The sequence below is a fragment of the Panthera leo genome, chromosome A2 (assembly GCF_018350215.1).
Source record: "Panthera leo isolate Ple1 chromosome A2, P.leo_Ple1_pat1.1, whole genome shotgun sequence".
Taxonomy (NCBI): Eukaryota; Metazoa; Chordata; class Mammalia; order Carnivora; family Felidae; genus Panthera; species Panthera leo.
The window spans coordinates 153,606,846-153,725,957 of NC_056680.1; the positions used below are offsets into that span (position 1 = coordinate 153,606,846).

The following is a 119,112-nucleotide window of genomic DNA, read 5'->3' on the forward strand; positions in this document are numbered from 1 at the left end:
CCTGGTGGCAGTGCTAGCAAACTCACACAGCTGCTACTTACGCCTCCAGATCCAGGTCTCCACAAATCTCCCTTTCCTCAGTTTCTAGAACTTGCTTTGCTCCCTCCCACCAGGCGGCTTTTCCAAGCCATTTCCAACCTTCTCTCCTTCGCCCATTCCTACTACAGAAGCCAAATACATACTGGCTTTCTCAGCATCGCTTGGAGCAAAGGACAGCTGTGTGGTCACCTCTGACCAATGCGCTGTGAGAGCAGGCTGCCGGAGGCTTCTGGGAAAGGTCTCCTGGATTTCGTTCCCACTCGGGCCTCCTGCTTCCTGCCTTTGAAAACCGTCTTGACCTCGGGAGCTGGGCTGATAAAAGGGCAAGCCTGAAAACAAGACCTAAATGCATGAAGAAGCAAAGCAGAGGACAGAAAGAGCCTGGCTCCTCAAAGTGTGGAGCGGGGTTCCTGGGTGGCTCAGTCAGCTGAGCGTCGACTTTGGCTCAGGTCACGATCTCACGTTTTGTGAGTTCGAGCCCGGCAGAGGGCTCACTGCTGTCATCACAGAGCCCGCTTCGGATACTCCATCCCCCTCCGTCTCTCTACCCCTTTCTCCCGCTTGTGCTCTCTCTCTCAAAAATAAGTAAAGCACACATACATACATGCATACAGATGGTGTGGAGTAACTGGACCACTGCCCACCGCCACCACCCCCATACTTCTTGTGTGAAAAAATAAACTCCATTGGTTTAAGCCACCAGCTGTCCGATTTTGTGTTTCTTCGAGCCAGAAGCCCTTCTAACCAATATATGATCCAAGGCTTTGCACGTGCCATTCCCTCTTTCTGAAACGCCGTTTCCTGTTCTCCTCAACCTTCAGATCTCAGACGAGTGCCACTTTCTTGGGGACGCGTTCTCTGGACTCCTAGCCAAGTCCAGCCCCTGTGATCTACTCTCACAGTCCAGTCCCCCATCCTCCATAACGCCTCTCATGTTTGCTTGTACGCGATTGATTGTCTTTCTTACCCCCGCCATAAGCTCTGGAGATTAGGAACCATATCTATATTTGTTTACTGTTGCAGCTCCAATGTCTATCACACTCCACACGTGTAGAATGAATGAATGAATGAATGAATGAATGAATGAATGAACTAACGTCAAGCAGGCCCAATGTCAAAGGCATGCATTCATTCCAAACTAGAGTAGTGTTTGGCACATCACTGCAGTTCCATAAATACACGTCTAATGAGTAAACGAATGGATGGATGGGGGGTGGGGGGGCAAAGATGAAAAGAAAAAGCACCTGTCTTAGAGGAGCTTGGAAGGGAAGAGGCGAGGCAGGCCCCAAAGCAGAGCACTTTGCTGGGGAATGTACAGACGTAGAGCTGTCTGTAAGGAGCTGGCAGAACTCAGAGAAGCAGCCTTTAAGTTGGGCTGATTAGGAGAGAGAGTAGTAGCAGGGAAGGTGCAACAGGAAGTGGGTTTTAAGTGAGTTGAGCCAGCGCATGTGGCCTCGCTGCAGACCGTGGAAGCCGGGGCACCGAGCTGAGGGGACAGGACGGTGCCACAGGGAAGCCGGGAGCAGCTCTGTGTTCATTGTTGGAGCCTCGAGTCCTGGGTAGGAAAGAGCAGCTTGCAACGTGCGGGCGGTGGGGGTGGGGGTGGGGGTGGCGGGAGGACTTGGACTTGGTCCTGCCTGTAAGGGGGAGCCCTGGAAGGTTTGGGGCAGGTGCCTGGCATGCTTGGTCAGATCACGTTCTAGCAGTGGAAGGAAGATAGCTCTGGGTCCTGAGTCCTGCCAGCCTTGCCATTGTTATCAACCCTCCTCACCAGGATGTGTCCAAGTGAAAGCAAGGTTTCTACACACAGGTTGTTCTGAAAAACATATCAACCTTGTTAACTGAGTCAAGTAAACAGCTTCTGACCATTCACCTGGGACTTTGGCACCTGCCCTGTAGACTCACCACCCTGAGCCAGGCCATACTACTGGGTGTCTTGATTTTGTTTCCATATATATATATATATATTAAGTTTATGTATTTATTTGTGGGAGAGAGAGAGAGAGAGAGAGAGAGAGAGAGAGAGAGAGAATCCCAAGCAGGCTCTGTGCTGAAAGTGCAGAGCCTGAGGTGAGGCTTGAACCCACGAACCTCGAGATCATGACCTGAGCCAAAACCAAGAGCCAGATGCTCAACTGACTGAGCCACCCAGGTGCCCCAATACTGGCTGTCTTTAAAATCCATGGGGACCCTGCTGACCTCTTTCCACACCCTCATCCTCAGCGGCCTTCCCCTTCCTTTCCCTCCCTCCTTCCCTTCCCTTCCCTTCCCTTCCCTTCCTTCCTTCTTTCCTTCCTTTCTTCCTTCCTTCCTTCCTTCCTTCCTTCCTTCCTTCCTTCCTGAGATCTCGAGGTTTGTGAGTTTGAGCCCATTGTTGGGCTCTGTGCCTTCAACTCAGAGCCTGGCGTCTGTTTTGGATTCCATGTCTCCCTCTCTCTCTGCCCCTCCCCTGCTCACACTTTGTGTGTGTGTGTCTCTCTCTCTCTCAAAAATAAATAAACATAAATTAAAAAAAAATTTTTTTTAAGGTAATCTCTCTACCCAACATGGAGCTCAAAATTACAAGAGATCAAGAGAGAGAAATTACAAAATTACAAGAGATCAAGAGATCAAGAGATCAAGAGTCACACGCTCCACGGACTGAGCCAGCCAGGCGCCCCTAGAAAATGTTTTAAGATGAATGGATTTAGGAGCACACGGTGTACAGATAAGGCACATGTGGTGGAGTGTGTGTTCTCTGCAAAGCCCTGCATGAACCGGAGTTGCACCAGGGGCCCGGTGTGCCCATCAGGAAGGCAGACGTCCCTGGGAGAGAGAGCGGTGCAGCTGGCTACCAGATAGGGAGGTGCGTGAGCTGTAAATAGCTGTTAGGAAGAGCTGGGGCGCATCCTGACTTCAAGATCAACTCAGCTCTTAGCTGCCCGGGCTAAAGTGCACTCGGGCTAAAGTTCACTCTTCACCCCCCAGCTGTCCTTGACACCATCAGCCAAGGCCCCGTGATCCCCGCCCGCCCTGACCAGTCTTGTAGGTCACACTTCCTGGGTGTGGCCGCAGGTGCTCCAGGAATCCGTCAAGTCTGGGGTCAGAAGGGACCTCTTCTCCTATTTTACAGATGCGGAAACAGAAGAGCGGGAGGTGAGGACACATTCCCCAAGTTCCACAGTAAGGTGGAGGCAGGGCTGGGCCTCAAGGCTGCAGGCCCCACTGTCTCCCAGACCTCACCGCCCCTTCGATGCCGGAGCCTCCGAGGGAGACAAGAATCTGGCACAGTGGCTGAAATAAATCGTCCCTCCCCTAAGTGAGGCCAGGACATTCTCAGTTTGCCAGTGAGATATGAATTTGCTGGGCGTGGCACAGTCAGTTGAGCATCTGGGGCAGGGGGGAGGAGGAAGGAAGATGTTTTCTTTTCTCTCTCTTTTTATTTTTTTTTATTTTTTACTAAATGTTTTTATTTATTTATTTATTTTAATTTTTTTAATGTGTATTTATTTTTGAGAGAGAGAAAGGCAGAGTGCAAGCAGGGAAGGAGCAGAGAGGGAGACACAGAATCTGATGCAGGCTCCAGGCTCTGAGCCATCAGCACAGACCCCGACACAGGGCTGGAAATCACAAAGTGTGAGATGGTGACCTGAGCTGAAGTTGAACACTCAACCGACAGAGCTACCCAGGCACCCTATTAAACGTTTTTATTTATTTTTGAGAGAGAGACAGAGCATGAGTAGGGAAGGGGCAGAGAGAGAGGGAGACAGAAGATCCAAAGCGGGTTCTGCACCACTGAGAGCAGAGAACGCAACGTGGGGCTCAAACTCACAAACCTCAAGATCATGACCTGAGCTGAAGTCGGACACTCAACCGACGGAGCCACCCAGGTGCCCCTCTTTTCTCGTTTTGATGTGTCAGCAAACAAAAGACTGTAACACCGATGTGCACAGTCTAACCTGAAGGGGATGAGTATATGCCACCCGAAAATACACCATTTTGGTATAAAGCTATTTTGAGCTGAAGGCAACTGAGAATCCACAGATAGAGAAAGAGTTCTCTGTCCTCCTTCTAAAAACAGGGCACAGATTTCCCTTGTGAAGGAGTCCCCTCCTCCCATGTGAGAAAGAGCAGAGGAGCTGTTACCACCGGACATGCAGAGTCGGTGGGCATAGACATGAGTCTATGGAACCAAATCTAACTACTAACTTTTCTGTCATTAGTTTCCCCGTATATTCTCCAGTCACTCTTCCAATCTATCATCCTTCAAAGCCCAACCATGGTTTCTTTTCTTTTTTTTTTTTAAGTTTTATTTATGTTTTTTAGTAATCTCTACCCCCAACGTGGGACTCAAACTCATGACCCCAAGGTCAAAAGTCTCATGTTCTTCCGACTGAGCCAGCCAGGCCCCTCTGATTTCTTTGTCGAAATGGTGTATGAGCTCCCGAGTTTAATCCCTTCTTTGATTTTCACTTATTCCCTGTGAACTTCTATGCACATAAATGTGTTTTTTTTATGTTTATTTAAGTTTGAGAGAGAGAGATAGCACACGCGTGCACACGCATCGAAGTGGGGGAGGGGCAGAGAGAGAGAGAGAATCCTAAGCAGGCTCTGCTTTGAGCCCAGTGTGAGACTCGATCCCATGACTGTGAGACCCTGATCTGAGCTGCAATCAAGAGTCATATGCCCAACTGACCAAGCCACTCAGGAGTCCCTTTGCACATACATGTTAATAAAGATTGTGCACCTTTTGTCCATCACTCTGGCTTTTGTTAATCTAATTAGTAGGCCCCAAATTCCTGAACCTAAGAAGGTAAAAGCTTTTCTCCCCACAAAACACACACCCGGGGCGCCTGGGTGGCTCAGTCAGTTAAACATCCGACTTCAGCTCAGGTCATGATCTCAAGGTTTGTGAGTTCGGCTCTGTGCTGACAGCTGGAGCCTGGGGCCTGCTTTCTATTGTGTCTCCCTCTCTCTCTGCCCCTCCCCTGCTTGCACTCTGTCTGTGTGTGTGTCTCTCTCTCCCCCCAAGAAATAAACATTTAAAACACACACACACAGGGGCGCCTGGGTGGCTCAGCCGGTTAAACATCCGACTTCGGCTCAGGTCATGGTCTCGTGGTTTGTAGGCTCGAGCCCCGTGTCGGGCTCTGTGCAACAGCTTGGAGCCTGGAGCCTGCTTCAGATTCTGTGTCTCCCTCTCTCTGCCCCTCCCCTGCTCATGCTGTCTCTGTCTCTCAAAAATAAATAAATGTTAAAAAAAAAAAAAAATTAAACACACACACACACACACACACACACCCCTGTACCTACCACCCATATCAACAAGGAGAATATGATCATTTCCTAGAAGCCCTGCCCTATGTGCCTCTTCCAGAACAGACTGGCCCCTAGGAAATTACAGTCCTAAATTTTGTATTAATTTTTCCATTTGTTACATTTTTTTCTACCTACATATGGAATCCTAAGTAAAACTTTATTAGGTTTGCCTATTTTAAAATTCTATTTAAATGGACAGGGTGCCTGGGTGGCTCAGTTGGTTAAGTGCCGACATTGGCTCAGATCATGATCTCCAAGTTCCTGAGTTTGAGCCCCGCCTTGGGCTCTGGGCCAACAGCTGAGAGCCTGTAGCCTGCTTTGGATTCTGTCTCTCTCTCTCTGCCCCTTCCCCAATTGTGCACACTCTCTCTCTTTCTCTCTCTCTCTGTCAAAAATAAAAACTTTAAATTTTTTGAATTCTATTTAAATGGAATCATACTGATCCCCTCTCTTTCTTGCTGCTTTGGCTTACATTTGAGAGATTAGCCTACACTGATTGAGTGTAGCTGTATAGTTCGTTCATTTCAGTGCTGGATAGTATTCCATTGCATGGTTGTACCACACCTTACTTATACATTTTACTGTTTTTTGTTTTGTTTTTTTAGAATGATTTTTTTTTTTTTTGAAATTTTAGAGAGAAAGAGAGGGAGAGAGGGGCAGAGGGAGAGAGAGAGTTTTAAGCAGGCTCCACGCTCACTGCAGAGCCTGACATGAGGCTTTGGATCATGACCTGAGCTGAAATCAGGAGTTGGGTGCTCAACTGACTGAGCCACCCAGGTGCCTCACTGTTCTTTTTTTGGGGGGGGATTTTATTTTATTAAAATTTTTTTTAATGTTTATTTATTTTTCAGAGAGAGAGAGAGAGAGAGAGAGAGCAGGGGAGGGGCAGAGAGAGACAGACACAGAATCTGAAGTAGGCTTCAGGCTCTGAGCTGTCAGCACAGAGCCCGACGCGGGGCTTGAACCCATAGACTGGGAGATCTGACCTGAGCTGAAGTCGGACGCTTAACCGACCGAGCCACCCAGGGTCCCTTATTTTATTTTATTTTTAAGTAATCTTCACACCCAATGAACTCAACAACCCTGAGATCAAGAGTTGTGTGCCCTACAAACTGAGCCAGCCGGGCGCCCCTGTGTGTACATTGTACCGTTGATGTATATTTCCCTATATCCCGTTTTGGACCGTTACAAATAATGCTGCTATGAATATTCTCATGCACATCTTTTGGTGCGCATATGCATGCATTTTGTTGGGTATACACGTCGGAGTGGGATTCCTGGGTCTTTGGTCAGTTTTCCAAAGTGGCTATCCTGTTGACTCCTATCCTATCCTGCTTTTCCATGCTCTTACACTTTATCCTACACGTCGGAAAGGAGCTGAGCGTCCCCAAGACCCTGCTCTTCTCACTCCCGCTCATCACCCACAGCTGAGGCCCAGAGCAGTTTCAGATACAGGAGATCTTTCCGAGGTGATGAAAATGTTGTGGAATTAGGTACCGGTGACAGTGGCACAACTTTGTGACTAGACTAGAAACTACAAACCTCTCCGCTTCACAAGAGTAAGTTTTATGATATGCAAAGTGACTTATATGTCAATTTCCAGTATCACCTGACTTTAATTTTTGATCATCAGGGAAGTTTGAAATGGAAACACTTTGTGGTTTCGATTTGCATTTACCTGATTAATATTGTATTTGAAAATCTTTTTCAAATGTTTATAGACCATTTGTATTTCCTCTTCTATCAAGTTACCACACAGTTCTTTTGCCTATGTTTGTGTTGAATTGGTTGTCTTTTTCCTATTGATTTTTAGGAGCTCATTTTTTTTTTTAAGTTTATTTATTTTGAGAGGTAGGGGGAGGGGTAGAGAGAGAGAACCCCCAAGCAGGTCTGTGCTGTCAGTGTAGGGCCAGATTCAGGGCTCGATCCCATGAAATCAAGAGTCAGAGGCTTAACTGACTGAGCCACCCTCACCTAAAGGTGTCCCTTTAGGGGCTCATTCTATATTCTAGGTATTAACCCTCTGATGGTGATGATAGTGATATGTGTTACAAATATCTTTCCCCCAATGTGTGGCTTATCTTTCCACAGTACAGACGGTATCTTTTGATGAGGAGAAGTTCCCCCCCCCACCAACACCATATTTGTTTTTTTTTTTTTAAATTGAGACATAATGTAAATACAATAATACGCACAGATCTTAATCGTTGTTCAGTGAATTCTGACACCTGTATGACTCATATGGTCACCACCCAAATAGGATAGAGGGTTCTGATTGGAGCCCCCATGCCCCTTCCTGCTCCTTTCTAGTGAATTCTCCCATCCCAACACACAGTCACCTCCTGAATTTGAAAAATTTTTATTAATTTATTATTTTTCTTTAGGTAAGCTCTACACCCAACGTGGAGCTTGAACTCATGACCTCAAAGATCAAGAGTCTCATGTTCTGTCGACTGAGCCAGCCAGGCGCTCCAACATTTTGATTTAACAAGCTGTTCAGTGGTGCTTACCAAGTTCCAAACCTTAAAAATATTAACTAATTTAGGGGCGCCTGGGTGGCTCAGTGAGTTAAGCGTTTGACTCTTGATTTCAGGTCAGGTCATGATCTCATGGTTCAAGGTCGGAGCCCCACATTGTGCTCTGTGCTGACAGCATGGAGCCTGCTTGGGATTCTCTCTCTCTCCCTTTCCCTCTGCGCCCCCCTGCCCCATGCTCTCTCGCACTCTCTGTCTCCCAAAATAAGTACATAAATAAACATTACAAAAATCAACGAATTTCAACCTCATAAAAGCTCTTGGGGCGCCTGGGTGGCGCAGTCGGTTAAGCGTCCGACTTCAGGCAGGTCACGATCTCGCGGTCCGTGAGTTCGAGCCCCGCGTCGGGCTCTGGGCTGATGGCTCGGAGCCTGGAGCCTGTTTCCGATTCTGTGTCTCCCTCTCTCTCTGCCCCTCCCCCGTTCATGCTCTGTCTCTCTCTGTCCCAAAAATAAATAAAAAACGTTGAAAAAAAATTTAAAAAAAAAAAAAAAAAAAGCGCTCTATTTATTACTTTAATCTTCTAGATGGGGAAACCAGGAGACGTTGGGGAACTCACTCCAGGTCCCCCAGCCAGTGAGGGGGAGGCCAGAATTCAAACCCACGCAGTCTCCCAGTCTCCGGAATCCGTGACCTTCTGGTGAGTCCACTGAGACCCCTGGAGTTAGTTTGTATGCGTGGTCTGAGGTAGGGGACCAATTTTCTTCTTTCTCCTTATAGAAAACCACTTTTCTGGGCCCCAGGTGACCGTGTGACTCAGGGACACTTTGAAGTGGCTTCAGCTCCTTCCTCAAGTACCTCGTCTTCCCCACCCTTGGCCCTGCAGGTCTTGGAGGGGGAAGGCAGCCTCTCTGTGGTCTGGGGCCCCGTCTCCCCTTTTCAATACAGTGCAAATACTGCAAACGTCCTTCCCCAGCCCCGGAGGAGCGAGTGTGGGGGAAAAGCGTGACAGAAACAGTCTGGCTTTCTCATGCCTCTTTCAGAAGAATGAGGCCCATTTGCTGTCCTGGTCTCCTCTGTGGGGAGCCTGCCAAGGAAGGGGGGCTGTGGCCCCCGGACAGAATGTTCGAGCTGTTCCGGGTTTCATGGGCTGGAAGAAACGCTGGGATTCGGGGAAATGTTGGATGCGGCCCGTGGCTGTGTCCCTGGGAGGAGGGCTCATCGGGGAGATGCCTGGGTGCCCAGACCATGTGTGTGTGACCTCACAGGGCCCGAGGGAAGGGGTGATGCTAACTACCGGTTGTGGCCGTGCACGTGACGACCGTGACAGAGAATGGCAGTGCTCGCTGGGGGGGTTAGTCGTCGCAGGGGTTGCTGCGACGGCAGGCCTCAGAGCCCAACACCAAGACAGGGCTTCTGTTCTCTTGCTTCTTCTCTGGGCTGCAGCTGGTTTGGTCCCACGACCCCCCCCAGGGGCCATGACAGGCACAGCTTCTACCCTATGCCAGGCTTCACTTCTCCTTGTCCCCCAGTGGCTGGCCTTGACTCTGAGCTTAACTGAAATATAGCTCACGTGCTGTAAAGTTCACCCTTTCAACATGTACATCTCTGTGGTTTTGACGGTGACCTTCAGCACTGTCTAATCCCAGAAAGATCTCAGCTCTGTTTTAACTGCTGTGGGTGGAAGCTTGGGTGACTCCCTGGGAGAAGGGGCCTGGGTTTGGGAATTATTACATTTTATTTTTTTTTTTTTTCATATTTATTTATTTGAGTGAGAGAAAGAGTGTGAGCATGTGCACACGTGAGCAGGGGAGGGGCAGAGAGAGAGGAGGACAGAGGATCCGAAGCAGGCTCCTCACTGACAGCACAGAGCCCGTGTGGGGCTCGAACTCATGAAGCGAGAGGCTGAGGTCAGATGCTTACCCCACGGAGGCACCCAGGTGTCCCTCCACATGCTGTTTAAAGCGGAGGGGTTTCAGTGTTCCCCTGAAGGTCACCAGTGTGTGTGTGTGTGTGTGTGTGTGTGTGTGTGTGTGTGTGCATGTGTGTGTGAGGGCCCAGGGCCCGCTGTGTTGTCTCAGACAGTGGAGGGTTTGGGTGGTGGGGAACCTGTGAGGAAGTAGGCAGGTACAGTCAGGGAGGCGATGGCAAATCAAGGGTACCATTCAGGACAGCCGCCTCCCCACCCCCCAAAATATCCCCCTAAGCACCAGTGTCAACTCTTAAAGCTGGAGAGTCGGAAGCAGAAGCAGAAATGCCTGGAAGGCGTGACTTCAGCTGTCATCCCCACAGCTACCTACCTCAGGGCCCTGAGGGAAGAGGGACGATTGAGTTCTGGGGGCAGAGGGGAAAGTGGGGGACCGTCCTGCCTGCAGCTGAGTTGCAGAAAGGAGAGGACAGAGGGAGGACCAGGCTTTAGCAGAAATCTGTCAGCCAGCACAACGCTCGGCGTATTGTCCTAAGGCTCCATTTCTTACCCTGAGACCACAGAGGAAGGCATTAAGGAATTCCTTCAGTTTCCTGGACCAGGGCTGGAACAGTAAGAAAACAAAGTTTTGAGAAGAATGTATATAACTTTAGTATGTAGATTTGGTGGGACAATACCTTTGGAATGGAAGGAAGCCGTTACATAGAGGGAGAAGTTGGCATTTATCTTATAGAAATATATGTGTGAATGACGTATGTCCAAAGTTAAGATAATTGCACTAGAATATACATGCAGTGCAACATTGTTGCTGTGGGTTTGTGGGTTTGTGTGTAGGTGTCTCAGAGGGGGTTTAACAGGCACACAACATAAAATGTATCATTTTAGGGTCACCTGGGTGGCTCCATTGAACATGTGACTCTTGATTTTGACTCAGGTCATGATCTCACTGTGGTGAAATCGAGCCCCGCGTCGATATCCGCACTCCGTGTGGAGCCTGCTTGAGATTCTCTCTCTCCGTCTCTGCCCCTACCCTGCTTTTTATCTCTTTCTCTCTCTCCATCTCAAAATAAATAAATATTTAAAAAAATTGTTTATTTATTTTTTGAGAGAGAGACAGTGTGTGAGTGGAGGAGGGGCAGAGGAAGAGGGAGACACAGAATCCGAAGCAGGCTCCACGCTCTGAGCTGTCAGCACAGAGCCAGACGTGGGGCTCGAACTCACAAACCATGAGATCATGACCTGAGCAGAAGTCAGATGCTTAACCGACTGAGCCACCCAGGCGCTCCAACATATTAAAACAATGTATCATTTTAGCCATTTTTAGACTATATAGCTCAGGGGCATTAAGTACATTCACGTGGTTATCCAGACCATTTGTTTTTTTTGTTTTGTTTTGAAAGCCCAATATTTTGACGTGGCTACAAAGTGCCGGATGGTGACCGTCCTGTCTGGCGGACCATGGCCTTTACCCCACTAGCTCCCGCAGGAAGCAAATGCCCCATCTCAAGATATGTGGCAGCTTTTGGCTTCACTCTGCCTCCACAGCACCACTTCCTCACTCAGCAGGGGCCTGACTGGGCTCGAAGGGCCACCTGGTTGGCCAAGGCCAAGGACGTGGGTGGAGCGGACCCCCCGCACTGCTGCCGGGAAGGGCCCTGACCCACCCCACCCTGAGTCATCCTAGCGGCCCGCCCGGCTTGGCTTGAGGCTGCTGTGCTGTGTCTGGTGCCGCTCGGAGCTTTCCCGGGGTAAGGCAAGGCAGCGAGGGCCCGAAGAGCGACCTATGCCCCGAGACCCAAGCTAAACTCCAGGCACTGGGGCTCTGGTCGGCTCAGGTAGTTGTCCGCCTCCCGGAGCCCCACTGGATAAGCCCCTTCACACCTGTCAGAGAGGGCGAGGGGTGAGTCCGCATGAATCTGGAGTTCTCTGCCAGAAAGAGAACTCGGTCCACACTCTCCCCGTAGGGGTAAGAGAATGAACTCTGCTGTAGGAAGAACAACCGTCGTGAGGTTTGGGTGCAGGACTTACCTGTGTGCTCCTAGGAAGACAGCTGGGGTGGGTTGTAGGCGGAGGAGAGGAAGACAGGCAGGGCAGCTGGCTGAGGTGCCCGGGGTTGATCGACGGTGACACTGTTTGCTTTTTGACCCATTGCCAGGGAAGCTGGCACCAGGCCTCTGTGAATTGTAACCAAAAAGGAGGCAGAGGTTGCCAGTTGCACCCCGCCCAGGATCTGGGTGAGGGTGAGGTGTGTCCACCGGCCAAGCCAAGTTAATTGGACTTAACAGGTGCCAGCAGTTCAATGGCCCTTCTCACCTGCCCTTTGCTTTTCTTACTAACCTTGGCTCAGGCCAGAATCTCCCTTCTTCCTCTGCCTGTTTCAGCCCTTCCTGCCCACCCAAGTTGGGCTCTGGACTCAGCTCACATCAACTCCTCGTGAAGTCTGAGCCCTCCTCCCCCGCCCCCCCCCCCCCCCCCCCCCTGCCCAGCCTGCCCTGCACACACCCACCTCACCCTCTTCTGAGCTCACTCCTACAGCAATCTCTCCTCGGGATTTTTGGGGGCCTAGCATGTACCACCTTGGGCTTGCTTTCAAGCCTATGCCAGGTAACTAGAATGATGGGACCTTTCTCAAAAACCTAGTTCACCAGCTTTGATATCTCATATGAGTGTGGGTGACCCCTTGCAAGCTTATACCCATTTATGTTTTTATTTTGCAGAGCATTTTAGGAGCCCTTAGGTAATGCTGAAATCAGGACATGCATGCAAAAGTCTCATTTCCAAAACTTGGCCCTAAGATTACTCTCTGTCAGCGAAACATAAAGGAGAATTTGCTTATAAGGGAGATCAGTCACCTGAGGAAGTGAGTCACCTGAGACAGAGTCCTGTAAATGTCTGAAGATGTTTGGTGAACTCTTGGCCAATCAAGGGTTGCAGGGCTTAAGCCCTAGATAGGTTAAGGTGGGTCCCAGGAATCTGCATTTCAAACTTGTACTCAAGGTGATTCTGATGCAGGGGGTGCCAACTCCCCCCCCCCCCCCCCCCCGAGAAACATGGGGTCCTCTCTGAGAGGTATGGCTGGAAGGTGATGGGGATAGCTAAGCAAGCTGGAACCTGTCTGAAGAAAGGAATGGAACATTGAAAGGTTGGGGGGGGGGGTGCCCTCACACATTGGGGGTGGGAATGAAAACCAATGTAGCCACTGTGGAAAATAGTTTGGTGGTTCCTCCAAAAATTTTTTTAATATACAATCTCTACACCCAATCTGGGGCTTGAACTCACAACCCCAAGATCAAGAGTCTCAGGTTCTGCCAAGAGAACCAGCCAGGCGCCCCCGTCTAAATCTAAATGTAGAAATTTCTATATGACCCGCAATCCCACTCCTAGGTGTATCTACTCAAAGAAATTGAAAACTGGTACTTAAATAAATACATGCACACACGTTTGTAGCCGTACTAGTCACAATAGCCAAGAGGTGGCAATAAAGCCAGTGTCCGTTGATGGAAGAATGAATAAACAGAATGTGGTCTATCCATACAATGAATATCATTCAGCCATAAAAAGGAATGAAGTTCTCACCCGTGCTAGAGCCTGGATGAACCTTGAAAACATTATACTAAGTGAAAGCAACCAGACACAGGCGACATGATGTGATCCTGTTTATAATATCCAGAATATCCAGAATAGATAAATCCATAGACAAAGGAAGAAGATTCATGGTTGCCAGGGGCAGGGGGGAGGAGGGAATGGGAGTAACTGTTTAGTGTTTAAATGTTTAATTTTTTGATGATGAAAATGGTTTTGGTTGTCGCTAATGTTATGAGTGTGCCAAATGGCAGTGAATTTTTCACTTCAAAATGATTAATTTTAGGGGCATCTGGGTGGCTCAGTGGGTTAAACAACTGACTTTGGCTCAGGTCATGATCTCATGGTTCCTGAGTGAGAGCCCCACATCAGGCTCTCTGCTCTCAGCACAGAGCCTACTTCAGATCCTCTGTCCCCCTTTCTGTCTGCCCCTCCTTGTTCATTCTCTCTCTCTCTCAAAATAAATAAACTTGAGAAAAGAAAAAAATGATTAATTTTATGTTCTGTGAATTTCATCCCAATATAATAAAAAGTGGGGTGGGGGGAGAAATGGGGCGGGTATGAAGGAGGCTGTCAAGGATCAAGGAGGCAGAAGGATTATCCCCACTGCCTGGGGGAAATGGACCATGTGAACTGAAATGCAGTAACGGAGTGCTTGTAAACACACACACATTCTTCGTTAAAATGTATGCTTTTTCTTGGCATTAGAGGACTTGGTTCTTGGACAGATGCTCCGTGTGAGGCACGACACATAGGCTGAGTGGCGGTCATCTGGTCTAGCCCACCCAGGTCTTCCAGCCACACTTGGTTTCTGAACCCGAACAGTGTTGTCCATCCACAGTCTGCCCTAAGCTGTGAGCTGGGATTACAATTCTGCTTTGTTTATCTTGCCTCTGACCCTCCCCAGCCTAATTTCCCACTTTGCAAATTGTAGACAACTTTTCAGTTGATTTAGTTTGAACATAAGCAGAGTTGGACCGGAGGAACGCTGGGAAGGCGGGTAGGAGGGTTCTCCAGGGTCTGATGATGTTCTCTTCTTGACCTGAGTGATGGTTACACGGATGTGGTCATTTGCAAAGGTCTGTTATGCCGTATACTCACGATCGGAGAACTTTTCTGTTATGTATATTTTACTTCAAGCAAAAATGAAAATGAAAATAAGGCAAAGTACTGAGATACTTATACAATGATGCTTTTCTCAATGCTCTTTAGGATATTAAAAACTGGAAATATCCTGCATGCAGAAAGGTAGAGGATTGGTAAAATAACTTTTAGTACATCTATAAAATAGAGTGTTACACAATCATAAGAAATGTTGACAAAGATGTGTATTTATTCACCTGGAGGTGTTAAGTAAACAATATAATATGAAATAAGTTAGAAAAGAAGGTATATTCCAAAATATTAAAAGAGATCATCTCTGGGTAGAATATTGGTATTAATAAAATAAACTAATCTGAGGAGCTTGTTAGGTACAAATTCCTGAGCCCCCAAGACTCAAGAGACGCCTATTCAGTCTCCCCCGCCCCCCAACCCCAACACACATACCTACCCAGGTTAACTGTGATGTATAGACTGGTTCCTACCATTTTGGGGGGTCTTGGACCCCTTTGAGAATCCGATATAAACCATGGATCCTCTCTCCTAAAAAACAAATGGACATACCAAAGCTTGGATACAACCTGCAGGTGGGAGGGGGTCATTCATGACTCCAGTTAAGAACCTTTAATGGAGAATGACAGGTCAACCTCTTCTTCATTTTCCTTCTTGTTCTTTTTTTTTTTTTTCCCTTAGAAGACTCCTTGCTCCCAACTCCCTAAAGGTGAGAACCTCTGCCAAGTGGCACAGGTCCTTGGGCCATTACAGAGTTCAGACTGCTGGTGCCGTCCGGAGGGGATCCACCAGTGGGATATGCTGTGGTGGCGGGCCTGAGGCCTGCTTGAGAACTTGCCTGTGCTGCCCACCATTCTTTTCCTGCGTCCCCCCTGAAGCCCTTGCAGGATGGCACTTGGGGTGCAGCCTCTTCCACACCTCCCTGCTTCTGGTCCAGAGGAGTAAGCCTCCTCGTTGGAGCACAGGTCTGAGGAAGCTAACCCCGAAGTCTGGATGCCCCTCTTGTTAACATCAACACCACAAGCCCCTCCATTTTTCCTGCACATGTACTATTTCACTTATGCCGATTTGGGTCCCTACAACGAGATGGGAACGTTTCCTGCGATATAAATGGGAATAGGGTCAAAGCTGTGGCTTCCATGTTTTAAGGACCCCAAGAACATTTCCTTAACAGACCTTAGCAGGAGATTTCCTTCTTGTGCATGCCTCTAAAAGTCATGGACTGCTTGGGCAGTGAGTGATGCTACGGCTTTGAAGAGAGAAGAAGGCCATCCAGAGGAGTCAGGTCCTTTTGGGACGAGACGACTGGGTTGTACAACAAATGACCTTGGCCACCAGGTGGCATCACTGGCTGGCCTCAAGTGCAGCTCATCCCAGGAGGCAACTGTTCCTACAGCCCCGATATGACCTCATTCCACACACAGGCCAATCCTTTCGGGGAGAGGAAAGGTGTCCCCCACCCCCCTCCCCACTTGTGAGCAGGAGCGTGGTAGGCATCGCCACAGCCCTCCTCCCCTGACACCTGCATCTGTCCCCGCCTCTGCCAGAGGAGCACCTTGTTTCTAAGTCCCTGGTCACTGCTCCTGCCCTCCTCCTCCTCCCTCCTCTTGGCTTCAGAGCCCAGCTGCCAGGCAGGATGAACCAGGGCAAGATGGCACAGGGCAGAAGAGACTCTTCCTAGCCCTGGCATAATAAAAAGAAAACCCAAACACTTTTCTTTCTTTTAATACCTAAGGTTAAAAATATAAAAAGTCCCAAACCCAACAACCCAAACAATACATCTGAATGTCGGTGACATGCCTGGTCTCAGGTCCCCTTCACAGCGCTGTTCTGGAGAAGCAGCACCTGCTGCACGGCTCTTGGGCCCTGGGTCCTGGGGAGGCTGTGCGGCAGCCGGAAACCATCCTGGCCTTCACCCCGCACGTGGGACAACCAGGACCCAGCGTTTCAGAAAGGCCACTGGGACTGTTTTTTTTTTAAAATGTGCTTGCACTAGGAGGAAGTTTCCCCTTGAGGACGAGCCGAAGGTTATTTCTTGTGGAGAAACTTCATCTTATTGCCTAAAAAAAAAAAAAAAAGAAAACGAGAACATTTCACCAGGCGGACAAAAGTGAAATCCTGCTCTTTTCATCCCAGACGCGGTGTGGACAAGTGTGGCCTCCGGTGTCACCCCTGAAGCCTCTCTGTGTGCCCTTCCGTGACGCAAAGGGATCTTCCCCAGAGGTGGGAGTTTGGAAAGGAAGAGCTTCAGAGCCGGAAAGGAGGCTTTGCTCCTGCACTGGTGACACAGGAAGCACTGAATGTGCCGTGTCCTTGAAGAGCCAAGGATGGAGAAGACTCCCGGCGGCGGCCCGGTGGGTCGGGGCAGGCACAGTATGGCCACGTGTAGCTCCTCCTGTGCCTTGTCAGTGCAATTCAACCAGAGTCCTTACGATTCTTTTATTTTCCTTTTAATTTTTATTTATTTTTTTAAGTAATCTCTACACCCAACATAGGGCTCAAACTCATAACCCTGAGCTCAAGAGTTGCACGCTCCACTGACTGAGTCAGCCAGGCGCCCCAAGGCCCTTATAATTCTTATGTTTCCACTTTTCAGGGCCACCTGGAGGCTAGTCCAGGCCTTTCCTGCCACACACCCTTCTCTGGTTCCCTTCGCACTTCCTAAACTCAATTCCCCAGAAGATTTGAGAGTGTGGGAGTAAAAAAGGGGGAACGAAAAGGGGGCACCTGGGTGGCTCAGTTGGTTAAGCTTCCAACTCTTGATTTCAGCACAGGTCATGATCTCTTAGTTTGTGGGTTCGAGCCCCGCATTGGGCTCTGTACTAAGGGTGTGGAGCCTGCTTGGGATTCTCTCTCCCTCCCCCTGTGCTCCTCCCTTACACACAAGCCTGCTCTCTCTCTCTCTGTCTCTAACTATATAAGTTAAAAAAAAAAAAAAAAAAAAAAAAAAAAAAAAAAAAAAAGACCATGGGAGCGAAGGAACAGCGAAGGAAGATAGCAAGACAGCCCAGGGGGCTGTAAAGCAGGAGGGGTCCTTAGCTTCCTCTGTTTATATTCTGGGGCCAGATTAGAACAGGAGGTTACAGTGCTGGTGCAGAAGCACAGCTCAGCATTATTTAGGACCCACCCCAGGGGAGGCAACTGGCTGAGACTCCAAGGACCAGAGGCTGGTGCTGGGGACTGACAGCTGGGCCTTACCAAGTCCCTTCAGGAACCTATTGACGCCACTGTGTTCTCCACTGGGGAGTGTTTCCAGGTACTCCTGGGCTCGGACCTCAAACAGACCTGTTGGCAAAAGAAATCCCAGCATTTTAGTCCCTTCTCTTTCCCTCTCTTCTAAACATACCCATTTCCTTACTGCCATAAAAAAACCTTGCTTCTGAGACGAGCGGCTCCTATAAACATGCTCTGAATCGTAAGGTTTCTAAGGGTTTTTACTGCCCTTATAATTGCCCAACCTTGTGCAGTAAGTGTCTTTGGGAGGCTAGAAAGCTAGCCCGTATGTGAAATCCTATTTTTATTCAGCAAACACCTTCCAAGTGTCTATACCGTGCCAGGCATGCGGTTTGGAGGATGAACCAGACGGCCCTGGCTTTCAGGACTCCTGCAGCCTCCCATACAAGGAACGCTGGCCAAGTGGTTGGCTTCCTGGGAATCCATCAGCCATCTATCAGCTCAGCAGGGCCAGACACAGCACCTCGTAGGTGTGAGGCCAGGGCGGGAGCCTCAGCCATTCTGTCTTCTTTTCTCATCGGTCTTCCCTGGATAGAGGCTGCCTTCCATGCTACTTTTAAGCTTTTGTGTCTCTCGACCTTTCTATCAAATAGTGATCTGTAGACAGATATGCTGGTAAAGCAGAGCTTCTCTTTAAAGGAATCCTATCATGGGCAGTGTGACTCATACTTTAATCAATTTCCTTTTGTCTCTTCAGTTACCACTCATCAGAATACCTGAAGTGTGGCCAGCCTCCATCACCACTTTGCAAAGAGCTCCAGGAATGTGGGGCTTTGGTTCCTTAGCCTAGTCTCTGCCATCACAGCACCAGAGGACAGCAAGGCCCAGGCCGAGGCTCTCCCAGGACCCCTCTGCCCTCCCTACTCACTGCACCTGGGTGGTAAGCGTCTCTCCACCGACCCCAGTCTAATCCCATCGGTGACCGTCTTTACCCACATTTCTAGCTTTTCGATTCCCGAAAGGGCTTAAGATGATATAAGAAAGAGAGGGGAGTGATCTGATCCTCCTTCACATACTTTGCCTCCTCCAGCCCTGGAAATACGATGGAACCCAGCCAAAGGGGACAGGAAGAGGGAGGAGAGAGAGTGCAGGAGGGGAATGGGTGGCCTCTGTGGCGAGATGACCCCCATGCTGGGAGAGCCACTGCTGTCCTCCCTCCTGTGTGGTCAATCTGGCTAAGCATCAGGAGGCCCTCACACAAAGTGGAGGCCTCGGCCTTCCTGTCTTCCCCCGTCCCGTCCCAGCTGGCTCCTGCCATGCCCAGTGGAGATGGAGGAAAGAAGGGCAGAAGGGAGGAGGAGAGGCCTGAGGAAAAGGAGACGAGGGGCCACAGAGAGACAGGAGAGAGTGTTCTCAAGGGTTTCGTCAAGTTGGAAAGATAGAACAGAAGGAGAACTTGCCACCAGAACCTGGACTGTGGTTCTGGGAGAGGCTGTGAGAGGGGACAGAGATGGCCCGAGAAGACAGGCAGGACACTGGGGCAGCTGGCTCAGCTCCGAGGTGGCAAGAAGGGGCGTTCTCCAGAGCAGGCAGCCGCACTGGTCCCACCAGGGCGCTGGCTCCATGACCTTCCTTTTTACTCATCTGCCCCCGGGGCCAGGGCGTCCCTAGCTGCCTGGGCCCCCACGTGGAAGGTGCCTCCTCACCTCTGGCATCCTGCCGGCGCAGTTCCCGCTCTTGGATGAAGCCCCGAAAGGTCTGGGTCTCCATGAAAACCTCCAGGAAACGGCGGAGGCTCTTGGAGGAGACGGCTTTGCGGAAGGCCTCTCGCTGCAGGGTCCTCTCCTCGCGCTCGCCCGCCGTCAGGAACAAGGAGTAGTGACCCACGATCTCCACGAAGAAGCGGACAAAGGCTTCTGACACCACCTCGTTCAAGGGGCTGGACTCCGGGCCTGAGCACAGTGCGGAGGGGCCGGTGAGGGCAGGGTTGACACAGAGCCCCCGAGACACAGGTTACCCAAGGTGATGAAGTCATTTCGTGTCCCCTTGTCATCAGGGATTTTAGGGCCCAAACGGAGGAGGCGGGAAAAATCGTCTCACGATTCAGTGTTAGCATGAGATCCAGATAAAGGGGTTACACACCCACTTTCTCTCCGGGCATGCCTCTCCGGCCGGCCACGTGGAAGGGACAGTCACTTGCCCATTTGCTCCCGGACTGTAATGACGGAAGAGCAAGGTGCAGTCTGGGAGGTGGCTGGGCACTTACCACGCTTGCAGTCCGGGGGCCCTTCGTCCTGGTCACTAGCCAGGTCATTCCTCTGCTCCAGAATGTGCTCCAGGGCTACCTGCAGCTTCCTGGGGAGAATGGAGTCCTCGTCATCCATCTGTAAAGCAGAAAAAGCAGGTGGGCCATTGCCCCAGGGCTTCTGGGGTGGATAACTGCATCCTGGCCAGCAGGTCATGCTGGATACACCGCAGGGCCATCCTGGCACGGTTTTTGGTTTAGCGGAAGGAATATGACTTAGAGACAGAGATCTGAGGTTTGAATCTCTATTCCACTTTTTACAAGCGGTATGAGCCTCGGTTTCCCCACTTGTAAAATGGGCTAGCAATCCATATCTTCCCCATTGTGAAGATTAAATGCATATAGAAGACACTGAGGAAAGAATTTGACAAAGATGTAAATAAATGAAAAGATATTCTGTGTTTATGGATTAGGAAAATCAATGTTGGGGCGCCTGGGTGGCTCAGTCAGTTAAGTGTCCGACTTCAGCTCAGGTCACGATCTCACGGTCTGTGAGTTCAAGCCCCGTGTCGGGCTCTGTGCTAACGGCTCAGAGCCTGGAGCCTGTTTCAGATTCTGTGTCTCCCTCTCTCTCCGCCCCTCCCCCATTCATGCTCTGTCTCTCTCTGTCTCAAAAATAAATAAACGTTAAAAAAATTAAAAAAAAAAGAAAAATCGATATTGTTAAAATGTCCATATTACCCAAAGCCATCTATAGACTCAGTGCAATCCCTATCAAAATTGCAATGGCATTTTTTATAGAAATAAAAACAGCCATCCTAAATTTCACATGGAACCACAAAAGATAATGAATAGCCAAAGCAATCCTAAGAAAGAAGAATAAAGCTGGAGGCATCACAATTCCTGATTTCAAATTTTCTTACAAAGCTATAGTTATCAAAACAGTATGGTACTGGCATGAAAAGAGACACATAAACCAATGGATCAGATACGAGAGCCTAGAAATAAACCCACGCATTTATGCTCAACTAATATTTGGCAAGGGAGCTAAGAATTCAATGAGGAGGGGCATCTGGGTGGCTCAGTCAGTTAAGTATCTGACTGGCTCAGGTCATGATCTCGTGGTTTGTGGGTTTGAGACCCACATTGAGCTATGGCACTGACAGTGTGGAGCCTGCTTGGGATTCTCTCTCTTTGCCTCTCTCTCTGCCCCTCCTCCACTCACGCTTCCTCTCAAAAATCAATTTAAAAAAAACTTAAAAAAACAAAAGAATTCAATTCAAAGAATGACGGTCTCTTCAACAAATGGTGCCGGGAAATTCACATGCAAAGGCAAAAAATTGGACCCCTATCTTACACCACTCACAAAAATCAACATGAGATGGATTAAAGATTTAAAGATAAGACCTGAAACTGTAAAACTATTGGAAATAAATGGAAAAAGCTCCTTGACATTGGTCTTGGCAACGATTTTTTCGGTTATGACACCTAAAAGCACAGTGACAAAAGCAAAAATAAAAAAGGGCCGCATTGCACTAAAGAGCTTCTGCACAGTGAAAGAAATGATGAACGACAGTCGTATACTTGCGCACCGTTGGTGCGAGCGTCAATTAGTGCAGCGGCTACGGGGAAACAGAACGGAGGTTCCTCAAAAAGTTAACGATAGGACTACCCTCTGATTCAGTAACCCCAGTAATTACTGAATTACTGATTCAGTAATCTGGGTATATAGCTAAAGGAAATGCAATCACTATCTTGAAGAGGTATCTACACCTCCATGCTTACTGCGGCATTATTCACAAAGGCCAAGACATGGGAACAACCTAAGTGTTCATTCATGGATGAGTGAATAAAGAAAATAATAGATAGGGGCGCGTGGGCGGCTCAGTCGGTTAAGCGTCTGACCTCGGCTCGGGCGGTGGTATCACTGTCCGTGAGTTCGAGCCCCGCGTCGGGCTCTGTGCTGGTAGCTCAGAGCCTGGAGCCTGCTTCGGATTCTGTGCCTCCCTCTCTCTCTGCCCCTAACCCACTCGCATTCTGTCTCTGTCTGTCTCAAAAAATAAACATTAAAAAAAATTAAAAAAAAAATAGATAACAAAAAATATACACACACATATACACGCATATATGTGTGTACATATGCATGCATACAACATGCATATACATACATACACACAATGGAACGTACACACACACACATACACATATAATGGAATATTAGTTATAAAAAAGCAGGAAATCTTGCCTTTGTGAAAACATGGATTGACCCTGAGGGCATTATGCTTAGTGAAAGGAGTCAGACAAAGACAAATCCTGTATGTTCTCCCTTCTATGTGAAATCTAAAAAAGCCGAACTTACAGATTTCGAGTAGAATGGTGGTTGCCAGCAGCCAGGGTATGGGGGAAATGGGTATAATCTTCAGGTTGTAAGATAAGTTCCGGGGAAATCCAATGCATGGCATGGTAACTACAGTTAACAACAGCACTCCACTGTATACTTGAGAGTTGTTACTAGGTCTTAAATGTCATCACACACACACAAAGGATAATTATGTGAGAGGATAGAAGTGTTAACTAATCTTATTGTGATAATCATTTCATAGTATGTACATGCATCAAATCATCATTGTAAACTGGTATATGTCAGTAATATCTCAATAAAGCTGGGGGGAAATTAAGTACAATACAAAGTCCTTGGCACCTAGTAGATACTCAACAAATGTTCCCCGCTGCCCCCACCCTGCAGGATGGCCAGTGCTAATAAGGGAGCTGTGGTCAGGACAGATGACCAGCGTGATCCGAAGTTGGCTTTATGATCTGACCTCAGAGCAGGAGGGCCTTGGGAAGGGCAAGCAGACAAAAGTAATGATTGAAAAAACCCAACAAACCACATTAACATGACAGAACTTGTCAGCAGTATGGCCACGTCCAAGTTTAAAAGCAATCCAACAGAATGCCTGGAAAACCTTACTACCGTGATTCTTTGCAAGATCTGATAGGAGTTAGCTCTCTTAGGCGAGTGGTAACAAGAAAATAAATGTGTATTATTTTCTCTGATAATGAGAGCAGTTTATGATCATTATAGAAAACAAATGAAAGCATTAAAACAATTTAAGATCTCTCACACTCTGCCTCCTTTTCAGTCTCCTATCCCAAACAGTTAGTATCCATGTTTTGGTGAGTTTTCCTTTCCATCTCTTTTAGAGGTGCGCGTGCACACACACACACACACACACACGTATACACACACACAGTTGACCTTTGAACAACTCAGGTTTGAACTCTGTAGGTCCACTTACAGGCAACTTCTTTTTCAATAAATCCAGTACAGTCCTGTAAAGGTATTTCTCTTCCTTATGATTTTCTTGGTAATACTTTCTCTTTTTTTCTCTAGCTTACTTTTTTTTTTACTTTTTTTTTTTTTTAACGTTTATTTATTTTTGAGACAGAGAGAGACAGAGCATGAACAGGGGAGGGGCGGAGAGAGAGGGAGACACAGAATCTGAAACAGGCTCCAGGCTCTGAGCTGTCAGCACAGAGCCCGACGTGGGGCTCAAACTCTCGGACCGTGAGATCATGACCTGAGCCGAAGTCGGACGCTTAACCGACTGAGCCACCCAGGTGCCCCTCTCTAGCTTACTTTATTCCAAGTATCTGATGTATAAGACATATAACAAAGAAAATATGTATTAATCAATTGTTTATCCTATCAGTAAGGCTTTTGGCCATCAGTAGGCTATCGGTAATGAAGTCTTTGGTTAAGTCAAAAGTTATTATACACAGATTGTCAACTATGCAGGGACACTTCTAACCCTTGTGTTGTTTAAGGGTCAACTGTGTTTTTTTCTTTCTCTTTCCTTTTGTTTTTTAAGATATTCTTTTTTTTTTTTTTTTAATTTTTTTTAACGTTTATTTATTTTTGAGACAGAGAGAGACAGAGCATGAATGGGGGAGGGTCAGAGAGAGGGAGACACAGAATCTGAAACAGGCTCCAGGCTCTGAGCTGTCAGCACAGAGCCCGACGCGGGGCTCGAACTCGCAGACCGCGATATCACGACCTGAGCCAAAGTCGGCTGCTTAACCGACTGAGCCACCCAGGCGCCCCTCTTTTTTTTTTTTTAAGTTTATTTTATTTTGAGAGAGACAGAGATAGCATGAGCAGGGGAGAGGCAGAGACAGAAGGGGTGAGAGAGAATCCCAAGCAGCCTCTCTGTTGTCAGCGCAGAGCCTGATGTGGGGCTTGAACTCACGAACTTTGAGATCGTGGCCTGAGCCAAAATCAAGTGTCCGATGTTTGACCGACTGAGTCACCCAGGCGCCCCGTCTATAGTTATAACCTATACAAAGCTTCTAACTGTTAGAAAATAATTTTCTAACACAACAAATGGGACTCAATCCATTCCCAAACCCTTCCCCTTTGACCCCTGCCTTCTGTCCTGTTCTCAGTACAGCCCGGCTAGGGATCACTCAAGCCTGCCGGCCTATTGTGCAATCCCAGGCCCACCAAGGAGCCTTTCCAGACCTGGAAAATTGTGTCCCAAACAACAGAGAGGTGAAAACAGAGCAGCACGCTGAAGCCAGCCTTTTTACTCACCTGTCTGAGGAACCGATTGTTGACCAGGTCAACCACAAGGACCTGCAAGATGAAGAAAAGGGACGATTACTGTCACCAGGGCTTCTGGGATGTAGTGACAGACTCTTAGCCTTCTTCCTTCTTGGCATCCCGACAGGCAGCTGGGGTGGGGGATAGAGTGGCCCATTTGTGGTTTCCCGACGTTGCCACTGTAGCCACAAGTGATGAAGAGGGGAGGTAGGGGGTGGGGAAAGGCTTTCCAAAATCGCATGCTTTCAACACTGAAACCACAGCTGGGACATGTGTATGCCACAGATTGGACTCCCTGTCCCGTTCCCACGCTGGCTAAGGCAGAGACTTTGGGACAGATTTTTAGTGTGCAGGTTACTGGGGTGGGCAAAAGATGCTACAGGCCCCCCAGGCCCCCCCCCCCCTTGCTTCCATTCCATTCGACGCTGCCACCCCCCACTCCCAGCTCGCTCTCTCCTCTCAGCTACCCAGGTGGCCTTTTCCTTTCTCTGAACGGGACAAGAAGAGAGAAATCCAGAGGAGTGGATCCAGCTGGAGAATAAATCAAGCTGCAGGTGCTGGGCTTTCATCAGTCAAAGCTTTTAGGGTAGGCACCTTCCCCTTGTCTCCGTAAACAGGGACTAGGGACTGGGACCCGGGCCAGGTGGGCCAGGTGTTGCGTGAGGCAAGTGAGGCGCCTAGAGCACAGGTCAGGAAAATGCTGGCCTCTGCTTACGTGACCCGGGGAGTGAGGCCCTCACTTGGGCCTCGGCATGGGCCACACTGGCTATGATGAAGAGCATGGGCCTGCATGGCCACCATGTTCTCACCAACAGCTGGAAACACAGGCTCTAATACATCCCAGAGACTGTGCCCAGGAGCTGAGGGAGCCCTTCCATTCCTCCTTCTGGGGTTGAACTGAGCCATTTCAGGGATCACACAGTACCCAGACAAGCTCCTTGCAGTTCAGAAACTTACACGCGAAGAGCTGCGTGTGCTGGTGAATACTTAATGGGGCTTCAGGCTACCTGGGCAATTAGAAGAGCCACGTCTGGGGCCCCGGGGTGAATTTCAGGGACAGGCGTTCCCCCGGGGGTTTGGAAGTGAGTAGTATCAGTTAGGCCCCTCTGGTTCCCTGAGTGCTGGGAGCTCAGGACACAGGACAGTGATTGATTATTTAGAGGAAGGAACTGGGGCTAAATACCCACAGAAATGCCAGGTAGGACGTTCCCTGCTTGGGTGCAAGCCTGAAAACCCAGAACTAGATGATTAAAAACATTTTGGTTGTTGTCTCTTTAACTGATATGAAAAAGGACCTGTTCGCACAATCTGTCAACTTTGTTATTAGTCCAAATATAAATTCCAGTTAGCTCTTGTGTGCTCCCTGCCCACCTCCCAGTTTTGGGGAGTGCAAGGGAGGGGAGGTTAGGGTAGATGGCTACTTCTGGATGAAACGTTTTAACATCTGGTTAAGTTGTAGATGTCTGCCCTTCTCAGACCAGTAGGTTCATTTAGAGGAGAGAACTGAACTTGCGGCTACTGAGGGTCCACTGAGGCGGACTGGAGTGGGGGGCGTGGATCTAACAGACAAAGCCATGGGGTCCCCCATTCCCTGCGTGCCTACAGTGCCTTAGCCAACACCTCCCCTCTACCTCGGGCACCCTCGGGAGGGAACAGCGATGCCCCCAGAGCTCACCTCTTCCAGCGGCAGCTCCCTGAGCAGTGGCAGCGAGCTGGTGAGCAGCCCGATGAGGAAGGGGGTTGGCGAGCACACGATGTCGATCATGGTGGGGGGCAGCACGGGGATGTAGGTGTGCTGCCAGGTGAACGGGTAGATGGCGGCCACCATTGCGTGGCCGCACTTGGACAGCGTGCTGCAGTGGAGGGGAGAGAAGGGGAGAAGGTGCAGATTCAGGGAAAGCTCCAGACACGGCCTGCTCAGGCTCAGAGGGTGGGCGGCCGCCATGGAGGAGGCTGGAGACAAATGTGGGCACTCCTCCCCGAAGGCGTGTTGGTCAGAAAGGGCGTCACGTGCGTAAGCAGGTACATCACGTAACACAGTCCTAACGCAGAGTATATCAGGCACATGGAGCCTGTGTGAGGCTTGGACACACAGCCAGAAGGACAGATTGAATGCCTCAGCTAACTTTTGCTAGTGTCCCTTCACATGCAAGCTACATTCTTTTATATTTTATTATTTTTTAAATGTTTATTTTTGAGAGACAGAGCATGAGCAGGGAGGGACAGAGAGAGAGAGGGAGACAAAGAATCCGAAGCAGGCTCCAGGCTCTGAGCTGTCAGCACAGAGCCCAACGCGGAGCTCGAATCCATGAGCCCTGAGATCATGACCTGAGCTGAAGTTGGACGCTGAACCTACTGAGCCACCCAGGCGCCCCATGAGCTACATTCTTGTAAGATCTTGACCACATCATTCACTTTCACCCCTCTTCCCCATATCCTTCCAAAACAACGAAAGCCTCTTTTCTCATGGATGCTCATTGATTTCTCTTACTGAAGACACTTTTATATTCTAACACTAGCTGCTTCTTCGTTCCCTTCCGCACATTCGCTCAGCCAAGCACGGATACCTAGGTGCCATCAGGGCAAACAGGGTGGCTCCTCTGGCATTTACATGGCAACCGTCAACTGTGAGGCTCTCCTTGTAAGCAAGAAACTCATATGCAGTCAGTTACCCCTTACCCAGAATTTAAAACTTAACAACAAAACACAACATTCTCTCTTAAAGAATAATGATCATGGTGTAGCCTTTATCGGCAAGCCCTGAGCTCCACTGATCACCGTCCCCAGTGCTCTGTGTGGAGCTTGAGTTCATGCCTGGTCTGCTGGATGAATGGGTGGATTACCCCGGGCTCTCATCTGGAATATCAGCCCCACTGTGCCACACATGGTGATGCCTGGCAGCCTCCCAGGGTGGGCAAGAGCTGACTTTCCCTTCTTCTGGGCAGTTTCTTGTTGCTGGTGAGCCTGCTGGGGTCAGACCCTCTCTGTTCACATCCTAGTATGCCATGGGATTCAAAACGTCAGAAGCTTGTTAGAAATATGTGTAATGTAAGAATAGAATAATAGCGAGGGCCCATGGGTTCTCCCTGGAGTATACAGCATCCTTCTCAGGCCACAAGCCCTATAACCAGCATTTGATTTGTTAGGCCACCTTTTTAATGTTTGCCCCAGTTTTCAGCTGAGTTCTGTTTAGGAAGCAGAGTCCTGGATAGATGAATGCCTCCTTACTGGGTTCCCAGGGATGTCAGGCACCTATAAAGGCATGCATACCTTGGAGATACTGTGGGTTCTGTTCCACACCCCCACAATCGAGCAAATATGTTTGGGAGTCAAATGATTTTTTTTGTTTTCCGGTGCATATAAAAATTATGTTCATAGTATACAGTATGCAAATGTGCAATAGTATTATGTCTATAAAGTGTATAGATTTCAATTAAAAAAGTTTGTTGCTAAAAAATGCTAACCATCATCTGAGCTTCCAGTGAGTCATAAATCACCAATCACAGATGACCATAACAAATATAATGATAATGAAAAATATTGTGAGATATTACCAAAGTGTCACACAGAGACACAAAGCAAGCAAACGCTGGTGGAAAAGTGGTGCTGATAAACTTGCTTGAAGCAGGTTGCCACAAACCTTCAACTTGTAAAAAAACACAGTATCTGCAAAGTGCAACAGAATGAGGTATGTAATGTCATGGTCATAAGACTTTCCCAAGCCCATTTGACTGGAATCACTTAACTTTGGCTTCCTTAAGGAGAAAAGATATTGGCTAGCAAGTGAAATACCCAGACAGAAAAAAGACAAATACCGGATGATTCCACTTACATGAGGGACTCAGAATAGGCAAATTCACAGGGACAGAATAGAACAGAGGTTACCAGGGGCTGGGGGAGGGAGAACAGGCAGTTGCTGCCTCTGGAAATGGGCAGTGTTGATGGTTGCAAACACTGTGAATATACTTACTGCCACTGACCTGTGTACTTGAAAAGTAAACCTTCTGTTATCTAAGGTTTACCACAATAAAAAAATAGCAAAAAAAAAAAAAAAAAAAAAAAAAAAAAAATCACTTTCTAAGGGAGTTCCTATGAATGTGGCACTCCCTGAACATCCTTAAAATACATACCAGCCCTCTTTTCCATCCCATCTGCACTCGGGGCCCCTTGAACCAGAGTAATGTTGAATCTTGTTCATTTATCAGCATGAGCCCTCTGACCTTCCTGTTCTCTGTCTTCGCAAACCATCACTCTCTGAACACTCACTGGGGTCATGAAATGCTTCTTAGTAGCACGGAACCCCCATGTTGCCCTGATATGTGGTCCTAGTCTCTTCTTCCAAATTATCACCCCCAAAATGAGAAAGATGCCACCCCAAGATTTCCTTCTTATCACTATAATACCTTCTTTGTAAGAGTGAGGTATATACAAAGTATGTAATACCCTCTTGAGTAACAGTGACCCAGAATAATTAAGTCAGGACTTATACCAAGGAGAATAACAGCAATCATTCAGCCAGTGGTTTGGGGTGACTTCTGTCTTCCAAAAAATCTTCTTTCAAAGCAGAGAAGCATTTTCTTAAGGCATCACTTTCTCTGAGATACCAGGAATGTTTATACTTTCAGTGAGTTGCACACCATTTGTGTTTAATTTTCTTGATCACGAATGTGTTGAATTTACTCTGTTCTAAATTTCTTTAGTTTTAGAACTACTCTGTGTGTGACCAGTCTACAAAGGTGATCTGCTCACATACTATAGTTGTGAGAACACAGCCAAGAAAACGAGAAGAACGTTAAAAAATAAAGGAGGATAGTTAAGTAGAGTGGATTTTTACAGACTATACTTTGCAGCCCATCATTGGGTCCTGAAATAATTTTAGTGGGTTGTGATCAGCATTAAAAACAACAAAAAAGGGGCACCTGGGTGGCTCAGTTGGTTGGGCGTCGGACTTCGGCTCAGGTCGTGATGTCATGGCTGGTGAGTTCGAGCCCCACATAGGGCTCTGTGCTCACAGCTGGGAGCCTGGACCCTGCTTCGGGTTCTGTGTCTCCCTCTCTCTGCCCCTCCCCTGCTCACGCTCTGTCTCTCTCTCAAAAATGATAAACATTAAAAAAACACACACACACACACACAACAGAAAGAAGAGACAAGAGACAGTGTGTTGCAATGCGTTTCAGGTGTAACTATCTGTGTGTATGTATGTGATATTGGCATTGGGTCTGGACGTGAAATGCATTTCTCATCATGGTCTGTAATAAAAAGGGTCTGAAGCCAATGACTTGGACTGAAGAACTGGAGGTTGGAGGCAGGTGGACAGAGATGGTTCAACTGGAATTCTGGTATGTTCCATTTTTTACTGGGAGGTTGGCTTTCACTCCCAAGGGACTAGAGGGACCTTAAAGGAGACTGTAGGAAAGAATTCCCTGAATGAAGCCTCATGTATGAAACCTGTCTCTTTTTACAGCACATTTGTTGTGAGCTCCTAAACAGAACTTGGAGGGAGAGTGGCGGGTCCCCACGGAGGGCGCTGTCTGGCGGGGTCCACCTCAGCCATCTCTGAGGCTCTCACTTTCCACTTGCTACCGGAAAATAAAAATGCAATGCTCACGCTGAAGAGTTCATTTACATTTTAGAGTTGTGGTTTAAGCACTTTTGACCCCAGGGAAGTTGTAAAATCACATAAGTTTAAACCTGGAGCCACCTTAGAGATAGAATTCATCTTTTGATTTTTTTTTTTTTTTTTTTAAGTAAGCTTTATGTCCAACGTGAGGCTTGAACTCACAACCCTGAGGTCAAGAGTCCCTTGCTCCACCGACAGAGCCAGCCAGGCGTCCCTCCTTTGGAATTCTATAGCTAAAGAAACCTAGGCTGAGGTTGACCTCTGAATTAAGGGTGGGGAGCAAGGCGGCGCCCGGGGACCGGAGGAAGTGAAGAGATCCCGAGAGAGGAATGGAGGCCTGAAGAGGCACAGAGAGAAGCCTTTTGTGGTTTTCTCAATCACTGCAATAGAAAAACAAATAAGTTTAACTTTTTTTTCCCAAGTCAAAGAAAAGGCCTTCTGCCCTTTTGCTTTCTTGTGGCCTCATGGTTGGAAGGAGAAAGCGCGATCGGTGGCTCGCTTCTCTCTGCTGCTAGGGCTCCCTGTGGCTCCTAGGGGAACCCTAAGTGGGCGAGGCCCCCGGAGGTCAGGCAGGCCCCCGTTCAGCTGCGGGGAGTGTGCACCGGCTGCACAAGGAAGGCAGTTGGAACCGGTTAGGAAACACGATAAGCAGTGCCAGCTCTTATGAGTGCTAGCCTCACACATACAGTGGGGGGGATACGTGTTACTGAGGAAGATCAAATTCACTCTTGCGGCTGGAATGCACTGACCTAAAGGTCACCAGAATTCAATTCTGAAGGGGACCCACGATGACAACTCAGCCGGGGACCCCGTTGGCCATGTAGGTAGGCGCTGCCACTGCCGTTTCTCCGAACAAGTGGTTTCTGTTTGTTTTCAAATCATCTGATGTGCTGTTGCAGCTGGAGCCCAATGTTTCTGCACCTGGTTATCATTAGCACCTCCGGGCAGGCGCAAAGGGGGCCCGGTGTGCTCACGACAACAGGTGGGCAGGGCTGAGGAGTGTCTCATTCCTCTTGCTCGCTAGCCCACACCAACACGCTAAAAACAAAACAAAACAGAACAAAAAAAAAAAGCCCCAAAGGACAAAAATACACCTCCCCCTCTTGAAATACTGGAAGGAAAGGTCAAATTCTGCCAAGAGTACAGTGACAACTCTTCCCCCAAAATAAGTGGTAGAGGAGGAAAGAAGGGATTATTCTGAGTGTCGCTTGTGCTTTCCTCGGTCTCTGCTGCAAGCCATAATGACATTTTATTCTCAGACTCGTGAAGGTGAGTCTCCATGGGGGTGGGGGGTGGTCTCTTAGGAATATGGAAAGAACAGGTTTTGGTTTGGGGGACACAGAGGATGACTTTTCAAGCAAGCTCGTCACATGCCCTCCCTGAGCGGCCTGCTGGTTGGAGGAGAGGCAGGGTTTTTGGAGGAAGTCCTAGGAAGAGAGCCCTCCCAGCTGGCTTGTGTTACGTGGGGGTGGAGGAAAGGAACACCAGCCTGCATCTGGGATCAATTTGTACAAAAGCAGGGGAGGGAGATGATGCCCACGTGTGAGGCTGGCTGGGCCACAGGGTTTAAAGATGGGCACAGGGGAGAAGGGCCAGGTCCCAGAATGCTTTGCTACTTGGCAGTGCTTCACGAGGGTTGAAGCATTAGCCCAGAGCCACTGGGATGCGCCTGTGCGCGCTCAAGTTCTCCTGGACGGGGGTGCGACCAAGCCCCTGTGCCACAATATGGGCTTACTATGTTCAGCAACCTTTCAGCTCATCTGGGAACCAGAAAGAACAGAGCACAGAGCCTCCTGTAAAATGGTGCCAGAAAAGTCAACAATGAGTTTCCTGAGTTAGACAGACTCCCCAGGAATTTCAGGAATGACCCATCAGCATCTGTTAGTATCCCAAGCAAGGCATCTCTCCTGGTGCATCATTCCCAGGAACTGGAGTGAAAGGCGAACTTCGGTCTGCTCTGGTGCCTGGGGAGACCTAGTGGGAGATGGATGGCACTGGCTGCTATATTTCCATTGCCGTACTTGTAAACCTGGAAGTGACGTGTAGCTGAATTAAACAACAACAACAACAACAACAACAACATAGGCTGGGCCTCAAGAAAACTGGGCCAACTGGGTCTGCTACTCCCCGTATGCTCTCAGGTAAAAGCCCTGAACTTCCTCATCTATCAAATAAGTAAATGGACTAGATAATTTCTAAACTCCTTCCAGCAAAATGTTTACAAACTACAAATCTACGAGAGAAAGCCAGGAACTGGGAAGAGCTGGAAATTGAAAAGAACTACACCTGGTCATCGGAAGACAATTCTAGGGCTCGTTAACGGAGATAGGACAGAACAGCAACAGTGAACTAACAGACAAAAGCAGTGGAGAGGTTTTGAGTCCTGGCAGTAAGTTCCAAAAAAGGCGGTAACACAAAGCAAGCACGCCTGAGAGCATGTGACCCTGAGATGGGTTTGGAGTAGAAGACAATTTGTGGTTATGCTAGTCTCTTAATCCGGCTCCGCATGTCATCTTTGGTGTTCATATGCAAACATAGGTAGTTGACCCTTCATATTTAATCAGACTGATGTCATTATGTTACTAGCACTGTATTTTTCATAGAATTTTGCTGATTTAAATGTATGTACCTCTGTCAGCCACGCTGAGGACCTCTGAAATAGTTTCTTGTTTTTGTTTTGTTCTACTTTTTTTTTTTTTAGTGTTTATTTACTTTTGAGAGGGAGAGAGTGCAAGTAGGGCAGGGGCAGAGAGAGGGAGACAGAGGATCCAAAGGGGGCTCTGTGCTGACAGCAACGAGCCCGATGTGGGGCCTGAACCCACGAACTGCGAGATCATGACTCGAGCTTCAGCCATCCAAGGTGCCCCCTGAAGCAGTAGTTTGAATTTTTTTAAGCTTATTTATTTTTGAGAGAGACAGAGAGAGAGAACAGGAGACACAGAATCCGAAGCAGGCTCCAGGCTCCGAGCTGTCAGCACAGAGCCCGACACGGGGCCCAAACCCACAAACTGTGAGATCATGACCTGAGCCGAAGTCGATGCTCAACTGGCTGAGCCACCCAGGTGCCCCATGAAGTACTATTTTGGATGCCAGGCCACCAAGGGGGCAGCTACCAAAACTGCAGGTCGGCCTCAGGCAAGCTCATTGCCTAGAGAGGGCAGGCTCACAAAGCCAACCTTGTCTCAGACAGACGGTAAGCATTGCTGAGCACAACTGGTTCTAGGCAGGACAGAGGACTTAGGCTTACAGAAACCGATGAAACAATGAACCGACAGAAGCACACAAAAGGATGAAAATGCACAGCCACCTACGAACTTATCTGTGTAGTTACCCAGGTGTGGAAGGCACGGCGCAAACTCCGGTATGTGTCAAGATTTGACCACCTGATCCTACTTATCATCAGCCAACAGTCCCTTGGCTTCTAGCCTTCATGGACTCCAGAAAGATAAAAGTGAATTTCTTAAATGTTAAAAATCTGTCCCATCTAAAACTTTTGTACAGATTTGTTTATGTGCAGCTCTGACTTCACTATTCAGCCTGGTCTGTAGATGTAGTCAAAACTTTGGGAATTGAAATTAATAAACTAAAAAACAAAATGTTTACCATCGGGGCAATGAAGAAAGGGGTATGAGCAAATATTTAGCTGGGTTGCTATGACAACAGAACAAGCCATCACAACAGCATTCTTTCCTTTCCATCTGTCAAAACTTCGGCTTGACAGGGCCTTAAGAAACACTCAGGGTCCACCCTGAAGATGAAACGGAGCAAAAATGTTATTCTAAGTTTGATAGATTTTTGGCTCGACTTAAAACTCTTCCATAACTCATTCAGCATTTGCCACAAGTCCCTGCTATTTCCGCCTGCAGTGCGCAGACTCCCCGGCAATGAAGACTGAGAACGCTGTGTGGCAGGGGAGGGAATGGCGGAATGACTACGGGCCTAATGCAGGCCCCCGTCCACCCTGGGAAGCCACGCGGCCACTCCCGGAGCTTGTGGCATGTCCTGCTCTCATGCGCTGTTCTGCGGTGTCACAAGGTTTGGGAGGAATCAGGAGAACGGGAGGCTTGCTTCAACGTCTGGCTGGACAGGGCTGGAAATGGGAGCATGTGCGGTGGTGGTGGGGGGGGGGGGAGTACTTTGCCCAGTGAGGAGGAGGAAAGCCCCCCCACCCCACCTCCTGCCACAGGAGCTTATGCGGGAGGCTCTCTTCCTGCACCTTCCCAGGTCACACAACTTGCAGCCAGCCACTGTCCCCCAAGCCCTAGTTTGTCATGGCCTGGCCAGAGAACCCTTCAGTTCCTTATGGCTCTTTGCCCGTAAATCAGGCAGCTTTAGGTGCACACAGATTGGTCCTGGAGGGACAGCTGGGAAGCAGAGCAGGATGGAGAGGACAACATGGCTTCTGGCTTTTTCACGCAGCAGCGTCACACGTGTGATGTTCTTCGGTGGAGTTTCTGTGCTTTGATCACTAGCTATGTCACTTTTTTCTTTTTTAAAAAGAATTTATTATTTATTAAAACAAAATTTTTTGAGACAGAGCAGGAGCATGAGAGGGGCGGGGAGAGAGGGAGACAGAGCAGGAGCATGAGAGGGGCGGGGAGAGAGGGAGACACAGAATCCGAAGCAGGGTCCAGGCTCTGAGCTGTCAGCAGAGCCCGATGCAGGGCTCAAACTCAGGATCCGTGAGATCATGACCTGAGCTGACGCTGGACGCTTAAATGCTGAGCCACTGGGGTATCCCTATTTTATTTCTTATTTTAGAGAGAGAGAGAGAGAGAGAGAGAGAGAGAGAGAGAGAGAGAAAGAGACAGAGCTCAGCACAGAGCCTACCTGATGTGGGGCATGATCCCACAACCCTGGAATCAAGACCCGAGACAAATCAAGTCGGGACACTCAATGGACTGAGCCACTGAAACGCCCCACGATTTTATTTTTAAGTAATTTCTACACCCAGTGTGGGGGTCGAATTTACAACCCTAATGATCAAGAGTCACATGCTCCACTGACTGAGTCAGCCAGGCATCCCAGCGATGTCCCAGGCTTAGCTGGCCTGTTAGGGAAGGGGTCACAACCGAGAAACCCAAAACTGAGGCCTCCAGAAGTAGACCGTTTAAGCTGTAAAAGGAGGTGCAGAGGGCCCCAGCTTTGGGCACAGTCTAGGTCAGAGGCCTGGGAATCCTGGAGAGGACCCACAACATGGTGTGTATTTGTCTTTAACCCAAGTGATGTTAAGAGGGGCATTCAATGAGCACACAGTTATTTCGGCATCACACCAGCTCTGAGGTGTCTAGGATTAGAATCGCAGACGCCAAGTAGCTGGGACAGGCTTCCCAGGTGATTTCTACTGAACAGATCAACCTGGGAGAGGAGAGAGCCTACCGAGGGCAGGGAGATGTGGGCTGGCAGTGCTGACCTTCCCTCATCAGCGTGTTCACAGAGTCAGGCAGCACTTGAGCTGGAGAGGTCCTGCAGAAATTAGATGATCCCTCCCCCACGGCACAGCTGGACACACGAGGTGGTCATCCCCGGGGACGCTTTGGAAAGCACAGGATGCCTGAGGAGGGGAGTCCTGGGTCAGGAATGGGGCCCTTAGCAGGTTCTGGGCCAGGGTCACTGGGAGGGCAAGGCACAAAGAAGCACAGTCCCAGGAGGCCCAGAGCACTCTGACCGTGCAGCCGGGAGTTTCAGAGCTAGGAGAGAGTGTGGGGGTCATCTGGACCCACCTGCCTTTCCAGGCCCCAGATGGAAGGCCATAAGAGAGGGAGAGCCTGGGGAGAAAACCACAGAAGTCTCAGCTTCTTCCGTAGACAATTCTAGCCTAACTGCCAAGCACAAAGGGGGTCTTAATGGCATGTTTTTAAAAAGACTTTCCTTATGGGGGCGTCTGGGTGCCTCAGTCGGTTAAGTGTCTGACTTAGGCTCAGGTCATGATCTCACGGTTTGTGAGTTCGAGCCCCGCATCGGGCTCTGTGCTGACAGCTCGGAGCCTGGAGCCTGCTCCGGATTCTGTGTCTCCTTCTCTCTCTGCCCCTCCCCCACTTGTGCTCTCTCTCAAAAATAAATAAATGTAAAAAAATTAAAAAAAAAAAAAAGACTTTCCTTATAGATTTCTGTAGGTGGGGTCACAGGCATGGCCGCCCTGCACCCTACCCCCCCACCCCCCCGACCAAATGAGGCCAGCTCCTCCTCCTTCCTTCTCATTTTCTCTGGAGCCAGGCTGCCTGTGTCCCAGCTCTTCCACTAACCTCTGGCTTGCTTGAGCAAAGTGTCTTAACCTCTGTGTGCTTCTTAGTTTCCTAATAATAGAAGCTATGTGATTGAGTTGTCAGGAGTCTGAAAGAATACAGGTCAAACCCTTCCAAGAGCCTGGCCCAGAGGCAACATTCCAGGGCTCCTAACGGTTGCCTGTTGTTACTGTCCTCTGGCTCCCGCCTGCTGTGTTTCCTTCTTTTCCAGCCTCAGCTCTGTGGGCCTTTATTTATTTATTTTTCCACCTCTTCAGGTCTGCATGGAACTCGTGTTGGATAGAAACATAAGTTATTGGGTAAGAGAGATAACACTGTGAGCCATTTGTAACAGGAAAAGTACGGGCTGCCTTTGGGGCCAACATGACATGGGAGCCCAAGCAGGTCAGAATGACAAGGGACCTGGGTGCAGACAAGCCCTTGTTTCATAAATGAGGAGACCCAAGGCCAACAGTGGAGGATGTTCAGGCTTCCTCCCTCCTGGGGGCGGGGGGTGGGGGGGTCACCCCTAGGCCCCACGTCCTGTGTGATGAGAGATGGGCTGCAAGTCTGAAGGCCATGAAGGGTTTAAAAATGTAATTAAGATACTTTCCATACACACACACAGCAGTTAGCTGCACTGTGGCCCAGCCCTGGACCCAAGGACAGCACCAACGTTCTCCATGTCCCTGCAGCATCCACAGTTGCCATCTTACCCCTCTCCCCTCTCACGGGTGTTTGCTTGTCCAAGGGACTAAGTCTCTACCGGCAGAATACCAGGCATCATGGAAGCTGGGGACACTCCAAATGCCTCCAGTCTGACCACATTGGTGACCTGTCTTCCCCACAAAGCTGCCCAGAGCAGGAGGGGAGGGGATGGTAGAACTAACAAGATGCAGCCACTGGGCAGGGTCCATTTACAGCCATGGGGCTCCTTCTCTTTCCTTTGTCTCCTTACAGCAGTTCTGTGGGAGGGGCTTTAACCCATCAACCCAGAAATGTGTCCAGGGAGGGGGTGGGAGGGCGAGGTGGTGGTCTCCTCCCAGAGATCTCTGTCCTGAGCCCTTCCAGCTGTCTTGGTCCCCTAAGCCTGACACATCCACTCTGTTGCCCTTCAGGGATGCATTTGTCTTTGACCCTCTCTGTTCTCACCTCTCTTGCATCGTACTTTGACAAGAAACACAGATGATATTTTGTGTTCTCCTCTGCCCGGGAGGAAGCCTGGGGAGGGCACACTCCTCTCCAGCCATGCCCATCAGCCTGGACATTTTCTCAGGCTGGACCTTCCTGAGCCTAACATCTTCAGCCCAGAAGCAAGCTCCTCAGGGGACTGTCTGGCTCCATCGCCAATCCTGGTGGGCAGCACGTTTACTTGGCTGGCAATCGCTTCTAGCCTAGGCCTTTCTGAGATTCCCCACTCTCCCCTCCCCCACGGCCGAGCCTGAGAATTCTACTTCTGGGGGACAGAGCGGGGCTTCCAGAGAATACAGACAGCTACTAGAATGTCCATGAAATCCGACCCTGGCCACTGAAGGGTTATTACTCCTCCTCAGCTCCCAGAGCCCCAACCTTGAGAACTCTCCCATCTGAACTCCCCAGTGCCCAGCGAGCTTGGAGAGCTGCCTGCGCCCAGCGGAGTGCCGGCCCGCTTCCTGAGCGGACCCCAGTGCACAGGGAGTGCAATAACCACGACAGTAAAAGTGAATAGCTCGCTAAAGGCCAGGGTGGGATCGGGCTGGGAATAGCCAAGTGGCTGCTATCCAGAGAGGAGCATCACCAAGATGACCAGATGGGCTGGCGCGGGAGGAGAGGACTGGATTCCATTTCCTACCACATTCCTGATGAACTCCACGTTCATACCTTCTGTCCTTGCCATTCCTCTTTCCCTGTTCCTCTTCCTCCCTTTTGTTTTCCAGACTTGGGAGTCAGATTTCCTCTGCAAACCACGGTTCTTTAATTTTTGTGTTTTTGGCATTTCTTCTCTCCAGATGGACTCCTCGGTTGGCCTCATCTGCTTTCACTGGTTGGCTGGCCATCTCTGACTGGGTCCCACATCTCAGCCCCTCGTGGAGTTTCACTCACTGCCCGTGCCGCTGTGCCCTCAGCTCCAAAGCAAAGAAGGCTCTGATTCGGTATTTTGAAAGGAGGAAAATGCCAGGAATTCTTTTTTTTTCTTCCTAGTTTAGAATTAACTCGAATCCCTACCTGTATCTCCTTCTGGCTCTTCCTTGCTTTGTGACGTGGGCTTTGCAAATCACTGAGTGTGACCCACAGGACGTGGGGGGCATCCTACCAAGCAGCGAGCAGGTGTGTGTGACTCTGTGTAATTTATTTTAGCACTGAGAGGAGGGGGCGTCTTTGGGATACATCTGTGCTCTAGCACAACCCTGCAGCCGTCTGTGAACCTTGGCTCCCTGCCTCCTCCTGGGCCTTCCTCTCTGGGCTCAGCTGCAGCCAACGGCTTTGCAGTTCCTGAAGGTGTCACGCTCGGCCTCCGGCCTCCTTGCCTTGCTCCTTTCGCCTGGAATGTGCTTTCTACTTGCTGTTAGTCTTAGGACTCAGCCAGAACTGGCTTCCTCTGAGGAGGAGGGCCCTCCTCCTGTCTAGAACACACTGCTCTGGGAAGCCTTTACAACACAGTACTGGGTGGTCTGCTCAGTTCTAGAACCGTCGGTCCCCCAGCACACGGCAGAGCGCCCAGCACACAGTGGAACGGGTGGAAGGCAGGCTGCAAACCAGGTAAGTGTGTAGGGAGGCGTGGGCTTACCCGGTGTTTCAGAACCGCTGTGCCTTACAGATCTCCACTCCTCGCTGCCCACTGACCCGCACTCTTCCCTCAGGGTGCTTCCTTGGCAGTCCCCGACAATCACCTGCCCTACACGTGCCAGCCAGCCCGAGACCGACCATCATTCAGACACTTTAGTAGGAGAGGCCACGGTTGGTACCTGAGCTTGTCTGCGATGAAGATGACCCTCCTTTCCAGAAGCAGGGAGGCAAAAACACAGAGCAGGTGGCGGACGCTGAGAGAGGAGAAGAGAGACTCAAAGTCTACGTGTTCGAGCCGGGAGTCCAGCGGGCGGCACAGTTCAATCACCTGCCGGGGAACAGGAGCAGCCGTGAGGAGGGGCCGCACCACAGGCCGGGGGCTCTGAGGTCCTCAGCAGGGGGCACCCACTGGCAGGGGAAAAGGCAAAGGAAACAAGGAAGACAAGGCGACTGGGGAAAAGAAAGATCCTAGGAGACTGGGGAGCAGGTACACTTGGAAGTGACTCTGTCACAGTTGAGTGTGAGGACAGTTCGGATGGAGGTGGGGACATAGGGTGGCAGAATCAATGGCCCTTGACCCAAAATGGCTGGTGGCTCTGGCTGGCGATGACATATTGGACCACGCCCCTCCCTGGAAGTGCCATGACTGTTGCTATCCCATCACTTAGAGTCCCACAGGGAAGTGTCTGCCTCACAAGGGAATTTTACCTGCTGGAATGGAGTCATGGGCTCACGGAGAAGGACCAAAAGATCCAAGCAACACTTTCAAGACTCACTTCCTGTAGAAGGCATTTCTCAGTGAGCCCAACCCCATACCAGTCCCTTCCCTATGATGTGTCTTACAGCTTGTATGTTCAGTGGGCATAGTTTCTCATTCTGTACTTGTTGAAATGTTCCCAAATTCATCTCAAGTCACTACTCCTGTGTGTGCTTTTCTTCTTCTTTTTATTTCTTTTTTTAAAATGTTTATTTATTTTTGAGAGAGGGAGAGAGACAGAAAGAGCGCACACGAGTGGGGTTCGGCAGAGAGAGAGGGAGATACAGATTCTGAAGCAGGCTCCAGGCTCTGAGCGGTCAGTGCAGAGCCCGACGCGAGGCTCAAACTCACAAACCATGAGATCGTGACCTGAGCCAAAGTCGGACGTGTAACTGACTGAGCCACCCAGGCGTTCCTGTTTTTCTCTTTTAATAGCTGACTCCTTCACAGTGAGCAGAGACCAGTGTTTTACTCTGAGCACCATGCCTGCCCGGTGTTGCCCACACAGTGGGGCACGTTAATGTTAATATCCCTATGGCCAAGTCGCCTATATCTGGTATAGGACAGTGCAAGACTCTCCAGCAACAGGGAGAATGCTTCTCTCTGCTCTGGGAAAATGAGTTGTGGCAGAATATCCCCTTCCCATCCTCCCCTCCCCATCCTCCCCTCCCCTGTCTCCAGAGGTGACTTCGCTTTTTCAAGGGCTTTTGGAAATAAATAGATACTCAGGCTGGATGGGATGTACCTTCTGATGTCCACAGAGCCATATAAAAGGAATGGGAAGGAGAAAAACAAAATCCTGCATTCAATCCCAACCCAGCCAAGGAGGGGAACATGCCTCAAAGTCCTAGACAGGTGAAAAAAAAGTAGTACCTGAACTTGTCTTCCCTGAAAATAATCTATCTTACAATATGAAGTTATAGAGGTGACGGAGACCAAAAACATAAATGGGTTCAAATGCTATCTATGAGTGTAATGGGCTATTAAGAGTAGCTAAGGATGTTCAATGCAGGTCCCTAATCTGTGGGGCCAAGGTCATGCAAAGAAACATCATATACTGCCATGACATAGTTCTGGGGATGCTGTCTGGGAATGAATCCTCGAATGGATAGACAGGACTTGGGGTGGATTTTACATGCACCTGAATGTGACATCAGGCGATGAGACAGACCACTGAAAGCCAGCCCCTTGCTTGGTTTACTGGGACTTGGCTGTCTGGGCCATTGTCTCCTCTAGGAGACAATAGGAATCTGATGGCTTACCTCAGTTCCTGATCCTGGCAAGAAGTTCTTGACGACGATGGTCTTGCCCAGTGCTGGGAAAGGGGCCTCCATGACACTCCTCATGAGGGGCTGTACCAGGGCAGGAGAGATGCCTCGTCGCTTTTCCACCTCATCCAAGATCTGCAAGGGTCACCAAAGCAGCTTAGCTATCCTGATGTCAGGGTGCCAAGGTATTGCTCTGTTCTCGATGAAGTGGGCCCACCACAGCGACTGAAGAATTATGGGGAAGCCCTGCTGTCCTCATCAGGCCAAACTTTAAGCGTCTTTCACCCCATACGGTTTTGTCCCAAATCTCCTTTCTGTGTACCCCTCCTCTGCCTTGTGCCTTTGCAGTTCTTTCCACCAAGGGGTGAAGTTCCTTGACCCGCTTGACTTTGGGTTTGGACATGTAACTTACTGGGCTAACATATGCATTTTTAATGGGAGCGATATTGTCCCTAAGGGGATAAAAATTGGTTCTTGGGGATGGTGATGAAAAAAACTTAGATACTATAATGGTTTGTAAGCCTTTTAAGGGGCGACAGTACATAAAAAGATATACAGTATATCTGTGGATTTAAAGTTTCTCTGGGGGTAGCCATTAGGGAAATGCAAACACAAGCCACAATAAGATTCCACTTAACACCCATTAGGAGGGCTATAACCAAAAGATGGACAATAGTAAGTGTTGGCAAGGAAGTGGAGACATTGGAACCCTCATGCACTGATGGTGGGAATGTAAAATAGCTAAACAGTCTGGCAATACCTTAAAAGGTTAAACACAGTGTTACCATATGACTTAGCAATTACATTTCTAGACATTTACCCAACAGACATGAAAACATACGTCCACACAAAAACTGGCACATTAATGTTCACAGCAGGGGCACCTGGGTGGCTCAGTCAGTTGAGCCTCCGACTTCGGCTCAGGTCATGATCTCATGGTTCGTGAGTTTGAGCCCCACGTCGGGCTCTGTGCTGACAGCTCAGAGCCCGGAGACTGCTTCGGATTCTGTGTCTCCCTCTCTCTGCCCCTTCCCCACTCATGCTCTGTCTCTCTCTGTCTCTCAAAGATGAATAAACATTAAAAAAAACCCAAAAAAACCTATTATTCATTGTAGCCAAAAAGCGGAAATAACCTAAATGTCCATCAGCTGAAGAGTGGATAAACACAATGTGATGTTCCATTATATGCCATAATCAGCCACTACAGGGAATGAGATACTGATTCATACTCTAGCAGGGATGAACCTTGAAAATACTAGGCTAAGTCAAAGACCCGAGTCACAAAAGGCTACTTCTTGTATGATTCCATTTGGATAAAAACTCCAGAAGAGACAAATCCATAGAGACGGAAAGCAGACTGCTTTCTGGAAGTAGAAAGTGACTGCTAATGGGTATAGGGGTTTCTATAAAAATGTTGATAAAAATGTCCTATAATTGTGGTGATAATTACACAACTGTGTGGATGTGCTAAAGGGTGAATTTTATGGTTTACAAACTTCATCTCAATAAAACTGTCATTCTAAAAAGGTCTAAATGTAAGACCCTCCATAATCTAGTTGTGGATCAAAGAGTTTTAATAAAAGTGCCATTTATAGGGGTACCTGGGTGGCTCAGTCAGTTGAGCATTTTTTTTGTTTATTTAGAGAGAGAGAGAGAGAGAGAGAACACAAATGGGGGAGGGGCAGAGAGAGGGAGACACAGAATCCAAAGCAGGCTTCAGGCTCTGAGCTATCAGCACAGAGCCCGACACAAGTATTGAAGACAGGAGCTGTGAGATCATGACCTGATGCTTAACCGGCTGAGATACCCAGGTGCCCCATCTCTCTCTCTTTTTTTTCATGTTTATTTATTTTTGAGGAGGGGGACAGAGAGAGAGGGAGACAGAAAATCCGACGTGGGCTCTGTGCTGACAGCAGAGAGAGCAGAGAACTTGATGCAGGGCTCGAACTTACTAACCGTGAGATCATGACCCGAGCCTGATGCTTAACCGAATGAGCCACCCAGGTGCCCCAAGCATGGAACTCGTGATTTTGGCTCAGATCTTGACCTCACAGTTTGTGAGACTGAGCCCTGCATCGGGCTCTGTGCTGACAACACGGAGCCTGCTTGGGATTCTCTCTCCCCCTCTCTGTTCCTCCCCTACTCACGCTCTCCTTTTCTTTCTCTCAAAATAAACAAATTAACTTAAAAAACCCATTTATAATAATATCACGTGTAGGTATTGAACTCTTGAAATATGGCTAGTCTGAACTGAGATGTGTGTTATAAATGTAAAAACACTCAGTAGATTTCAAAATACAGAATTAAGAATGTAAAATATCAATGACTATATTGATGAAGTGCTGAAATACTAGTATTTTAGATATATGGGTTAAATAAAATTTCTTATTAAAATTAAAAAGATTGTACGTGTGGCAGTTCCTCAAAAAATTAAATATAGAATTACCCTACCATCCAGGAATTTCACACTTAAAAGGGTATGTATTCCCAAAATTTGAAAGCAGGGACTCAGACATCTGAATAGCCATTTTCAGGTTAGCATAATTCACAATATCTAAAAGGTGGGAACAACACAAATGTCCATCTATGGATAAACAGATAAAGAAAATGTGATATATACAAGCAATAGACTGTTATTCAGCCTTAAAAAGGAAGGAAATTCTGACATATGCTCCAATATGGATAAAGCTTGAGGACATATGCTAACGTGATAGAAGTCAGTCACAACAGGATAAATATATGACTTCATTTACATGAGATCCTGGAGTAGTCAGACTCACACAGACAGAAAGTGGAATGGTGGGTGCCAGGGGCTGGGGAGAGAAGGGAACGGGGAGGTTAGTGTTGAATGGGTGCAGAATTTTAATTCAGGATTGTAAAAAAATTCTGGAGATGAATGATGGTGATAGTTGCACACAATGTGAATGAACATAATGCTAATCAACTGCACACTTAAAATGGCTAAAATAGGGGCGCCTGGCTGGCTCAGTCGGTAGAGCAAGAGAGTTTTGATCTTGGGATTGTAAATTCAAACCCCACATTGGGTATAGAGATTACTTAAACATAAAATCTTAAGGGGCGTCTGGGTGGCTCAGTCAGTTAAGCATCCGACTTTGGCTCAGGTCATGATCTCCAGGTTTGTGAGTTCGAGCCTCACGTTGAGCTCTGTGCTGACAGCTCAGAGCCTGGAGCCTGCTTTGGATTCTGTGTGTGTGTGTGTGTCTCTCTCTGCCCTTCCCCTGCTCATGCTTGGTCTCTCTCTCTCTCAAAAATAAACATTAAAAAAAATAATAAAAAAAAAAAAAATCTTAAAAAATGGCTAAAATAGTAACTTCTATGTTATGTATATTTTAGCACAATAAAAAAATAATATGACAAAAAAATTAAAAAGAATTTTATGAGGGGAGGCAATGAAGGAGGAAAAAATCTTTTTTAATTTTTTTAATTTTTTAATGTTTATTTATTTTTGAGACAGAGAGAGTGCAAGAGAGGGAGGGGCAGAGAGAGGGAGACACAGGATGTGAAGCAGGCTCCAGGCTCTGAGCTGTCAGCACAGAGCCTGACACGGGGCTCAGACTCATAAACCACAAGATCACGACCTGAGCCCAAGTCGGACATTCAATCGAGTGAGTTGCCCGGGTGCCCCAAAGGAAAAAAAAAATCTTAGAACTCTGGCTAGGTGGTAATAACAAAAGGATGAAGAATTCTGAGGCAGAAGTGACAGTGTGCCAGGTCTAAGCCTAGGCCTCAGGAAGGCTGCCTTACGTGTCTCCGCGGCCTTCTGGGGCTTCTGCCACAGCCACGGGAACTGCTGGAGAACTGCACAAGCCAGCTCGCTGTCCAAGGAGGATGACAGACATGTGAGCCAGCCCCAACCCCAGCCTTGCAGCCTACAGCAGAGACCAGGCAGCCCAGGTCAGCCAACCCCCGGCCTACCCACAACACAAGAGCAAGCCGAGGGGTGGGGGGAAGAGGGAGATGAGCTGAGCTGAGCCCCGGCCGACCTGCAGGTCTGGAAGAATAAATGATTGCTGCTTTAAGCTACTGTGGTTTGTTACAAAGTGTGACTGTAGTCATATTTAATGATATACCTTTCTTCAGAGATTCTGAGAGGTGTTCCTTTTTTTTTAATGCTTATTTTTGAGATGGTGGGGGGGAGAGCGTGTGCAGGACAGCTGCAGAGAGAGAGGGAGACAGAAGATCTGAAGCTGACTCCAAGCTGACAGCAGACAGCCCAATGTGGGGCTCGAACCCATGAACCATGAGACCATGACCTGAGTGGAAGTTATACACTTAACCAAATGAACCACCCAGGCGCCCCTGAGAGCTGTTCTTCTTTTTCTTTTTATATTTTATTTATTTTTTGAGAGAGAGAGAGAGAGAGAGAGAGAGAGAGAGACAGAGCACAAGTGGGGGAAGGGCAGAGAGAGAGGGAGACACAGAATCCAAAGCAGGCTCCAGGCTCTGAGCCGTCAGCACAGAGCCGGATGCGGGGCTCGAACCCACAAACCGTGAGATCATGACCTGAGCCGAAGTCAGTTGCTTAACCGACTGAGCCACCCAGGCACCCCTGAGAGCTGTTCTTCTTAAAGACGATTCCTCTTTCTTTGTTTTTTTTGTTTTTGTTTCTTAAGTAGTCTCCAGGCCCAATGTAGGGCTTGACCTCACAACCCTGAGATCAAGAGCTGCATGCTCTACCAACTGGGCCAGCCAGGCGCCCCTGATTCCTTTTTCTGTACAAAAGGACAATTTGTCATTTTAGTCATCCTTGTCCCTCACCTGGAAATAGGCCGAGTTTATAGAGATCAGTTCGCTAAAGCTCTGTTTCTGGTTCTATCCAGCATATTTGCTGTGTGGTCTTTGGCAAGTTATCATACACACCCTTCAATATCCCCAGTAACAAAACTACCATGAAAACACAGAACTGCACACATACAGTATGTTAATACGTTTACTTGCTTGTCAGCCCCTGTCTACGACAAAACAATGGGGCTCATGTGAATTCCAAAGCTGCCACTGGATGCTAGACTAACTCATGGGAGCGGTTCCACTTCTCCCTTTCATAAGCATTCTCTGAACAGCAAAGGCTGTGACCTACAGCCTTATTTCCATGTTTAAACCCCCCCTGGGTGGGGGGGGGGGCGCCTGGGTGGTTCAGTCTGACTTTGGCTCAGGTCATGATCTTGTGGTTTACAGGTTTGAGCCTCATGTCAGGCTCTGTGCTGACAGCTCAGAGCCTGGAGCCTGCTTTGTGGATTCTATGTCTCCCTCTCTCTCTGCCCCTCTCCTGCTCATACTCTCTCTCTCTCTCTCTCTCAAAAATAAATAAAACATTAAAAAACAATTTAAACAACCCCTTCAGAAAGACCCGCATGAGCAGCAATGCATAGCTTTCCTAGAGTCTGCAAATGACCAACTTCAATGTGAAAGGCTTACCACCTCACTGAAGTGGAGGGAGGAACACAGACAAGTTGATATCATCCTTTATTTCTAACAGACTTGAATAGAAGTATAAGTTCTACCAAGGCAAGAGGTTACACCAGATCAGTAGAAGTCAGGCTTCCTCTGAGTATAAGTGTATGGTGGGCAGGAAGTAGACTTATTTCGGAATGATTTTAGGAAATGCTGCTTTCCATCCATGCACAGTACACATAGGACTTAAGTTCTCAAAAGAAAGCTCAGACTAAAATATATGCTCAAGAGGAACTTAAAATCAATTTATGGATTAGATGGTCATGTCTGGTTAATGTAGGAAATGAATGTTGGATTATACCTAATATTTAAGATGATCATATATGATAGTAATTAGCTTCTCTCTACCCACCGAATAGTAGAATGGATGAGCCAATTCAATACAGCAGTTCCTAGGTCTTGATACATTGGCTTATCTTCCCAAAAAGAGGACCAAATTACACTAAGGATTTTGATAGATTTAGAGCACAATTACAATAATAAATCTCTCACACACACAACACGCATATTATATACACAGATACTTAGACATCCATCCATTATAGTGGCCTTTCTGTCATGCAAAAGCTAATATGACAAAAGACAGGGCTGAGAAGTACGAAGGTAAACCATAAGGAATATTCTGGGAAGATCCTCCACCCCCTTCCATCCTCCACCTGCAATTATTTTGACTCTCCCCCCACCCCCTTTTCCTGGGCGCCAATCTTCATCAGCTCTCATTTCCAATATCAGTGACAAGAGAAGTGGGAAGGAAAATGTCAGGATACGCTTATAAAAGTACCAGGGGGGTGTTTCCTGTGTCCTCCCTCCGCTAAGGCCCCAGTCCTCACCTTTGAAAAGAGGCTGAAGCACCCCAGGCGGCTCACGATGCAGTAAACTTCAGGGAGACGCTTCCCTTTGCCACCAGGCTTTTTGGGGTGAAACACAAGGAAATCATGAGTGTTAGCACTTCAGAGAAGAGAACCCAAACATTTTTAAGTGCATATCATGTGCCAGATGTTTCCACACACGGAACCTTTTGAAAACGCACTGAGGTAAGTAGTTACCCATACCCCATTTTATAAGTGGGAAGCACTTCTGGCCATGTAGTATATATATCTTTCTTCTCTTGAAGGGACCAAATTGAGGGTGTTGTGCATACAGGAGGCACTCAAAATGGCCCATGGAGCCATAAAGGAAGGAGGCTAAACTTGTTCACCCAGATCCCTGTGGTTCCTCTTAAGGAGTTACCTTGAAACCACATGTTGCTTATTAGAATGATAATTCCAAGTCAGAAATCATTCCCGAAAAATCTTTTTGGAAACTGCCTTTTAAGCTAATTTTCAAACCAAAAGGAAAATCAATCTCACTATGTCATAGTAATTTTATCAAGAAAACTTATTATCCCACTGAGCTTTTTATTTTTTTCCCCACTTAACTTTTTAAATTGCTACCCATACTTTTTATTCACTATTAATTCAACAAATATTTACTGACTATACCTTCTGTATGCTGTGCATTATTCTTGACTCTAAATTATATCAGCTTATTTCAAAGACTCAAATATACTCAGGGGGAAACGATTTGCTTCTACTGAAGATTTTCAAAAGAATGAGTCTCAAAAAGACAAGCTCTGAAATGGGTTAGCATGGTCATTTCATTGGAATCCAATCCTGACTTAAAAATTTTTGTTAATGTTTTTATTTTAGAGAGAGAGACAGAGCGTGAGTGGGGGAGGTGCAGAGAGAGAGAGGGAGACACAGAATCCAAAGCAGGCTCCAGGCTCTGAGCTATCAGCACAGAGCCTGACATGGGGCTTGAACTCATGGATGGTGAGATCACGGCCTGAGCCGAAGTTGGATGCTTAACCGACTGAGCCACCCAGGAGCCCCTGAAGAACACACTCTTGAATGATCTGCATCATGAACAAGAGAACTACCTTTCTTTGGCCCTTAGCAGCCATTATGAATGTGCACTATAAGCTCTCTGGGTCTGTGTAGCATGTTTTATTAGAAAGGACATTTGGCTTAAAGAGAGAAAGGCCTTTCATTTGGTAAGGAAAATAACGGAGCAAGTATTTTCTTCTTAAAGGAGACAGAACTGTTGTTCCCTTCTACCCGTGAGACTTAGGTGATTCCCCCAAATCTTCCATGTTTTTAACTCCCCTGATTAACCTGTCACACTTCCTGCCTCTTCTCCTGCAGACCGAGAGCTGAATGTACTAACCAGCAGTCTTCGGCAGTAACCGAACCTTCTGCTCCCATCTTCTCCAGTTAAGACAAATGAGAAGGTTTCACTGTGGTTGGGGAAACAAAAGTGCATTACAAAGCAGAACACAACAAAAGACACCAGGCAGTGAGCAATCACAGGGACCTGCCTGTGTCTGTCCTGCCCGTCCATCTCTGTGCAGGGACTCTGTGCGCCTATAGTTTTGGGGTCTGTGTTAGGGAGAGGGAGACCCAAAATGCCAGTGCACCCTGAGAGGAATGAGGGATTTTTCTTCACCCTGAGCTCTCAGAGCATTCTATCACCTGAACCGTCCCATTGCCCGAAACACAGCAGTCACCGATGGAGAATCTACTGTGACTCCTGCCCCCAGTGAGGTCCAGGAGGAGATGGCCTTTGCTGTCCTAGGGATGTGACTCAGTAAAGGAGCAGCTGAAGACTGCGGCAGTTCTGTGCCCCCCTTGGAAGTGCCCCTCGGGTGACCCTCCCTGAGAACTGTCTCTTCAGAGCCAACCGGAAGCTCAGACTGCCCTTAGAGACTGCTGGGCCAACTTTCAGGAACATGGCGTCCCTCAAACACAGGGTATGCAGCCTACTGAGTTTGGTCAATTGCTGACACATCCGATAACAAAAATTTTGGTATGTGACAATGTGGGTTAAAGCAGAAATGTAAACCCAGTCCAAGTAACAGCTGGATGGGCTATTAAAGAAATGTTTCCAGGGACAAGGGACAAGGAAAGGGTGATGGGTAATGTTTCTCTAGCATCTCCTAGACCAAGAATTATGTTTGCCCTTCACAAAGGCTTATAAACCAAATGTATGCCCACGTTCAGTGGGCATGCTTAGCAAGGTGATTCGTATCTTCTAAAAGATACCCATTTTAAAACACGGTGGGGAAAACCTCTAGCCTGGGGCCCATCGGGATCGCTTAATGGTAGGATTGAATTATGACATCTGCCATCTCTGATGCCCTCCCTGGTTCTTGCCTTAGTTTTTCGGGGTAGGGAAGGGATACACCAGCACATACCTGGTAAATTGCTGGACAGGAGTCCAATCCTTGGCATCAGGGAAACAGAATTGGGGGATGGCCTTCAGCTGGTCCTCAGCCTCTCTCATGAACTTGAAAGACCTTTCCAACTGCAGGGAAAAGGGTGAGACAAGGTTGGGGAATAAACCCCAGCATGGTGGAGAGAGAGGCAGATGTTTGGCAAGACCACATCTTCCACCTTCCCACGGTGGAGACCACCACCTTAACCTTGGGAAGGGTTTGCAGCTCAGTCTGCTGGGGCCTTTTTTCCCCAGGGCACGGTCAACTCTAGTCTCATGGGGCAAGTCAGGAGAAAAAAACTGGTCTTTTTTAGAGAAATATCTTTGATGTTTAACATTCTGGAATATAACTATTTTAATCAACTAGGAAAAAGTGTCATAGCAATCCCCTTCAACTAGGAGACTCATGAATCTGCAGGACAGAGCCTCAAATCTGGTCTTCCAACTTCTGGGCCCAAGAAAGCCTCGATCCATGCAAAGACATTTTATGACACTTCTTAGTGAATACATCCAGTCAAATTATATTATACTGTAAACTTCAATGAATTTCAGTGACCTTGAATGTCAGAATCAAAAGGAAACTAGACATCATCAAGTGTGATATCCTTTTTTTTTTTTAGTTTTTTTTTTTTTTTACTGTTTATGTATTTTTGAGAGAGAGAGAGAGAGAGAGAGAGCGCGCGCGAGCATGAGGGGGGAGGGGCAGAGAGAGAGAGGGAGACACAGAATCCAAAGCAGGCTCCAGCTCTGAGCTAACAGCATGAAGCTAACAGCTATATGGGGCTCGAACCCACGAACCATGGGATCATGATCTGAGCTGAAGTTGGACGCTTAACTGACTGAGCCACCCAGCACTCCATGACATTCTTATCTAAGAGATACGGAAATAAACCCTAACCTGTTAAGTGACTTGCCCATGATCACACAACTTGTGTGGAATCTAGCTAGGAATCTTTTTTTTTTTTTTTTAATTTTTTTTAAATGCTTATTTATTTCTGAAAGAGAGAGAGAGACAGAGTGTGAGGGGGCGGGGTGGGCAAAGAGAGAGAGGGAGAGACAGAATCTGAAGCAGGATCCAGGCTATGAGCTGTCAGCATAAAGCCTGACAGGAGGCTTGAACCCACGAACTGTGAGATCCATGACCTGAGCTGAAGTTGGACGCTTAACCGACTGAGCCACCCAGGTGCTCCAGGAATCTTAATCTCTAGTCTCTCAATCTCTGTCTCTCTCTGCTTTATCTGACATCATAGACTGGATGAATATCCTCTTGTTAAAAAACAGAACAAATTAGGGGCGCCTGGGTGGCTCAGTCAGTTAAGCGTACGACTTTGGCTTTGTCGTTTGTGAGTTTGGGCCCCGTGTCAGGTTCTGTGCTGACAGCTCAGAGCCTGGGGCCTGCTTAAGATTCTGTATCTCCCTCTCTCTCTGCCCCTCCCCTGCTTGTGTTTTGTCTCTCAAAAATGAAAAAACGTTAAAAAAATTAAAAAAAAAACAAACTAGAAAAATAAAACCTACTTCTAGTATGATTCCCCTTGGGCTAGAGCAAATATAATTAAAGTTGCTACTAATATTAATGGTTGAGACAACTATCAATGAATGAAACACAGCCACCATTTATAGACCTAAAGCCAGTCATTAATTGTCCTTTGGTTTTTGTTCTTCAGAATCAATAGTCACTACTGAGAGAATAATGGTTCCCTCTTCCATCCATGATGAAACATAACAAATGAGATTCCAGCTTGTCCAGGAGCAGTTTTTGAGTTGATAATTCACTAGCTCAGACCGTTGCCAAAGCATTCATTTTGGCTATCCTTGGATAATCTCACAGAGAGGCAAATACCTGCTGGGTGTAGTTGCTGGAAGGGGTCATTAATCATCGCAGAGTGAAGGCCCATAAACTCCAAAGAACACAAAAGGAAAGAACAATGACATTTTTCCACAGTGGAAACCCTTAGAGAACTAAAGAGTAGGCCTTGTAGGGAGGTGAGTTCCAGCACTTTTTGACTTGGCCCATCCTTGTGGATGCGCCCACCCTCAGATCACATGCACGACACACATACGTGTGTACACACTTGTACCTTGTCATCAACATAGGCGTTATCAACCCATATGTGTCCATGGGTGCTCTTACATGCACACAAGCTCATTTATGGGAAGTGAGACATAAAGAGGTATCTCACAAATACGAGCGATCATAAATGGCTGGAAAATTTCCCAGTCTGCATGAACTGTCATAAAGATAATTACATGACATCAAGCATTTTAATGGAACATGGCAGGCATGATCTCTAGTGTGCAAGTATGGAGGGGAAATCTTGGTCAAGGTGACCCTAGAAGTGGGGGATAAAAACCATAAGAAAAAGTTAGAAGGGAGGAGATAGGAGGAAGCAAAGGCAAGAAGATATAAAATAGCCTGATCTGTAAAAATGCATGCACAGAGTAATCACACAGCATTCAAAATAGAAATGTAAAGAAACACTGGCAACAAGATACATTTCCAACAGAAAGAGACTGGTTAATTAGGGCATACCCACATAACAGAGCTTTATATAATTAAAAAAATGTTTTACAATTTATAGGAAATATGTTTATAAATAATGATACATTTAGAAAACACGATGCAAAGATTAGAAAACACGATGCAAAGATTATACAACGTACAATATCAATTTTGTTAGAAAATTACACTATGAGAGGGGTTCTGGGTGGCTCAGTAGGTTAAGTGTCTGACATCAGCTCAGGTTATGATCTCATGGTTTGTGAGTTCGAGCCCCGCGTGGGGCTCTGTGCTGACAGCTCAGAGCCTGGAGCCTACTTCACATTCTGTGTCTACCTCTCTCTCTCTGCCCTTCCCCCGCTCATGCTCTGTCTCTCTGTCTCAAAAATAAACTTTAACAAAATTTAAAAAATGAAAAAAAAAAGAAAGAAAATTACACTATGAGAAAAGTCTGGGAGGAAACATAACAAAATGCTAACAGCAATGATCTCTGTGGAGTAGGATTATAGAGGACTTTTTCTTGATACATTTCCAGATTGGTCCACTTTCCAACAATGACTATACATGTTTCCGCTCAAAAGTTTTATATGGATGTCTAGGAGCCTGGGGATTCCAGGTTGGAAACTATAAGCATTCAATAGTTATAGTGATTCAATCATTAATTCATGAATTAAGGCCTTTATTCCTGAAACACTGATTAAATATTGCCACGAGTACAACACCGTGCTAGGCCCCGAGGGAAGTAAACAGGATAAAAGAACAGTCCTCTGTGCCTGGGTGCTTGCTCCGTGTGGGCCTCAACCAAATGTGGGCATACTCATAGCTTTGGGGTTTTCTGGACACCATCCCTGGAGGTCAGCTGGACGCAGGTGAACAGAGCCAGTCTGGAGGGCTGGTGCCCATGATTTCCTTCAGTGATACCTAGTTTCCGTCCTAAACTCCAAGGACCTGATTACTGCACTGGACCACAGTGGACAGGACAGAAGGAAGCTGGCCCAGCATAGATGCTGGGATTATGCTTGGGCAGTGGCAGCAGAAGGAGGCCCTCAGGGGACCAGGACACATCCTCCCTCCCCTCTTCCTGTCTCTGAACACCTTCGTTGTCTGAAGGCCACGTACAGTGTCACATTCTGCCTCAAGAGTCTTTGTATGCTTATCTTATGACCTCCTGTCAGAGTGTAAGCTTCTTAAGGACGGAAAACATATTCTGCTCATCTTTGTAACAGTAGGGCCAAGCAGAAAACAGCTTGAATGTAATAGGGTCTCAGTAAATTCTGGGTGGACTGAATTGAAATGTGGTGGAACCCATTTAATAGTGATGTCAAAGACTAAGAACAATATATATAGATATATATATATCGGTATATATAACAATATATATATATAGATATATATAGATAGATATAACATATCTATATATATAGATATATATATAACATATCTATATATCTCTCTATACAGATATATAGATATATATAACAATATATATATAGATATAACAATAATATATATATAGTAGATATAAGATATATCTATAAGTAGATATATATATATTATTGGCCATGCTATTTTAGGCTTTATTGAGTGCCAGTGCATTTTGGGTACCTGATTTAATGTATGGTAAAGCCACATCCACACAGCCGCGAACCATGTTAGACTTAGAACGGGATCCTAGCACACCTGGTGCACACCCAGAGGTGCACAGCACACGCACAGATGTTCAGCAAACACACACTCCCAGGGGACAGTCGTGTGGCTGATGGGAAAGAGGCTTCTAGGATAGCCTGGGGAGAGACGTGGCTGCATAGGGAGATGGGGAGGACGAAGAAGCTGGTAGGGACAGCACAGTGACCACAGGAAGTGAGTCAGTGTTTTTGTCCATACTTGTGAGTCTCTGAATCTCCCACCTCTTGGGACCTCCCAAGTTCTCCAGCAGCAGCTTTCTGCATTTGATATACCCTAGTTACAACCCGCGTTCAAGATCCCAGACACCAAGCGCCCCTCAGACTCCCACACCTCCCGGAAGCCACGAATACCAGCACGAAGTTGGCAAGAACGCCGCAGTCCCCTGGCAGGCCACAGAGGCCGGGCCCATACCTTGAGAGGGAACTGCTGGGTGAGTTCTGGCACATACGCAGCCCCGGCCTGCTTCTTATGCAGTGACACGACCACAAAGTACTCGAACAGCTGCCTCTGCTGGTACTCCATGAGCTCCCGGTCAAGGGATGGGTATCTCGGAGCCTGCTTCAGGCGTGACTTCACATTGACCAGGCGCTGACTGTGAGCTAGGGGGACAGGGACAGTGAGTGCCAGTGCGCCACTGTCTTCCCAACGAGGCACTGCACGGGGCGGTGACAGCCTGTGTGTTCCTTCCAATCCTAAAAAAGTGTTCCCGCATTTAACAAATTAGCTCAGAGCCCTTTGTTTGGGGTCCCTGCCAACTTCGGGGCGAGCCACACTGGATAGGCCGCCCGGCTCGTGGGGGGCGCGGAAGCCCGGGACGCGGGGGCTCTGCTCAGCCATGGGTCTGTTGTGTGGACTCGGTGCAGTGGTTTGAGTAATCTTTGCGTCCCTCTGTCAGATGGGGTGGGGGACGCTGACTCCTCCCCTCACTTATTCCCTTCATCTTCCAGTTTGTGGGATGTGACACAATCCAGACCACAAGGCTTTTGGAGCAGGGAACTTTGTGAACATCTGTGTGACAGAACGGGCAGAGACATGACTAACTCAGAGCTCCCACCCACCTTCCCTCCCGCCATCATTCTATGTGATGGAAACGGACTTGCTTCATTGTAGAGGTGGGCCAGGGAGCAGGTGGGCGTGAGAGGTGAATGAGGCAGGGATGCCAAGCAGACCCGTCCCCATCACCTCCCTCAGCAGCCCTGGGCTATGGCTTTTTTTGGCTTCCCCCCACCCCGGGTCTGAGAAATTGTGGAAAACTCACTAAAGCCTATACCGAAGTCAATGAATTTAGATCTACAGAGACCAATTACTTCAGTGACTTCATTTGACAGACGAGGAATAGAGGCCCTGAGATCTTAAGTGATTTCCTCCTGATCTTACAGCAATTTTCATGGGAGTGGGACAAGAGCCCAGGTGCCTGGAGTCCCAGGCCAGCAGTGAAAAACAGTGATAACGGAAAGGCATAGGAATGGGGGCCACTGCAGTGGTATCCACCCTGGATCTCTGGAGCCACAGGCTCAGTGACCGAACAGGTCCCACCTGGTCATGCTCAGGACTGACCGGCCCCTGAGCAACCCTGTGGGTTCCCTGTCCCCTCACATTCACGCCTTTCCCAACCGGCTCGTGCGAGGACACTCTGTCCTGTCTCTCACGTTAAGCAGGAAGCGCCACGGCCATCTGCATGCGCCCTGCACACCACCTGCTCTTCTCACCTTTCAGTTTCTCCTCGGTGTCGCTGTCAGACTCACTGTTCTCATCTGTCACTGGACAGAAAAACAACAAACAAACAAAAAATGGCAATAGAAGAAAATAGCGTGTGTGAGTTTTTCTAACACAGGAAACTTTTTGCATGCAGTCACGTAAATCCAAGATTTCTACTTCAGAGGGGCTATTTTCTTTTTGTCAATTTAAATGTCATGGACAAACTATGTCTTTGTCCAACTAAATGTACTTCCACGTGAATGCGGCTCTAGTTTGGATGGTACCTATATGAAAACAATACAGCCAAAGAGACTGGCTCCTTGTATGTGTGCTAAGCAAAGAGAACTGCTCCCATGGTGAGCTCAGAGCATGCGGCACTGGGCTGACTTGATGGGTGGACAGTCAAAGGACCACGGGACGGGCCACCAGGCTGAGGTCTTTCCCGGGTCCTCGTTGTCCCGTGGACAGCAGGAGATTCTTACAAAGGGCTGACTTGTTCTCATCTTTGGTGAGCCAGCTCTGAACCACAGGAAGCCTCTTTTAGGAAGAATCTGTTTTCAGATTGATGGGGGGCGAGTGATGGTGGCGGGGGGTCATACCTTTTCCTGAGTTGCTCTCTGTTGACTGGGACAGCCTCTTCACACGTTTCTTTCCTCTCCGGGCCTCGTAAATGGCATTGATTCGCAATACCAACTGCCAGACACCGGGAGAAGAAAAGCCAGTGTTAGTGGCTTCCTCTCCATGTGCAGCTGGGATTCCTTTGCTGCTCGTTCTCTTCCAGGACGGCGGAAGGCCAGGAAAGGAGGAGGGAGGGGCCGCTTTCCACGGGCCCACTGGCATCTCTCAATTACTCCTTTCTACCAGACAGGAACAGGACTGTCGAGGACAGTAAAGGAGGCCGCCAGCCTCCCTGATGTATGAACAGGGGAGGTCTGAATATACTAACATATCCAGCTGAGACACAGGGAGGCAATTTCATTGGCTAATTGTGCGACAGTCGCTCCCCCTTCGATGCTGCGATGTCACTGTGATTTGGGAGCAGTCTTTGTGCCCCCCGGGGTGGGGGGCGGTGGTGGGGGAAGAAACGGGAAGAGACAGCAAAAATAAAAAGCTTCCCGGGCAGGGCCCGTTTTGTAGGAAACACGCCAAAGACTGTGTGAGCAGCTGTGGGCAGCAAGCGGGCAGGGATTACAGCAGCTTTCGAGTTCTAGCTCAGGGCTGCATAGCCATGCCCTGCACCCCACATACCACCCTTCCTGCGGAGGAATGCTCATCCACACTTGTAAGGCCTTCCATGATCTCTCTTACCGCTCGGCAGGCACCACTACTGAGCAGCACATTTTCCAGGCTGACTCTAGCAGACCCATCGGGCGACTGAAGCCCTGGGTCGCTTCCCACCAGGCTTTACGGCACCTGCAAATTTCACCAGTGGAAGCCTCCTGGGCTCCACCTGGCTGTGAGGAAGGGAAGTCTACCTGTGTATAGTCAAGGCAAACCAACTGGTGAATTTATTATTTTTTTTAAGTTTATTTTCCCTAGTAATCTCTACACCCAACCTGGGGCTTGAACCCATGACCCTGAGATCAAGAGCCACATGTTCTTCTGACTGAGTCAGCTGGGTACTCCCCAACTGGTGATTTTATTTTATTTAAAAAAATTTTTTTTAATGTTTATTTATTTTTGTGAGAGAGAGAGAGAGAGAGAGAGCTTAAGAGGGGAAGGGCCAGAGAGAGAGGGAGACACAGAATCTGAAACAGATTCCAGGCTCTAAGCTGTCAGCACAGAGCCCCATGCGGGGCTCAAACTCACGAACCGTGAGATCATGACCTGAGCCGAAGTCGGACAGTGAACCGACTGAGCCACCCAGGCGCCCCCCCCAACTGGTGATTTTAAAGGGGAGCTGTGTTTATAAGCTGCCTTGAAAACTTTTATATTCTTTTTTGCACTGGAAGAACTGGAGAGTGGATGTTCTATGATGAACTGGGTGATGGGCATGCAGGTGGGCACAGTGGGTTAGCTGTTGCCAATCCCCATCTCTGCCCTCCGTCCCTCTGTCCCAGTCCCTAAAGCAGCTCAGCAGCTCCTCTCCACAAGCCGGAGTGCTGGACCGCCAATGGAGGAAGGTGGCTCATTCTCCAGGTCTCCTCGTGGCGGGCCTGGGCCCTGGCCCCTCGGCTCTGCAGACTGTTAGGACACTGCCCTGCCACATCTTTGCACACCTGCACACTCTGGGTCCTGCGAGGTGGCCCAACACTGGCCTTGACAGCTCTCTTGGTGAATTCCTCATTCCTAACCCTGTCCTGGCTTTGCCTTGAACCTGAATGAGGTCTCTGCCTTCACCGCCTAATCCTTGCAGTGTGGCTTATTTATATTTGTTCTTATGAAGCAGCCATTTGCTTCAGACCCATGAAATGGCACTTGCTGGTTTTCACACATGTTCTAACCACTGGAATATTAATGCTAGCCCCATTTCCTATGGAATAAGACAACACATAAATGAGATGCTAGTATTATTCACAATAGCCAGGAAGTGAAAACACCCAAATGTCGATCAAGGGATGAATGGATAAGCCAAATGTGGTACATACAAGGGAATATTATTCAGCCTTCAAAAGGAAGGGAGTTTGGGCACATGCTCGAACATAAATGAAACTTGAGGATGTTATGCTAAGCGAAATCAGTCAGTCACAAAAGGATAAAGATTGTAAGATTCTACTTACGTAAGGTACCTAGAATAGGCTAATTTGTACAGACAGGAAGCAGAAGAACAGTGGTTGCCAGAGGCTGGGGGGGAGGGTGGAATGGGGAGTCAGTGTTTCACGGGTACAGAGTTTCTATTTGGGGAGATGGAAAGTTCTGTAGATGGATGGTGGTGATGGTTGTATAACAGTGTGAATGTAGTATTTTATTTTTTTAACGTTTATTTTTGAGGGAGAGGGAGACAGAGCATGGGCGGGGGAGGGGCAGGCCAAGTGCCTGTGCACTGTGTAAGTGCCGGTGACACTTCCATTACAGGCAGTAACTTAACATGGAACGAAATGCTGCATTTGCAAATTAAACACATACACAGCGGCAGCACTAGCCCTGCTTTCCCTCCACCTCTACTTTCATAAGATGCGCACACGCATTCTCTTTCCCTCAGTCTCAAAAAACCCTTAAAAAATATTAGAAGTGCCTGGGTGGCTCAGTCGGTTGAGTGTCTGACTCTTGATTTCAGCTCAGGTCTTGGTCCCAGGGTTGTGGTACTGAGCCCCACAAAGGGCTCTGCACTGAGCATGGGGCCTGCTTAGGATTCTCTCCCTCCCTCTACTCCTCTCCCCGACTTGTGTTCTCTTTCTCAAATTAAAAAAAATGGGGCACCTGGGTGGCTCAGTCGGTTAAGCGTCCGACTTTGGCTCGGGTCATGATCTCGCAGTTAGTGGGTTGGGGCCTCACGTTGGGCTCTGTGCTAACAGCTCGGGGCCTGGGGCCTGGAGCCTGCTTTGGATTCTGAGTCTCCCTCTCTCTCTACCTCTTGCCTGCTCACGCTCTCTCTCAAAAATAAACATTAAAAACAAAAAAAAATTAAAACCATTTTTTTCTAATAATTAAATAAAAGACATTAAAATAGTACATGGGGGAGTGATGGGTAAAAGGACAGGGGTAGAAGACAGAGGTTAAACGCTTGGTAAGAAAATCATGTACTCAAACTTAAGAGTTGTGTTAAAGCTCTTTTAACCCAACACGTAATTCATTTGATTATCTCTGTTTCATTTGTTAAAATAATGGTAAGGCTGTCAGTACAGATGTGAACGGTCACTTTTAATTATTCCGCAAATGTAGGATTTTGATATTTCAGAGACCTATGAACAGTCCCAGAAAAAGCGGAAGGGGAGTTAAGGGAGTGCCTAGAGATACCACACTTTGGGGGCCCCGGAGCAGCTATCACGAAAGCACAGGACAGTGACTGTGGAATGCAGTCGACGGGACGCCCGGGAGTGAGTCTGTGCTGAAAGAGACTGGGTCCATGTGTTAGTGGAGCTCATTCAGCAAACATCAAATAATCAGTATGCAACCTGCACCACACTCTGGGCAGGACAAGGCCCAACAAGGAGAGTAGAAGAAGGAGGAGGCCTGGCTCCACCCTTGTCCCTCCAGTTGCCCTCTGTCAGCAAGATGTCTTCTCCCCTGTTCCACCTACAACCCCCTCCTACCAGGCTGTGGGTTTTAGTCTTTTCTCAATCACCTGACCCTGGCTGCCCTTACTCTTCAGAACGCACTGATTGTCAAGGTGACTTCACTTCACTTGAATGAGAATGTTGGGAACGGGTGTGGTAGGGGTAAAATTATGGCTCAAAATACTGATTAACCAAACTGTCAGGAGGAACCAGCTTGTAAATGTCCCATGACTTTCAGGTCAATGCATCACTTTGAGAAATCTGATGAAACCTATAGACCATCTTCTCCCTCTTCCATCTATCCCCCCAAAACTCTCCACACAAAATTTTACATGATATTGTTGGTTTCATGACTTCTAAATCCCATCCATCCATCCATGTATTCTGAAATGAAGAGTTCCTGCTCTAAAAGTTCTCATAGGAAGTTGGTACCCAAGTGGCCAGTGAAGAGGGACCAGTACAGCAGGGCTGGAGCTGAGGAAAAGGAAATATCCTTTGATGTTTTACCTTTCCGGTTGAAAAGAGGCAGCAAAGGGGCACCTGGGTGGCTCAGTCAGTGAAGCATGACTCTTGATTTTGGCTCAGGTCATGATCTCACGGTTGTGAGACTGAACCCAGCATTGGGCTTGTGCTGGGCGTGGAGCCTATTGGGGATTATCTCCCTCTGCTTCTCCCCTGCTCGGGTTCAGTCTCTCTCTCTCTCTCTCTCTCTCTCTCTCAAAGAAAAGAGCCAGGAAAGATATATTTTTGACAAGTGCTGGCCCAGAGCACAGGCTTCACACGATGCTACCTCTGTAGCTGGTGTTCACCAAAGTCTGAGTCACAGCACAAGGAACGGAGCTCTGCTTTTTGAGGCCCTTTGAGGAGGGGCATTGGAAATGTGGTGTGGGATCACAAGCAGAGCTAAGGCTGGGAGAGGAAGGGCTAAGAGGAAGGCTACAGGACCACAGTAACTATCATGACAAAGGCTCAGACACTCCAGCCTGCTGTCTGGCCTGTGATGAGGCAGGCAGAAGATGGCCCAGTGTTCAGTTCTCTGCCCAGATTCCTCTGCAGCCTTCCTTTGCAGGAAAGGGGACCTATCTGCACACGAAGTTTGCTGCAAGCCTTACCTTGGGTATCTTTCTCTTCTTCCTGCCATTCTGCGGATCTCCAAGGTTAAAGAAAGTGTCATCAGGGCTGCTGGGGGTGGAGGGGGGGCTGATTTTGGAAGGGGACCCATATCCATCCCGACTCAGCTTCCTAGTGTCCAGCAGTTTGAAGTTCCTTCTCTCTGAATTTTGCCGGAAAAAAGCAGGTTTGGACAAGGACTGCTGGGAGGGGAAAGGAGAAAAGAAGAGCAAATAAATACAAAGGGACTAACTGGGAGATGGCTGGGGGTGCCAGTGATACAGACCATGAGATGGAGAGGGAAAGCTGGTCTCTGTTCCCAGGGTAGGCTGAGTCTGTCTGCATGAAGATGACAAAGGACACACACCCAATCCAGTCTCCTTTTAGACAAGTGGGAGTACCCTGGCTCTCTTACCTGTACAAATCAGGAGCTCAGCCAACTAACACCCACTGGACTGGGAGTCAGAAGACCTAAGCCTGGTTTTGACCCCTGCCCGCTGGTAAGCTGAGGACCTCCTATACAAGGAGCTTCACTTCCTAAGCCTCGGGGTCTTATCTCTAAAAATGAGCTGCTTTAAGGTCAAAGGTAAAAAAGCAAAAAACCCCAAAACCAAAAACCCTGCAACTTACAGATCTTCTTTTTCTTTTTTACATACCACAAATTTTTAAATATGTATTAGGAAGGTTGCGGAAGAGATGTGGTTAACCCTGGTGTTGGGTTGCTGGTCTGTGGGCTCCACAGGCCCTGGTCCATGCTGTCTGGTCCCCCTCTGCCATCTTGTATTGATTTAAAATTAACTCCCCTAGCGGTGCCTGGGTGACCCAGTCGGTTAAAATGAACTCCCTCTAGAACTCATTTTTGTAACACATAAATTAATGAAAAGGCAAACAGGCAAAAAGATAGGGATGGAAAATTTATAAAATAAAGAAAGACAATGATGCTTAGATATGGAAAACGATTCTTAGCTTTACTCATAAGAGAAAAGAAAATGAAAACCCCATCAAAGAGACATTTTCCCCTCTAAGATTAGTGAAGATAAATTTGGTAACTCACCGGAGTTATTGGTGAGTCCCTTTCACACTTTCGTCCACTGCTGGTGGGATTAGAAATTGGTACAATTCTATGGAGGGCGATGGAGCCCTGTCAACAGAATTCCAAATGCACATGCCGCTTCACCCAGTAATTCCATCTCCAGGACTGGGCCCTACCCATATGCCCAGACTTGGGCAAAGTTATACTGTACGAGGCAAGCTATACTGTGCAAACCGTATTATACACTGTGAGATGGCTTGTAAAATACAAGTACACAAAATACTGGAAATGATGTCCATCAGCAGAAGCTGGTCAAATAAAATCTGGTACGTCTACAGAATGGAATACAATGCATGTGTAAGAAAAATCTTAATGTACTCATATGGAAAGTTCTCTCAGATGTATATTGTTTTTTTTTTTAATGTTTTACTTATTTTGGGGAGACAGAGAGAGAGAGAGAGAGACAGAGTACGAGCGGGGGAGGGGCAGAGAGAGAGGGAGACACAGAGTCCACGAAGCACGTTCCAGGCTTTGAGCTGTCAGCATAGAGCCTGACGTGGGGCTTGAGACCATGACCTGAGCCGAAGTCGGACGCTCAACTGACTGAGCCACCCAGACGCCCCGGATGTCTGTTGTTAAGCATGAAAAGCAAAGTGTAGAACAGTTGGCATAACATGCTGATGTGTGTGTTTTAAGGAGCTACCCTGCTGGTGTATGTAGAGGACAGTTCTGAAGGACACATAAGAAACTAACAGTGGTTCTTCCGGGGGACAGAGATGGAGGGCCAGGGGCCAGAGGAAGACTCTTCACTGTACACCTTTAATACTCCTTAAAGTTTAAGCCATACGAATATATTAACACTGAAATAAGAGATACTAATAAAATTTAAAAACTACTTGGAGTATCTTCTTTCTAAAGGTACTTCCAGGATGCACACTGTATTATAATTATAGCTGCAAAGTCTCTTTTTTAAAATGAATTAATGAGTTAATTAATAGCATTTGATGGGCTAAAGGTATATAAAGTACCTAGCAAAATACCTGATACACTACAGTTTTTCTCATTTTTTCATACTTTAATATGCTAACTACTTTTTTCTTTAGCATATTGTTTATGTTCTTTGCCTATTTATCTTTTGAGTTCCTAGTGTTTTTCTTATTAATTTGGAAGAACTCTTTATATAGAGCAGATATGAACTATTTTTCAGTTTTGTTGTGTGTTTTTTCCATGTTTTTTTTTAAGATCATGTGAAATCTTTGTATATGAAAACCTGTTCATCTTTTCCTTTGTGAATGATTTAATCTTGCCTCTCTTTGCCTAGAAAGTCTATATATTTTTAGAGGTTTAATACATATTTAATTCCATTTTCTTGTGGATTTTCTTAGCTTATTTCGAACATATTTTTTTAGTGTTTTATTTTTGAGAGAGAAAACGCGAGCGAGGGAGGGACAGAGAGAGGGGGACAGATGATCTGAAGTAGGCTATGCATTAAGACCAGCAAGCCTGATGTGGGGCTCGAACTCATAAACTGCAAGATTGTGACCTGGGCTGAAGTCAGACACTCAACCGACTGAGCCACCCAGGTGCCCCTTAACATATTTCACTTATTAATCCATCAGTCATTTATTTTATTGCATGTTAGTCTAAAGTGATTTTTTTCCCCCAAAGCTACCTTATCCCTATTCCATTTAATAAATAAGTCTTTCTTTTCCTATCAGATTACAAGGCCACATTTATTATATCTTAAACTCTTACAGAATCATCTTATTTTGTTCCATCGATTTCTCTATTCTTGTTTAGTTCCACATAGTGTGTAACAATAACTCCAGAACCTTTTCTTTTTGAAGATTTCTAGGAATAAAGACTCCTAGTCTTCCCAAGTGGCCTGCTGCAATATTTGTATCACGAGTCTATAGGCAGCAATCAATCGCTTAGCACCACAAGACCTGAGCAGAAAAAGCCGGTGTGGTTTGCTCACTATGCGCATCTTCATAATTAAACCAGCACATAAAGAAGGAATAGCTAGAAGCTTTCTTAGAGACCAAATTCCATCTGCAATGAAATCCAAGGAAATGGCCCCGATTCTTTCACTGTATTAGAATCACGTATCACATTGTTGGCAAAAAGCAGGCATCTGTTTTTATTAGACTTTTAGGTGTGAGAGTGTTTGTTCAAAGATTTGACCGATAAAGAAGTCTGAGAAGAAAGAAAACAGAACGGAATCAGAACATGGTACACAACTCTCTAAAGGGTGTCAAGAGACCTGGGGGGAGGCTGCGTGGGCTGCATCTCCCCGTGGTGACAGCATCTCCCCGTGGTGACACTGCCAGGGAAAGGGGCCCCAGTGTGCCCTCCAGAGCACCCAGAATCAGCCCCCAAATGTCCAGGGAGCATTCATGAGGGGGTGGAGTTTCAGCTGCTATTTAACTGAGAAGAGGACCTAATGGGCTCTGGGGTAGAGCGTTTTCAAGCAGATAGCACAATCTGAGAAGAGGCATAGCGGTGAGGAAGAGCAAATTAGACCAGAGAGAGTCTTCATGGCTTAGAGCGAGTACAGCCAAAGAGATGGGAGAGATCACACACCAATGAGGACATCAAATCATCTGTGGAAGGCCTTTGAAGGTAAGGGTATGACTCTTGGACTTAGCAGGGGGTGGCAAGCCTTTTCTTAAAGGCCAGACGGTAAATATTTTAGGCTTTGTCACGACGACTAGACTCTGCCACCGCAGTGCAAAAGCAGCAATACCAAATATGTGCGTGAATGAGCGTGGCTGTTACAGAAAAACTTTATTTACAAAATCAGTCAACCAGCAGAATTTGGCCAAACCTGAACGACAGTATAAAAGAATAGATACTATAGGACCCCAGGGGTGATTATATCAGGCTGTGGCCCAGATAAGATTCCCGCTTTTGATCAGAAAGCCTCGCTCGGGGCGTGTGGATGGTTCAGTCAGTTGGGCGTTTCACTCTCGATTTCGGCTTGGCGTGGGTCATGGTCTTGTGGTTTGTGAGTTTGAGACCCTGCCCTGTGTTTGGCTCTGGGCTGACAGTGTGGAGCCTGCTTGGGATTCTCGCTCTCTCTTCTCTCTGTCTCCCCCTGCTTGCTCTCTCTCTCAAAATAAAATAAACTTAGAAAGAAAGAAAGAAAGCCTCACACCAATGTGCTCTGATGGTAATATGCCTAATTCCATTGTGTCTATGGAATAACCTCTAGGGAGGGGCCCAGCTGTTGCAGAGGCACATAGAATGGACCTAGCAAAAGATCTGTGGTGTCCAAAAAAGAAAAGCAGGCAAGAACTCTCTGTGGAAACCTCATGAGTTATTTTGGGGGACCAAGTGTGATGGGCCCTGGCCAGGGGACTTCTTGGTGGGGAAGAGGGGCGGCAAGGAAACTGCATGCCTCCCTAAAGGGAGCTGACCTGGACTCAAGCCAGGGTTCATTCACCCTTCTTGTCTGCGAATGGTGGCTGGTGGCTTAACTCCTTCCTGTCCTCTCTTGTCCCTGTCTTACTGCCTCAGAAGACAGTGATGTAAGAAGACTGAAAGGGCCCTTGATACCAAATATCCCATCTCTTCCTAACCTAACTTAACCTCATTCCTGGTCTCTTTTATAGAGGCCTCCTCTAAGGACTTAGATCTCACAAACATGTCCGTTAGCTCATATATACCCACAGGTACATATCTTTCCATGAATGCATAAACACTTCCTTAAATATACACACACAGAAGTACATAGGAAAGCAAACACGCATATTTTAACAATTGGGACATTATACAAAGTGATGACATTACATTTAAACAATGGAATGCCAGGCAGACAACAAACAATGTTTTTAAAAGGAAATTAATGACGTGGGGAAATACTCAGGATAAAGGCCAGCAACAGTATATAGACATCATCCCAAATCTTTTTTATGTACACACACACACACACACACACACACACACACACACACGCTAACAATCTACTAAAGAAAAATAAAAATCCCCGATTATGGATGAGTTTTATATTCTTCATTACACTTTTCAGTATTTAAGAAAATTTTGGATGGCTCAGTCATTAATCTGACTTCAGCTCAGGTCATGATCTCAGGTTCATGAGCTCAAGCTCAGCTTAGGGTAAAACGTGAGCCCAGCTTCAGGTGAGCCCTGCTTCTCACTCTCTCCCTCACCCACACCCACGCCCATCTCCTCCTCTGCCCCTCCTGGGATATTCTCTCTCTCTCCCTCTCTCTCTCTCTCTCCCCCTTGCTCACTTGCACCCTCTCTCTCTTTCTCTCAAAAAAAATTAAAAAAAAATTTTTAATGCTTATTTATTTTTGAGAAAGAGAGAGAGACAGAGCATGATGGGCGGAGGGCAGAGAGAGAGGGAGACACAAAATCCAAAGCAGGCTCCAGGCTGAGCTGTCAGCACAGAGCCCAGCGTGAGGCCTGAACTCATGAACTATGAGATCATGACCTGAGCCGAAGTCGGGTGCGCAACTGATTGAGCCACCCAGGCGGCCCCCCCGCCCAAAATTTTTTTTGTGATGAGAATGTTCTGTTTTTAGGAAATAAAGTTTTGTTTTTTTTTAAAAAAAGAACACATATTGAAAATTACAATTCTATATATTTACCAAACGCACATAAATAGTAGCTACTTAGCCTAAGTATTTACCAGGATTAATTTGATTACTCTTCATAAAATCCCTACGAGGAGAGTACTATTATCATTCCTATTTTATCAGTGACAAACTGATCCATGTAGATGAGATCATTTGCCCAAAGTCACTCAGCTAGCAAGTTCTGGATGGAGACAGACTCTAGAACTTGCGCACTCGACCAGATACTGCCTCTCTGTAGCTACAGCTAAGTGATACAGGATTTTCTGCTGTGGGGGATGGTGTGGGCGGGCTCTCCAGGCAACCAGAGAATGCTACTTAGGTCTTACGAGTCAGTACATAATAAAGAATGTCTCACGTTAGCCTAGATTTCCTTTGTTATCAAAATTAGATCCTACTCCATTTACTGTGCTATTCCAGGCGTGGGGATGGAGGTAACACGTAGCAAGAAAAGAAAATAGCCCCGGCTCAAGAGCTTGCATTGTGTGTCTACAAGCATTAGCATCTGCACATCTGCTCCTTTCTGTCTGTCCAGCTGACCCTTACCCCTGTGCTGGGTCCAGGCACGGTCTCACTAAATGAGAATCCCGGAAGCTGTCACAGGATCTTTCTGAGGCTGACAGAGGAGGTCGCCACAAAGGGACTGCTTCCGCCAGTTCTAAGGTCCCAGGTGCAGCCCAGATGCGGCAGATGCTCCATGAATATTTGATGAGTTAAAACGGAGGAAGTGGTGAAGTCTGCAGCTGTCCCCAGAATGGGCACAAACCGGATACCCAGATGTGGGAGAGCGGAGGAATGAGCGTGGACACAGAGTCCTGCGGACGACGTGCAAAGGCTGAAAGCAGCTGGCGGGAATCAGCGGCAATCAGACACATACCCTGGGCAACTGGAGACAGGGATAGGCTTGTGGAGGTGGTTACCTACTGTGTTTAGCTGCTCTGGTGACACAGGGCCTAGGTTTTCTCTGGCTGGCAGGAAGGGGAAGAAGAGGGCCGTTAAGTCCTTATTTCCTGGCATCAGGGAGGAGCCCCCAGCTCTAACTGCAGAGTTGCTTGGGGCAGATGTTGTTCATTGCTCCTAAGGGGCAGGCGGTGCATTCCCCGCGTGAAGAGGAGAGCAGGGGAGAGCCGGGTGGGACACGAAAGGGCACCCTGGGTTGTGAGAGAGCCTTCCTTCTTTTAAGCCAGACTTATCCACTATGGGAAATGAAGGATTTCCTAAATGTCGAAGGCATCTATATCCACTGAAAACACATTTCAAAGGCAAGTAGGAAAACTCTGCTAATTATCTCTTGTGCTGGATTATTCATGACAACACTCTTCCATAGGAGGAGAAAAAGAGCAGTTAACTGGCTTCGGCAAGAATTACAGTAATCGGCTTGGTTAGATAAGATCCACCCCTCATGGTGGAGTCTACCTTCAACTCTCTTCAGGAAGACTGGTGGCAGAAAGATTCCCTGTGTGACCATTGAGCACAAAAGGCATGCCTCGTGTGCGGACCCCCCACCTGCCAGCAAATGCATGGAGCCCAGAGAGGAAGATGGCTTCTTTTCTTAGAAGATCCTGCAATGGGACTGAAACTGACACACGGGGCCTGGATTTGACCTTCCTTTACTTAATTTCTTCATCAATTACACACTGTAGAACCACTAATGGTGGACACAAAGAAAGAGAATATTGAGGAACTTCAGGAATTCATAATTTAGCCGGGGAGGTTTTTAAGATACATTACATGACTTACATCAGATTTGAAATCATCAACGTCAGAGATATAATGCAGTATACACAATTTGGTGTAAAATGAACACTTTAGCCCAATGAGTAAGAGGGGAAGAAGTTCCAGTGGCTGAAATGGCCTAGAAACTTCTTGAAGGAGGCAGGATTGATCTGGGTTGTAAAGGATGGGGAGAGAAAGACAAGAGCCAAGAGCAGATGTAAAAATGACCTAACACAGGGGTGGGCAAATGTGGCCTCTGGGCCACATCTGGCCCACCACCTGTTTCTATACAGCCCACGAGCTAAGAACGGTTTTTACATTTTTTAAATGGTTGGAAAATAAGTAATATTTCATGACATGTGAAAAGTATGTAAAATTAAAATTTCGTGTCTGTAATAAAGTTTTATTGACATACAGCACATCCATCTGTTTGCATACTGTCTACAGCTGCTTTTCACTATAATGCAGCACTGAATAGTCACAACAGAGTTCATATATTTACCCTCTGGTCCTTTAGAGAAAAGGTCTGTCAATCTGGGCCTAGAGTATCAGAGGGGCAATTTGTATGCTTTTGCTAGACGGGAGCTTTTGTATGTAGGAAGTGTAGGAAATTAGGTAATAATGGATGCCCAGGGATCAATTATGAAGCATTATTTAATGCCAAGCTAAGGAATATAAATTCAATCCTCTTGGCAATGAGTTGAAGTTATCATCCACATGAGTATAGTTATATTATCTATATGTACCTAGTACAAAATTTCAAAAGGTTCAAAAGGATATTCGGTAAAAAAAAAAAAAAAAAAAAAAAAAAAAAAAAAAAAAAGTCAGTTTTCCACCTTGCCCTCCAGGTACTCACATTCAGACAACTCCACAGATATACCCACTTACTCTTAGGTTCCCTACAGGGATATTCCTCCACATACACAAACATATTTGGGTTTCCATGTATGTATATTTTTCTATTTAAAACCTCACAGATGGTGGCATGCTATAAAGGTACTGTTTCTGTACCAGAACTTTCAGTCTTATATTTTAGACTTTGTTTTAGGTCAGGCTACTCTTCCTTACAGTTCTATAATACGGATGTGCTATCTTACTTACCCAGTTTGGGGAGGTTTCTGACCCAGAAACTAAAATGTTATTTTAGGATGTTTGGTTGAGCAGAGGGTTTCCAGGAGAACTAGAGCAGGCAGGCAGCTGATAGGCAAATCCAGGAACCCAGAGGTGAGGGAGGCCTGGCACTCCGGTGTAACCCACAGCTCGAGGCTGCTCGAGGCCACCATGCTGGGGGTGCTGGGGACCCCTCTCCCTGCACCACTCCCCGGGGGGCTCATACCTTGGAGGGTGTGTCAGGAATGGAAGAAGTGGGAGAACCAGGGAAGTTCAAGACACACTTCTTCCCCAGGCAGCGACCGTGCAACTCCACGTCCTCATAAGGGTTTTCCTTCATTGGTGGATCTGTGGTCAAAGGCAACAAGTCAGGAACTGGGAACGTTACGGAAGTTTTCTTTATCAGAGAGCCACCCAACGTCTCGGCCTCTCCTGGTGGGGATGTCTGATGTCTTGCTATCCTTTCACCCCCTTCCTCTTGGACCCTGGTTTTCGCTGGAGTGACTCCCTGTGTCCCCCTTCTTAGATATATGGAGTTAACTCCATTCCAAGTTCAGAGCATCAGTCAATGTGAGCATCCCCAGTCTCCGCCTCAGTGTCCAGTTCAGGGAAGGGCTCACATCCCAAGCTTATGCCAACCAGTGCATGGCATTCCTGGGCTACGAAGGTGAACAAGGGACCTAAACCGGTCTCTTCAGCGTGAACCTCGGCATTTTTGTTGGGTGCAGAACATGGGCTCTCCTTCCCAACGGGAAGTTACAGATTCCAGGGAGCTGACGGCAGCCATCATGAAGACCACAGGAAACCCGCCGAGAATGGAGCTAGCCCGAGTGATAACAAGGGAGAAGAGGGGCGCCTGGCTGGCTCAGTCAGTGGAGTGGGCAGTTCTCGATCTCAGGATTGTGAGTTCAAGCCCCACACTGGGTGCAGAGCCTACTTTATAAAAGGTGGGGTCGGGGAGGAAACAAGAGAGAATAGGCCAGTTCTGGTCACATGAACCAACAAACTCCCTTGTTATTTCAGCTGGGTCTTCCGTTCTCTGTAACTGAAAACTTCCCTGTTAGGTACACACTGTTAAGAGAAGTCCAGATCTCATACCCGCTTCGGACCTGGGAAGCCTACTGCTTTGGCAGCAACCCATCTCCCAAACTTGGACACTATAATTCAAACAGTCTATGGTGAAATTCATAGCTCAGCTAAATATCTATTCTGCCTCAAGTCTCGTGTTTCCTCCTACTGTGGAGTTTGTTCTGGTATTGATGATTCTATTCACATATGTATATGTGTATCTGCCCTACCGATCCCTTGCATGTGGCCACGTACGGATTTCTCCCTCTTACCAGCTCCTTTCTTCCCCCACTCCCACCCTTGACCCCAGCATGCAGACCGTGGGCTGAGCTCACACTTCCCTGAAAACTGTGATATTCCCTGAAGACTATTGAACTCACTAATTTATTGATTTTATTTTCCTTTTTAACTCACTAATTTAAATGCAAACAGGGGCGCCTGGGTGGCTCGGTTAGTTACATGTCTGACTTTGGCTCAGGTCATGATCTCATGGCTCAGGAGTTCGAGCCCCATATCCGGCTCGCTGCTGTCAGCAGAGGGTCCACTTCGGATCCTCTGTCTCCCTTTCTCTCTGCCCCTCCCCTGCTATTTTCTCAAAAATAAATAAACATTGTTGGGATGAGCACTGGGTGTTAAATGTAGAGGATGAACCACTGGATTCTACTCCTGAAATCATTATTGCACCATACGCTAACTAACATGGATGTAAATTAAAAAAAAAATTCTTAAATAAAATATTAGCAAATGAAATCCAAAATAAAAAATAAACATTAAAACATAAAGAAATGCAAACAAACTTGGTGAATCTGAGCTCCATTTTAGAATTTAAAAGAACTTAGGCCAAAGCTACTTTTAAAAATAGTAGACATTCATTTTAGTCTGAGTTTTGATGCCCTGTTACTGTCACACTCCTACAGATTCAGGAAGAGCGTGGTGGCCTTAGTTTTCCTTCATTCCGTAATCCCTAAGTTTACTGAGCATCTGTTACAAACCAGGTACTTTCCATTCCATTTTCTCCAATCCTCAGCCCTACAATGTAACTGTCATCATCTTTATTATACAGATGAGAGAACGATGTTCAGAAAAGTGAAGTCCCCCCCCTCACTGTTATACAGCTAATCAGGAGCAGAGCAGAGATTCAATCACAGCTATTCAGACCCCAGGTCTCCAGTGTTTCCCACTGCAACATGCTGCCTCCATGGCCATTCAGCACCAGTCCTTCCTCTTTCCTCTCCGGTCCCACTTTCTCTCATATGTCCCTCCGTGGGCCACTCTCCCACACCCCTACCTGCTCTCTTGTTCATCTGAGTACATGTATTTCTTCGAGACTCTGTGTGTGTGTGTGTGTGTGTGTGTGTGTGTGTGTGTGTCTGTGTTTCAAGGGGTCAGCCCCATTTCCTCTCCCCCTTGCCAGAGACAGACCCGGACTCACACACAGGTATGTGGGCCTCTTACCTAGAATGTCCTCGTAGACGTTCTCCTCTGATAAAGTGCGTGTGAGCCCCAACTTAGTCTGTGCGTACCAGTCCACTCTGCTGTTCTCAGAGGAAGATTGCAATAAGTCTTCAAACTCATAGGACTTTCTGGTTTGTACAAGATGGGAGAAAAAAACCAAAAAACAAGAACTCAAATCAATTAGGCTGGTCCAGAGATTATATGCCCCCAAATTTTCTTCCTGCAAAGATTTCTATTAATGAAATCAACACTGTTTCTTATAAGAAGGTATGAAAATCCTTACATAAGAGGTGTGGCTTTTATCTGAAAGAATGTTTATGCTGTTACGCTGAGTAAAGGGAGTCAAGTACATATAAAATACAACCCCAACTTTGTAAGCGCACATATACATAGAAAAGAAGTGAAGGAAGTGAAATATACAGCTATATCTTAGGGCTAAGGAATGGCTCATGGCTTCTTTTCACTTTTACTTTCTGGACTTTTTAAATATCTGCAATGTTTACAGAGCATACATTAATAATCGGAAAGGAGCAGTGATGGCCCGTTCAGAGTGGACCAGAGGCCTGGGCCCCCTTCGCACTTCTCTCACTCAAGTGGTTATTATCAGAATGAAACCCGGAGGCCAGCTGGGACACCCCAACTCCCTCCTGCACTCCCCCTGCAGAGATTTGTGCAAATGTGGTAAGGGTGATCAGTAAGGATGATAAATAAATGGCTATCACCCTCACCACACCCCCTACATCCACAGGAGCTGTCCCTGTCCTGCTGGTGTTGACCTAATGCAAAGTCCAGCCCCCACCCCCAACATACACAGTGGCTCACCTTGAGTTTCTATGATTTCTTTAGCTTTACTGAACATTAGGAAGGTCAGGAGGTAGACCATACTGTGGAACATACAAAATATCAGCCACCTCACCGGTTCATTCCACCTTTCCCTTTTTTCTCCTCTCTCCTTCTCCTTCTCCGAAGTAACACACAACTTCCCCCCAGTTGGACCAGAACAGCCCTGTCCACTCAGGCTCTCGAGGCTCATCTTGTCCGTCCAGGGGACTTGTCAGGAACTCGAGCTGAACACACTCGGGCCTTCCTTGAATGGAATTTAGTCCACCCACACTCCTGAGGGCACACTCCCCAGCTGGCCTTGACTTGGTCCTAGCCCTTCACTCCTCCTGGTATAGGATGGTCACAAGCCTCCCATGGCCCAGGAGTCACGGCTCCTTACTCTGGGCACCCGTGTCTAGCACAGCGTCCTGCACATGCTTGACGTAAACTGTGGCTGACTACGTAGAAGTGTATGTCTTTGCTTCTTACCCATGCTTCCAATCTCTCTCTGCCCCTGGGGAAGGTGCCCTCTGGTGGCTCTGAGATTAAACAGATCAGTACACAGATCCCAGATGCATTGTTCACAAGCCTTTTCACCTGGGATGAACTACTTAACTGGGCTGAAACTCTTGCTCCTGACTTGAAAAACGGGAATTATCTCATAGGATTGCCCCAAGAATAGAAAAGAGAAAGTCTGTAAAGTCCTTAGCACCTAGCAAACATGCAACAAGTGTGAGCTGTTACTATTACCGTGCAGTGCTATAATTACTTACGTAGCAAATGCTTTATGTTGAACATGAACTATGTGAGAGGCACTGTGGTCAGGGTTCCATAAATAAGGAGTGACTAAAAGAATCAGAGTCCCTGCCTCAGAGAGCTTACATTCCAGGGAGGAAGACAGGCGTTCAAGCAGAGCACGCACAAATACATCGAATAATAATAACCTGTGTTATGGTCAGTGATGGAAAAGAACAGGGTGTCACAAGTGAGACTATCAAGGAGGACTTGACGTAGATTGGGGACGCATCAGGGGAGGCTGACAAAGTCACTCATTAAAGCTGAGACCTAAGGATACAAAGAAAGACCTCAGTTGGGGCGGGGGGGGGGGGGGGGGGAAGGGGGGAAGAGTGGTCCAAGAAGAGGAAAGGGCACCTGTGAAGGTCCTGCGGCAGCGGAGAACTTGGTGCATTTGTGAGAAAGGCACACAGACGCTGGGCAAGGCTGGATTGTAGGGAACAGGGTGGTGAGTGCAGAGGGAGGAGACAGCAGAGCCAGGCGGATGCCATGTGCCTGCTTTCCAAGCTTTGGGGATTTGCTACATTTTAAATCTTTCCCTCTCCACTAGCTCCTTTCCCTCTTTAAACACATACGGGTTTCCTCTAGAAAAACTTTCATTGGAAGCAAGGACCCTTGCAGCTCTGCGGATTTCTCACCTTCCTTGCCAAGGGTTTTAAGCTGGTGGGGGTTGGGGGTAGGTGGAGGAGGGAGGAGCTGAGGCTGTCTATCAGTTTACCTGAACTCACCGGTTTTCCTTCTTTATCTTCTCAACCTGGCCTCTGTAAGCATCCCTTTTCTGAAGCTGCCCCCTGAGGGTCACTACTGAGTTTCTGGTAAAACTTAATCACTTTCTGGGGCATTTCTTTACGTGACACCTGTTAGTTTCTATAGCATAAGGCTGTGGTGCTCAAAGTGCAATCCTTGGGCCAGGGCTGGTGTGCCAATGACATAGGTACGATAATTGAGAATAGGCATTTAAAAACTCTTTTTTAAAAGTTATTTTTCTCTTTGCTTTAAATGTAATTTCTACACCCAACGTGGGGCCCGAACTCAGGACCCCAAGATCAAAAATCTCATACTCTACAGACTGAACCAGCCAGGTGCCCCTGTGCTTAGAAAATTTTAAAGCAATTTGACAGAACAAATTTTTAAAAGACAACTGAGGCTTGTATATTGTTGTCTTTTTCATTTCATTTCTCTGGCAATTCCTTCTTGTTGTATTTTACAGAAGTATCATTCAGCAAAGGATTGCAAACACAGGCACACAGGCACCCTCTGGGGTTTGGCGAGCTGGGTGCAAGGCTGGCCCCCGGCCACTTCCCCTTCTCAGACAACTGCCTGTGTCTTTGCTTGTAGCTCTCTCTTCCTCTTTCTCTCCCTCTTTCTGGGCTTTGGGTGTTTCCCCAGGTTTTTCCTCTCTAGGCTTCTAAACTTGAGTATCTCCACAGCTGAATTCATCATCCCTAATCTCCACCTCACCCTTCTCCCTTCTGAACCTGAACTCAGCACTCAGGACAGGAACATAAAGAAAGACCACGCTTCCAGCTTCCAGCTTCCAGCCTAGGTCCTCAGGGCCTTAAGTCAGGCCATGAGGCTGAAACAGTCACCCGTGCCCTGAGGTGCCTGATGCACTCACGGAAGCTCCTGCTGCGAAGGAAGGGCTACCTCTCCATAAACCCCTTCTTCCTCCCCTTGAGGTGTCCAGCCAGGAGAGGAAGGACTGTGCCTCAGAGCTCCCACAGATGTGGTCTATGGGGTGGAAGCGGGTCTGAGCTGTTTTCTCTACGACGGGATCGCACTGTGCTTTGTGCCCGCCCTGAACACTCCCTAGTCGGGGATGCCATTAGCCCAGGCTGGTATTAGCCGGGCAAATGCTTGGGGATGGACGCGTGGTGGTCTGTGGCCCAGAGCAGAGTGAAGTTACCGGCCTGGAGTGGGCCATACAGCTCCTGGGTTTCCCCCACTGAGCTAACCGGATTCTGGTAGCTCAAGTCCCCAGCATGCATACTACCTAGATCTGGTAGGGGAAGATGCAAACTGTTCAAAGAGGCCGCAGAATCACTCAACATTTACTGAGTATCAACTAAGTCTGTACTCGGATTACTACATTCAAACTTTGCAACAACCTTGTACAGAATTACTATCCTTAAACATATTATATGTACCAGGAAACAGAGACAGGGGTGCCTGGGTGGCTCAGTCTGTTAAGCGTGGGACTTTGGCTCAGGTCATGATCTTGGGGTTCGTGAGTTCCAGCCCCACATTGGGCTCTGCACTGGCAGTACGGAGCCTGCTTGGGATTCTCTCTCTCTGCCCCTCCCCCACTGGTGTGTGCACACTTTCAAAATAAATGAATAAAGTCAAAAAAAAAAAAAAAAAAAAAAAAAGGAAACAGACAGAGCTCAGATAAATTGCTCAAGGTCACACTGGGAGAAAGAGGTGGAGCCGGGGTCAGAAGCCAGGAAGTCTGGTCGGTGTCTGGTGCTCTCCACAGCACAGGCACTAAGCAGAGCATGGAAGTTAAGTCAACGCAGGAGGAAAGCTGTGGTCACAAAAAGTTTTAAAACCTTTATTTACATATTGACTTTGAGAAAAAGGAAATTTCAAAAGGCTAATGATAACCACATCCAAACTGGCTTCTTTCTTAAACACTTCCACATTCGTCCCTCCCACATCCAGCCCATATGTTTAATGTGCACCTTCTGGGGGTCGAGCTGAGCTCACAGCTAGCTGGTGAAGCAAAGGCAAGAAGTCCCTGCCTTTGGGGAGCCCACAGCCTGGTGAAGGGGTACACCTCCTCCCAGCCTGAGTTTGCTTCCTGGGCCTTCAAATTATCATGTGATTGAGGTACTTCTTAGTTTTAGAGATGCTGGGATGATTTAACTGGTCCGCTGACGTTTCCTGAAGTGGGTCACAACATATGTAATATCCCAGTTTTGACAACCAATGCCAAATACTGTGATTTCAAGTAGTATTTTGAAGGTTACCTGTGACTTTTCTATATTTTTGTAAATGAAATACTAAGTTAAGAGCTCATCCCACATCTCCATTTGATTGACCCGTGGGAATCTCAATCCAAGGGGCACCTGGGTGGCTCAGTCAGTTAAGCATCTGACTTCGGCTCAGGTCATGATCTCAGGGTTTGTGGGTTCGAGCCCCGTGTCGGGCTCTGTGCTGACAGCTCAGAGCCTGGAGCCTGCTTCAGATTCTGTGTCTGTCTCTCTCTGCCCCTCCCCTGCTCATGCTCTGTCTCTCAAAAATAAATAAACGTTTTAAAAAATTAATAAATCCAAAATTGAACTCACCCTCCTATTCCCCCCACACCCCAATGAAGACCAGTCCCTCCTCCAGTGCTCCTCAGCATAGGCCATCGCCCTTTGTCCAAATGTTTATGCCTTAAACCTGGGAGTCCCGTCCAAACCCCCTTCTCCTTTAGCACCTATATCTGACCAATTAACAAGAGTTCCACTGGCCAAGCATTCCTAGTATTCACTGCTTTTCTCAGTCCCCCAGCAGCTGTACCCTGGGCTTACCCCATCCCGCCACATACCTCCTCCCACCCCACAGTTATCCACCCTGTCTGCTGTCCAGGTGAGCTTTTCACAAATGCAAATCCGGTCGGGTCTCTCCCTTCTTAAAAAATGTGAGTTTTTAAGGAAGGTTTCCCATTCCTAGTAAGTGATAGGCCAGAACACTTCCCTGGTCTCCGGGACTCTTCTGGACCAGGCTCCAGAGGACCTGGAGGCCTCGGCTCACACCCTTCCTGATCTCTCTGGCCACACCACTGCCTTTCAGGGCCTCCAACACACTAGTCTTTCTTCCTCTGGGACATTCACCTGTTTCTCAAACTGAACACCCCTTTTCCACCTGGGAATCTCAGGTCTCAGTCCGAGTGCCACTTCCTCCCCAATCTGGCCCTGTTTCCATGACAGGCTAGATAACCCTGCTGAACATTCCCGTAGCGCCATGGGCTTCCTCGCGGCACTGAGTGTGGTTATAGTTACATAACTGCAGAGTTGTGTGCTTCTCTTACTAGTACGTAAGGTCCACGAGGCCAGGGTCTCAGTTCATTTTGTTCACTGTTATGTTCTAATACTGCACGCAGGATAAATGTTTGCTGGTTGAATACATGAGTGAGTATTTAAATTTTTTTAAACATGTATTTATTTTTGAGAGACAGAGGGAGAGCACAAGCAGGGGAGGGGCAGAGAGAGAGGGAGACACAGAATCTGAAGCAGGCTCCTTGAGCTGCCACAGATTCTTCTTGTCTCCATGTCCAGTGACCACACACAGGTCTTTCCCAGGTCCCACCAGCTCTTGGGAAGGGCGTGTGTGCCATCAGGAGATGAGAGGGGGGCTAAGTGGGGGAATGCTTATGTTAGCTGGGCTCACACCTCCCCCATCAAGTGCTAGTGCTACTCATGGTGGGTTTATGCTTATCTCTATCCTAAATCCAAAACAGAAATGCCAGTAGAAAACCCATCTTTATCCACCATTATGTCTAACGTCCAATCATTTCCACCTCCAGTGGGAAATAAGACACGACATGGGGCACCTGGGTGGCTCAGCTGGTTGAGCATCTGACTCTTCATTATAGCTCAGGTCATGATCTCATGGTCCTGGGATCGAGCCCTATGTTGGGCTCTGTGCTGGTTCATGGAGCCTGCTTGGGACTCCCTCTTCCTCTGTCCTTCCGCCTGCTCAAACACCCATGCTTTCTCTTTTTTTAAAAAAAAAAACTATAGGGGCGCCTGCATGGCTCCATCAGTTAAGCATCCGACTTTGGCTCAGGTCATGATCTCATGGTTTAAGAGTTCGAGCCCTACATTGGGTTCACTGTTGATCCTCTGTCCCCCCGCTCTCTCTCTGCCCCTACCCTGCTCTCTCTCTCTCTCAAAAATAAACATTTAAAAAATTATTTTAGAAAAAGACTTGACAGTCACTGCTCTAATGTAGAATAACAACTTTCCTCTCTATTCTTTAAAAAAAAATTTTTTTTTAATGTTTATTTTTGAGAGAGAGAGGCAGAGACAGAGTGTGAGCAGGCAAGAGGTAAAGACAGAGGGAGACACACAACCCGAAGCAGGCTCCAGGCTCTGAGCTGTCAGCACAGAACCTGACAGGGGGCTTGAACTCACAAACTGCGAGATCATGACCTGAGCCAAAGTTGGATGCTAAATGGACTGAGCCACCCAGGCACCCCTGTCCTCTCTATTTTTATTTCTGTTTTCTAATGCAATTGCCATTAAATAAAGAATTTACAAAATCAAGCTTCTCTCATGTTTTCAAAGCAACTTTGGCTTTGTCAAATTAATCAAACAATTTGCCCCTTTGAAGATTTTAAGCACTCAGTTTTTAGACATGGCAGTTACAACTGCCTCTTGGATGGCATGTTGACTGGAACAGCCATAATGACAGGAACAGACCACAATATGGCTGGTAAGTGAAATTAAGCACTCACTGGGTAATAGCTGAGGGTTGCTGTCCAACCAGACCACTCTGGGGATCCCTATCAGTCCTACTGAAGATGGAAATTATGGAATCAATAACAGCAGGCGTATGATTTGGTAGCCATATAATGACCCAGGCTTCCTGTCCTCAAAAAGTTCCGCAAATTGTATGCTAAAGCCTCAAGAAAAGGCTGAATCTATCTATACAATGCCAAATAATGTTGAAATGTTGAAATTTTGGTCAACATAGTTATTTGGCTTCATAAGGATCTAAAAACTCCATCATAGGATTAAATTAAACTAAAATTAAAAACCTGCATGCCAGGGGCACCTGGGTGGCTCAGTCAGTTAGGTGTCTGACTTTTAATTTCTGCTCAGGTCATGATCTCTGCTCAGGTCATCATCTCATGGTTTGTGAGTTTGAGGCCAGCATCGGGCTCTGCGCTGACAGCGTGGAGCCTGCTTGGGATTCTCTCTCTCCCTCTCTCTCTCTGTCCTTCCCCACTCACCTGTGAATGCTCTCTTTCTCTCTCTCTCTCAAAAAAAAAAAAAAAACAAAAACAAAAAAAAAAAACCCTAAAAAAAACCCAAAAACCAAAAAACTGCATTCCAGTTAAAACATTTTGGGTATACAGATACATGTAAATTCAGGATGCTGCTTACACTTAAAAAATAGTAACTTTCCTTGTTAAATGTAGGCCTTCAGGCATTCCTGCCAGAGTTATTCAATGCACGCCATAGAACATACACAACCAAGTTAATGCTGCTGTAGGAACCTTATCTTTGGAATTTCCTGACATTTAAGGGTTTCTCATTTCCCATTTTAGGATTGAAGGCATAAGTCCTTGCATTTAATTTCCTGGGGCTTTAGCGAAATGAAGAAAGGAGGAAGGGGAGAGAACACAGAACAGAGGAGAAAGGGAAGAGGAAAAAAAAAGAAGAGAATGTCCAGAAAAAAGGCATTTTCTCAAACTGAGAATCTCAGTCCACTGGTTTGGCTCCTGCAAGAGTGGACCCATCGGCCTATGAAAATAAGCTGAATACGTTCTCTGAAGTGCACAGCCTGGCCATGTAATTCTAAACCCTCCTAACCTCAAAATCCTTAATCATTTCTTTCTTCAGCCTTGGCTTGGCTCTCCTGCCTCAGAGAGGACAGTAAGTCAGCCAAATCCTGAGTTGAGCCTCTTCTTTTTTTTTAAGAGATAGGACCACAATAAAGAGCACACTTTATTATTTTTTTTTAAGTAGAAAGTGAACATCTTGCCCTAATCACCCCCGTTGTACTATTTTAAACAAAAGGAAAAATCCAAAGCCAAAATTCTTAAACACAGCTGATGCAACCATAATCAAACTGGCCAAGAAAAATTTCATCTTTGGACTGAAACTAAGTAACTTTAGCTGGTTTTAAAGAGAATGCTGGAACACTGAAAAGAGCAGATGGTAGCTACGAGAGAAAAGATAATGGGAATAACTGCTCACCAGGTTGATCTGTCTGCACAATGAGGACACAGCAGAAAGACTCTGGTTTCCCAGCACCAACCAACCTGCCCCTGGGAGAGGGGGGCTTTTTTTTTTTTTTTTAAACGTTAATTCATTTTTTGAGAGATAGAGAGAGACAGAGCGCAAGCGAGGGAGGAGCAGAGAGAAAGGGAGACACAGAATCCGAAGCAGTCTCCAGGCTCCGAGCTGTCAGCACAGAGCCCGACACGGGGCTCGAACCCACAAACTGTCAGATCATGACCTGAGCCGAAGTCCGACGCCCAACCAACTGAGCCACCCAGGTGCCCCGAGAGAAGGAGCCTTTTTGGAGGAACAGCCCAGGAAGGGCACAAAGAGCTGCTGTCACAACACACTGGGGGCATGAGCAGCGAGGTCACCAGAGCACTCACGCACCTGGGCTTTGGCACTGGTTTGGGAAAGGATTTAGAACCAGAGATGGGTACGAGCTTTCTCAGAACATCAACACGGAAGCTCCAAATTCTTCTATGGATTCTACATACCGATGACGCTAAAGCCTGGTGAAGACCAGTCCCATTTATGGAATACTGATACAAAAATCTTAAATAGAGTAATAAACCAGGACCAAATGGGAGTTCATCCCAAAAATGTAAGAATGGGTCAATATTAGGATATAAAGTCATTGCTCGTAGGTCAGAGGATAGGAACCATATGATCATACAAAGCTACTGAAAGTAACTTGACAAAATCTGACGTCCAATTCTAATCTTTAAAACTCTTAGTAAAAAAGGAAGTATAAATGAAAATACCTTGATTCCATAAACACATACCTCAAACAAGAGTACCCGTGAGCAGAACACCAGCAGCATTACCATGAAAGTCAGGGAGGACACAGGGCTGTCCACTGCTATCAGCACTATTACTTAACCCTGTTCTGAAAGCATTAGCCAGTATGACTCAGAGAAAAAGTTCAGAGATTTAAAAGAAAAGGCAAAATGATCATTCTTCGCAGACGATATTGTATACATAGAAGATCCAAGAGAATCAACTGACAATTAGCAACAGTAAAAAATTTCTTGAAGGGGTCTCTCAAGAGAATAACATACAGGGGTGCCTGGGTGGCTTAATTGGTTAAGTGTCCAACTTCGGCTCAGGTTAGGATCTCACATTCGTGAGTTCGAGCCCCGCATCGGGCTCTGTGCTCAAAAATGAATAAACATTAAAAAATAAAAAAAGAAACTAGGGGCGCCTGGGCGGCTCAGTTGGTTAAGTGGTGGGCTTTGGATCGGGTCGTGATCTCGCTGTCCGTGAGTTCGAGCCCCGTGTTGGGCTTTGTGCTGACAGCTCAGAGCTGGGAGCCTGTCTTGGATTCTGTGTCTCCTTCTCTGTCTCTGCCCCTCCCCCACTCACGTGCGCGCGCTCTCTCTCTCTCTCTCTCTCTCTCAAAAATAAATAAACATTAAAAAAATAACAAACTAACATATGTTGTGTGTGTGAAATTTGATAGTGACATCTAGAACATTTGGAACAATACATGCAAGAATAGTCAAGATATTTTTGAAAAAAGGAGGATAATAAGGAAACAAAAAAGGGGGTTATAATTATTACAAAGGTGAACAATTGGCCACTTTTTTTTGGTGTATGACAGGAGAGTGTACATAGTATGTCAAAGAGAATCAACTGATGACTAGGAACGAGAAGAAATTTCTGTAAGCTCTACTAGATATTCAACATACTATGAGGTTAAAATAATTAAAATAGATTGGTACTAAAACAGAAATAGCTACTCTAAATATTAAACAGAATAGAACCAGAAAAAAATAATAGCAGCTTACATGTATTAAGCATTCACCATATTCCAGGTTCTATTTTCACTTATGTTTACACATATTTATTCATCCAATCTTCACAACAAAGCTGTGAAGTGGTTTCTAGCGTTATCGTTATGTTACAAAATAAGTAAAATGAGGCCAAGACAAATTTAGTAGCTTGTACAATGTCACACAGCTAGTAAATAGCAGATCTAGTAAGTTCTCTGGCTCTAGAGTCTTCTCTAACGCTATATGCTATTCACCCCAGCATTATATGTAAATTGGAAACAACTGAAGCACCTGTCAGTAGAGGAACGGTTAAATATGGTTTATCCACATGAGGTAAAGAATGTAGCAGTTCAAAAAGGAAGGTGAAAAAAAAAAGCAGCAGCACTGAAAGATCTCCGTGATATCCTATGTAAAAAGCAGTATATATAGCAGGATTTCTTTTTTAAAAGGACGTAATTTATATCTATCCCCCCCCCTCGAATATGCAAACTTTTTCCACCGGAAGAGAACATAAGAAATTATGTTTCTTACAGCAAAACAATCCTACCTGACAGACCATGCTGAGTAGGAGAGTGACATGACTGAATATATTTCTAGAAAACTCCTCTGGCTGTTAAGGAGGAATATATTAAGGTGGAAGGTAGACAACAGATAAGTAGTAAGAGAGCAGATGGAATCAGATTCAAGATAATGTTTAAAACTAGAACCGAAGAGCTTGCTGATGAATTAGATGAGGGGTGTGTGGAAAAGAGAGGAATCACAAATCACGCCTAGGTTTTTGGCCTAAGTGCAATGAAGGATGATGCCTTTAACAAGATGGCAATTATCTGGCCTGGACTGGGATTTAGGCTTAGACACATTCAGTCCAAACTGTCAGATAACCAAACGGAGAACTGTGCAGGACATGACGGTGCAAACCTTCACGAGAGGCGGGAGTCAGGGCTGGAGAGATACATCTGGGGATCGCAAGCAGGTAACTGACATTTAAAGCCATGGGACTGAATGAAATCATTTAGGGAGTGATGTAGATGGAGAACTAGCTGCTCTGATCCCGGGATGGTGTGTCGGGCGTGTTATTCCAACACTCGGGGAGAGAGGAGAACAGAACTGAGCAAGAGACGGTGAAGTAGGGCCACCAGGGAGGTAGTGACCTAGAAGCCCAGGGAGCACAGTGCTTCAGGTGGAGGGAGTGAAGTCGTTCCTCAAATGCCAAGAGATGTCATGTAAGAAAAGAACAGGGAACGGGCTGTTGGATTTAGTGAGATGGGGGTCACAGGTGGCCTTGGGTCAAGGGAAGTTTCAGGATAAGTGGCAAAAGCCCAACTGCAGTGAGTCAAGGGAAACACAGAGATGAAGAAGTGGTGACCACAGCAGGCACAACGGGTTTGAGTTTTGTACTGTAGCTGGTTTCCAGATTAGTGGGTATCAAACCAGTTAACACATAACAAAAATGGACTAGACATTAGTTCTCAAAGCAGAAAGGAAATGGTTTTCAAAGCACAGATTTTAACTTCAAGCATTCACGTTTTATTATCTAATGTATTATTTTAACATTATAAAATACAGTAAAACCTTGGTTTGCGAGCATAATTCGTTCCGGAAACATGCTTGTAATCCAAAGTATTTGCACGTCAAAGTGAATTTCCCCTTAAGAAATAATGGAAACTCAGAGGATTCGTTCCACAACCCAAAAATATTCAGATAAAAATGGTTACGATACTGTACTATAATACAAAATAATAAAGGAAATACAAAATATAAAGAAAAGTAAACTAACCTGCGCTTGCCTTTGAAAACCTTCGAGGCTGGTGTGAGGGAGACAAGAGAGAGGAGGGTTATTGTGTAGGACGACTATCACTAACGGATGTTGACTACACTACATATTAATAAACTCTTGTCACAGACTGTATTTAAAGTAACTGGCAATTAAGGCAGCAGAGAAAAGGGTCTATATCTGCAGGCAGCCTGACCTAGAATGAAGCAAAGCATTCCTAGGCTTACTCTTGTATGGAAAAACAAAGGACTTTGTGCTTTGAAGTGACAAAATACACTCATGCCAGTTGTGGGCACCTTCCAGCTTTCAGAAAAATCACTGATTTCTGCCAAACGCTGTGGCATGAGACGGAGCATCCAAGCATGGGAGAGGATCACCCATAATTCTGCAGCGAGCAAGCGAGAGAGACACAGAGAGACAGAGAGAGAGGGAACCTTGGCTCAGTTGTGATCATGTGACATTCAGCATCACGTATAACTCGTACTGCAAGATATCACTCGTTTATCAAGTTACAATTTATTACAAATGTTTGCTTGTCTTGCGGAACACTCGCGGAACAAGTTACTTGCAACCCAAGGTTTTACCGCATTTAGTGTGTGCATCTTTTAGCATGTATAAATGAGGAAACTGAGGTTTCAGGTTCAATAACTTGTTCAAGGTCACATAGACAGACTGTGACAGGGCCAAGGTAGACCCAGGCTGTGTGTTTCTAGAGCTCATACCAGGAAAAAAACATGAAAAAATGAGCCAGTGGAGATTCAAAGCACCATGCACGAGTTGGGGATGGTGGTGGCAGAATGAGTTGTTGGCACCAATTACTTAATTGCCAGGGTTAACACGAGTTTTCGTTGAACCCTTGCAACGTCAGGTTAGTCGGTTAGTGTCAGAATGACAAGGACTTATCACATCCAAAGGTAATTTTTCAAAGCAAATACTCTTTTTTGACGACAGAGAACACAAAACACATGCATCAGCTATCACATCTCCAGGTTTAATCAATAAACTATCTCAAGCCACGAACGGTCTTGACCAACTACAAGATCCATCAGCACAATAAAACAAACAATGAGGGGTGTCTGGGTGGCTCAGTCGGTTGAGCATCCGACTTTGGCTCAGGTCATGATCTCACAGCTCGTGAGTTCGAGCCCCGCGTCGGGCTCTGTGCTGACGGCTCAGAGCCTGGAGCCTGCTTCTGGTTCTGTGTCTCCCTCTCTCTCTGCCCCTAACCCACTCACATTCTGTCTCTGTCTCTCTCAAAAATAAACATTAAAAAAAAATTTTAAAACAAAAACAAACAATGAGGCTCACAGCAGTTGGGATGCAGCATAAACTACCGGAGCAGACAGCCACCTGTCACCTACCTGTGGTCAGCACTGGGTTTCGGTCTTCCGGTCCACAGTCTTCTGTTCACAGAGGAGGGCGGGGGAGAGGAGGGCAGGGGAGGGGGAGGTAGAGAAGGCAGAGGAGGCAGGTGCCTCTTGTCCTTCCTGAAGCCTGGGTTCCCGTCCTTGTCCCCTTCTCCGTCGTGTTTGAACGTTCTCCGGGGTTTGGGCAGGGGGTTGATGAAGGGTTTGGCGGGGGGGCCCTCCGAGCCCCTGTCCGCACTCTCCAGGCTCCGGTCGCAGGGCCTCCTGCACGAGCCTTTCCTTTCCTCTGCAGCCTCAGGGGCCAGCTCCCTGGCTTCTAGGTCCCAGTGGTGGGACCTGAATTCAGAGCCACGCCAGCCCCCTCGGTTCTCAGGAAGGGCGGGCCCCTCCTCGGCCTTGTCCGGCAGGCAATGTGGGGAATAACAAGTCCCTGGTAACTGGGGATCCAACCCTGCCGACCCATCCTTCAGAGCCTGCTCGAGTTTCTCCACCTGCCTCAGCACGGAGAGGCTGTCATTCGGCAAGCGCTGTTTGCCAGGCCGCGACTCGCGGCCTCTGCCCAAGCTGGGAGCCAGCTGCTCGGTGGGCTGGCTGAGGTCTTGCCTCGGCTCTGCATCCTGTCCCCTGACTTTCACAAGCCCTTTATTCCTCTCATCCTCCTTGCTCTCTGCTTCTGGCCTGGTTCCATCCTGAGCCTCCGTGCCGCACGCTCTCACACCGTCACTGCTTCTCCCCATCACACAGGACGTCAGGTAATCCTCTTGCCCGTCTGCTTTCCTGCCGGGGGCAGGAGCAGGCAGCTCTTTTCTCCCTTCCCATTCGGATATCTTGTCCTTTATGCTGAGGGGCTTGGGCCGGGCCCCGCCTCGGGCAGAAAGGCAGGGGTTCTCGACACCGCCGAGCTGCCTCTTGCCTCTTGCCTTGCTGGCTTCTTTAGCATTGAGATCTGAAGCTGAGTCGCTGATGATCATATTTGAGCTGAACATGTTCTGCTGAAAACAGTCCACTCTTGACTCTAGCATCAGGTTATTGAGACTTTCCAGTGAGCTCCTTGTGGGGGGTGAATCCTGATCAGTCTCTGGGGAAGGAATGGGGGACCTAAATGGCCTTCGAGGGTCTTCCCCAGCCTCTGGACCTTCCACCTTGACCCTGGACAAGAAAGACAAACACTGGGTGAGGCATTCTTGGTTATTGTTCTTGGCTGCTCATAAAGATTTGCTAAAACTTCGATATAAATGTTATATGCTAGTTGTAAGTCACAAACATTGAAACCACCACTTTAAAAAGATCACTTTGTTGGGGCACCTGGGTGGCTCAGTCGGTTAGGCGTCCGACTCTTGATTTTGGCTCAAGTCATGATCTCACTGTTCACGGGACTGAGCCCCCCATCAGTGGGCTCTGTGCTCACAGTGCGGAGCCTGCTTGGGATTCTCTCTCTCTGCCCCTCCCCTGCTCACTCTCTCTCTTTCAAAAATAAATAAACATTAAAAATAAATAAATAAACATTAAAAAATTATCTTGAAAGAAAAGCAGAAAAACATTTTTAAGCTAGTCTAATGAGAACAGGAGTCTCTATGTTTTTGAATACAAAACATTCTTCCACCAGCAAAGGTTATAACTAAGCAGAGTGACCTTGGACATGCCATCATTAGCAAGCACACATGGACCAACTTCATGGTGCACATTTTTTGAATGGGTGGTTCTGACAATATAGGAATTCTGAAACTCCAGTTAAGGTTCACAGTGAGAGATGGATAATTTCATGCATTGTTAGTATTTAGCTTCCCGTTCGAAGACTAAGAGTTCTTTACATGCAGACTTCTCCCTCCACCGGGACATTAGCACGTAAATTGTGTTGCTGTTCACGGTTACACAGCATAAATTAGAAACTTGTGCAAACGCAAACACATTTTCATATTTTAAATATGGCTATCAAAGCAGAATTCCTGATTTAAATAAACGATCAGAATGCACGAGAGAGTGCTTACAAAAGAGAAACATATTTTTTAATTGCCCGGTCACCACTGAAGACATTAGCATGAATTCAGATATCAGTCAGAAGCAAAAGCAGAATCAGTTTGTTGACATTTTACTGAGAGTTCAAAAGGCAGAAGTGAAAGTCCTTACTCTCACAGTGCTAGAAGCAAGATGAAGAGACAGGACAGACACGCATTCAGAGAGAACAATTCAGGCTAGTTCATGCTTAAAGACAGTGGATGAGAGGGACGCCTGGATGGCTCACGTCACGACCTCACAGTTTTGTGAGTTCAAGCTCTGCACTGGCTCTGTGCTGGTGGCATGGAACCTCCTTGGGATTCTTTCTCCCTCTCTCTCTGCCCCTCCCCAACTCACGCTGTCTCTGTCTCTCTCAAAAATAAATAAACTTTAAAAAAAAGACAGTGCATGATAGAATAATAATCGTTAATATCATATGTACTATTAAACATCATTGACAGCAAATAAATATGGCTTTTGAGTCAGAGGGACCTCAGTTTCAATCTTGGCTCCATTTTTTTTCATTTTAAAATAAGAAACGTCCCTCCCTTCTCTAGACTGCACCTTGAATGGTGCAGAGGCCAAATTTATCTTGTTTTCTGTGCCTAGTACACAGTTGGTAGTCAATTATTTACAAAATGAATGAATGGATGAGTTAATATTTCTAATGTTCCCACATTATAGCACACAGTGTAGGTTGTGATATTACTAAGTGGCAAGCAGTGTTTTTAATTTTTTTTTTAAGTTTATTTATTTTTGAGAGCGACAGGGAGAGGGAGAGAGACAGAATGCGAGCGGGGGAGGGGCGGAGAGAGAGGGAGACCCAGAATCCAAATCAGGCTCCAGGCTCTGAGCTGTCAGCACAGAGCTTGCCGTGGGGCTTTAACTCACAAACCGCAAGATCATGACCTGAGCCGAAGTCAGCACTTAAACGAGCCACCCAGAAGCCCCGGGCAAGCAGTGTTATTGTAGTGATTACTGTTCTTGTCTAAGATCCCAAACATCTGGAGTGACTTCACAATCACTGAGGCCCTATGTAAAAACTTCTGAAAAGGAGAAAGGATGGCTTGCTGGAAGACTGCACTGGATTTACGAAGCTCAAGCAAGAGAGGCAGGGATGGTGAAACCAGATGCAGAGTGCCTTCTCCACACAGTTGCCGCACCCAAGAGTTTCTCAAGGTCCTGTTTCCAGGACTCTATGGCTCCAGAAGGGACTAGGGCCTGGGGTGCAGAGCTGTGAACAGCCCAGCGGTCATCAACCCCTCTGAAGAATGAGACAGACAATCAGAGGAAAGGGCTCCATCTGGACAGAAAACAGCATCGCGGAGATAAAATGGGCAAAGCTGGCTTTGCGGACAGATGCAGCTGTAAAGCTTTACGGTGCAAGTATAATTCAAATACCCGTGCATCCTAGTAGTTAGAAAAATAAATCCTGGGCTGGGAAGCGTATCGGGGAGAGGCCTGAAGCTGCCATGCATCTGTCCTCTCGACAACTGGACATCAGTCAGACCTTCCCTTGACCACTTTGGCCTCAGGTCCTGCAGCGCCTTGGAGAGGATGTACAGGAGGCGCATCACAATGACCGGGAAAAGAACTCCTCCTTGGTCCAAGGAAGTGAGGTCAGAGAGGAGGGAAAGGAGACAGAGAAAGGAAGGAAACTGAGAATCCAGGCCAATTCCTACACTCTCGGGGGAGAAAAACTCTTACTTGTCAGCCAATTTGTAGCTCAGGTTTTCAGTCTGGCTGTGGCTGCCCTTGGCCGGCCTGCACACTGTCATCATGTCAGCACCAAGAGGAGCTCCAAGTCGCCTGGGGGAACAGGGATGCACACTGGGTGAGTCACCACGGCAGATCTAGGGCCCACACCCTGAACTATTTATCCCTGATAGAGTCCAGCCCGGAGTGGGGCGGGGGTATGTGTGACTGGAACACACCCTTCAGAATCCCGGACCCAGGGGAGGGCACAGAATCCCGAGGTCCACCTGGACTGAGACCCCATACCAACCTCTTCACCTCCAGACCCCATGCCAATCTTGTGTGTGTGTGTGCGCGCGTGTGTGTGTAAGCAAAACAGATACCAGCTCAACCTGACACTTTCAGCCTAAGAACCCGTAATGAGCTAAAAGTCCCCAAAGAAGAAACGAGTTGTTACTTTACTTGAAACAAGAAATAAACTAGATGCCAAAGCAGAAACATCTGCACAGAGGTACTTTTGCGCTGGCCCTCACGGGAAGCACGCACCCACAGCGTCCTTGGCTTTGGAACCATGCAGGAAGGACCTCTCCCAGCGGCCGCAAACCCAGGGGAGGAAACATGTAACCCCTAGGGTCATCTGTCTAAGGGAAACTAGGTGGTTCTGGCAAACCCAGGAATCCCACGGGGCACCTTAGACCTGAAAAATAATCAGGACCATGTGGATACCAAAGCAGCTGCCTCAGTGCCGTGGTGGTTGCACGATATGCCAGAGCCTGACATTCAAGTGAAGTGAAGTGGCTGATTAAAATGTATGATCTCGGGGCACCTGGGTGGCTCAGTCTGTTAAGCGTCCGACTTTGGTTCAGGTCATGATCTCACAGCTTCTGAGTTCGAGCCCCACGTCAGGCTCTGTGCTGACAGCTCTGAGCCTGGAGCCTGCTTCAGATTCTGTGTCTCCCCGCTACCCCCCACCCCTCTCCTACTCATGTTCTGTCTTTCAAAAAATAAATAAATGTTAAGAAATTTAAAAATAAATAAAATAAAATAAAATGTATGATTTCAACAGCAAGTCCCTATAGAACTCTGGGTCTCTCAACACGAGGACAAATGGACATTGCTCAGGTGGACGTGGTTTGGAAGATGAGGCCCATCAGAGAATGCCAACAGGATGGGCTATGCAATTCATTTACCTCGTCCCCGTCCCTCCCAAGGGGGACGAGGTAACTCTTTGACTAGAGTTTCAAAGAGTATTGAGATATTGGAGATTCACATTTTTTTCCCACTGACCCTCCAGGGACTTCCTCTTCTGAATTCCTCTAAGGTTCCGAAATTCCCATCCCCTCTCCCAGGAGAGTTTATCTGCCAGGTGACAGGGTGGGCTGCCCAAACTCCTGGCCTGGGCATCCCCTTCCTGCAAGAAATCAAAGGGCTAGGCTTCAAGACATCCAAATAACTCCCGGGAACAAGGAGAGGGAGGCCAGCAGGAGGAAGAGAAAAAGGAGAGTGAGTTTGGGTAACAAATTAAAAAGAGGCAGGGTAGGACTGGTGAGCTGAAAATACAGGAAGGGAACAGACTGGTCCAAGAAGGTGTGCGTTTGGGGAGGAGGAAAGAGGCTCAGGCCTGCGCACAGACCTCAACTGCCCCTTACCAGTCATGTGGCACCCTTCAGCTTGGGGGATGGCCATGCTGGAAGCAAGCCCCGCTCTTTTTTTTTTTTTTTTACGATTCTTAGAGAATGAGTGAGAGAGCAAGCACAAGTGGGGGACAGGTGGCACAGGGAGAGAGAGAGTGAGAGAGAGAGAGAGAGAGTGAGAGAAAGAATCTTAAGCAGACTCAATGCTCAGCACAGAGCCCAATGTGGGACTCGATTCCACGACTGTCGGATCATGATCTGAGCTGAAATCAAGAGTCGGACACTCAACCAACTGAGCCACCGAGGCGCCCCAAGCCCAGCTCTTTAAGAAAGCCAGGCCCAGGGTTCTCCTCTCCTGTTATGGAAAGAGCACTGAAGAGCCTTTCAGAGACAGGAAGGAACTCATTGCCCCTCTCATAAGTTCCACAAAGCTTCTGGTCCACTATATTACAATTTGAAAAATTCAAAAAAAAAAAAAAAAATTCTGGAGCCTCTCCATTTGGCCGGACTGAAAGACACTGCCCTTCTGTCCTAAATCTGGTGCAAGGCCTGTCAGATGGCAAGGACAGTGGCCGCCCCCGCCACCCCCTTCATGCCTGCATTCTGCCTCCACACAGACCGACTGCAGGGATGCAGCCTTGTTCCCCGTGAGCAGCTGCTCTGTCCACCTACCCTCTTCTTTCAAGCTGGCACCCCCTTTCCCTGGCACTACAACGAGATGCCAGGCTTTGTGCAGGACGCTCTGGGCCTCAAGGATGAGGAAGACAGGGAGTGGGCCCTCAGGGAGAACACCCGGGACTATGCTTGGGTCACTATCGGCCCTGGCATCCAGCTCTCCCCAAAGAGAACAATTTCCCTATACTTCCCAGAAAGCCAGAGCTTTTCCAAAAGGGACAAAAGCCACTGTGTCTCCTACATGGAGAACCACATATGGACTCTGAGGTTGAAGTCACAAGAAGCACTTAATACGGTACTGAAGTGAAGACGATTCCCATGGGGCAGTAACAGCTTCAAGTGTTAAACGCATGATCTTTGGAGAAATAGCTGATGTCATATTCCAAGAAGCTTCAGGGGCTGGAACTCAGAAGGCAAAGAACGTCCCCCACTCAGCAATCAGCGTGCTGGCATTTCTGAATTCACAGAGGAATGGAAAATGCGGCCCCCCAAAACCTATGACCCTTCCCTTTTCACCTGTGTTGTTTAAAAGTCATTAGTTAGGTGACAAGCCCAGCCTAATTTGCTGATGGGAAGTTCTCTGACTTAAAATTACCATAACTTCACTATCACTTTATAGGTCTGGGATTGCAAGATGGAGCGATTTCAAGTGTGGTCCACTGGGAATCTGGGAACCGGGGAACCTCGTCAGACAGGTAGGTTCCTGGGCACCAGTCCAATGTACCAAAACCAACTGTCCGGGCAATGGCCTGGAAGCTGCATTTCAATACAGTAAAGCAAAGGCCTCAGGTGATTTCTTACGCAACCCAACGTTCTTTATTTCTTCCTGGGCAATCTGGCCTTGTGATCCAGACTGGTTTCCAGGAGGTATAATGAATGTATGACTAATAAAAACACATTTTCTCACTCAATTGCTTTCCATAAAAATACAATGGAGACATTCATCAGACGGGCTTAATTAGTACTAATAATTAGTACTGATCATTTTAATTCAATTTAAAATGTTAGACAAAATTCTGAAGCTAGATAACGGGTGGTACGTGAATATATTTTTTAGTGAGATGCTTCTGGTCAGTCTCAAAGGCCCACAGAAAATGTAACTGCTCCAGACTGACATTACCGGATCAAAAACCTGTACTATTTTAAAATTCTTTTACGTTGGGGCGCCTTGGTTAAATCGGTTAAGCAGTTAAGTGTCCGACCTCAGTTCAGGTCATGATCTCACAGTTTGTGAGTTCGAGCCCCGCATCGGGTTCTGTGCTGACAGCTCAGAGCCTGGAGCCTGCTTCAGATTCTGTGTCTCCCTCTTTCTCTGCCCCTCCTCCACTCACACTCTGTCTCTCCCTGTCTCTCAAAAATAAATAAACGTTAAAAAAATTTTTTTTTAATTCCCTTACGTTAATCCACTAAGCTTGAAGTTCCAGCCTGATCTCTGAAAACACTTTCCTTAAGGACCTTGGAGTACTAAAAGGTGAAATCATTAATTAAAAACTAAGTATCTCTGGAGTGCCTGGGTGGCTCAGCTATGAGTGTCCGACTCTTGGTTTCAGATCAGGTCATGATTGTGGGATCGAACCCTGCATCAGACTCTGCACCGATAGCCTGGAGACGGCTTGGCACCTCCCCTCTGCCCCTCCCCTGCTCGTGCTTGGGCACTTGCATGCTCTCATTCTCTCTCTCTCTCTCTCTCTCTCTCTCTCTCTAAAAACCCAAACAAACAAAAAACCAAGTATCTCCCCACAAGAGTGTCAAGATTTTAAAACAGAAATAAAATGTTTTCCTGTGGTAGGAAGGAGGGAAGTGACCGTATCAGATCTCTTCCTGAGCGCAGCGCTTACAAGAGAGCCTGAGGGTACCCGGAGGAGGGAGGGGTGCAGCCGGCAGTGCCTAGAGAGGAGCCACCAGGGAAAGGAAGGGGGAGAGGAGCTCCTCCAGGATGCTGCCCACGCCTGCCTGCCTGCTCTTTCCTCCACTGCCACTTGGGGAACCGGTCTGGTGAAGCCAGGTAGTCTTCACTACAGGTTGTATGATTCCATTCATACGAAATGTCTAGGGTAGGCAAGTCCATAGAGGGAAGGGGAGTTGGGACTGACTGCCGATATGTAAGTAAGGGTTTCTTTTGGGGATGACAGAAATATTCGGTGACAGTTGTACAACACAGTGAATATACTACAAGTCACTAAACTGTACACTTTTTTTAAAGTTTATTTATTTCTTTTGAGAGAAAGAGAGAGCAAGAGTAAGGGAGGGGCAGAGAGAGAATGAGAGAGAGAGAGAATCTCAAGTAGGTTCTGCACTGTTAGTGCAGAGCCCGATGCAGGGCTCAAACTCACAAACCGTGAGATCACGACCTGAGTCGAAACCAAGAGTCGGATGCTTAATGGACTGAGCCACCCAGATGCCCAAAACTGTACACTTCTAAGTGGTAAATTTTATGTGAGTTATTATCTCCATCAAAAAATACATTATAAGGGGTCCATGGGTGGCTCAGTCGGTTGAGCATCCAGCTCTTGATTTCAGCTCAGTTCAGGATCCCAAGGTCATGGGATCAAGCCCCACTTTGGGCTCTGAACTGTGTGTGGTGCCTGCTTAGGATTCTCCCTCTCTATTTCTCTCTCTCTCTCTCCCTCTCCCTCTGCCTCTCTCTCCTAGCACTCTCTCTTAAAAAAAAGGGGGGGGGGATGCAAGCTGGTGCAGCCACTCTGGAAAACAGTATGGAGGTTCGTCAAAAAACTAAAAATAGAACTCCCCTACGACCCAGCAATTGCACTACTAGGCATTTATCCATGGGATACAGGTGTGGTGTTTTGAAGGGACACATGCAACCCCCATGTTTATAACAGCACTATCAACAATACCCAAAGTATAGAAAGAGCCCAAATGTCCATCGATGGATGAATGGATAAAGAAGATGTGGTGTATATATACAATGGAGTATTACTCGGCAATCAAAAAGAATGAAATCTTGCCATGTGCAACTACGTGGATGGAACTGGAGGGTATTATGCTAAGCAAAATCAGTCGGAGAAAGAAAAATATGACTTCACTCATATGAGGACTTTAAGAGACAAAACAGATGAACATAAGGGAAGGGAAACAAAGATAATATAAAAATAGGGAGGGGGCAAAACATAAGAGACTCATAAATATGGAGAACATCAGAGGGTTACTAGAGAGGGCATGGGAGGGGAGATGGGCTAAATGGGTAAGGGCACTAAGGAATCTACTCCTGAAATCATTGTTGCACTATATGCTAACTAATTTGGATGTAAATTAAAAGAAAAGAAAAGAAAAAAAACCCATGAGGTTTCACATTAAAAAAAAAAAAGTTAAAAACAAAAAGCAGGAACAACTGCAGATCATGAGGAGATCTGGCCCCCACCCCGGACAGAGTGAATCATACTGCCAGGAGGGCCTAGGAATATGCATCTCTAAGCTCCCCAGGGAAGTCATGGGACGGTGTCAGAGCTGCTAAACCATATTTATCTTTCTGCCTCTTGCACCGTCAGTCGGCAACAGAAATACTCTCCTATGGCCTCTCCTTTGTAAGGCAGCCTTTCACTCCAGTGTGTTCGTTTGCTCCTATTTCAGAGCAGCTCCAAAATCTGGTGGAGGAGTTATCAGCCCACAGTTAGTTGCCTCTGTCCCTTGAACCCAGGGGTAAATGCTCCAATGAGCATTTGAAAATGAAAAGCTCATTTTCACGCTAAAGGAGGCCTCAAGCCCAAAAGCATAATCTGAGTCATTTTAAGACTTTCTGTCCGTATGACTCCTCAGTTACCGACAATATTTTCTTTTAACAATTTGGTCAGTATTTGCCTGACCTGCACCTGTCAGTTTGTCTGACAAATGAAGCCACTGGGAATTTGTGGCCAGAACAGCCTGACATTGCAGGAAGGAACACACTTTGTGATGCTCCTGTGGCCAGAGGCAGCTAAAGATTTTTATTCTTCTTCCTTTCATAAACCCGAGTTTCACACCTGCAGAACATTCTTATGTACAGAGAGATGTATTTGGCCACCTTAGTAGAATGGAAACACATTTTCACTTGACAGTATTTGCAAACCCATGCTTTTTCCGTCACTCGCAATGTAGAAATACTTCCATATGTTGCCTTTAGGTTGTGTATTTTGTCGAGGTAAAAAGAGATAAAGTACAATTAGGTGGCCATCTTGCATATGAGCACTAAGCTACAGTGTATAAGGTTTTAGTGCTGCCAGCCCTCCCGAGGGAATGCTTGAGAACTACCCGTGTCACCGCTGTGGAAAAAGTTCCTATGGGTTTGCCACAAATCATCAAAGTATGAGTTATAAAAGCTATGAAATATGCTCACACTGCCAAAATCTGATTTAAGAATCTGAATTCTGGTAAATATATTTTCTTGTAAGAAAAAAAGTACTGGCTCAGTTGGTAGAGCACGTGACTCTTAATCTGGGGGTTGTTGAGTTCGAACCTCACGTTGGGCGGAGAGCCTACTAAAAAAATAATAAACCTGCAGTGCAGTGGTGTTATCCTCATTAAAACAAAAATTAAGCTTTTTTTGTTCCTTTTGTGTATTGGAGGTCACCAAACTGGGAGGAGTCAGGTTCCAACTTCTTTCAACTCTCAAATATTTTTTTAATGTTTATTTTTATTTTTGAGACAGAGAGAGAGAGAGAGAGAGAGAGAGAGAGAGAGAGATCGTGAGTGGGGGAGGGGCAGAGAGAAATGGAGACAGAATCTGAAGCAGGCTCCAGGCTCAGAGCTGTCAGTACAGAGCCTGATGTGGGGCTCGAACTCATGAACACGGGATCATGTAAGACCTGAGCCAAAGTCGGACATTTAACTGACTGAGCACCCAGGCGCCCCTCAACTCCCAAATATTTAAACTTGCTCTTCTTTCTCTCTATTCTGGGCTACACCAGAAGCCGCTTCTTACTTCTAACCTCTACAGAAGTCAATGCCGAAGTGCCTACCATGTTTCTGATAGGAAATAGAGGCTCAATTAGGTTAGGTCATTTGTTCAAGTTCATACAACAACTCATGAGTGAGCCAGGAACGGGTCTAGGTTTTGAACCCAAATCTGGTGCTTCTTATGCAACAACTGTGGCTTCATACTATCTCATTCAGTCTAGAAACAGACTCTAGCTCATTGTTTTCAGTGTCTGTCTCCTTCAGCTCTTCAAAATCAACAACTGTTTTACACTGCTTTGCAGCCATGCCGAATTTCGTCACTCAGCTTGCTGAGTGAGCTGGGAGGGAGACTGAACGTTTTTGTGGGTCTCTCTCTTTTTTTTTTTTAATGGTCTGTGATGATATACTTCTGTATTTGGAGAATCTATCCTAAGAAATAATCCTAAATGGGGTGCCCGGGTGTATAAATAACTCAAATGTCAGACCATATAATGGTAACATAAGCTATAATATAGCTATTTGATGGGCTATCATAGAGCACATGAAATTATGTTTAAGTAGACTACCATTCTGTAAGGGCAGAGAGGAGAGTAGTGGTTGCCTAGGTCAAGGGTGCATATGGCAAGAAAAAGAGGAGTGACTGCTAATGGGTATGGGGTTTCTTTCTTTCTTTTAATTTTTTTAAATGTTATTTATTTTTGAGAGACAGAGAAAGACAGAGAATGAGCAAGGGAGGGGCAGAGAGAGAGGGAGACAGAATTTGAAGCAGGCTCCAGGCTCTGAGCTGCCAGCACAGAGCCCGATGCAGGACTTGAACCCATGAACAGTGAGATCATGACCTGAGCCAAAATCGATGATTATCCGAATGAGCCACCCAGGCGCTGGGGGTTTCTTTCTAAAGTGATAAAAATGTCCTAAAATTGATTGTGATGATGGTTGCACAACTCTATAAATATGCCAAAACCCATTAAACTGTACCCTTTAAATGGGTGAACTGTACTGTATGTGAAATATCTCAATAAAGCTCTTATTTAAAAAAATAAATTAAAAATATTGTGTCCAATATGAATAAGATATTAAAAAAAAAAAAAAAGAGGAGGAAGAATCTATTCCTATTCCAAATTGTGTAAAAGGGGCACCTGGGTGGCTCAGGGGGTTAAGCGACCACTCTTGATTTCAGCTCAGGTCATGATCTCCACGTTTGTGGGTTCAAGCCCCGTGATGGTTTCTGCACTGACAGCACAGGGCCTGCTTGGGATTCTCTCCCTCCTCCCCCCCCCCCCCAAAATAAGTAAACTTAAAAAGGAATTTCCAAAACTGTGTAAGAAAATGACTGTAAGTAAATGTAACAAATGATTAACAGTCGTCACTGGGTAAGAAACTTGGGATGATTTTTTCCCCATTCTCTATACTTACCTATAATTCAACAACAACAACAAAAAAACAGATTTCCAAACTTTCTATAATAAGCACACATTACTATTAATGTTACAAATAATGGGGAACATGCAAACCCTGTTGTCTGTGGGTGTCTGAGTCTGCCCTGTGGCGCCCCTTAAAAGGCTCTGGTTGCCTTATGGCCACAAGTGTGGCTGGGCGCTGGGCTGGCCCGAACCCATCAGTCCAGCACTTGTTTTGTTATGGCACAGCTACCTCCTAAATGAAAGGGTAAGTGACACTGTTCTCACTACCGCCTTTCCCTTAGCAACCACCAAGACTTGTATTCTGGCCTGCCACTTCCCAGTACAGATGTTGCCCTGGGTCCAAAGAGAGATTATATGGAAACATATGGTTAACAGGAAAATAATCCTATAATTCATTCTTCCAACTAATAGTTGTGTCTGCTTTGCAAGGGAAACCGAGAGTGAAGCCTGAGAGAAATATAAAATAAAGAGATTGATTTGCCCTCTGAGAGTTTTCATTCTTGTACAGGAAAGAAGATGCACATAACAAGACTGTACTATGCACTTGAAAGTTGCTAAAGGAGTAGATCTTATATGTTCTCACTGCAAACACACACAAGTTAACTGCGAGGTGACAGATGTGTTAACTAACCTTCACAATGTATACGTATATCACATCATCATGTTGCATACTTTAAACTTACAGAATGTTGCAGGTCAATTATATCTCAATAGAGCTGGAGGGAAAGACGCACAAGAGTGTCTCTGATACAAAAGAGTGAAGGCAAGATCCTTTGTGGGCCTGGGCTTGAAGGATGGGCTGAATTTCCTTTGCATAGATGTTTGCATAATCTCAGGATGACTAAACACTTAAAGAGGCACAAACCACTGAATGAAAAGCAGCACCGATTCCATAAGGAGGTTACACTGAACTGAGTGGCTGGATTCCACTGCAGGGGTCAATCAACATGTGAACCAAGGCAGAATCTGTGAATACAATTTGTGCAGATTTTCTGAAAGCTTTTACTAAGATATTACCCTAAGCCTAATGACCTTACAGATTTTTTTTATTCAGAAATGATTTCAAGTTTGAAGAACAATTGCCAGAATACTTTTTTATTTATTTGAGAAAGAGAGAGAGAGAGAGAGAGAGAGAGAGAGGGAGACAGAGAATCCCAAGCAGACTCTGCATTGTCTGTGCAGCCCAATGCGGGGCTCAAACCCATAAACCCTGAGATCATGACCTGAGCTGAAATCAAGAGCTGGACCTTAACCAACTGAGCCACTCAGGTGCCCCCAGTTGCCAGAATATTACAGAAAAGTCTTATAAACGCTTCATGCAAGTTTACCAAGTTCTAACACTCTATTAAAGACTGCTTTAAGGGGCGCCTGGGTGGCGCAGTCGGTTAAGCGTCCGACTTCAGCCAGGTCACGATCTCGCGGTCCGTGAGTTCGAGCCCCGCGTCAGGCTCTGGGCTGATGGCTCGGAGCCTGGAGCCTGTTTCCGATTCTGTGTCTCCCTCTCTCTCTGCCCCTCCCCCGTTCATGCTCTGTCTCTCTCTGTCCCAAAAATAAATAAAAAACGTTGAAAAAAAAAAATTTTTAAAAAGACTGCTTTAAAATGCTGTTTGGAAGGTTTAGGGAAAGTAAGTTCTATCCAGGCACTAGAAGTCTTAAATGCTCATCAATTTGAAAGAAAACAGAATCTTACAAAACCAGTTTAGTAAAGTAAGTAAGCACAGCCAGGTGCAAAAGACAACTCAACCCCCAACCCACTCTGATCCTCCACCAGGACCTCCCAGGAGGACAATGAAAACTTTAAAACCTAAATACTCGACATGCAAGAAGAGCTAAGAAAAATGAAAGAAGAAAAATACTATGAAAAATGAAAGAAGAACAATAAAAAAGAATGTGTGTGGGGAGGTGGGGTTTGGGGCCCACGATCATATATTAAAACATACTCTAAAGCTTCTGTGACTAAAACAGTGTGGTAGCACTATAAAAATAGATAAATACACTGGGGGGACAAAACAGAAAACCTAGACCCAACCACACATAGAACTTTATATATGGCAAGGGTGATGGGGTGGCTCAGTGGGTTAAGCCTCCGACTTCGGCTCAGGTCATGATCTCAGAGTTTGTGGGTTCGAGCCCCGCATCGGGCTCTGTGCTGACAGCTCAGAGCCTGGAGCCTGCTTTGGATTCTGTGTCTCCCTCTCTCTGCCCCTCTCCTGCTTGCACTCTGTCTCTCTCTCTCTCTCAAAAATAAATAAAAATTAAAAAAAAATAACTTTATATATGATAAAGGTGGCATCTTAAATCACTAGGGCAAAGATGGACTTTTTAAATAAATGATGCTGGAATAACCAAACAGCCCAAAGGTGTTCGTGTAAGATCACCCCGCAAATCTGATGTGCCTGGGGCGCCTGGCTGGCTCAGTTAATAGAGCATATAATTCTTGGTCTCAGGGTCGTGAGTTCAAGCCCCACGCTGGGCATGGAGCCTACTTAAAAAAAGAAAATCCGATGTGCTTGCAGAAGTAGTGAACTGCAGGAGGATAACCCGCATCTTTCTCTGAGCCAGAGAACCAGCTGCAGGCAAGAACGGGTTTCACATGATGGGTTGCAGCCTTGAACGGTTAACACCAGCCCCTGAAGGATCTGACCCGTGCCTGCCATAACCCCAGAGGGGCTCCAACTGCCTTCAGAACCCACTGTGATTTCAGTGGATTTTCAAAAATCTGACTTTTTCTAGGACAGCCCTAGAGCTTACAATACATTGTGCAGCACCCATAGTATACACACATGATAACATACAGAAGCCCACTCCCTCCCACCAATTTCCAGACGCATTACTGTTATCCTCATTTTGAAGGTGAGAAAATCAAGGTTCAGAGACTTGCCCAGAATCATGATTGTTTAAGAGACAGGATAGGGAATTCGTAACTCTCCACTCCAAATTCTGTAGTTTGGTCCTCAAACCTCCTTATCTGCTCCCTCAGTATCTTTAACTAGAACCACCCAGGATTGAGACCTCTCACAACCTGATGCAAGAGTCTGCTAATTGGTGATGCCAGGACCCCTTGGGGACAGTAACCTCAGAGTCTGACCCACAGGGGTCAGGCCTTTTAGGGAGCCCGACTTTCTTCTAAGGGCAGCAAGCAGGAAATAGCTTTCATTCATAACCTTTGAGAAAGTCAGGGTAAAGAAATGAGCACTGCTACATCCGGTGATCTGTCAGGCATTGATTTAAGCTCTTCGCAAACATAATTACAGAAATAATGCATCTCTCAAGACAAATGAAAACATATGTCCACATATGTTCTTCTACGCTTACATTCATCGCAGCATTATTCAGAATGGCCATAAAGTGGAAATAATCCAAACGCCCTCAACTGATGAAGAGAGAACCCAAATGTGGTATATCCATACCATGAAATATTGCCCAGCCCTAAAAGTAACAAAGTCCTGATACCTGCTACAACGTGAACCTTGAAAATATTATGCTAAATGAAAACAAGCCAGTCACAAAAGCCCATATATCGTATGAGTCCATTTATATGAAATGTCTATAACAGGGAAAGCTATAGAGACAGAAAGGAGATAAGTGGTTGCTAAGGAGTATGGGTTTCTTCTTCCCTGTGATGAAAATATTCTAAACCACTGTGGTGGTGGTTGCACAACTTTGTGAATACACTAAAAACCATGAAATTGTAGGCTTTAAATGGATGAATTTTTATGGTAAGTGAATTATACTTCAATAAAGCTATTACCAAAAAAAAGAAAGGAAGGAAGGTGGGATGGGGGAGGAAGGATGAATCTAAGTATCTAGCATCATGTACCAACAGGTACATGATTCTTTTTTAACTTTTTTTTTTTTTTTTACATTTATTTATTTTTTGAGAGACATAGAGAGACAGAGTATAAGTTAGGGAGGGGCAGAGAGAGAAGGAGACACAGAATCCGAAGCAGGCTCCAGGCTCTGAGCTGTCAGCACAGAGCCCGATGTAGGCTCAAACTCACGAACCGCCAGATCATGACGTGAGCGAGACCCGACGCTTAACCGACTGAGCCACCCAGGCACGCCTAGATTTTAAAAGAGACCTGTCTAGCCCCAGAGCCCTTGCTCTAGAATGTCATTGCTTCCTTCACAAGCAGTATCTCTGGCAAAGTACTTAGCGAAACTAGGATACTTATGAATACAATGGTAAAACAAATGAACACGAAATGGTTAAAGAAACATGACCCAAGTAGTAGATACGGCAGGCGCTATGCGAGCTTGCCTACCTCACAAGCAGTTCCCTTTTTCTACAAACTGCCCCATCCTTCATTCGAAGGGTCCCAAGGTCACTGGCAGCCATGTTTGAGTGAGGAGCCCACCTCCACCCACAGCTGATTGGCTCCAGAGGAGGCCTGACTCAAGTCGGACCAATCAGATTTCACTCCTAGGGAGTGGCGTCAACCTGTGTCCTGGAAGACAGAAACGAGTGCTGCGAGGTGGCCATCTTCCACTCTGCGGAGTAAGGAGCGGAGGGCTGGGCTGTTGGAGAGAATGATGCCAGTGCAAAGATGGCCTGGCACCCCCTGGATCCAGTCGCCTGCTGAGGCTAGGCTGCACTTCTGCCCATGGGTGCCACCAGACATCTTCATGCAGTGTCCTGTTCAATCTGTGTTCAGCTGCTACATTCAACTACTTTCCCAAAGCGAAAAAGTAAAGCTACTGTATGTGTGAGTTTTAAACATGAATCTGCAACCGTATGGCTGAAGCTGAGCAAGCCCCACTGGGTTTGCCTCCAGCCTGGCGCAGGAGGTTGGGTGCTCTCTGATCTTTCCCCTTACACGACTGAAGGTCAGAAGAGCAGCTCTCAAGAAGTCCCTTTCTCTCCCTGCGGAGACTCTTCATGGCACTGGAGGTGCCGGAAACTTCTTAGTAAAGTTATCCTGAGACCTAACCTTTCCAAGAAGCTGAAGAGCATATTATAAGCCTTATTACAGGAGAGCTGCTGAACCCTTGAATGAACCCTGAAATAGGACATGGAATCAGAAGATGAACACTCTCCTTCCTTTCTTGCCAATAAAACGCCACTGACAAAAACTCCAGCTTTTTATTGGAATGGACTAATGAGAGGTTACTGTGGGTAAATGAACAAATAAAAGGCACGCACGCCTTCCTCAGTTCTTATTTTAGATCTGCGATATATATACAAGAAAGCAGATATCACATCTCCCCCCCCCCCCACTGGCAGGGACACATTTGAATGAAAAACGTTCGCAAGAGTTGCAAGAGTTTGCATAGTCTGGACAACAGAAGGAAGAGCCGAGTTGACAGGAGGGAAGGGATGGACGAATCCTTTTCCCATCCCTCTGTCTATTTATGGGAGTCACTTCCTTTCAGGAAATGCTGAGCCCCTTCTCCCAGGACCCTGTTGGGAATGACGCCTGCAAGGGCTGACCCAGCCTTCCACATCCTCCTCGCCTCAGCAATTCTACCCTTGTGACCCAGTCAGTACTGGGAATCCGGCCTGTAAATGACAGTGCTTTTAGGAGGCCCCAGCCTAGTGAGGAAATTCAAAGAAAAAAAGGGGAGGGGACACATAATGAAGTCAGAAAGGCCCCTGGCTTGGAGAAGCTACTAAATATGAGCACAGAAAGGGGACGGATCGGCGGGGGTTGGGGGGAGTTGGGGCTAGAAACGATGACACTGTGGCCCAAGAGTTTTGTGGCTCACCTTATTGGACACCCTGCTGGGTGATGGCTAAGGCAGAAGCAGGACCCAGGGTTCGTGGCCCCGTCCAGGGCTCACTCACCAGCTCCACACTCCTTTCCTTTCCCCAGATGACTCCTGTTTCTATGGAAAGAAGAACCTGGGTCTACTAGTTCCGTGTTCTTGATGAAGGTGGTTCTCCTCTCTTCTTGGTCAGCCCACCTCTTCAGAAACCCAGAGAGATTTCTGAGGTTAGTGGGTTTTTGGTGGTTGGTGTTTGTTTTGTTTTGTTTTTGTTTTGTTCTTTAAGTGAGAAATGTTTTTGGTCTTAGGATGTTGAGAGATTTTTAAACAGCGACAAAAAACAAAAGCATTTGCCCTACAGACGCGAGGTAACTTTAGCCACTGGCTCCCATGGAATGCTTTTTCTTCTTTTTTATTTAAAAAAAATTTTTTTTTTTAATGTTTATTTATTTTTGAGACAGAGAGACAGAGCATGAACGGGGGAGGGTCAGAGAGAGAGGGAGACACAGAATCTGAAACAGGTTCCAGGCTCTGAGCTGTCAGCACAGAGCCCAACGCGGGGCTAGAACTCCCGGAGGGCGAGATCATGACCAGAGCCGAAGTCGGATGCTTAACTGACTGAGCCACCCAGGCGCCCCTCTTCTTTCTTAAAGTTATTTGTGTATTCTGAGAGAGAGAGAGAGAGAGAGAGAGAGAGAGGACGCGCGCATGCACACAGGGAAGGGAGGGAGGGAGGAAGAGAGAGAGAGGGAGAGAGAATCCTAAGCAGCGACGTGGGGCTCTATCTCAGGAACCATGGGATCATGACCTGAGTCGAAATCAAGAGTCGGATGCTTAAACCAACTGAGCCACTTAGGCGCCCCTGCTTTTTCTTTTTATAAAAAGACAAATGAACAGATACAGTGTTCAGAGCTTCCCTGCCCTATTCCAGGGAGGAAAAGAGACTTAATGTTAGCAGGTTAAAAGAAATGAACTGGAGACTGAGGGTAAGATAGAAGTTGAGACAGAGAATCAGAAAGAAAGACAAAGACTGAGAAGTAAACAAACAGGGAAAGAACGGCACTGAAACACGGAGAGGAGGGACCCAGCAAGAAACCACCCAGACGCAGAGAGGGTGGCTCTGTTAGGGGACACCCAGACGCCCTTCCATTGGATGCAGCATCCTGGCGATCAGCTGTTTTTGCAGCTGAAGTGGATGTAAATGAAATACGTTGCCCAAGTTTACACCGCGGGCAAGAGGAGCTAGAATAGTCCAGTGGCAAATACTCCTGCACTTCAGCGATTTGGAACGTTCCCATCCCCGCACTTCTGTTCATGTTCTTTCCCTCGGCTGTCACCCTCCCTTTTCTTTGCTATTATATTCCCACCAAGCCCTCAAAATCTAGTTTGAAATTTCCACAGAACCTACTGTGACCACCCCACAAACTAAAGTTCTTCCCCGCTCTTCTGAATTTCTAGAGCAGTTATTGACTTATCTACATTTGATCATCTAATAAGCGTGCTTCGACTATTATTTAAATACTTTTTACCCAAGGTCCACATGTTTGCCACTTCCAACTGCAATAATGAACGCATGGCTAACGTTTATTGAGCATCTACTATTCTCTAGGCAAGATTCTACATGGATTGTTTTGTTGAATCCTCACACCAACCCTACTATTGCCTCCCCTTTACAGATGTGGAAACTGAGGCCTGGAGGGAGTAAGTTTTTCCCAAGGTCACATGCATGCTGAATAAATCCAGGTTGTCAGATTCAAAGGTCCAGTGCCTAACACCCAAATAAATGCCCGGCGGGGGGTGGGGTGGGGGAGGGGGCAGGGTACAGACCTTCCCCTCCTGGATACAGAGTAGCTACTCAGTAAAACTGTTACTTGGATTTTATTCCAAGTACCCAGCACCCATCCCCTCTCTACCTCCCCTCCATCTCCTTCCTGCCCACCATGAACACCCTGGCACCAAGGCACTGCCTGGCCCTCTCTTCCACTTCCAGAAGCAGCCCTCAGGCTGCCATTTTGTGACTTATTTTTCCTCTGAATGCTCTCCTGATGTTCACTGTAACCTGACCTCACCGAACATTAATACTAAGAGGGGAGGCAGGGCCCCCTGCCCCATCTGTCCTGACCCTTGGGCACCTGGAGAGCCCCCAGGCCTGTGCCTCCCAGGGGCCTGTGCCTCCCAGGGGCCTGTGCCTCCCAGGGGCCTGTGCCTCCCAGGGGCCTGTGCCTCCCAGGGGCCTGTGCCTCCCAGGGCTGGCTGCCACACCACACCACGAGGTAGCCACTTGAAGGGATGCACCTGAAAGGCATATTTTATTTGCTTCCTGACACCCATCTCTGACTCCAGCTGTGCTGCCCCAAACTCCTCACTTTCCCACCTCCTCTCTCCCTAATTCCTGCCCTCCTCTTCCTTTCCTCCCCCTCAGACCCTTTCCCACCCTCTTTTGCTGGCTTCTGTTCTCTTTCTTTCCATGAGCAGAGAGTTTCCAGCTTGGCTCCTGGCCAGCACATTTGGACAAAAGGCAGCAATCTTAGAGGAAGACGTCATCTCGCACCCCCTTTCCCGGGGCCAGCACCGTGGCTCCCGAGCCCAGAGAGGGAGAAGGGGGCCCAGGCCTCTCTGCCACAGCTCCCCGTTCTGGGAAAGGCCTTGAGAGATGGGGTTAAAAGCAAAGAGTTTGCAAATAGACCCAGGCTCAAATTCCCATTCTGTCACTTGAGGCTGTGGGATCTTGGACAAGTTACTTTGCAAAGAGTCCTCTCCTCTGTAAAACTGTGATCATTGTAGCACCTATTTTGAAAGACTGCAAGTGAGGATTCAATGAGAATGCACCTGTAAAGCATTCAGCACAGCACATGTCCTGTAAAAAGTGCTCCACACGTCCCTTCTGTAATAAAGCGAGCTTAACTCTGCCAAATAATACAAACAGGAGTAATAACACAGGAGCTTGTGTCGATGATAATAATACCTCCTCAACTCATCTGCAGGGCTACTGATCCAGCCTCAATTGTCTGCAAGTGTGGTAAAGCTGCAAAACCCTCCCAAGCACGAGTTGCTGTTACAATGTAATCTGTGTGAGTTGGTTTTGACATTGGAAGGGGAGCTGACCCCTCTTCCTTTTCAGTAGGAACCAGGACGTGCTCAGGCTCAGCTTCAGAGCTGGATGTGAAAGTAGGAGGAGCCCACTGAGATCGGCACAGCCGGCTCATCCTGACTCCCCTCCCCCTCCGTCTTCTGGCTCCCTGAACTCCGAGGCCCTGGCTCTGTTTGTTTACTATCTGTCTCTGGTGTTTGGTACTTGCAAGTTGTGCAATGCCTGGGAACATGTTCATTTTTACTTAGCTAGGTTTTGAGAAAGGGAAATGGTCTTTCCCCTATGACTTTATTTAGCTCATCTGGGCCAGCATGGAGAGATTTGAATTTAATCAGTAAGATGAATCAAAGAGCGTGAGGTGCTGGGTGGTGGGGGGATGCTGGGAAATACACAAGTATATGGGATGGTCCCTGCCTCCTAGAGGGAGGAATAACAGCTATAAACCCAAACAACCGAATGGCAGTAAAAGACTGCAGTTGTTCACGATCAAACGACAAGATTAGTCCAGGGAATGACTGACACACGGTTCACGAGTTTAAGGACTAAATTTGAACCACAGTGGTGGATGTTACCAAACGAATACAAACTGGAGGAACGCAGAGGTGGGCAACGGAAGTCGGAATAGCCACAGACTGCCTCAAAGAAGAGGTCGGACCTGGTGGCCCTTAAGATGAGACTGGGTTCCAATAGCTGGGAAAGGAGAAGGTTGCAGGTGAGGCAAGGGCAAGAAGGTACTCTCCCACCCGGGACACAGGGACCGATGGGATGTGAGCCAGGAGAAGGTGGAATGGCTTGGTGGCTTACACTGGGGGATGTCCTGAAAGGAAGGAGGAGGAGCTAAGACTTGCTCACCTGGGAAAATAAAGAGAATACAGAATGGAGAAACACACTCTTTTGGACATGATAGGGTTAAAATGGCACATTCAAGAGGAGCCATGTGGAGTAGGCAGTCAGAGGGAAAGATTTAGGGGTCTGGTGAAAGAACACCCCTGGGGGTGCAAATCTGGGAGGGAGCCCGCGAACCTGTGAGCATGAAGGAGATCCCTGAGAGAAAAGTGCAGAGAGTGAAGAAATAGGCACGGGGCACTCTTACATTGCCCTTGTTACTCAGCTTCACTCAGTTTCTTTCTTTTTTTTTTTTTTTTTCAAATTTTTTCAGTGTTTATTTATTTTTGAGAGAGAGAGAAAGAGCAAGTGAGCAGGGGGAGGGGCAGAGAGAGGGAGACAGAATCCAAAGCAGGTTCCCGGCTCTGAGCTGTCAGCACAGAGCCCGACGCGGGACTTGAACCCACGAACCGAACCGTGAGATCATGACCTGAGCCAGAGTCAGATGCCCAAGCCACTGAGCCACCCAGGTGCCCCACTGACTCAGTTTCTTTTTATGTGTCCTCATCTGGGCCTTCCAACTAGACAGTGGTAGGACATGAGGGTTGGGCTTCTTTTTATTCCTCTGCAGTGCCTAACCCACGCTAGGCTACTATGGGTGAGGTACAAATGCTTGTTGAGTAAGAAAAAGAAAATGAATCAGTGAAGATCCCCTTTTCTACAGATAATTAGAATAACCAAAATCTTGTGGTGTCTCAGGTGGGGAGGCAATACGCAGAGTACTTAACAAAGGTGTGGCTGGGACACCAGCCAATGAGAATTGGCCTTATGATGAACCCTGTGATGGCTGGATCTGGGGCGGTTGGGGTTCCCAGGAATATGGGACACTGGGAGCTTGGGCAGTGACTGCTTACTAAGTGGTTCAGAAGCATTAGGCATTCTGACAAGTGGACAGTGTATCAGTGCACATCAGTTCTCCATCAACCTTGACCTGGGTCAGGGGTGTCGCGTACACTAGGGAGCTAAAGAACAGTGAACTGGCTTCATTAGAAACTTAGGATAAGGTCTCAGCAGAGGGTTAGGGAAGGAAGCCAGATTTCAGGGACTTGGTGGGGGGGGGGGGGGTTGCTGGTGGACCTGCCCCCGCGGGCTCTTCCTGCTATTCCAGGTCCCCATCGTGAAACCCCCTCCTTCTCTTTTCCTCCAGGAGGTTGGCAGCTTGAACCTGGAGCCTGAACCAAAGAAGCTGTCTCTTTGACCCCCTCCCCATCTCCCTCCTGTCTGCCCCAGGCCCGGGATCCGGGCTATCCAGGGTTCTGGGGAAAGGAGAGCCTCTGGGACCCTCCCTCGGCACTGCTGAGACCTCTAAGTCTCCATGTTCTGGGAGGCATTAGGGGGTTAATTTTCTCTGACATTTTTTCACCCTATTAGATGCACCAGTTCAGCTGGAGGGTAAACAGAGAGCACTGGTCTCTTTTTGATGTCCTGGGAGCTTGTGTGTGTTTGTTGTGTTTGTTGCCTGTCACCGACACAGATGGTGAAATGGGCCAGATGTAAAGGATGACAGCGGCCACAAGATGCCGGGGAGCTTTGCTGGGGGTTGGATGACCACACACTTCATTCCACATCTGAACCACTCTCACCCGCAAGTCAGAGTATTAAGCAGAGAACCCCCCTGCGCCCCCACAGAGAGCTGGAGACGTTTTCTGGCAGAGAAGCCCAGAGCACCGGCAAGCTGCTTCGAGAAGTTCCTCTGTGTCTTCCCAGTCTCCACCCTGGGCGAGTCTGTGGCTGAGAAGCTGGCCTGCTCCAGCTGTAGGGGAGGCAAGTTCTAAACCTCAGGTGCCCCCGTCACCCCTGCCCAGTGATCAGATCAGTGCTCTGTGGCTTCTCCCCCAACTAACATCTCCCCTGACCACACAAGGTGAGTTTTAATCCCGATTTGCTGATCCCATACAAATGGGACATCCAGGGAGGTTGAGCCTGTAATTCACAGGGACATGGAAAGCACAGACAAAATGATAGAAGTGTCCTGCTTCAATGGTTCCAATTTGCTGAGAAAAGGCAGTCAGTGATTTTTTTTTTTTTTCCCCATGGTGAGCTGGGGGTGGGCAGGGACAGGAGTGTCCAACTCCTCTGACTCCTTTAGTGGGAATGAGAAGTTCACATGCAGCACTGGGTTATCCAGCTGACCCCTCCTCCTTCCCTGCACTTCGGGCTCTACTCTAGGGGGGCTAAGAAAGGCTGGGGGGCAGAGGGATGGTGCAAACTCATTTCTGCTTGTGTCAGTGCCCCTGGACCAGCAGGGAGAACGGACAGATAATGGCCAACTCTCACCCTTTCCCGGGGCGCCCACAAGTTGCAGTTTCCAGGGATAGTCCCAGGGCAGGCCTGTTGTAGATCAATTAACAACTTACCTTTTTTTTTTTTTTTTTAAATTTTGTTTATTTATTTATTTTGAGAGAGAGACAGAGAGAGACAGAGAGAGGCAGAGAAAGAGGGAAAGAGGGAGAATCTCAAGCATGATCCACGCTGTCAGCACAGAGCCCAACGTGGGTTTGAACTCATGAAACTGTGAGATCATGACCTGAGCCAAAATCAAGAGTCGGCTGCTTAACTGACTGAGCCACCCAGGGGCCCCAACAACTTATCTTAAGCGCTCCCTTTTTACTTTCAAAGTGGCCCGGTTTGTATCTTATGGTTCCCCTGTCCATTCCCCATAGTGAATTTGCAGAGAACTTGCTGCTAAGTCAAACACAACCCTGACTACATTTTTTTCTGAGAAGCAAGAACGAGGGAGAAAGAGGGAGGCACGTTAGATTACTGCACTGGGTTGACTCTTGTGTGGAACCCACCCCACCCATCCCAGGTTCCCGCCTACACAATATGTGGAATCGTGATTATGTGGGATCGAGGTTGTGGGAACATGAAACCAGCAGCAAGAGACAAAAATTAAGATGGTTTGTTGGATCACAAACTACAAAACATAAAAAATCTCCTAGAGATCATAATGTTAATATATTGCCTTTTTAAATTTAATATAACTCAAAATAGTAGACTGCCTCTATGAATGTACCACACTATGGATTTTAATTTTTGTATTAACTTACATAGAAATTCAGAGTAAATTCGGTGGGGAGCTGGGGTGGTAATGCTTGGGTTAAGGGAGAGAGAGGTAATAATACATTTTGCAGTTGTTTTTTGTTTTTGTTTTTGTTTTTAAGGCTGAGCATCAGGATCTCATTTTTAAATTATACGTCACTGGGCACAAATATATTCAACATCCATTTGGCTTTGAAATCTATTTTAATCTAGCGACTGCACTTCTGGGAATTTATCTTACAGAACTATTGGAACAAGTGACCCAGAGAGTTTGTAGTGGCTAAACTCAGAAGCAACCAATGGCTCAAAAACAGGTAATTTGTTAAACAAATGAAGGCAATCCATACAAAGAAACAGTAGGGCTATGTAGGTCCCCCACAGAATTATTCTCACAAACGAGTGTTCAATTATGATAGCATGTTTCCACTTCTGTAAACAAACAAGCAAACATATTACAGGCAAAGAAGAAAGTCTGAGGCTATTTGGAATATGTACCAAATAGGGATTGCCTTTAAGGAGGGAGACAGTATGCAGTAAATTTTCATTTTTCATCTTATTCTTTTTTCTTATTGCTTAAATGTTTTATAGCAAATATAACTTTCACAGTTTACGTAGAAAAATATATGTATATATACAAGTACGTGTACAAGAGTAATCTTAAAACTTTATAGTAAGTATGCTTTTTAGGAAAACAAAACTACGAAAGGAAATGCATTTGATACTGTGTTTGAACTGGTCTGACAAGCCCTTCTGATAAGACGCACAGCCCAAGGAAGGCCTGGATACCATGGAAAAAATGGTCACTGTCAGGACTTCCTGTCCTGATCCCACTCCAGCTCGATCCTACTCTCATTTCCTTCTGAAGGGGAGCCATGGGACCTCTTTGTTCCCCACTGTTGAGGGAAGCTAACCTCTTCCCTGAGCTTGCCATGAAGGTGATTCACCCCATCCTTCACTCAGGCCAGGGAGAAGAAAAAGATAACAGTTTTTGGCAATTCAGCCTGTTAGAAAAGGGGTCTAGGGCTCACCCCTCTTCCAGTCAACTGCAGGCCAAGGATGGATGCATCAAAGAGAAGCCAAAGACAAAGCAATTCTGGACTGCAGCTGGCAAAGGGCTTAACTCTGGGCAAGCTGGGAGTCGACAGGATACATTCTTGCCCAGATCAGACAATGATCTTGACACAAGGGTAAAAGATGGTCTGACTCTGGCTTCCCAACATATTCTGTCTTTGGACATCAAATGTAGAAAACTGAGCTACTCACTCACCTCAGTTCCAGACACTGACTTTTCTCCTATAATTAAAGGGGTACATGTGTCTGTCAGTCTTTCTGTTGGGTAGCCTGTGTGTGTGCGTGTGTGTGTGTGGGGGGGGGGGGGCGTTTAAAGATCACCTGGGATACCTATGGAGGCCATCTGGCTCTGTGGAGGAAGAAGGGTCCATGCCTAGACACAGGAGACTGGGCATGACACAACCTGGGTCACTCATGAGTGCCTGTGAGACATTCCATGGGCCCTCAGGAAGCAAAAAAGAAGGGGCTGGGGTTCCAGAGATCATAAAGGAAGCTGAGTCAACTTTGCCTACAGCCAAAGAAGCAACTGCCTGCAAGGTGTATTTGAGTGTTATAAGGAAAGTCATTGAGCCTCAAAATATTTCCCCTATTATCCTGTCAGAGTTGCTGAATTCAACCCGTAGAGATTCATTCCTTTTGATTAAGACTCTATGGATGTTCCATTGCAAACTGATTTTCCCAGCTTCTTTCCAATCCAGAAGACATTGGTTAGAAAACAAACACACTTGAAGTGTCTACTTGAGGCAAGTAGAAAGTACCCAGAACTCAGAAGCTCAGCACTCAAGAAAAGTAGACTTATGTGAGTTCCAAGCAAAGAGAGAAAGTTACCAAATGTTTTCAGTTTGGGCTAAGGTGAAGCATGCATACAGCTGGATTAGACAAATCTAACTGCAGAAGCCTTGTGATTATGCTTTTAGAGTTTCTCTTTTTCATTTTTATTTATTTTTTAATATTTTAAATGTAGCTCAGAGCCTGGAGCCTGTTTCGGATTCTGTGTCTCCCTCTCTCTGACCCTCCCCAGTTCATGCTCTGTCTCTCTCTGTCTCAAAAATAAATAAACGTTAAAAAAAAAAAAATTAAAAAAAAAAAAACGAATTGGATGCTTAACCGACTGAGCCACCCAGGTGCCCCAAGAATTTCTATTTTTGTAAAAAAATACTTCATATACACACAAATGTGTCTGCCACCAGCCTTTGTATCTAGCTCTGTTCAAGCTGGCTTTAAATTCTGATGTTGAACGCACATTAGCTATTTGATTTTTATTATGAGTAACGGGCTTCCTAACTAAATTTTATGGGGTCCTTGTTTTTGGAATCTGAGGTTTCTGTCCCCTGCTGTAAGGAATCCTTTATGTGATTGTTAAAGCAGCCACTCTCACCCTTGGCTGTACCTTAAAACCACCTGTGACTTTCAAAAATACCGATGCCCAGGGCCCATTCTCAGAGATTTTTATTTACTCTCTCTAGCGTGGGGCCCAGGCATCTGTTCTTTAAAAAAAAAAAAAAATGCTCCCCTAAGACATTTAAATGTGTGTGTGTATTTTTATTTTTTTTTAATGTTTATTTTTGAGACAGAGACAGAGACAGAGAGAGTGCAAGCAGGGGAGGGGCAGAGAGAGAGTGAGACACAGAATCTGAAGCAGGGTCCAGGCTCTAAGCTGTCAGCACAGAACCCAACCCAGGGCTTGAACTCAAAAATCCTGAGATCATGACCTGAGACGCTTAACTGACTGAGCCACCCAGGCGCCCCACCCCACCCCCCTTTTAATGTTTGTTTATTTTTGAGAGAGAGAGAGAGAGACAGAGAGAGCACAAGCAGGGGAGAGGCAGAGAGAGAGAGGGAGACACAGAATCTGAAGCAGGCTCCAGGTTCTGAGCTGTCAGCACAGAGCCCAACACAGGGCTGGAACCCATGAACTGTGAGATCATGACCTGAGCTGAAGTCAGACACTTAACTGGCTGAGCCACCCAGGCGCCCCTAAATGTGTGTTTTAACAGGCCACTCCCAGTTACAAATATTAAGAAAGTGATGGGGGAAGGGGGCTGGAGGAGTAGAGTCTCACACCTATTCAGTGCTGATTTAAGACATCTAAAATTAGCAAGAAATGGTTTCAACAGCAGCAATGCATGGACATAGATTCCTCAGGTTCCGTCCCTTGTTCAGAAAGCAAAGGGAAGGACCCAGCCAAGGGATCTGTGGCGGAGTCCGCAGAACCTCTCAACTCTGGGTCTGCGTTCCCTGTCCTGTGACATTCCTGGTGTTGCAGCAAACAAGATTCCCACCCCCTCCGGCCTCACTCAGGGTGAATCTCTGGTCTCCGGAGTCCCACCCTTTCCCTGCTGTGGAGAAGCAGGCTTAACATCAGGTCTGAGGGCATCTGGTGGGGATGGGGCGTGGGGGATGAGAAGTGGACTTGCCCATCTGACCACAATCCTCGAATGGTGCCCCCACCGCCTGCTTCCCTTTAGGTCAGGGTTTCTGGATGCACACTGCGTACCAGACCCTTCAGCAGACCAGAGTCTCAGCCTACCAGCCAGGGGACCGTTCTACGACTTGCCTGCTTCCCCTTCACGGTGGGCACCCGGGGTGCTTTGCTCTCTACATTCATCAAAGCCGGTGTCACCTCCTCCACTTGAGACCATGGGCTCCTCTGCCTAGATTTCCCCTGGCCCCAACTGCCCGCAAGTCTGAGCTGACGCTCAGCAGCCCGCAGAAATGCAGTGTGCTCCCAAGTCAAAACAGGAAGATGGTATAAGGAGCCAGTCACGTGGCATTGTATCTTCCCATCTCTTGTAACACCCACAACGAACATTTTTTTTTCCCTCTGTCACTCTTTGGTCTTTACACAAGGTTCCTCATGAGAAATTCCCTATTGAGTTCATTCCAGGAAAAATTGTGTTCTGAAAATTAATTTGTGAGCTTTCTGTTGTCCAAACTCCAAAACTGTGCAATCCAGTGTATTTTTGTTTGTCTCTAAGCTGCCAGGAAATTTAGAGCCAAAGTCGTTGTCCAAGTGTTGTAATCTGCTAAACTCAGGCCATTCAAAATATCCATTCCTTTTGCTTTGCTTTGTTTTCTCCCGAGCTTTTCGGCACTTGGTTTTGGTCTAAGTTACCTCACCTGTGCCCGTCGCCAGGGTCCTACCTCTTAATCTCTTGGATCCGTCCATCCTGCCTCAGCATTGCCATCATCTGCGCGTCAGTAATTCTGGCCCGGGCACTGCAAAGCCGCGGTCACATTCTCCTCCAGACCTCCACCCAACAACCACAGCGAGCTTTCTAGGACATCATCTGAACCCAGCTTCGGTGAGATCCTCCTTCCCTCTGGGGGCACACTGGGAATTCTCCCCACACTTACCCTCCCGCCCTCTCCCTCCCCCTGTCTTGGTGACTTTGTGCTTTCCGTTCCCTCAGCTGGAAACCGCCTTCCCTGCTTTGTTTTCTTGGTGAAGAGGTTTTCCGCGCTCAGTCCCAGCATTACCTACACTGTGGGCCTCCCCTGAGCTGAGTGGCCCAGCTCTGGGTTCCCCTAGCACGTAGCACCCACAGCCAGGCCAGCCCAGGACTGGTTTTAATTTTTTTTTTTTTTTTTTTTTTTTTGGTAAGATTTTGTTCTTAAGTAATCTCTACATCCAACGTGGGGCTGGAAATCACAACCCTCACATCAAGAGTCCCGTGCTCTACAGACTGAGCCAGCCAGGCACCCCTGGTTTTAATTCTTCTGACTATCCAGCTGGGATGGTGAGTTCTGGAAGGAAGAGAGAGCTCTTATTCATCACTGGGTTTGTTCCTAACGCCTAGCACAGTGCTGTTAAGTGAACGATTACACAACACAGGGAGGCTTCAAATCTTCCCAATAAAAGCACTGAAAGCCATCCTCTTCCACCAGCCTTTCCACTCACTACCCTTCCTCAAAAACAGTCACTGTTTGCTCTTAACTTCTCACAGACTTTTGCTCCATCTAAGCAGCCCAGCCAAAGGCTTCCTACTCCACCACGCTGGTGTGTTCAATACTTGACAGTGCAAGCAGAGAGGATTTAGTTCTTTTATGCCGTAACCACCAAGGGCGTAGGGTTTGATAACAAAATTTCGGTGGAGTGCCGACTGTAAGACGACCAATCTGGGGCCACTGCTATCTGAGTGGCTGGAGGCGTTAGAGAAGTCGGTCCCTGAAGCCCATCTCCACACCAGCTAGAATTCCCCCTGCTCCTTCTCCAGTACCGGCCGCTTAGAGCCCGAGTCACTGCACTTCTCCTTGCCCAGCCCGGCCGGAGTGCACTGCCCAGCTTCCCCACCGGGTCCCCTGGAAAGGACCCCGCCGCTGGGGTCTGGCCGTCCTCAAGGGTTTGAATCCAGCTCTCTGGGACTCTCCTAAATATCGCTGTACCCCGTGTTGTTAAGAGACACCCAACTCCCCGGGCTCCATCTGCTCCCAAATCCCTCCTTAGGGGAAAAGTGGGAGAAATAAGAGCATTTAATCATCTTGACCATCCTGCTTTCCCAAGACTGCAAATTCTGACCCAGTTGGGTGGGGGTGGGGGGGGGGGGTTGTCTCTGGCTGCTCAGCCCCACTGGATTCTTTCTCTACACACACTCTCTCTCTCTTTCTCACTCACGCCCCCTGGGACACAGCCCGGCGGACCCAGGCTCTGCCCAGTTTCTGCAGGTTTCCGACGCGCGGGACGACGGCTTCCCCCCTCGGCCCTGAAAGTCACGCCGAGCCCCCAAAGGCCGTCCGGCCAGCACTTTGCTCAAGTCCCTCAGGTCGGGCTGAAGAGCCTCAGTCCCCACGTCCGCACTCGGGAAACCCGGTTTTCAGTCTGCAAAGAGCCGCTTCCGAGCCCCGGGCTGGGGCGGCTCCCGCCGTCCCCTCCCTTCCCCCCAGGACCCCCTCACCCCCCCGCCCCCCGCCGGCGCGTCCCCTCCGCGGCGCCCCCCGCCCCGCGCGTCCCCTCCTCGGTCCCCCGGCCCGGCCCTACCTCCTGGCGGGCCGCGGCTCCGCGGGCTCCGGGGCGCAGCTCGGGGGCGCCCGGGCGGGCGGGGGCGGCGGGCGGCGGGGGCCCGGGGCGCCATGGCCCCGCAGCCCTCCGCCCTGGTGTCGGCCGGGCCTCTCCCGGCGCCCGGCGAGCCGCGCGCCCTCCGCTCGCGTGCCCGCCGCCCGGCCGCCGCTGTGGGCGAGTGCAGGGCGGGCTGGGCCGGCTGCCGCGTCCTCTCCGCCGGGCCGCGCGCCCCGCCGCCGCCGCCGCCGCCGCCGACCCCCGCCCGCCGCCGCCGCTCCAGTGAGCTCATCCGCAGCTGGCGGGCGCCCGGCCCGTTGCCACGGCAACGCCTCTCCCAGGGCCGCGCGGACTCGAGCGGCTCCCGTAAACAGGACCTTCTGCCGGACTCTTCCCCTCGCCTTTTTTTGGGGGGTGGGGGGTGGGTAGGGCGACGGCGGCTTAACCCTTTCTTCGCTGGAGACCGGGCGGCGCGGTGTTCTCCGCCTCCGCCAGGCCCGGGGTCCATTGGCGCGAGGCGCCCGGCGGCGGCCGAGACCCTGAGACACAGGCACGGAAGCGGCGGCGACATTCCCTGCCCCCCTGCCCGTTTCGCTCCGTCGCCAAACGCGTTTGTGGGGCACCTACTACGGGTCGGGCGCGGCGCTGGGGTCTGGGACGTCCCGGGCAGCGAGTCAGCCGCCTCTGTTGCCCCTTGCAGCTTGCAGTCTGGCTGGGGCACCGACAACCAGAACATAGGCATCGAAAGCCCGGGGGCGGGGGAGAGGGGGCGAGCGCGGGGCACAAGGGTTCCCAAGCCGGGCGGGGGGGGGGGGGAGTCAGGAGAAGCTTCCCAGAGGGGACACGACTTTATAGTGTCCACTGCCCCCGCTTACGTAGGGCAATCAAGGAACACAGATCGCGTGAGTTGGGACTGCCAGAGGAGGAGTACACGCGAAAATGCTGTGGGCTTCTCGTGCTGAGGACAATGGGGGGCCACGGAAGGTTTTTGAGCGGAGGAGTTCCCTGATGAAAGGGAGATGGAACTGACAGTGGTGATTTATGGGTGTGTGTGTGGAGGGGGTGGGGGGAGACTCCAGGCGAATCTCTATACCAGAGAAAAGTCACTCATGTCTTTAGCTCAGGGGCCCCTAGAAGGAAGGGTCTAAAGCCTAGGCAACGGGGGTGGGGGGTGTGGGGTGTGGGGGGGGGGTGTGGGGAGATAGAGCCCTAGCCTATAAATCCACAAAAGGGGTGTGTAGGAGAGAGAAAAGAAAAACTATTGCAGAACATGGGGAACATTAGATACTGTCTAGGCAGTCTTTATAGACTGGGGCCCAAGATTTGAGGGACTAATTTAGATATCAAAGTCACAGAACAGAACGTCGCCTGGATGGCTCAGTGGATTGAGCATGGGAGTCTTGATTTCCACTCAGGTCATGATGTCTGGGTCATGGGATGGAGCCCTATGTGGGGATCCTTGTTGACCCGGGAGCCTGCTTAACATTCTTTCTCCCTCTGCCCCTCCCCCACTCTCTCACTCTCAAAAAAAAAAAAAAAAAGTCACAGAAAAAAAGCTGTGTCTCTTTAGCTCAGGGTTTTGCTCATTCTGTGAGATTTTTGAAGCTTTTCTAGAGCTTGTTAAAGCTTCCTAAACTCCATCATGCTATACCCACTTCAACTAAGCACAGTAAACTTCCAGAATACAAATTTGCAAGGTACAAGCAAATTACTTTTTTTAAAAGTATAAGCATTTAAATTATTGTTTTGTTTGCTGAAGCATCATTTAATACGTTTCCACTTTATTTTGAGAGAGAGCAAGCACACGAATGGGGGAGAGGGGCAGTGGGGGAGAGGGAGAGTGCGAGACAGAGACAGAGACAGAGACAGACAGAGAATCTTAATCAGGTTCCATGCTCTGCTCAGAACCCCATTTGGGGCTTGAAGCCAGTCTGGATCCCACGACCCTGGGATCATGACCTCAACCAAAATCCAGAGTCAGGCACTCAACTGATTGAGCCACCCAGGTGACTCAATACCTTTTCACTTTCTAAAAAATAATTCTAGGACTTGGCTTCAACGTTTATTACTCCCGGGGCTCTGGGTTATCATGGGCAAACTGGCAAAGTGGGGCAAATGGCAAATGGAGCTGAGAGCCCAGTTGGCTGCCTCCCCCAATCCTACACACAGCGCAGGCTGGTCACCTTTGATTCCGTGGCTTCCAAATTGCCAGTCCCACGTCAGCTGGACAAACCAAGAGGAGGCTGGCTGGGGAGCTCCTTAGTGGCAACTCCTTGGTGGTGGCCAGCACTCCTTCTGCTCCTTCATCTTTGAGCTCTAGACACTAGCTTGTTTTAGAACCAGACCCTGCCTCAGTTCCCTGGGGCGGACTCTGTTGAGTGGAGCCTGTGCTTTGCGACTTTCCATCCCTGCCTGCCTGTTGGAGCCCCCAACCCCACGGCTGCTCCTGTCTCTGGGCCTACCAGCCACTGTCGCCATGGCAGTGCTCGGCCTCTCCTGGGTGGCCCTGCCCCGCCTGGCTCTCTGGAGCTTTCCCAGCTGGTGTTTGATCCATCCCAAGCCCTGGTCTCCAGCTCCAGAGGTCAGGGTAGC

At 47.5% G+C, this 119,112-nt stretch overlaps 1 protein-coding gene and 2 long non-coding RNA genes across 11 annotated transcripts; 2 read left to right on the forward strand and 1 right to left on the reverse strand.

The window, feature by feature from the left end:
* Positions 1-13,832: 13,832 nt before the first annotated feature.
* DENND2A (DENN domain containing 2A) lies at positions 13,833-116,542 on the reverse strand. Of its 5 annotated transcripts, none has more exons than XM_042926552.1 (20): positions 116,503-116,542; positions 89,116-89,217; positions 85,408-86,562; positions 71,946-72,073; positions 69,649-69,770; positions 60,965-61,165; positions 56,295-56,388; positions 55,707-55,757; positions 54,409-54,596; positions 49,795-49,904; positions 48,768-48,837; positions 47,393-47,470; positions 41,085-41,225; positions 39,245-39,393; positions 26,131-26,308; positions 24,447-24,488; positions 19,874-19,991; positions 19,314-19,559; positions 17,632-17,718; positions 13,833-16,493 (listed from the first exon to the last, which is right to left on the reverse strand). In XM_042926552.1, the coding sequence occupies exons 2-20, from the start codon at positions 89,187-89,189 to the stop codon at positions 16,462-16,464; spliced, it is 3,264 nt and encodes a 1,087-aa protein (XP_042782486.1). In that variant the 5' UTR covers positions 89,190-89,217; positions 116,503-116,542; the 3' UTR covers positions 13,833-16,461. The 5 variants fall into 5 exon arrangements, with proteins under 5 accessions (XP_042782486.1, XP_042782469.1, XP_042782466.1 ...); XM_042926535.1 differs by lacking the exon at positions 116,503-116,542 and adding an exon at positions 114,669-114,826; XM_042926532.1 differs by lacking the exon at positions 116,503-116,542 and adding an exon at positions 101,995-102,110 and having other exon boundaries at positions 60,965-61,162.
* On the forward strand, positions 34,040-39,284 carry LOC122212660. Its single transcript, XR_006199254.1, has 3 exons — positions 34,040-34,110; positions 36,578-36,619; positions 38,288-39,284. It is a non-coding gene; the product is annotated as an uncharacterized LOC122212660 (long non-coding RNA).
* LOC122212648 lies at positions 89,156-112,487 on the forward strand. 5 transcript variants are annotated; one of them, XR_006199250.1, is made up of 6 exons: positions 89,156-89,242; positions 92,032-92,107; positions 103,543-103,662; positions 108,559-109,275; positions 110,576-110,767; positions 111,141-112,448. It is a non-coding gene; the product is annotated as an uncharacterized LOC122212648 (long non-coding RNA). The 5 variants fall into 5 exon arrangements; XR_006199238.1 differs by lacking the exons at positions 89,156-89,242; positions 92,032-92,107 and adding an exon at positions 102,174-103,209 and having other exon boundaries at positions 111,129-112,487; XR_006199237.1 differs by lacking the exons at positions 89,156-89,242; positions 92,032-92,107 and adding an exon at positions 102,174-103,209 and having other exon boundaries at positions 111,141-112,487.
* Positions 116,543-119,112: the final 2,570 nt, after the last annotated feature.

Coding starts and splice junctions, on each gene's coding strand:
- DENND2A (XM_042926531.1), bottom strand. CDS start 102,068: ATGGCTGCCAGTGACCTTGGGACCCTTCGAATGAAGGATGGGGCAGTT. Junction 72,074..85,407: donor AAACCCAGTGCTGACCACAG/GTAGGTGACAGG, acceptor TGTACAAACCAG/AAAGTCCTATGAGTTTGAAG. Junction 24,489..26,130: donor GGGAGCTGCCGCTGGAAGAG/GTGAGCTCTGGG, acceptor TTCATCTTGCAG/GTCCTTGTGGTTGACCTGGT.